The sequence below is a fragment of the Halichoerus grypus genome, chromosome 2 (assembly GCF_964656455.1).
Source record: "Halichoerus grypus chromosome 2, mHalGry1.hap1.1, whole genome shotgun sequence".
NCBI classification, from domain to species: Eukaryota; Metazoa; Chordata; class Mammalia; order Carnivora; family Phocidae; genus Halichoerus; species Halichoerus grypus.
Window position 1 is genome coordinate 117,770,716 of NC_135713.1, and position 142,130 is coordinate 117,912,845.

General features: G+C 46.1%; 4 protein-coding genes and 1 long non-coding RNA gene across 19 annotated transcripts; 2 read left to right on the top strand and 3 right to left on the bottom strand.

Annotated features, from left to right (window-relative positions):
- Window positions 1-17,606: 17,606 nt before the first annotated feature.
- Window positions 17,607-53,866, bottom strand: LOC118550948 (uncharacterized). Of its 4 annotated transcripts, none has more exons than XR_013445822.1 (5): window positions 53,754-53,866; window positions 28,113-28,273; window positions 26,850-26,961; window positions 23,862-24,241; window positions 17,607-19,625 (listed from the first exon to the last, which is right to left on the bottom strand). It is a non-coding gene; the product is annotated as an uncharacterized LOC118550948 (long non-coding RNA). The 4 variants fall into 4 exon arrangements; XR_004924810.2 differs by having other exon boundaries at window positions 26,808-26,961; XR_013445823.1 differs by having other exon boundaries at window positions 17,607-18,918; window positions 26,793-26,961.
- Window positions 47,911-69,812, top strand: GNPDA1 (glucosamine-6-phosphate deaminase 1). 2 transcript variants are annotated; one of them, XM_078067368.1, is made up of 7 exons: window positions 47,911-47,915; window positions 59,621-59,744; window positions 62,684-62,785; window positions 64,219-64,401; window positions 65,433-65,617; window positions 67,301-67,475; window positions 68,376-69,812. In XM_078067368.1, the coding sequence occupies exons 2-7, from the start codon at window positions 59,621-59,623 to the stop codon at window positions 68,474-68,476; spliced, it is 870 nt and encodes a 289-aa protein (XP_077923494.1). In that variant the 5' UTR covers window positions 47,911-47,915; the 3' UTR covers window positions 68,477-69,812. The 2 variants fall into 2 exon arrangements, with proteins under 2 accessions (XP_077923494.1, XP_035972304.1); XM_036116411.2 differs by lacking the exon at window positions 47,911-47,915 and adding an exon at window positions 58,659-58,739 and having other exon boundaries at window positions 59,615-59,744.
- A 9,118-nt stretch (window positions 69,813-78,930) lies between these two features.
- On the bottom strand, window positions 78,931-95,520 carry RNF14 (ring finger protein 14). Of its 8 annotated transcripts, none has more exons than XM_036116404.2 (9): window positions 95,410-95,520; window positions 92,845-93,020; window positions 91,270-91,439; window positions 90,063-90,214; window positions 86,791-87,318; window positions 85,728-85,956; window positions 82,975-83,147; window positions 81,881-82,011; window positions 78,931-80,340 (listed from the first exon to the last, which is right to left on the bottom strand). In XM_036116404.2, exons 3-9 carry the CDS (start codon window positions 91,421-91,423, stop codon window positions 80,283-80,285), a joined length of 1,425 nt encoding a protein of 474 aa, XP_035972297.1. In that variant the 5' UTR covers window positions 91,424-91,439; window positions 92,845-93,020; window positions 95,410-95,520; the 3' UTR covers window positions 78,931-80,282. The 8 variants fall into 8 exon arrangements, with proteins under 8 accessions (XP_035972297.1, XP_035972296.1, XP_035972295.1 ...); XM_036116403.2 differs by having other exon boundaries at window positions 95,344-95,489; XM_036116402.2 differs by lacking the exon at window positions 95,410-95,520 and adding an exon at window positions 95,063-95,337.
- Window positions 95,521-106,880: 11,360 nt separating this feature from the next.
- On the top strand, window positions 106,881-120,824 carry PCDH12 (protocadherin 12). The gene is made up of 4 exons (XM_036116401.2): window positions 106,881-110,064; window positions 113,119-113,216; window positions 115,111-115,262; window positions 119,360-120,824. Exons 1-4 carry the CDS (start codon window positions 107,185-107,187, stop codon window positions 119,827-119,829), a joined length of 3,600 nt encoding a protein of 1,199 aa, XP_035972294.1. The 5' UTR covers window positions 106,881-107,184; the 3' UTR covers window positions 119,830-120,824.
- A 4,965-nt stretch (window positions 120,825-125,789) lies between these two features.
- Window positions 125,790-139,238, bottom strand: DELE1 (DAP3 binding cell death enhancer 1). Of its 4 annotated transcripts, none has more exons than XM_078067370.1 (13): window positions 139,085-139,238; window positions 138,436-138,550; window positions 138,218-138,341; window positions 135,756-135,906; window positions 134,635-134,796; window positions 134,290-134,378; window positions 134,060-134,156; window positions 131,404-131,546; window positions 130,411-130,569; window positions 130,225-130,317; window positions 127,920-128,085; window positions 127,145-127,300; window positions 126,236-126,375 (listed from the first exon to the last, which is right to left on the bottom strand). In XM_078067370.1, exons 1-12 carry the CDS (start codon window positions 139,113-139,115, stop codon window positions 127,146-127,148), a joined length of 1,485 nt encoding a protein of 494 aa, XP_077923496.1. In that variant the 5' UTR covers window positions 139,116-139,238; the 3' UTR covers window positions 126,236-126,375; window position 127,145. The 4 variants fall into 4 exon arrangements, with proteins under 4 accessions (XP_035972293.2, XP_077923496.1, XP_035972292.2 ...); XM_036116399.2 differs by having other exon boundaries at window positions 127,145-127,384; XM_078067371.1 differs by lacking the exon at window positions 139,085-139,238 and adding an exon at window positions 138,913-139,042 and having other exon boundaries at window positions 127,145-127,384.
- Window positions 139,239-142,130: the final 2,892 nt, after the last annotated feature.

Here is a 142,130-nt window from a genome sequence, read left to right on the forward strand (position 1 = left end):
CTTGTTGTTTGGCCCATTACAGAGAAGTTTCCTGAGCCTACATCCTCCAGAATTCCTTAGATCTCAAACAAACCCTAGTTAGGATGGATGATCGTAATAGCATCCTCCTTTTTATGCAGCCCTTTAGTATTTTAACAGCCTCACCTGTAGATATAGACATATTTTTCTGTTTTATATATATTATATATGTATAAAGTAGGCTCCACCCAGCATGGAGCCCAACCGGGGACTTGAACTCACGACCCTGAGATCAACACCAAGCTGAAATCAAGAGTTGGGCTCTTAACCCACTGAGCCACCCAGGAACCCCAACATGAGATTTTTCTTTTTTGGTGGGCGGCAAAGCAAAGTTTATTGAGTGATAGCAAAGTGATAGTACAAAGCTCCGGAAGAGGGAGGGGACCCCAGAGGGTTGCCCCCCACCCCATGGTATTTTTCTGAACCAAAGCTCTCTGAGGAGGTGACATGAATGGCCAAACTCCAAATATTCAGCCGTGCTGAGAGCTTTCCTGATAACGGTAACATGTGCAAAGTCTCTGAGAGGAGTGAGAACTTGCCTTGTGGAAGAACTGAAAGGAGGCAGGCAGAACTGCCACATAAGAGATACAATTACCAATGTTTCCCAGATGAGGAAATTAAGCTTGAAGAGATTAAATATCCTACCCAAGAACACAGAGCTAGTGAGGGGAAAAGCTGGAATGTAAACCCATTAAACCAGCATTGTTAACCATTATCATGCAACTAAATTATAAACTCTGTGAAGATGAAAGTATATATCTCTTAAATATTTTGATATTTCCCATAGCACAGCATAGCCATATAGCAGGCATTTAAGGTCTGCTATTTCCTTCTGTCATACTCAGCCACCTGGAATTGCTTCTACACACATGTCCAACACGGGGAAAAAATGGATCTTTGAAGCTTGTTGCAATTCCCATTTCTTTTTGATTGCCTTTCCAACTTAGTCATCTAAGGTTGGCATTAATATGATTATTGTTTTAGCCTCTGATTTTCAAGTTTAGTTAACTACATATTTTTTGACCATAGCTGTGTTTTGAACCTACCCTGAGGTTTCTACATGTACGAGCCAATTGTAATCAATAAAAATTCTAGATATTTATCTTCCTCACTTTAAGTTCTCCACCAGTTTCCAAACTCCTACATGTCTGTCCCAACATCCAAGCGTTAGCCTCACATATTTACACTTTGGAGAAGTGAACAAATCCATCAAGATGCCAAGCTGAGAGTCTCAAAATGGTACACTCTTTACTCTGTCCCTTAGTTGCTTTTAATCCAGAAAAACCACCTTTATATGTAATAAGGGACAGTGAATCATTCTACACCTAATGTCCTACCTTGTGGTCTTATATAAGGGAAAAAAATGTCTAATTTGAAATGCTTTAAAATCTCACCAATAAAAGTAGAAACCCAGATTTCTTTGCCCAGATTATCTAAATTTACTTGTAAGAAGGAATAAAAAAGATGTCTGCGCTGCAGCATATGGCTATCAACAACTGCCATCTTTACGCACGTCCGCGGCGCCGTGACGTTTGCGGAAAAGATGTTGCTACCCTTCCCGTCTACTTCTTTCCTAAATTACTTTCTCCCCCAATAGCGATACACTCCCTGCATATGAACGTAATATAAATACTGGGCTTTCTCCCTGGAATATTGTCTCTCCAAAGGAAAAAAAAAAAAAAAGTTCATCTGTAGCTTGCAGTCTCCCTTTCCTACTCCTTTTCTGATACCCTGAACCAAAATGTTTTACGTTCACAGCGAAGTCTTGGTCTTTTTTTTTTTCTCTGAATTCCCTCCCCCCGCCCCCCCCCCCCCCCGGCCCAAAGCCTTTAATAAGTAAATGGAGATGATTTGTGTTGATTCAATGGATGGGTAAATTGGGAAGTTGAGAAACTGAGTCACCGCTGTATAAGGTCTCCCGTTGGCAAGCAAACTGTACAGTGAAGGGGAAAACTGAATTTCTGACTCACGGATCCATGCCTGCTGCAAGCCAAGCAGACAGCAAAGATAATCCAAGGCTATAAAAATTGCACTCTTTGGCTTCATCTGGAGATGTTGTCAAAGAGAGTTTCCACAGAGAAAGTTATTAATTTCAGATTGCTGCACTTAGAAACTTATTTCCCCACAGAATAGCAGTAATACTTTCCATGTGCAATAGTTTTTATGTGAATTGCTGACTCTGAATCATCCATCCTGAGAGAGAAGAGAAATATTATGGACAAGTACAAGCATAGCTCACGTCTGTTTCTCTACCCTCCCCCACCCCCCGCCCCATTTAGATAAAAACTCCTCCAGAATAGATGTGGTCTTCTGTCTTTCACATCCACCTGAGGCCTGTCCTAGGCAGCACTGAGCTCAATAAGTAACCAAGAAGGGTTTGTTAAATTTTAAACAAAGCCTCATTGGTCTAATATCTCATTTCAGACCTTGAATGTCTCCAGCTAATCTTTACAGAGCTCCCACTGAACCATGCTTTTCCATTTCCACTTACTTACTCCTTCTTTTAATTCTCATTACATTACTATGAGTTCCATTAAAGGCAAAGGTGATATCTTCATATTACAAATAAAGAAATTATCTACTGATAATTACTACTGTTTGTGGAGCACCTTCTTGATCTTGGACCCTTCCACAGGTCTTCTCCTTAATCCTCATAACAAACCCAGTCTGCAGGTAAAAGAGATTCAGGAGATGTACATCACTTGCTCAGCTAGTGACAGTGGAACCAGGATGCAAATTTAGATCTGTCTGATAACAAAACTTGAGCACTGCTCTGTAGGTAGAGGAGAGTAGAAGACACAGAATCTCATCCTTGGAGTCTCATCCTTGGAGTCTCATCCTTGGAGTCTGCAGTGAGATAGAGAAGATAGTGAACACAGATTCAAGACATTTTTTCAAATATAAAAACTGCAACTTAATTACAGCTGTCTTGGGCTATATTAACTAGAGATGGTGAAGAGAATTATGTGATCATGTGTGATAATCAGGTAAGGATTAAAGAGAAAGGGTTCTGAATGAGAAAAAAGGCTTTGCCATGAATGGGAAGGCACACCCAGTCAGGAGTATGCTTGTAAAAAGCTTAGAACAGGGGGGCAGCAACTTTTATGTAAAGGGATAGACAGTACTGGAAATATATTTTGGACTTTGTGGGCCACAAGTTTTCTGTCACAACTACTCTACTTTGCCACTGTATCATCAACATGGCCATAGACCATATCAAGCAAATTGGATGGCTGTGTTCCAATAGCACTTTATTTATCATCACTGAAATTTGAACTTCTTATTTTCACATGTCATGAAATATTATGCTTCTTCTGATTTTTCTCAACTATGTAAAAGAAGGTAAAAATTATGGTTAACTCTCAGTTCATACAAAAACAGGTAGTGTGTGCGATTTGGCCCCCAGGCAGTAGATGGCCAGCCCCTAGCTTCCTAGCAGGACAAAAAAAAAGTTTATGTGCTAAGAGCTTGAGTAGGAATTTTAAACCACAGAGTAATGCAGAAGGCCTAATGGAGAGGCAAGGGAAAGTGAGAAGAGGATGGGTATTTATAAAAGATCTTAAACTACAAATGGCTTCTGCAAAAATGTAAGCCAGAGGAAAAGTGTTAGTCAGTTAGGGATCCATCATGAGATTCCTGATTCCTTGGCTTATCTTCTTGCCCCTGCAATGCAATTGATTTATTTATTCAACAGATACTAATTGAGCACCAATATGGGCAATTGCTGTGGCTTTCTGCCTAAAACCTGAAACTACAAAAGAATAGTTTCTCGGGTACCTGGGTGGCTCAGTCGTTAAGCGTCTGCCTTCAGCTCAGGTCATGATCCCAGGGTCCTGGGATCGAGCCCCACATCGGGCTCCCTGCTCCGCGGGAGGCCTGCTTCTCCCTCTCGCACTCCCCCTGCTTGTGTTCCCTCTCTCACTGTCTCTCTCTCTGTCAAATAAATAAATAAAATCTTTAAAAAAAAAAAATAGTTTCTCATTTATTCTCCAAAATGAAATTAAGAAATGCTAAGTGTGGGTATTAACATACCATAAGATTTGGCATGTTATGTCTTTATTTTTATTCATTTCCAACTATTTTCTAATTTCACTTGTGATTTCTTAGACCCATTGGTTACTTAGCAGTGTATGGCCTAATTTTGACCTATCTGTGCATTCCCCTAATTTCTTTCTGTCGTTGATTGCTAATTTCATTCCATTGTGATTGGAGAACATACTTTGTATTTTTTTTCTTTTTCTTTTCTTTCTTTTCTTTTTTTTTTTTTTTGGTGGACAGCGAAGCAAGATTTATTGAACAATAGCAGAGTAATCTTATGAAACTCCCGAGGAGGGAAGGGACCACAGGGGGTTGCCCGTACTTTGTATTTTTTCAATCCTTTTAAATTTATAGAGGTTGGCTTTATGCCCTAGCCTATGGTCTACCCTGGAGAATGTTCCATGTTCACCTGAAAAGAATGTCTATTCTGCTATTGTTGGGTGGCATGTTCTCTAGGTGTGTCTATTGGGTCTAGTTGGCTTATAGTCTTCTATTTCCTTGTTGCTCTTCTGGCTAGTTGATCTTCTGGCTAACCATTATTGAAAGTAGATTGTTGAAGTCTCCCACTTATAATTGTAGAATTGTCTATTTCTTCCTTCACTGGTGTCAGTTTTGCTTCATATAGTTTAGTGCTTTATTGTTAGGTACATATACATTTATAGTATTTACTTATTTTATACACTGTCTCGATCCAAAAAGGATTTAAGTGATTGCAGTATAGTAAAGAAATCATAGATTAGAAGTAGATGAGAAAAGAAAAAGCAAAACAAAAATAGCAACATGAAACAGACCTCGCCTTCTTGTTCACCGTTATCTCCATATGAACAGAGCCTGGCATATAATAGGCCCTTGTAGGATTGAAATAGCATCAGGAATGAGTTTCACACAAAAATGAAGTTATACATGTTACAAGCGCACCAAAAAAGTGGAGACCTGACTGGTTATACAACTGATAGGGAACCTGAGCTAAATAAAACAGGGTACCAAGACCGATAGAGAAATTTCTTCCAAGAGTCCTCAGTAACATTTAATTATAAAGATGCTGAACTGACCTGTCTGTCCTAAACAGAATACATGCTTTAAATTTTGGGGAACCCCCCTGCCAGGAGAGATGCTGCAACTTGGTCCTCCATGTATTGACTGCCACATTTGATTGTGTAAATAGTGCATTGACACAGTCCAGGGAGAGCCAGGCCATTACAGTCTATGCAAACGACACCCTCCACCCTGATCTGGGCAATATACAACCTATGCAACCATGAGAGGCATCCCCATAAAATCTTTACATGATCCCACCCCTGACAAATGGCTCACAATATATTTAGGGGTGTTGTGGGTGACAAAGGAATGAGGAATGAAGAACAGCGAAGTGTCCACAAGGAAATCAAGCGTCTGATTCTCATCTTTGGACCCAGCATACCAACCAGTTGCTTTAACTAAGTGTCTTGAACACAAGAACAAGGTGAGTAGGGAAAGTGCCTGGCTCTCCACCCCTCAAGCTGATTCCTAAGACAAGAAAAGGTTTTCTCCCATTTCCCCAGTGGGTAATTTTCTCCCTGTGTTCAGGAAGTATCATAAGAAACAGGATTACACGAGGGAAATACTAAAGCTCAGAGATCTGCACTATCTGCACTGTGTCAGGGGACATACTACTTGTGCTAATTATGACAACAAAGACGAGCCCCCCACAGGGGCCCCCACTGGAAGAAGCTGATGTTGGCTTAAACTCAGCCGCAGCTTGTGGGCACACATGCTGGTTGCTCACAGGTCACCAGGAAACTCTGCCTGGGTGACTCAGAGCAGCCTTTAAGGAAAGGACAAGGGAGACTGTCCAGTTTTAAATAAGATTACATGAAGACCAGGAAATCACACCTTAGTTTTTTTTTTTTTTTTAATTTTTTTAAAAGATTTTATTTATTTATTTGACAGAGAGAGAGAGAGCACAAGCAGGGGGAGAGGCAGAGGGAGAAGCAGGCTCCCTGCTGAGCAGGGAGACCAATGTGGGGCTCGATCCCAGGACCCTGGGATCATGACCTGAGCCGAAGGCAGATGCTTAACGGACTGAGCCACCCAGGCGCCCCCGTACCATAGTTTTAAAGCAGTGTTGAAATCCTGGCCAAATTACTCAGGAGCTCCTCTAACATTATCCCTGTGTGGGGCTCTTCCTCATTCACATCTTCGGTAACTGAAGCCCACAGATGGAGCAAAGACAAGCCCCCTTCTATGCCAAATTCCTCCCCTGGAGTCAGCCATGCAGTGATAGAGTAATGGTACAAGGTGGGTTGGCACCTGGCACGCAGCCTTTCCAGAGCTGATGGTGACAAAACAGATTTCAATTTTAAATAGTAATTGGCCACCGGCTCAGGGGTCGAATGGAAGTTGTGTTCGCTTTTGAAACACCATTCTCTTGCCTTGACTTTCCTTTACCTGTTAGTCACTCTGTAAGCAAACATGGCCGATATACTAGTCTACAGGTCATCCAGAACATTGGCTTAAATTGCCACTGATGTTTCTCACCATAAAAAATTAAAGATGCATTTTTTATTGTTCACTGTCTTAAAAAAGATGCGTCTGATATCACTGTCCCCAAGACCACTACTTTAATTATCACACGTACTGAGCACTTACTTTATGCCAGGAATTGTGCCAAGCAATTTACATTTTTTTATCTTTTCTACTGTTGATAAGAAACACATGAGGTAGGGGTGCCTGGATGGCTCAGTCGTTAAGCGTCTGCCTTCGGCTCAGGTCATGATCTCAGGGTCCTGGGATCGGGCCCCGCATCGGGCTCCCTGCTCCACAGGGAGCCTACTTCTCCCTCTCCCACTCCCCCTGCTTGTGTTCCCTCTCTTACTGTGTCTCTCTCTGTCAAATAAATAAATAAAATCTTTAAAAAAAAAAAAAAGAAAAAGAAACACATGAGGTAGAATCTATTTTATCTCTATCCTCTGGATGAGGGAACAAGTTGCATGAAGATAATTATCTTGCCTTTGTGTGTATGTCATAGAAGACAAGAGCTAAAAGGGCTTTTGAAATCATTTGGTTTGATCCTTCATTTGACAGATGAGGAAACTGAGCTCAGAGGGGTTAGGTCACACGCCCGTGATCACACAGCCAGGAAGTGGCAGAGAGGCTATGGAACATAAGGTTCCTTCCATCCCTGAACCAAACAATCTACCACTTTGGGTTAACACACGTCACCCTGGCCTCCTGTACTGTGAGAGTATGTGGCCCAACCTTTTGTGATTCGAGGATTTGTGCCATCCCCATTGTGCTGTCCTCATGCAACCAAACTATGGTTCAGAAGAAAAGGGAGGGGCGGTATTGTACTCTCTCTGCAACCAACTGATGATGAAGTCAAACTTCATGACTCAGAACAGGCTGAAGCTCTTGGCCCTTCATAACTTTCCCCACAGGAAACACACCAGGTTCTTGGTTACCTTTCGAGTGTTTCATGGGTGGCACAGAACATATCCAAAAATAGGTCTGTCTCCCAGAAGAGACTTGCAGCCTAAAAATGTCACTCCCTCTCCCTTTCTAAACATACATCACTGCCCTGGGGGGCAGCCCTTCCTTCCCAACTTGGCAGCTGCCTAAGGATAAGCTTTCCTCCCACCTGGAGACTAGACTTCCTTCTTGGGGAGGGGAGAGAAATGCCAATTGTCAGTAGGAAAAAAAGACCTTTCATAGGATCTTTGGCAACAATTGTTCTTCTGAGACAGATTGATTTCAAGCAAAAAGTCTAGTCTCTGACCTCTGGAAGACCAACTCAATGGGACAATGCAGGTAAAAGCACTTTGCAAACTGCGAATACCAAGAACTATCATGTGCCTTTGCATGTGTTCCCTGAATCTTCAAAATCCAGGGAGCGGAACGGATGAATTATCTAGCGATACCTCTGGTGACACAGATTTTCCAGCCACAGAGAACCAGGAAGTTTTCCCAGCCAGGGCTCTCTGTGGATAACTCCTTGTGTGCTGACATGAGGTTAGGATGACTGCAAAAGCCGCTCTGAGGCTGAGTTCATGCCAGCTCCAGGAGGGTGCAAGGTTCGTGAATGAGGCAGGAAGAGTTGCAATCAGCCAGCAGAACCGAGGAGACAGGGAGACAGCCTCGTCTGGCTGTGGGAGCATCTCCCAGTTGAGTCTCTGCCATTGTGTTGACCTGGAGCTTGTCTTAAACAAAGGCATGTTTACTAGCTTCTTACCGGGTGCATGTGCTGCTTGAGCTCCGTGGAACATCTTGTCATGTTAGAGGTGTTTGCAGGTCTTTGATTTTATTCATGCAATCACTCATTCAGTAAATGCATATTTAATTCTTACTCCATGGGCAGCTTTCTATTTAAAAAAAAACTCCTCTATTTTCTGCCCACACGTAAAGCCCACGTACAGTGAGTATAGCTTGGAGGTAAATAGGTTTTGTTTAAAGAAGAAAAGTAAAGGAGGACCATTTTCCATTGCATCCCCTCCCTGCCACTCTCCTTGCCCCACACCATAAACTACAGGTCACTTTTGGGATACTTTCTGATCCTGGGAACTATTGTGCTCCTGGAAATCACTCATTTCAGGGCTTTGGGTGCTTGTAATGAGATGCCCAAAGACAGGGGAGATGCATGTGACTCATGTTACCTTTCCCATGTGCAGGACAGAGAGTAATAATCCCCCTGAGGTCAGAAGCAGGTAAGAATTCTAACACAGGGCTCTGAGAAGTCACTGCTGTGTGTCTGGATCTGGCAGGTAAATTATAATCCATCCACCTCCTCTTTCCATCTGTGTATTTTTGACCAAGTTCAAGAGACGTTCAGGAAAGGATAAATGGTCATAGGTGCAGGAGTGGTTGGGAAAGATGCCACAGGGAAAGGCAATTTTAGCTTTATCCTGAAGGATCCATCAAATGTGGGTAGAGTGGGCACATAGGGAAGAGGAGAGAGGAAGAATATTGGCTGTGCTGAAGTTTTGTGCACTTTAAAAAAATGTAGTCAAATCTATGTCTCTCTCTCTCTCTCTTTTTTAATGACTTCTGCCTTTAATTTACGAAGATCCTCCTCATCCCCAAGATCATGAAAACATTTACATATATTTTTTCCTAGTACTTTTCTTTCTTACATGGACATATTTGATCAAGTTCAGTTTATTTTGGGCTAAGGAACATGGTAGGAATCCAGGGTTTTTTGGGGTTTTTTAATGGCTAGCTAGATCTCAGACCATTTGTTGAATAATTATTTAAAAAGTGTCCATCATATACAAAATCTCCTTTTATATATATGAGCTTATTTCTGGAACTCTGATTTTTTTTTCACTCATCTGTTCAAATGTATATTGTGAGTCCTGCTTTTTAGAAAACTTAATTAACAAAATCCTCACATACAAGTTCGATCTAAGGAAATAGAATTCTTCAGGCTGCTGCCCTAACTGTCCTAAAATGACTCAATTTTTCAAAAGCTTAAATATATATATACATTTAAACACACACACATATATACCTTTTTTGAGAGAGAGAGAGAGAGCACGCGCACGTGTACGCACATGTTGGGGGTGCAGAGAGGGAGAGAGAATCTTAAGCAGGTTCCATGCTTAGTGCAGAGCCCAACCAGGGACTCCATCCCACGACCCCAAGATCAGGACCTGAGCTAAACTCAAGAGTTGGGCACTTAACGGACAGACTCACCTAGGCACCCCTATATACCTTTTTTTTTATATATATATAACAGCTTTATTGACATATAACCTTTATTTTATACAATTAATCCATTTAAAATGCACAATTCAGTGGTCTTTCTATTTGCAATGTGCCACAATCAATTTTAGAACATTTTCCTCACCCCAAAAAAGAAACCCTGCATCCATTAGTAGTCATTCCTCATTTCCTCCCAACTGCTGCCCCTGCCAGCCCCCTGGCAACCACTAATCAACTTTCTGTCTCTACAGATTTGCCTAGTTTGGTCATTTCATATAAATAGAATCATACGATGTGGGACTTTTTGTGTTTGGCTTCTTTCACTTAGCAGAATTTTTTCGAAGTTCATCTGTATAACAGCATGTATAGACATACTTCATTTCTTTCTATTGTTGAAGAATCCGTGGTATAGATATACCATATTTTGTGTAACCACTCACCAGTTGAAGGATATTTTGGTCATTTCCACTTTGGGGCTATCACGAATAATGTTGCTGTGAACATTCATGTACAAGTTTTTGTGTGAATTATACACTCCTTTTAAAAGGAAAATTACCTTAAAAAAATAAAATAAAAAGGAGCATTATCTTTTGCAAAAAGTCATATACTTCTTTGCAGGACTAGGCCTGTGAGCCATCTTTTTAGGATGATTAAAAAGTTTATTTCTGGGCACCTGGGTGGCTCAGTCATGAAGCATCTGCCTTCGGCTCAGGTCATGATCCCAGGGTCCTGGGATCGAGCCCTGCATCGGGCTTCCTGCTCAGCAGGAAGCCTGCTTCTCCCTCTCCCACTCCCTCTGCTTGTGTTCCCTCTCTCGCTATGTCTCTCTCTGTCAAATAAATAAATAAAATCTTTAAAAAAAAAAGATCCTATTTATTTATTTTAGAGAAGGGGGAGGGGCAGAGGAAGAGAGAAAATCTGGAGCAGACTCCACGCTGAGCAGGAGCCCGATGCGGGGCTCAATCTCACCACCCTGAGATCATGACCTGAGCTGAAATCAAGAGTCTGTCATTTAACTGGCTGAGCCACCCAGGCGCTCCGAGGTTCAGTTTTTAAACTAGCTTAAACATTTAATAAATTTTCCCTGTTAATCTTGCCATTAGCGGAATTACCACTGACAAGTTTCAGGGAAATAAATCAAAGCAAAACAAACAGACATAGTTTAACAGACCCTACTCCCCAGCTAGACTCTAAGCTCTTGAGAACAAAGACTGCGTCTTTGTTTGTGGTAGGCACACCATAAATATACTGTATTTGTTTATCAAAGGAATGAGGGAAGGTGTGTCCAGAATCAGATTTCTAGCCTTTGCCCCACCCACCTGCTCTCACTCTGGTGTTTATGCTCTCCCCCCTCCCCGCCCGAGATCCGGGCTTCACCCAGTGCTAAGGGACATATCAGGAGTTATCTAAGGCAGGCACAGTTGGCATTTTGAGGAAGGGAGGGGGCCACATCAACTAGAAAACCAAATGGATCCTGTTTGGTCACGTCCTTTATCTGCCAATTTTGAAAGGAGAGAAATTTCTTCATACTTTGGACTTTGTACCAAAAAACAAAAACAAACAGAAAAGAGTTTAAATACTAAATCACGTTGACTCGACCAAATCCCAAAGGTGGCTGTGGAAGGGAAGATACCTTGCGTCTTAAGCCTCACACCCTCCTGACCCCTCGGTCAGGACAAACAGAACAAGCAGACCTTTCAATGCTGCTATTTTCGGCACCAAGTCCAGGTAGTCAATGCTGGTAGCCCACGTGGTGCAAGAAGCACCTTCCCGACCCAGACAGACATGGATTCCGCCAGACACTCGGACGGCAAACTGCAGGGACGTCCAGAAAGCCCCTTTCGGGCAAAGGCCTCTTTGCTCCTCCTTACTTAAACCTTGCCAGACATGCCACACCAGAGGGGACACGTCTTACCTGGAAGTTCCTAGAAAATTCCACGGGGCTTGGAGAAACTCAGGCCCGACCAGAAGCAGTCGTTTGCAGATGTGCCTATGGCTGGCTCCTTGGTGTTACTCGATAATCAGTTCAGATGTCATCTCCCCAGAGGGGACTACCCTGGCCCTTCACAAAGACCTTGAGGCCCTAAAGATGAAGCTGCTATCAGTCTCAGCCCACACGGTGCCCCAGTTCTCTCTCCTTAGCCACAGAAGCTCACTAAGGATGAAGGGGCCATCTGAAAGGGTGGTGGTGGTGGTTCTTTTGATTAGTTGGTTAGTCTTTTGATTTTTTTCCTCTGGTTTTATCTTCTACTCTGATGAAATGATTGTGATTTTCACCCTGTCCCAGAACAAACAGAGCTGTGACTTATGCTTCCCCATGTTGGTTGCTAATTTCATGCACCATCAGGATTTGTGTCCTTTCATGTTTCCATTAAACCTTATTTCCCCCTCTGGGATGCTGGAACATTGTGAGTAGCATATTGTCATGTGCTAGCATGCTGGGGGTTGCAGGGAGGCCAGGACTAACTTGGAGGGAAGTTGTCCCTCGGTGACACCAACCCACATGAAGCTTGCTCTCCAGACTCCCCACCCTCCCTCTGGGACAGCCGTGGCTCAGCAATCACAGCTAAGCCCGGAAACCGCCTCCCGGCTCTTCTCAACAGCACTCCAGGCAGCCATCGCCAATTGAACTTAATTGGCACTATTTGGCAGTCCTGCTTGATTTATTACAATAATTGAAAAAGAAGAAATAAATCTGTCCTCAAACTGGATTCGGTTATACTGTTGCTCAGATCATGTTCCCAGTGTACAGAGGGCTATTTCAGCACCAGAAGTCTATAAGGTGGGAGGACCCCTTGTTCTTTTAAGGAGGAAGGGAATCTCTCTGAAAACATCTTTTAAAAATAAATCTTAACGTTTTTAAAGCATGGAGAAGTATAGAAAAGAAAACATTTAATGGCCCATGCTCTCCCTGCCCAGATCACTCCTGTCAATATTAGATAATAATTTTAACATTAGAATAGTAGTACACGTAGAAAGTTTGAAATTTTAATCATTAAAGTATAAAATAACAAGTGATAACTTCTGTTCCTGCCCTTCTGAATGGTAACAACTACTATTTATTAGTAGTTTTTTATGGGTCCTCCCAGAAGAAGTATATCTATGTATATACACATTCTTTTAAAATTTACCAAAGAAGGGGTCCCTGGGGAGTACAGTCAGTTAAGCGTCCGACTCTTGGTTTTGGCTCAGGTCATGATCTCATGGGTTGTGAGATCAAGCCCCACATGGGGCACCACACTGAGCATGGAGTCTGCTTGAGGCTCTCTCTCTCTCTCCCTCTGCCCCTCCACCCCCCAAATAAATAATCTTTAAAAAACATAAATAAAATAAAACTCACCAAAAAAAAAAAATTTACCAAGAAAAGAGAGTGAGATCATGCTCTACATCATGTTCCACACTTTGCTTTTCTTCTTACTACCAAATAATACATCTTGGAGTTCTTCCCTGATCCACCTCATTCATTTTATCAGCACATGGGTTTTCAACATAGGGAGGTGCCATAATTTATTTAATCAGTACCCTATTAATGGCAAAGCACTTTAAAAAGACTATAAGGGGCCTTGGCAGTTAATATACCATTCACCAGCAAGAGAGTAGAGACCCCTACTTCATTCATTCACTCAAAAGCCTACAGCTCCAAAGATTATTCAGCTTGGTCCACAATATCTGGCAAATAGAACTACAAAGCAAAGCATCAGCAGAGTTGGGGGTGGAAGTGTGGTATAAAAAAAGTCATTTGCAGTGCATCAGAATGAAGATCACTTGTAATGATGTAAACACTGACAGTTCTTGGAGACTCAGTCATGTGATGGGGCCAGGGCTGGGTGACATCGATTCAGCATCGCTTCACACAGACTTCAGATGAACAGCGTCTCAGAAGCCCTACGGCACTAAAAATGCCTTTATTTTATTCAGAATGGGTATAATCTCTAGAGCTGCTGAGTCCACAGAGCCAGCTATGCTTTCCTATCACCAAGGTGCCTTGATAGTAGGACCATCTTTTATTTATGTGTGTGTGTGTGTGTGTGTGTGTGTGTGTGTGTGTGTGTGTGTATGTTTTAATTCTCCAGGGAAAGAGACCTTTGTTTTGTCCAATTCTAATTCTACCAGGGAACTGGGGTGATCATTTCAGGTAAAAATGAAAGTAGCCTCATTTGACCACTTGTTAACTGCGTGTCCTAGGCATGTCACCTAACTATTCTAAGCCTATAAAATGGCACTAAGGATGCCTACCCCACAGGGTTGTTGGAATGATTAGCTGGACAGTATATGTCCACAGGAAACACAGGGCATGCTCCCACTTGTGTATTTAGACACATATCTAATATGTTAATCTGCAAAGAGAGATGCCTGAGAAGATGTTCACCAAAATGATAACGCTGGTTTTCTCCAAGGTGGGATTTCGGGAGGGTTTTTCTTTTTTTCTTTTTAAGATTTTATTTATTTATTGACAGAGAGAGAGAAAGCACAAGTAGGTAGAGCAGCAGGCAGAGGGAGAGGGAGAAGCAGGCTCTCCACTGAGCAGGCAGCTGGACATGGGGCTCGATCCCAGGACCCCGGGATCATGACCTGAGCCGAAGGCAGCTGCTTAACTGACTGAGCCACCCAGGTGCCCTGGAGGTTTTTTCCATACTTGGTTTGTTTATTTGGGGGATTTTTTTTTCTTTTAAAGATTTTATTTATTTATTTGAGAGAGAGAATGAGATAGAGAGAGAGAGAGAGAGCATGAGACGGGGGAGGGTCAGAGGGAGAAGCAGACTCCCTGCCGAGCAGGGAGCCTGATGCGGGACTCGATCCTGGGACTCCAGGATCATGACCTGAGCCGAAGGCAGTCGCTTAACCAACTGAGCCACCCAGGCGCCCCTATTTGGGGGATTTAAAAATTTTTTACAATGATCAGGAAAGACTTTTACAAAAAACATAAAGCCATTTTCAAAGTGAGACAATGTATATAGAGAAGATCACACACAGTAAGTGCTCAATGAGCAGTAAATGTTATTACTGTGAAAACTTATCATGAAAAGATGGGCCTTTTGATCCCAGAAAATCACCATTTAACTATATTTAAACCCACAAAGCCCAATCCTTAAGAATATGGTCTTTGAGGGGCACCTGGGTGGCTCAGTCGTTGGGCATCTGCCTTCAGCTCAGATCATGATCCCAGGGTCCTGGTATCAAGCCCTGTGTTGGGCTCCCTGCTCAGCAGGAGGCCTGCTTCTCCCTCTCCCACTCCCCCTGCTTGTGTTCTTGCTCTCGCTAACTCTCTCTCTGTCAAATAAGTAAATAAAATCTTAAAAAAAAAAAAAGAATATGGTCTTTGAAATCAGATAGTTCTGGGTTTAAATTCCAGTTCTGTATCTTTTTTTCCCTTGTCAATCTTTTTTAGATGCCACATCTTGAGCAAAACACTTTATCATTTATAGTTTTGATTCCTCCATCTGTAAAATGAAATGCTTTTTCCGTCATCCAATCACCCAAATCCTACACAACCTTCAGAGCCTTCAGTGTTTCCGGCTGTCCTGAATGCATGGAATTCCTGGAATACTTGCAGACTTGGTCATTTCTTAGGGTCCTGGATATAATCATGGAATCCTGTCACAGCCAACACAGCTAATTCCCTACACAATATCTATTCTTTCCTCTCTCTTTACCAACAGAATTTAAATTTTATGCAAGACAGCAATGTGCCCAATTAAAAATACTCACCTCCCAGACTTCCTTGCAGTTAGGGGTGGTCATGTGGTCCAGCTTGACCAATGAAATGTAAGCAGTATTCTTATATATTACAAGAGGCTTCCAAGAAAATTGGTGTATCCCTGATCACAAAGGATACATTCAACTTTCATATATTTTTGTCCTTAACTCTTTCCCCTGTTCCTGCCTAAAGAAGACAAGGACACTTAGAGAGTCAGTAGCCATTTTTGCAATTATAAGAACCACCCACCATGAATGACAGAGCAAGAAAGCAGAAGAAGTCAGGTCTTTGATGACTTCACGGAAATGCTATACATATCCTGGGCCACATACCCTAGACTCCCTGTTACATGAGAAAAAGAAATCTTTACCAGGTTAACCCACTGTTGTCTGGATTCTGTTACATGCAGCCAAATGCAATCCCAAGTGAATACACTACTTTATATGGTTGCTGTGAGGATTAAAATAAGATGTTGTTAAGCACTTAGCCTAGTGCCTGGAACATAGGAATAACTTAATGAATTATTTGTTGATGAATTCTAATTTTCTTCCTAGTAAGAGGGAATCAGAAATCGAAAATATAGTCTATGGCACAGACTGTAACAGAGAGTTGGGAACTTTACTTATTCATTCATTTGTAAAGTTCTTAGAATCATGCCCAGCAGACAAGAAGCACTTTATAGGGGCGCCTGGGTGGCTCAGTCGTTAAGCGTCTGCCTTCGGCTCAGGTCATGATCCCGGGGTCCTGGGATCGAGCCCCGCATCGGGCTCCCTGCTCAGCGGGAAGCCTGCTTCTCCCTCTCCCACTCCCTCTGCTTGTGTTCCCTCTCTCGCTGTGTCTCTCTCTGTCAAATAAATAAATAAAATCTTTTTTTTTAAAAGAAGCATTTTATAAATATTTGATAAATAAATAAAATCCTAACAAATGTTTACTGAATGTCCACAATGTGTCAGGCACTGTTCTAGATGCTGGGATTACAGCAGTAAGCAGGACGGTATTCCTGCTCTTAAAGCACTTGCATTTTAGAAAGAACAGGAGGAAATGACAATAAGCAAATAAATGAATACACAAGAAATTTCATGAAAATAAAAGAGGATGATGTGATAGAGACACAGAGTTCCCTGGGTGGGCTATCCAAGGAAAGCATCTTGGAGGAGGTAACACTGAACGTAAGACCTGATCCATAAGGAGGAGCCAACTCCACAAAGGTCTGGGGAAGAACACGGCTGGCAAAGGGAGGATTGTCAAAGGTCCTAAGAAGGTAGGTATGAGTTGTTGTTATGAAGGAATAATGTTCCTGAAATCACCAAAGGGTTAAATTTGCAAGCACAGAGAGGAATGCATACAGAGGGTAAATCTACATTTTATACTGCCTGAGACATATACAGTTTGGGGGGCCCTCTTTAAGGAAAAGAATATTAACGTACATATATAACATGGGGCTTTGGAAGGAAGCTTCGCAAGGGAGGTGAGTGGCTCTAAGGCTTAAGCTTCACGAACTTCAGAGGAAATCTATTTCAGGTTGGACCTGGGGTGAAAGAGAAAAGTAGATTTGACATACAGACTCTTTTGGTAGTCAGAGACCCACCTGAGGTAGAGGGAGTGAAAAAGTTGACATTTATGAGAAGGATCCGGGATATCTCACAGGACCCAGGGATGAGAACCTAGCTGGGCCAAATATACATTGTAACCAGAGTCTCAAACCCAAGCAGGACTCCCCATGTTTTGTCTCTTTCTAAACCTACGCATGTGCTTCATTTTTAACTTTCTCCTTGAAGATCAGCTCCGTGTGCTTTTCTGACACATGGAGCAGGAAACCGTGGCCGCCCATGTGACATGCTGCAGCTCCCAGCACCGGCTCCCAGGCCAGCTTCCCAGGGAAGCAGTCTGACTGACAGACTTGAGTCAGGCATCCATCCTTGAGTCAAAAAACCCCAGCATGATGGCAATGAGGAGACCACTCAACTGTGCGATGGGGACAAAGGCAGTCGCCTGAAAAAGAGGAATCTTTGTGAGCGGGGGGAACAAACCGGAGATGTGTCTGCCTCACCTGTTAGTCTCTGACTAGAGCAGCGCCATCCAACAGAAATATGACGTGATGCACAAATGTGAGCCGCATACGTCATTTACCATTTTCCAGCAGATGCATTACAGGAATACAAAGAAACAGATGAGATTAACTTTAATAATCTATTTTATTGAACTCAACATATCCAAAATATTATTACTTTAACATATGCAATTGACAAATATCTTACATTCTTTTCTACGTATGAAGTCTTTGAAATCCAGCTTTGAAAATCTATATTTACGGCACATCTCAGTGCGGGCCAGCCACATTTCAAGGGCAGCTAGTGGCTGCCATGCTGGACAGGCAGGTTGAGACTTCTTGGCTGAGATCTGGTTGAGGCTGCTACTCATGTACATCCCAGCAGGTCCAAGTCCGTAATGATCAAACAACATTCTCTCGCCTGACGCAGTTGTCATTACTGTGCATCTGCTCTTGGGCTCTGATAAATGTGCAGGATTAATCATCACTGGCTTTCAAAGTGCACATAGCACAAGCACTTTTGCTGCCAAATTGCAATTACAGAGTTCTTTCTTTGATGGATCCAGAGTTTAATGTCTTTGCACTTCCTTTATTCCAGAAATGAAATTAAAGCCTCTCTCTCTCTCTCTCTCTCTCTCACACACACACACACACACAAAAGGCCCACAGAAACCTACAGCTCCATCAGCAAATTGTTCAGCCTTGGTAGGAAGGTCATTAGACTGGTTTTATAGAGAGTCCATAAAGCATCGGGAAAACAGATAAATGTCAAAATCCTGGCTGCTCAGCTGCACTTCAGCTCAGCCTCCCAAAGGTAATAAATGCATCTCTCCAAAGAGTATCTGCTTTCTCTTCAGTTCGCTGCATCCAGGTAAATAAGCAGTACAAGGCGTATTTCTTTTTCATTTTTTTCCCCCAAGTTCTAGCCAACACAGTTGTATACAGGTTAGATCTGCTCCATCTCACTTGGAGAGGCCGGTTTCTATTCTGGTTATTGATTTTTCAGATGACTTGGGTTGAAAAGACAAGATGTGACTGGTTTAGAAGTCTAATTTTTTTGTCTAGAGGCAATTTGTGATGGCTGCCTAGTACATTGATAGCTACTTATACATCGGGCATTTCTTGTGTGCCAGGCAATGTGCTAAGTGCTTACAGACGTTACGTTATTCAATTTTTGTAGCAACACCATAGGTTAGTACTATTATTAACACCCCCATCTTGTAAAGGAGGAAACTGAGGTTTGACAAATGTTAAGTGACTTGCCTTGAAGTCACATGGTTACTAAGCAATAAATCCAAGATTTGAACCCAAGTTGCCTGACACCAAAGCTTTAGCTGCTAAGGTCTGCATATCAGTTTGGGGTAATTTCTGAAATAGAAGGCCATCCAAGTGTCCAGGGACCAGAACTTTCACGTGAAGACTTCTTGGGGCAAGGTGTCTGAGAAGAGAGGATAGTGAAATGAGGGCAAGGGAGCAAGGTGGCAAAAATGGAGCTCCTTTTAAGGGGGAAAAATAAAGACAGATGTGCAAATGCCTAGGGAGGAAGCAGTTGACCAACCCTGACAAAGAAGGGCTGGACTCTCCTCTGCCCCCAGTGTAAACCAGCTCTGACCTTATTCCGCAGCCTTGAACAAGCCACCTGGCTTCCAGTAATGTAAAGATAATGGCTCTGTCAGGCCTCCCTGAGGGCCTATTTGGATTAACTAGCTAATGGTTATAGACTAGTTTGAGTAGGCAAAGGGCCCAATAAAATCTTTACTCAAGCCTTTTTAGCACAGAACTGAGCCCCTGTTGATGATACATGTTAAAGGAAGATCAAGCCCTCTTCAGTTTTATTGCTTTAATTGAGCCATTTGGCAGTACTAGGCCAGTCAAGAAAATAATAGCGTGCCCACATTAATTAGCCAACTTGACTCTGAGAGACAACACCAATAATGTTCTTAGGACCTGAATTTAATGTTGGTAACCTCAAGTGGAGGGCTGGCATTGGATAAATATTTGTTGAATCACTAAGTACACAAATTTGATGTTTACTCAAGCACCTACTATGTGCCAAACAGTGGATTGCAAATATCAGGCTTTAAAAAGCCACCTTTCTTGAGCGCTGTGTATTGTGTAAGACTGATGAATCACAGACCGGTACCCCTGAAACAAATAATACATTATATGTTAATTAAAAAAAAAAAAGTGAGAGCTCATAAAACCAGGAGAACTTAAAAAAAAAAAAAAGCCACCTTTCTGATGACAGTATTTTGCCTGGAGATTGGGAATGTTACCATATCACGCCGAATGTGGATTTCTCCATCAGTGAGTTTCTGCACAATCAGCAGTAAAGCAAATGAAGATAGAACTCTTCATTTGCCAAACACAGGAAAAATAAGAGAATTTTCAGGAGCTATTTTGATAACAACTATAAATTTTTATTTTTATTTTTTTTATTTTTTTTATTTTTTTTTTATTTTTTTTAAATATTTTATTTTATTTATTAGAGAGAGAGAGAGCATGAGAAGGGGGAGGGTCAGAGGGAGAAGCAGACTCCCCGCCGAGCAGGGAGCCCGATGCGGGACTCGATCCCGGGACTCCAGGATCATGACCTGAGCCGAAGGCAGTCGCTTAACCAACTGAGCCACCCAGGCGCCCCCAACTATAAATTTTTAAATATGCAGAATATTTTCATCCTTTAAAGGACCGCATCTACTCAGATTTCCACAAGGCAAGAGTATATAAGTTCCCAGTTAGAGGTGGAAGTCAATCTCAATTACATAACATCCTCCTGTCAGTTCCTACCTGTGTGGAAAAATGTGAAATGTGCACGTTTCCATAGAAATAACCAGGCAATTGTCCAGCTGGTTTCAAAAGTGGCTAAACCCTGTTAATCATTTAATACCTTACCTCATGTGAGATAAACACAAGAGAAGTCACTGCCAGGCTACAGTATTTTCTCAAACCCTAATTTGTTCATTCTTTTATTCATTCTACTAAAATAAATTGAGGGGAGGGCTTACTCTATGCCAGGCATTGTTCCAGCCATGAGTGAAGCAAGCAGCCATGAACAAACCAAGATCACCTATCCTCCTGAACCTACATTTTATTTATTTTTTATTTACTTATTTTTTAAGATTTTGTTTGTTTATTTGTCAGAGAGAGAGAGAGCACAAGATCAGCAGGCAGAGGGAGAAGCAGGCTTCCCACTGAGCAAGGACCCTGACCTGAGCCAAAGGCAGATGCTTAACCAACTGAGCCACCCAGGCGCCCCTAGAATCTACATTTCAGCAACTGCTTTCAGTTCCCCATAGAACTCAAGTATGCTTCCAGTTGTAGTTTAACAAAACGAAATAGCCTTTTGGGCTAGCCCTCAGACTTCCTCATGTCAATTCATTCTTTCAGCAAATACTAACTACTGGGCTACTCTGAAACAATACAAATATCTATCCAGATGGCAGTCATGTTTTCACAGAGCTCACTGTCTAAATGGAAACACAAGGCATTTACAGCAACAGCAACAACAACAACAACAACAACAACAACAACAACAAAAACCCAACACTACAAGGTATTAAATGCCATGAGCAAAGCAAATAGAATGCTGTGAAAATTCAGAGAAGAAAATTCACCTTCAGGGAGAAGGTAACTAGGAGGCATCTGATTTAGGATTTTAAAGGAAGAGGGGGTGGCTCAGTTGGTTAAGCATCTGACTTTTGATTTTGGCTCAGGTCATGATCTCAGGGTTGTGAGATGGAGCCCAGAGTTGGGCTCTGCCCTGGGTGTGGAGCTGGCTTAAGATTCTCTTTTCCTCTGCCCCTCCCCACCTCCCTCTCTAAAAAGAAAGAAAGAAAGAGAGAGAGAGAGAGGGAGGGAGAGAAAGAAAGAAAGAAAGAGAGAGAGAGAGAGAGAGAGAGAAAGAAAAGAAAGAAAGAAAGAAAGAAAGAAAGAAAGAAAGAAAGAAAGAAAGAAAGAAAGAAAGAAAGAAAGAAAAAGAAAAAGAATTTAAAGGATGAGTATGATTTGCACATGTGAAATGAGAGGTAGGTGGGGCACATGAGGATGAAGGGCCCTCTGTAAATGATCAAAAGGAACATCTTAGTTTCTTAAATACATATTGGTAAGACAAATCTCGGAAAGCTGCTATGGATTGAGTGTTTGTGTCTCCCCAGAATTCGTATGTTGAAGCTCTAATCCCCAGTGGTACTGGAGGTGGGGCCTTTGGGAGGTAATTAGGTCGTGAAAGTAGAACCCTAATGATAGGATTCGTGCCTTTACAAGTAGAGTCAAGAGAGACAATCTCTCTCTCTGCCACATGAGGATACAGCAAGAAGGTGTCATCTGTAAACCAGGAAGAGGGCTTGCACCAGAACCCTACCTGCCTGCACCCTGATCCTGGACCTGAAGCTTCCAGAACTCTGAGAAGTAAATGACGGATGCTTAAGCCACCTCGTCTGTGATATCTTGTTATAGCAGCCCGAACTGACTAAGACAAAAGCAAACTTTGTATTCACACTTTTTTTATCTAAATGAAGTTTAGAGCAGCTATTGTCTTCAATTCAACTGGATGCTCAAGGTCAACCTACAATGAAAATTCGAGAGAGTGGAAAATCAGTTTCATCTCACATGCTTATGGATGGAACTGGTAGCTCCAAGTGTTGCGTTGCAAATAATTCTGAGGTTTCATTAAAGTCCAGCAGGAAAGGGCCTGTGATCCATTAGTTATGTCTGCCACAGGCACAGGCTTCATATGTGGTGGGTGATTTATTTGCCATCCCTGGATTAAGGTCAGACATCTGAAGTGCCCAGGGAGGAATGCTGTGTCATTGTGGGTTTTTTGTTTTTAAGATTTTATTTATGGGGCACCTGGGTGGCTCAGTTGGTTAAGCGACGGCGTTGGCTCAGGTCATGATCCCAGAGTCCTGGGATTGAGTCCTGCATCAGGCTCCCTGCTCAGCGGGGAGCCTGCTTCTCCCTCTCCCTCTCCCTCTGCCGCTCCCCCTGCCTATACTCTCCTGCTCTCTCTCTGTCAAATAAATAAATAAAATCTTTTTTAAAAAAGATTTTATTGATTTATTTATTTGAGAGAGTGCCAGTACATGTGGGCATGAGCAGGGGGTGGGGGAGGAGGAGGGGTAGAGCGAAAGGGAAAGGGACTAGCAGACTCCCTACTGAGCCTCAGCTGGAGGAGGGCTCCACTGCGGGCTCCATCCCAGGACTCTGAGATCATGACCTGAACCGAAGTCAGATGCTTAACTAACTGAACCACCCAGGCGCCCCACCATAGTGGTTTTTTTTTTTTTTTTTAATTTTTTTAAAAGATTTTATTTATTTATTTGAGAGAGAGAGAATGAGAGACAGAGAGCACGAGCGGGAAGAGGGTCAGAGAGAGAAGCAGACCCCCCGCTGAGCGGGGAGCCCGATGCGGGACTCGATCCCGGGACTCCAGGATCATGACCTGAGCCGAAGGCAGTCGCTTAACCAACTGAGCCACCCAGGCGCCCTCACCATAGTGGTTTTTAAACTGTTTTAGCAGCAAGACCCCTCATTTGTTCAAATGAAATCTTACTCAAATTCCAACATTTTGAAGAATGGAGCTGTCCTGTCGACCAGGGAAGTGGGATGTCTGGAGTCCCACCCCCCACCCCACCCCCTCCTTACAGTGGCCCCAGGAGCACACCCTGAAAATCATCACTTTATGAGACTGTTGCTTTCCGTGTTGCAAGAAGAACGGCATTTCATAATTTGTTTGGGTCATGTTCAATTCCACAAGAAGGATGATAATCCCTCTTTCCCAGACACAAAGACTGAGGTCCCAAGAAGTTCAGGGATAAGCCTGACAGGCCTGAGAAGGCTGACTACAGAAGGTGGAGGAGGAAGTCAAGCCTAGAAGCCGGCCTCCCCCGCCCCCACCCCGTCCCCCCTGCTTGCGGGGCGGGGTGTCGCAGCCCCCAGCGCTGCCGCTCCAGCGCCCGCAGAGCTTGCCCGGGCCGTTCGCCGGGGACTCCTCCAGAGGAGCGCTGCGTGAGCTCGGGGGCTGCGACCTTCCGCCAGCCCTGTTGTCAGCGCCACATTAGAGGTGCCGGGGAGTCAGGTTTTCCTCCTGGCGCCCCGAGACTTGCAGGAGAGGGGGCAACCTGAGTATGACCCCTCCTCCTCGCTCCTCAGCTCTTTCTGAGGGGGGCCTGTCGTCTCTGCCCGCGCTGAGTGGCCGGGGCCTGAGGTACGGTGGTCACAGGGCGTGTGCACGGAAGGCACCTTACGAAGTCCACGGCGCTTCTGTCACCTCACCGAGCCCACCCACTCCGCTGCTCCGCACCACCACCGCTTGCCGCCTGGCCCGCTGCGGCAGCACCCCCCCACCCCCACTTCTCCTCCCCTGCTCGGCTCCGGCCTCACCTTGCTCCCCTCTACTCTCCACACTGCAGGAAGCCATCTTTGAATAACGCAGATCCGACCTGGTCACTGCTCGGCTGGAAACCCTCCAACGGCTCCCCATTGTCCTTAGCTCCCCATGGAAGGAGCACTTAATGGCGAGGAAGTGTGTGTGGGCGCGTGCGGCCGTGTGCGCGGACACTCTCCCAAAGGAGGGTGGCTTACGACGATCTGTAAACTGGAACAGGACAGTACTATGGGCTCCCCGTGGTACACAGCAAGGTGTATTTACTCAGGTCCTGCCTCATTCCGCAAAGGAGCCGGCGTGGCCGGGTCTATAGGATATGTCTCCTGGGCACGCGGCCGCAGCATGCTTTCCCAGCTGTGTCTTGGAAGCATCAGTCCTGTGGTATGAAGCAACCATAGCGTAAAATAAAAAGAGCGTTTTATTATCCTAAAAACTCTGAAAGGAAACTGAGGCACAGATGCCGGCCGAGGTGCTCTACCACAGCATCAAGACGATTTCTGGATCACTGAAAGGGCGTTCCCAGGTGCATTAGGAGAAACTGAGTCATTACCTAACACAGTAGCCTGTGTGTCAATATTACCCCAGCACTGGCCCCTAGGTCCTAAGTCAAGGGGGCTTCCCCCAATCATGTCCTCACAATTTAGAAAAAAAGGCCCTTTCTGATCGCTTTTCCTTCGTGGTTTAATATACTTCTTTTTATTTTTTTTAATGTATTTTGGGGTACCTGGTTGGCTTAGTTGGTAGAGCATATGACTCTTGATCTCAGAATCATGAGTTCCAGCCCCTCACTGGTGGCAGAGATTACTTTTTTAAAAATTAAAATAAATAAAAAACTTAAAAATATGTCTTTTAAGTAATTATTTTTTTGAGAAAGAAAAACAAAGCCAGAGGCGTCATAATCCCTGATTTTAGTTCTTTATGCATTTATGTATTTATATTTTATTTTAAGATTTTATTTATTTTGAGAGAGAGAGAGAGCTCACAAGTAGGGGGGAGGGGCAGAGAGAGAGGGAGAAGCAGACTCCCCGCTGAGCAGAGAGCCCAACGTGGGACTCCATCCCAGGGTCCTGGGATCATGACCTGAGCTGAAGGCAAATGCTTAACCAGCTGAGCCACCCAGGCGCCCCTCCTTGATTTTAAACTATATTATAAAGCTATAATAATCAAAATAGTATGGTATTGGCATTAAAACAGATATACAGGGAGGAAAAAAAAGGCTTTTAGATTAATCAAACAGAAGAGAGAGCCCAGAAATAAACCCACATGTATATGGTCAATTAATTTACAATAAAAGACCCAAGACATACAAAGGGGAAAAGACAGTCTCTTCAATAAATCCTGTTGGGAAAACTGGACAGCCACATGCAAAAGAATGAAACTGGGCGGCTATCTTACATCATACTCAAAAATTAATTCAAAATGAATTAAAGACTTAAACGTAAGACCTGAAACCATAAAACTCTTACAAGAAAACACAGGCAGTAAGTGCCTTGGCGTCAGTGTTAGTGATGTTTTGGACCTGACACCAAAAGCAAAGTCAACAAAAACAAAAATAAACAAGTGGGACAACATCAAATTGAAAAGCCTCTGTACAGCAAAAAAATCATCAAGAAAATGGAAAGGCAACTCACTGAATGGGAGAAAATATTTGCAAATCATATATCTGATAAAGGATTAATATCCAAAACATATAAAGAATACATGTAACTCAATAGCAAAAAAAAAAAAAAAAATCAGATTAAGAAATGGACAGAGGAAAAAAGAAAAAAGGAAAGAAAGAAATGGGCAGAGGATCTGAATACACATTTTCCAAAGAAGACATACAGATGGCCAACAGGTCCATGAAAACGTGCTCAACATCACTCATCATCAGGGAAACGCAAATCAAAGCCACAGTGGGATATCACCTCATATGTGTTAGAAGGGCTATTATCAAAAAAACAAGAAATAGTGTTGACAAGGATGTGGGGAAAAGGGAACCCTTGTGCACTGTTGGTAGAAATGAAAATGGGTGCAGCCACTAAAGAAAACAGTGTGGGAGTTCCTCAAAAAATTAAAAATAGAACCACCATAGGATCTAGCAATTCCACTTCTGGGTATTTATCAGAAGAAAATGAAAACACTAACTCGTGTCCATTGCAAGTATTATTTGCAATAGCCAAGACACGGAAACAACCCAAGTGTCTATGGATGGATGAGTGGATAGAGAAAAAGAATGCGTTTGTGTGGAATATTATTCAACCATAAGAAAGAACGAAATCTTGCCATTTACAACAACATGAATGGACCTTGAGGGCATTATGCTAAGTGAAATAAGCCAGTCAGAGAAAGACAAATACCATATGCTCTCATTTATAGATGGAATCTAAACAAAACAGAACAACAAAAAAAATAAGTTCACAGATAAAAAAGAATGATCATTGCCAGAGGTGGGGGGTGGGAGGTCAGGCGAAATGGTGAAGGGGGTCAAGAGATACAAACTTTCAGGAAAAAAAAAAAAAAAAGCACTTACTTTAAATTAGGCAACACATAATATTTCAAAGTTCCAAAGGTACAAAAATACCTGTAATTAAGGCTCCTTCCCACCCCTGTCTTTCAGCTACCCTGCTGCCCTCTTGAGAAGCAATCACTAGTTTCTAAAAGTAGTCTATGCATACATAAGCCTGCATATTCACAGTTTTTATTTTCATTCAAATAGTGGAATTAATTCCCAGTGTCCTTTGCCTTGCTTCGCCCCACCCCCACCTTGCTTTTTCAATGAACAATTTATCCTGAGGTCCAGGTTCATTACATGTGACTGTCACGAACCATGGCTGGGCTGTGCCCCTGGGATTCTTCATGGGCCTGAGGGGTTTTGTCCCCGCTGAAACAAAACTGTCTGACTTGGGGCTGGGGAGTTGGGCCCATATTTATTCATATTTACTGACCCTGGAGCTCATCACCTGGGGAAGGGCAGCTGGTGTCCGGGGCCAACTGGGCAGTACCTGTGGTCAGACGATCAGCACCAGCCTTCCTCTGCACATCACTCAGGACCCTTGTTTCTTTTTAGAGCTTTTAAGTCATTTTTAATTGCATAGAAAATACATGAATATATTTCTGCAGAAAAAAAAAAGGTTGACTAAATCAGTTGAAGTTAAAAAATCCCCTTTATTCCCCAAACCCATGCCAGCTCTCTACCCAGAAGTGTCTACCATAGCTTGGGTGTTTTAAGCCTTTTGCTTTGTGGGGAAGATTGTTGTGTTTTCCTACGTGGGATCATATTCTTTGTACTGTACAACTTGCTTGCTCATTTAACATTTTGCTTGGCCCTATTTCCACTTCAGGGTATGGAGTGGGCACTTTGTCCTTTATATCCATCACATTACGATTCTGTTGTATGGATGTACCATAGTTTATGCAAGGATCTTCCTCTTGATGAGCATTTAGGTTGTTCCTAATCTTTCAACATTCAAATAACTGGCTTCTTTTCCCATTCACAGCACATGGCAAGGCAGCTCCCTTCCCAAGATTTCTGTAGATTCCAAAGTTGTTTTCCTGGTCACGTCCTGTCCCTGTCCTGTTCTCAAATCCACTAGGGGCTTCTCTATTCTCACTTCTCTCCCCACGCTCATCATTTCAACTATTCTTTCTATATTCTTCCAAAACCAACGATTTCACTGAGATTGGTGAGTGAAGGAGAGGGGTCACAGCACCCTTCCCTTACCCCCACCCCTAGGTGCCCAGCAAGTCCAGTTGGGGTTCCCTACAAATTCTACCATTCCAGTACTCTGGGCCAGGCCACCATGAGCTCCCCCCCAGGGCACTGCGGCAGTCTCCCAGCTGGCCCCCTGCTTCCACGCCTGCCTTCCCAAAGTCCATCAGCCACCACGCTAGCAGAGGCCTTGGAAAACAAACCAGATCACTTCCCTCTCCTGCTTAAAACCCATCAGTGCTTCCCATTGCCTTCAGAGTGAACCCAGGCTCCATGGCAAAGCCGATAAGACTCTGTCCAATTCCCTGCTGCTGCTTCTCCAGCTGCGTCTTCTGTGGCCTCACAACTCACCCCCCTCCTCCTCTAACCACCACGCCACCCGCCCTGGGCCTCTGCGCTGGCTCTTCCCTGGAACACTCCTCACACCCACAAGGAGAAGGAGAAGTGGCTCCTTCTCAGCTTGCCCACTGCAGGGCAGGAAAGGCCTTCCTGGAGCACCCCACGCTAATCAGCCCACCCCTCCAATTTCTCCGGCTCATACCACCCTGTGTATTACCTTCCAAGTCTCTCTCTGTGTGCATGTGTTTCCTGTCTGTGCCCCACAAAACCGTGAGCTCCACATGGGCAGGCACTTGGTCTCGTTCACTGCTCTGCAGCCGGCGCCTTGCGCAGGAGGCCCACAGTCCCCAGTTGGCTGAACGAATGAACAGACCACATCTACAAAGCAAATGGAGAGGAAACCTCCAGAGGAACGTGTGATTGGAAGACGCACTCTGAGTGAGGGTCCCAAGGGAGCTGTCTCTCCATACAGGAGCCTGGTTCCTCACTGAGACGGGTACAGGCTGGAGCAAGGAGGGAGGCCCCCAGGGCCCCAGGGCTTCCCAGGGCCGCCGGAGATGGGAGAGGGGATGTCTCAGAAATGCCTTGATTGCCACAGCAAAGGGGCAGACCCGCTGCCCTTCTTCCACCCACCAGAGAGCCCACTGAGTTGCCATAGCAACAGAGGACTGCACCAGAGTCCGAAGAGGGATGTCTGCGTCTCCCAGCACTTCTGCGAGGGCGAGGAAAAGGGGAGGCTCGGTGCGGAGCCGTGCCCTTGCTCTGTCTGCCTCTGGCCTGTCCCGGGGCAAGCAAAGCGCCCTCCTTGGCCCCTGCAGCCCCACCTCCCGGGAACATCGGAGGAAGCTCTCCCTTCAGAGTCCTCTCCTCTGTTTTCGCTCTCCCGCTGTGGAAGGAAAGCCTCATCTCTGTATCCTGTCCAGGCCCACAAAATTGGCCAGAAGAACAAAGGAGAAGGATTCTCTGATGGCGCACAGCTCTCAAAACAGTCTGAAGAATGTTTTCTTTTTAAATACAACTTTGTTAGTCCGAACGGTCACCTCCTGGAGGTTCTGAGTCTCTGTTGGCTATCTTCTTGGTCCCCTTAAAGAAGCCAGACCTGGCTTTTAATCCCCAGGAGCTAAGAGCCCTTTGAGGGAGCTGCTGAGAAGCCGTTTGCATCATTTGTCAAAACCACGGCAAGAGTATTTACCACTCTCTGAGTCCGTGGCGCGCATCCCTTGTCTCCACCCTGACGACCACCCTGAAAGTCAGTACAGTCCCTCTGGCCATGTAGGGAACCGGAGGCCTGGTCGTTCCCGGGGCCACACCGCTGCCAGGAGGCCAAGCCGCGCTCTCAGGCCCTGACACGCAAGCCGCTGGCCGCTGCTCTGCCCCGGGAGGCACAGACAGCTCCATGGAGCGGCACATTTTGCTTCCCCAAGGCCAGCCAGCCCCGCGAGTCCTCCCGCGGCCCCCCTTCCCGGCCACCGTGGCCCGCAGTTGCTGGCTCTGGCGCCGCGCCACCTCACCCCCACAGGGGTCTGACAGCAAGTAGCTCAGAGTGGGAACAAAGGCGGCTTTTTTAGCCCCTTCTTTAGAAACCTTGAGTCCTCGCCCGCAGAAGCTGCTCCTCGGATTGGCTGCTACCATGGCAACGGGCTGCTGGTCTCTGTCCAATTATGTCAGGCCAGGACCGCAGCGCCTCCGCGTCCATTTCCGGCCGAGCTCCCAGCCGGCCAGCGCCGCCCTTCTGACCTCCAGGCAATTGCGAATGCCCACGCTTTCTCATTACAGCTGCCTTCCAGTGCCCCGCTCCTGATGAAGCCTTTGTAATCTGCTTCGAACTTCCCCTCCCAGCAGCCCCTCGTCCCACTCGGCTGCTGGCTCTTTCTCTGTGCTTTATGAAGCACCGATTGTGTATCCAGCCTTGCCCCCAGCATACTCGTGCACCCTGATGGGCAGATAACTTGGACACGCACATTTCGGACATCCGGGACTCAGTGTCTGGCACTGAGATCTTTTTGCTGTAATTGTGACCTTGGAGGGGGTCTACGGTGGCCTGATTTTAAGCCTGATTTATTCGTCCAGTGACTCATGAGCACCTACTATGTTCCAGGCACTAGGGACACCACATTAAATAAGCCAGCATGGAACTTTGTTTTCCTAGTGGAGACGGGTGATAAAAGTAAACAGATAAACATGATTTGGGGAGTGGTAAGTGTGGTGAAGATAAAGGAGCTGAGGAGCTCTGATCCTAGGAGGGACATTTTCCTCTGTCTTCATCCAAGTTCCTCCCCTCACTCCACACAGGAGGAAGGGGGGCAGGGAGTGATGCTTTGTGCCCAGTGGGCACTTCTGTATGCAAGTGGCAGAGGCTAAACTTAGGGAAAAGGATCTTCAGGCAGTGACGCCGCTGGGGGTCGAGGCCTGATAGTCGTCTGGACTCCATCGCCATCTCTTCCGTCTCCCCAGCAGTCAGCTCCCCTCCTTCTCCTTCCAGTGGCTTTTCCCACAAGACAGGCAGTGTGGCTGCTGACAGACCCTGTGAGTTTTATTTTTCCGAGCCACAGTCATGGAAGCCAGCCTGATCTCAAGCATTCTCCCATTCTAAGACCATAACTCCAAAGGAAGCCACTTGTTGGCCCAGGTCAAAAGTTCCCAGCTCGACTAACCAGCAAAGGCTGGGATGGGATCAGAGGACTAATAAGGAGGCTCCTGAGTTCCCCGTTAGTTCTTTGTGGTTGGGAAAGGCAGGAAGTTCCAGGCTCCAGACCCCCCTTACAGAGGGAGACCCATCTAAGTGTGTGCCCCTCCACCCCTCACCCTCATCCTGACCCACCTGCACTTCTGCTTTCTTACTTTTATGGTCTCAGTTCTGTTCCTGAGACCTGGCCCTATGCCCCAGTTCAGTCCCAACTCAAGGTCACCCTCTGCTCTGGAGGCTTCTCTGCCCACCTCACCTGTGTCACCCTCATGTGTAGTCCCACCCACCCCATGCATGACTCAAAGTTGTTGGGTACAGCAGGTTTTATGAAGATCTAGGGGGTAACAGATGGGGAACACGGCATAGCTCAGAAGAAGACCATGGTATGTTCCACAAATAGAAACAGTTCTCACTGCCTTCTATCCTTAGTGCTCACTGTAAGGAAATCACATGATTTCCCTCCCTCCTTGACCTTTCTCTTGGAGCTCCCAGCAGGAACCGTGAAATTCCTTGTTACTTTCTAATGCAGAGGTATTCAGCTTTCCACCTCCACTCAAATCAGATTCCTGAGCCTACCCTGGCATATCCTAAAAACACATAAAGGTGCTTTGCTAAATAAAAGAACCTTCATTCTGAGCCTACAGAAGTCAGGAGAAGCTATGGTACTGTATTACTTGCTTAACTTACCCACTATCAAATTCTTAGGGCTCCTATTTCCACCGGCCATAGTGAGGACAGGAGGTGGGGTTAGAGGGGTCCATGCACAGATTCCTCTCTGGCCCCAGGATAAGTGCTGTCCCCCTCGGTGCTGAGATCTTGTAAGTCAGGACAACTTGCACATGGTATATCCCACTACATCTCTTCTGACGTTAGATGGGGTCTCATGCTTGGATCCCTGAGACTTCTTTTGAGGGATAGGCTCCGCAGGTCACATACTAGTCCAACACCCTGAGGGTGACACAGAGGAAGAATGAACGGCTCCCAGACTGTAGAGGTCGGGGATGCCTCAGCAAGGGACACAAGATCTCATTCTGAGAAGAGAAAGGGTAAGGTGGACCCTCTCGGCCACGCCCACTGTCAGTTATATTTTCCAGCTGAGAAAGCTCGAATCTGTGCTTGCATTCCCAGGGCCTGCCCTTTTCACTCTCACTGGGGTGGGGGTCAGCAAATGCTAGAATTCTGACAGAGTTGCCGCCTCTGAATCTCCCTGCTGGATTTGTAAAGACTCAAAGATGACAGTCATCTGGGAAGCCATGCCCTTACACGTTGCCTGATGCCTGAAGCTATTTCAGTGAACAATCAGAGCTCTTTTTCTATGGCCTCTAAAAACCTGTGCACGGGTAAACTGCCCACGTAGGGCACTCACGCAGCATGGCTCTAGCACCTTCTATTAGAGGCCGTTTTCAATGTTCTGGAGGGATGGGAGGCAGAGATGGGGAAAAGAGCTGTCCCTTCTGCTTCTGTCCTCTTCTGCCCCCAAAGATTTCACGTGAGGAGAGTTACAAAGATCCTGGTGTTTGTTCCTTAGAAGTCTGGTTCCTTCTCATTACCTCAGATTTCCTGGAGCCTGGACCTATTAATGCAGTCCTTCTGCCTTTGTGGTCTGATCAAACTGTAGGCTATTTCTGCAAATGTATTTGACTTTGAATCAGGGGCTAGGCTACATGGTCATTGACATCCCTTCCCGTTCTTACAAAAGGGAAGTAATAGGTTAGTGGAATGAGCCCTGGGCCAGGAACCAGGTAAGTTTGGGGATCTGGTCCTAGCTCTGATGAAGTGTGACTTCGTGCAAGTCACTTGCATCCTGGGGCCTTGGGTTTCCATCCATCAAAGATATGGTTCAACAAAGGCAGTTTTCTGAACCCTGGCCTCTCATCTGCACCTCCAAACACCCCTGAGTATCACCTATACTATTATATACTTCACATTTTTCTGAAAATTGAATTACCTTTTTAACTTGGCTTCACAATAAGCAACATATCTATGAAATCACATATTTAATGTGCTAGTTTTATTTTTTCTACAAATACTTATTTTTAATTTTACTCATCTGTATAATCCCTGAAACCATCCTGAGTACCATACACATCTACCACCCTTTGGGAAACACTGAATTAGAGCATCACTTTGGTTCCCAAATGTCCTCACCCCTATTGTGAAATTCTAATAATCCCCCAAAGGAAAAGCAATTTCAGAAAGAAAAAATATATATATCATTCCTGAGCCAAGAACCAGCATGACCCTTGGAACAAAATGGTTGTGTTTTGACAACTTCTTCTTTCCCAACTCTGATTCCAATTTCTTGAGCCTGACCAGCCTACACGGCTCTGCCACGTCTCTTCCCTTGGAGTTGCACATGGTCTACCAAAGACCTCGGTTCCGAAGTGCCCCAGGCCTGCCCCTGTATCAGGTGGGGGAACTGCTGTGGCCCCCTGGAAACAGATTACCCTTCCAAGTGACTGGACGGTTGGCCTTTCATCCTAAGCAAGCAATCCCAAGGTTAGAGCAAGTCTTGTCAGTGGGCAGCCTCCTCTGAGTCCGTTCACCCCCACCGCTTCCTGGAACTATTTGGATGACATAATTCAAGAGACTCATGGGGATCCTTGGCTAGGAACTCTCTTCTCTGGTAAGGTACTGGCAAGCAAGAGAGAGGAGGGTTGGGCTCCTCAGGAGAGAGAGAGAGAATAGATAACGTTTCCCTGGTAAAAGAAGGACACCTGTATAATGAAATAAAAACTGAACAAAACATCAGTCATCAGGGTTGATCCTCCCCTACCTCAGGAATTCCCCAATCTGGGTGATCATCAGCATCACATGAAAGGCTTTTATAAGTAGAATTAAACACATCCCTATGCTATTACTCAGCGATCGCACTCCTTGGTATTTGACCATAATAAATGAAAACACCAGGGGTACCTGGGTGGCTCAGTCAGTTGAGCAGCTGATTCTTGATTTCAGCTCAAGTCATGATCTTGGGGTAGTGGGATAGAGCCCTGCTTCAGACTCCGGACTCAGCAGGGAGTCTGCTGGAGATTCTCTCTCCCTCTGCCCACCCCACCCCCTGCTCGCTCGCTTGCTCTCTCTCTCTCTCACTTTAAAATAAATAAATCTTTTAAAAAATAAATGAAAATATATTTATGGCAGCTTTATTCATAATAGCCAAAAGCCCCATCAGTAGGTAAAGAGAGAAACAAACTGAGGTATAGCCACAGGGTGGAATACTACTCAGCAATAAAAAGTAATGAACTATGGATATGATACATGCAACAACATGGATAAATCCCAAAAACTTTATGAGAAGCAAAAGAAAAAAAGAAACCGGACACATCCATTGATATGACATTCAAGAACAGGAAAGACCCATCTATGGCGATAGAAATCAAAAGAGTGGTGATCTATGCAGGATGGGGATTGATTTAACTTTTTGAGGCCATGGAAATGTTCTGTATGCATACATTTGCCAGAACTTACCCAGTTATACTCTGAAGATCTGTGCGTTTCCCTGTAGGTAAATTTTACCTTAATTTAAAAAAAGAAACCAAGGGGCACCTAGGTGGCTGAGTCGGTTGAGCATCCAACTTTTGGTTTTGGCTCAGGTCATGATCTCAGGGTCGTGAGATCAAGCCCCACATCGGAGTCAATGCTCAGCCCAGAGTGTGCCTGTCCCTCTCCCTCCCCTGCTTGTGCATGCGTGCTCTCTCTCTCTCAAATGGATGAATAAATCTTAAAAAACAAAAACAAAAAACCAAAAATATATATTCTCTGGCCCCGTCCTATTCCTACTAAACCAGAATCTCCAGAGGCAGAATCTGGAAATGTATAGTTTAAAAAACCTTTGCAGGTGATTCCAATACACACTCAGGTGTGGTAATCTTTGGATCCTAAGAAAGCTTTGGCTGATTCCCTATTGTTTACCAGAGGTGGGGAAGTTACAGGACTGCTAGTAGAAAGAAAGACTAAAATAACAGCTACTGCTTACTGAACACTTATTATTATGCTCTCAAATTCTTCCAAGAACTCCACAAAGCGGGTATTATTTTCTCCATCTTACAGATGAAAACAACAACAACAAAAATGAGGGCAGGACACTTGCCTAAATCACACAGCTGGTAAATCGCAAAACTACTTAGCCCAGGTATTCTTTACTACAAATATCTCATTCTTTCCATCGTTCATTCATTCCAATAATCCAAACCAAGTAAATATTGGGTGCCTTCTCGGAGCGAGGCACCCTGTTGGGCGTTACGCCACGCCAACCACCCTGGAAGATAGGAAGGGGGATTGATGGGTGAGCAAGATGGAGTCTGTAACGCAGCATTTACCTTTGCTTTGTAGACTCAGGGAGGAAAGGGATCCCAGGCCTCTTTTAAGTATTCAGGTGGTTTGGGGAAAGGCAGCAGGTTTATGGTTATAGAAGCAGAGCTAAAGGAAGCTTCTCTGCTGCTTACTTTGGGAACTTTCCAGAAGCTAACACCAATAGCAGGTAATGTTAAAAATGGGTTAAGATCATTATGGGATTATGAATAATTCACAGGCACCCCCTGTTACCCATTACATTTTGTTCTACATAATTGCTTCCTGGAAATCTGCTCCCAGGGCAGGGAATTGGGAGTATGCATGAAATTGAATATTTCTGCCTTTGACAAGTAAATTTAAACAAAATTGTGAATTAGTTTCAGTCCCCTGCTGTCTATCCCCTTTGAGTTGATAAGACTGGTCCTTTACCCAATAAAATAACTGTGCAAGCAAAAGGGTGTAGCTCTTTTGAAAGGGAAGCAAGCCCCAGTTCCTATTCATACCAGGGAGTGTTCCAGGGGTTCTAAATATTGTGGAGGATTTGGAGTGGGATGGGGGACTAGAAGAGGGATGTCTGGGGGAGAATCAGAGTCAAACCACAAAATGCGTATCAAACCACGGTACGATATAAAGATGGGAATGACCAGGATAAGAGTAATCCTTCTATAAAAATTGAGATGTAATTCACACATCAAAAATTCATCCTTTTATTTTTTATTTTTATTTTTTTATTAAAGATTTTATTTTTAAGTAATCTTTACACCCAACGGGAGGCTCAAACCTACAACCGCAAGAACAAGAGTCGCATGCTCTACTGACTGAGACAGCCAGGCACCTCAAAAATTCACCTTTTTGGGGGGTTCTTGGGAAAAAATTCACCATTTTAAAGTGTACAAGTCACTTTACCCCAGCCCCGGCAACCATTAATTTGTCTCCATAGATTTGCCTGTTCCGGATATTTCGTATAAATGGAATCATGCAATACGTTGCCTTTTGTGACTGGCTTCTTCCGCTTAGCATATTTTCAAAGTTCCTCCATGTTGTTGCATGCATCAGAACTCCATTCCTTTTTATGGCTGAGTAATATTCCATCATACAGATATATTTTGTTTATCCATTCATCAATTAATGGAAATTGGTTTTGGCTATTATGAATAATCCTACTATGTGCATTCATGTATAGGTTTCTGTGTGAATATCTTTCTAATTCTCTTAGGTATACAACTAGGAGTGGAATTGCTGGGTCATGAGATAACATTTGTTCAGGTTTTTTTTAATTTTTATTTTAATTCCAGTGTAGCTAACATATAGCATTATGTTAGTTTCAGATGTACAGTATAGTAATTCAACACTTTCATTCATCACCTAGTGCTCGTCACAACAAGTGCACTTTTTACACATCACCTATTTCCCCATACTCTGCCCTACCCCCAGCCCGCCCACCTCTCCTCTGGTAACCATCAGTCTGTTCTCAAGAGTCTGTTTTTTGGTTTGTCTCTCTTTTTTTTTTTCCCTTCGCTCATTTGTTTTGCTTCTTAAATTCCACAACATATGTTCAAGGGGTTTTTTTTTTGTTTTTAGAGAGAGAGTGTGCAAGTGGGGGACGGGGGTGGAGGGGCAGAGGGAGAGAGAGAAGCCTAAGCAGACTCCACACCCAGCGCGGAGCCTATCTCGGGGTTCAGTCTCACGACCCTGAGATCATGACCTGAGCCAAAACCAAGAGTCAGATGCTTAATCGATTACACGACCCAGGTGCCCCATATGTTCAATTTTTTGAGGAAGTATCAAGCTGTTTTCCACAGTGGCTGCACCATTTTCCATCCCCCCAGCAGCGTATGAGGATTCCCCCCTTTTCTAGCAATACCTCTTTTCTCTAGCGATACACTTGCTTTATCTTCTTTGTCAAAATGTATCTCTGTTCTACGTAGTAATCACAGCTTATCTGAAAACCTAACCTACATTACTGGTTTCATGTGTCATCCCGCTGGATAACACATTTACAATTTAAGAAGAACTTCCCGGAGATACACAAGTACATTATTCAGGACACTTCTAAATTCAAACTATCTGAAGAAAAGAGAGGATGTATTTACTCACGTAGCTAGGAAGATAGTCAGGTAGCTTACAAACTGTAAGGGGAAGTTACAGGAACCAAGGCTTCAGCTTCAAGGTGAAGTTCTCTCTCTTTCTCTCTCTCCATTCCCCTCTGAATCTCCCTCTTGTTTCTTATTTCTTTGATGTCCTGTTTCCATGACACTCTCTCCACCTCTCACCTCAGTAGCCTCTGCTTGGCCTCCTTCTGCATCCGGTTCTTTCCATGTATAAGAATGACGGCTGCCCGGTGCTCAGACCTACAGCCTCTCAGCTTCACAGCACCACGAATAGTTTAAGACCTAGGGACAGAGACCTTCTCTCCCAGAATCATGTCATGCCATCCTTGTATCAATCACATGTCCAGGAAAATGAAGTCTAAAGTTCTTGGCTCCCCCCGGCTCCCACACCCACGTCCATGGCCAGATCAGAAGATGGGGACCTTGTCAGACTCACCACCTAACCTAACTATCGCCTCCTTAGTCATTTGGCTCTGTTGCAATTCTACTTTTTCCAAATGAGTGGAATGGAATCTTTTTTAGAAAATGGAGGGAAAACTTCAATAATTGAAAGCACTTTCTATTTTACTCTCAATGGGTTCCAAAATCTGTGAAGGACTCTCAAGGGACTTCCAAAATTTCTCAAGTAAAGTCAAACAGCTATCAGAGCCCACATGTGAAAAAGAGAAAATGAGCTGAGTTCTTGGATGTTGGAGCTGGAAGATCCTGTGGGGACCACCCAGTCCCCCGACTCATTTTACACAGGAAGCAACTGAGGCCTAGGGCTGGAGGGGGGCCTGTCTGGTCACAGAGACGAAAAGTAGCAGAGCTGGCCCCAAACTTGGATCTCTAGGCCATGCCTTTTCTTCTTGTCCAGCTTCTTCTTATCTGCACTCAGATTAAAAAAAAAAAAAGGTGGGGGGGGCTCCAGGGGCGCCTGGGTGGCTCAGTCGGTTAAGCATCTGCCTTCGGCTCAGGTCATGATCCCGAGTCCTGGGATTGAGCCCCACATCGGGCTCCCTGCTCAGCCCCACATTGGGCTCCTTGCTCACATGTAATCCTATCAATTAATCATTTTTTTGTGCTGCCTAAGCTTGGATGTCTGCTTTTCCCTCTCCCCCTCCTCCCCCACTCGTGCTCTCTCTCTCTCTCTCTCAAATAAATGAATAAAATCTTAAAAAAAGAAAAAGGGCAGGGCACCTGGGTGGCTCAGATGGTTAAGCGTCTGCCTTCGGCTCAGGTCATGATCTCAGGGTCCTGGGATCGAGTCCCGCATCGGGCTCCCTGCTTCTTGGGAGCCTGCTTCTCCCTCTGCCTCTCTCTCTCTCTCATGAATAAATAAATAAAATCTTTAAAAAAAAAAAAAAAAAGAAAAAGGGCTCCAGATTCATAGTAAGGGCATAAGAAGGAGGTGCTGAACGGAGCCCAGGCTTTCTAGTTCCAATTCACTCTTTGGGCATCACAGGGACCCAATTTATGCTGTGGGAGGATTTCTTGCTGAAATCAGCACTGCTTGGGCCATAATCTAGCTGTGAGTCACAAATTGCACAGGAAGTATCTGAACGAGCTTTCTCTGAGTGAGAGAGGAGAGAACTGAAGGGTGAGGCCCAGAAATAATGGGCAGACATTTTGGGAACTGAAATAAAGAGCCGCAATCAACGGACTCACTGTCCCTGCATCCCGGCCCCGTGGAATGGCCCGTGGAAGTGCAGACACTCGCCTTCTCCCTGCACACTTCCTAGCCACGCACCCAGGAGAAGAGACATACTTCCAGGACACGTTTTAGAGCCTTTTTTTTTTTTTCCCCACATGAATTTGTACAAGCTCTTTCTACTAAGGGTTTAGTTCTTGTCTGCCTTATAACTGGCAAAAATTTCTGTCCAGCTTTCCTTTGTCTTTTGCTTGGTTTTTCTCCTTTGATGTGTTTAATTTTCACATGTGATCCTATCGACTAATCATCTCTTTTGTGTTGCCTAAGCTTGGATGCCATGATTCAATATCTTCCTCTACTTCATTTTTTTAACCAATGAAAGTCATTTCTTATAAATCCATCAACACGTCCCTTAAAAGCTTGAGTTTGCAGTAATTTGAACATGACAGAATTAAGGACTCCCACACCCATCCTACTTCGATTTATCTAAATTTTCTTCCAATACTTTTGCACAATTAAATATTTCAACTATCTGGAATTTATTTTAGTGTAAAATGTGAGGTAGGGATCTAAGTTTCTGTTTTCTTGTTGTGTTTTTTTCCAAATGGTTAATCAGTTCTCATAACAACAGTTATTAACTAATAACTCTCTTCCCCACTCCCAGTAATGTTTTCTAGAGTATAGACTGTGAGGATGTACTGTTGGTTGCTGTTGTTTTAAAATATGTGCATATCCATGACACTGTCCCATTCAAGAGGTGGAATTTAATTCCTCTCCCCTTGAGTGTCAGCTGGACTCAGTAACATAACCAAGTATAATGGTTGGTGTAAGTGCTGGTTTGTGACTCATGAGGCCGGGCCATAAAAGACATGCAGCTTGCTTCTCGCTCTTTCTTGGATTGCCCACTTTAGAGCAGGGCAGCTACCAGCCTCCTTAGCCCCCACATGTGCAACAGAGGAACCTCTGCCCCCCTCAGAGTGCCCCAGGTCCGTCTGGGAGGTGCTGAGAGGAGCCTCACAAGGGCACACAAACCAGCCTCCCTCTGTGGTCACTAGGCAGCTACTTGCCTTTTTTTGCTCTTTGGCACCACTTCCTGACTGTGGCTCCTGAATCCCCTTGGGAAAGCATCACCTCCGCATCAACCATCGTGAGAGGCCCCTGGGCAGAGTGTTTCCTGGGGGTTGGGGATGGAATTGGCTGCTTCTAAGCTACAGCAGATCACCTGGGCCCTTAAGTGGTTCTGTTTTGCCCTGAATCTTGGGGTGTCCATCTTGAATTGCTCTATCAGCTTCTTTCTATAAGCCCCCCTCTCTGTAGAGTGCTCAACAAAGGAGTGGGCAGGGGCACAAGTCCTTCTATCTGCTTCCAGACATTTATTCTCTTTCCCACAGAGAAAACAACCCACTTAAATGGAGGTTAACAGGCAGGCTGTTGGGGATATGGATTATAGTCCTAACAGCAGCCAAGACCTAATGATCTATTATTCCCCAAACCCTTTTTACAGACCTCACCTAAGAGATCCCTCTGGACTGTCTGACTCACCTAGTTAGCACTTTCCCTCTCACAAATACACATTCCCCTTTCTTGGTCCAGATATCTCTTCCTTGGGAAACCCAACAGCTCCCTCTCTGCCCCAGGAACATGATTCATGCCTGAGCTTCTGCATTACTAACTGACCTGGCATTCTTAGGAAACCAGTGCCTCCTGCACTTTAGATCTAGGAAAAGAGCAACTCAGTGTTCTAGAGAAAATTCTCTTGCCCTCTTGCCTTCAAAATGTCATTAACTGAAAAGAGATAGGGTTTTCTTGTCAAGCCTGGGGAGGGAGCTGCTCAGGGAGACAGACTGGCAGCCTTCAAAACATGCATGCCAGCCTTTTTAACAAGCAACTCCATTGTTGGGAAAATTTTAAAGACAAGAAAAAAGATTTAATGCCAAGGACGCTTATTACAACACTGTTTGTAATAGTGAAAAACTGGTAATAGCCTAAATGCTCAAGAGTAAGGGGACTGATCAAATTATGGCACATCCATAAAATGGAACGTCATTTAGCTTTTAAAAGCTATGCTGTAGATCAATGTTCATAGACACGGAAAGATGGAACATGGTAAATTGTTAGAAAAAAATTATTGTAGTATGATGCCATCTTTTTCAGTATATACACTAATAAATGTAGGATGGATATATATCAAAAGTTAACAGTAGGACACCTGGATGGCTCAGTCGGTTAAGCATCTGACTCTTGATTTCAGCTCAGGTCATAGTCCCAGGGTTCTGGGATCGAGTTCCCCATTGGGCTCCCTGCTCAGTGGGGAGTCTGCTTCTCCCTCTGCCCTTCCCTTCTGCTTATTCGCTCTCTGTCTCAAATAAATAAAATCTTAAAAAAAAAAAAGAAAAAAAGGTTAACAGTAGTTGACTTGAGATGATGGGTATTTTTATTGTTTTTATTTTGCCTGTGTATATGTTCTATACATCCTCTAGGTGGGTGTCTTGTCACCTTGTAAAGAGAAGAAAATGTTAAGAATTACTTTTTTTTTTTTTTAAGATTTATTTATTTGACAGAGAGAGACACAGCGAGAGAGGGAACACAAGCAGGGGGAGTGGGAGAGGGAGAAGCAGGCTTCCCGCTGAGCAGGGAGCCCGATGCGGGGCTCATTCCCAGGACCCTAGGATCATGACCTGAGCCGAAGGCAAACGTTTAACGAATGAGCCACCCACGCGCCCCAAGAATTACTTTCAGTGCAAAATCTGACTGCCTCTCTACTAAACTAGGTAAAATCAAAAGGACTGACAATACCAAGTGTCAGTGAAAATGTGGGACAACCAAGACACTCGTCCACAGCTGATGGGGGTGCAAATTCTAACAACCACTTTGGAAAAATGTCATGCGATATTACTAAAGCAAAACATGCATCCACCCCATGACCCAGCTGCTCCTTTCCTGGGTATATACTAATAGAAGTGTGTGTTTATGTACACCAAGTACACACACAAAATCATTATAGCTTAGTAACAATAACTTTATGAACAATAACCCAACCCTGGGAAAACACCAGTGTTCATCAGCATCAGAATGGGTAAAATAAAGTATTGCCTATTCACACCACAGAATACTAGAGAACAATAAAAAATAACAAACCGTTTCAACCTGGTAGAACATGAATGAGTTTCACAGACCTAATGTTGAATGAAAAAGCCTGATACTGAAAAGTACATACTATATTATTCCATTTACATGAAGGCCAAGAACAGGCCAAATGAAGCTATGCTGATAGGGATCAGGATAAGGGTTACCTGTAGGAAAGGTACTGATGGGAAAGGAACATGAGGGAGCCTTCCAGGGTGCTGGGAATGAATGTTCCATACTAGCATTGTCCAAAAAAATGATAATGTAAGCTATTTAATATATGCTAGTAGCCATATTTAAAAAGCTAAAAAGAAACCAGTGAAATTTAACTTTAATTTTATAATAGCCTTAATTTTAATGATATATATATATATTTTTAAAGATTTTATTTATTTATTTGAGAGAGAGAGAATGAGAGAGAGCACATGAGAGGGGGGAGGGTCAGAGGGAGAAGCAGACTCTCCGCCGAGCAGGGAGCCTGATGCGGGGCTCAATCCCAGGACTCCAGGATCATGACCTGAGCCGAAGGCAGTCACTTAACCAACTGAGCCACCCAGGCGCCCTAATGATATATTTTTATTTAACATACAAAATACTGTGATTTGGACATTTACTTACTATTTAAAAATTATCAATGGTATATATTCCTTTTTTTTTTTGCTAAGTTGTTGAGAGTGTATTTTACACTTACAGCACATCTCAATTCCAACTAGCCACCCTTTGTGGTTTTTTTAAATTTTATTAAGTAATCTCTCCACCCAACGTGGGGCTCAAACTACAACCCCCAGATCAAGAGTCGCACGCTCTAGGGCCTAAGCCAGCCTAGGGGCCCCTCAACTAGCCACCCCTCAGTTGCTCAATAACCATCTGTGGCTGGTAACTACCACATCAAACAGCACAGGACTGTACCTCGATTTGAGTGGTAGCTTACTCACAGAAAAATTCATCAAGCTGTACATTTAAGACATAAACATTGTACCTCAATCAAATAAATAAATACATTTTTAAATAAACCTTTCTAAAAAGGCGGTTAAGAGACACATCTAGCAAAGAAAAGCAGCCTCCGGCTGCCTAGCTCAGCTGACCGGCCCTCTCTGGGACTGAGGATACCGCGCAGAGTTCTAAGGGCAACCTGGCAAGTCAAGCTGACTTGCTCGGCCCGGGGTGTGGTGGAGCAAGGTGAAAACTTGCCCTAAGAGAAGGAGTTAGAGAAACTTGGGGAGAATGCCCCAAAGCTGATAGGAGTCTGGAGTGATTCTAATAAACACAGTGCTTTCTAACTGGGTTTGCCACCAGAGGTGAAGAACCCACTGGCCAGAGAGGTTCCCCGTGGCCACAGCTGAGCCTGACAGAATCCACGTCCACAACTTTACTCAGAGCACCGTAACTTAGGCCTGTGCTCCTGAGGTGGAGTATATATACCTGATGATTTCTGTAAATTTTTTTTCACTTGTTATGTATTTATTTAAAATTGTGTGTGCAGGGACATCAGGCTGGCTGAGTCAGTGGAGCGGCGACTCTTGATCTCAGGGTTGTGGGTTCGAGTCATATGTTGGGTGTAGAGATTATTTAACAATAAAAATCTTTTTTAAAAAGTGTGTATAGGGGCACCTGGGTGGCTCTGCCGTTAAGCGTCTGCCTTCGGCTCAGGTCATGATCCCAGGGTCCTGGGATCGAGCCCCACATCGGGCTCCCTGCTCCGCGGGAAGCCTGCTTCTGCCTCTCCCTCCACCTGCTTGTGTTCCCTCTCTCGCTGTGTCTCTCTCTGTCAAATAAATAAATAAAATCTTTAAAAAAAAAAAAGTGTGTATAAGTCCATGTGTGTATATGGAACATAAAATCCATGACTTCACAGATAACAACTGATCAGGATAATGCTAAGGTTTAAACAATGACTGTAAAAAATATCAAGTAAATAATAACACAGACGGCACATGGATAATAGCAACCAAAAAACTAAAGAAGTGGTAATGCAGTCTCTGACTTCTAGAAAACAGTGGTTTCCATACCGTCCTCCCTTCATGAAATGATCCCGGACACCCAAGGTTTTCGGGGTAGGGAAGGCAGGGGTACTTAAGGGACTGGTCCATGTGGGTGATTATCAGGTAGAAAAAAAAGATGAGCAATTTGTTCAGAACGTCTCCAAGAGGCATCAGAAACTGCCTGGTTGGAAGTCAAAAGGTGATTTTCTAGAAAAACCCAGACCTCAGGGAAAACCAACCAGGGCAGGTTTCTCCAGAGGAGCTTATGTTGTAGTCACGATAGAAATTCTTCTTTGCTCTCCCCACCCAGCCAAAGCCCCCCGAGGCGTGCATTTCCCGGGTCAGCAGCTCTCTCCACATGGCACTTCCGGCTTGTGTGGCCCTCAGACAAAACCACTGCTTGCAGGACTGACCAACCGCTGAAGGCCGGACAGAGAGGAAAGTCCGGGGAAGTGCACATCCCTGAATACGGAATTACTGAACAAAGACAAAGAGCAGTACCCTAACTGTGAGCGGTCGTTCTCTTTCTGGAGTATGTTAGTACATCCATGTTGGGAATTTACATGGACACTGGTGTGCAACCATCACCACCATCCATCTCCAAATTCTTCCCATCTTCCCAAACTGAAACTCCATACCCATTAGAGATAAGCCTCCCTTCCCCATTGCCTCCAGCCCTGACAACTACCATCCTACTTTCTGTCTCTGTGAATTTGACTACCCCATGTACCTTACATAAGTGAAATCACACAATATGTATCCTTCCCTTGCTGGCTTATGTCACTTAGCATAATGTCCTCAAGATTCATCCAGGTTGTAGCATGTGCCAGAATTCCCTTCCTTTTAAAGGCTGAATAACATTCCATGGTATGTAGACACCGCAGTGTGTTTATCCATTCACCTGTCAATGGACACCTGGGTAGTTTCTACCTTCTGACCATGGTGACGAATAGTGCTAGGAATATGGGTGTACAAGTATCTCTTTGAGTCCTTGGTTTCAATTCTTTTGGGGATATACCTGGAAGTGGGATTGCTGGTTCATATGGTAATTCCATTTTTAATTCGGAGGGACCGCCACACTGGTTTCCACAGTCGCTGCACCATTTTACATTCCCACGAGCGGAGCACAGGAGTTCCAATTTCTCTACATCTTCACCAACACTTGCTATCCTCTGTTTTTTGGTTTTTGGTTTTTTTTTTTTTTTTGGTAAAACTATCCCAATGGGTGTGAAGCGGTATCTCATTGTGGTTTCAATTTGCATTTCCCTAATGGTCAGTGATGTTGACTTTCTTTTTCATGGGCTTATTGGCCATTTGTGTATCTTCCTTGGAGAAAGGTGTATCCAAATCCTTTGCCCATTTTTCAGTTGGGATTGTTTGTTTTTGTTGTTGTTGTTGTGGAGTTAAAGCAAGGTTTTTTTTTTTAAAGATTTTATTTATTTATTTGACAGAGAGAGACACAGCGAGAGAGGGAACACAAGCAGGGGGAGTGGGAGAGGGAGAAGCAGACTTCCCGCGGAGCAGGGAGCCCGATGCGGGGCTCGATCCCAGGACCCTGGGATCATGACCTGGGCTGAAGGCAGATGCTTAATGACTGAGCCACCCACGTGCCCCTATAGCAAGGTATTTTATATGCATTTATTCCTTTCTTCCCACAATGCTCCTAGCGCCTCCTCTTAAACCCCCAGCCAGGCACAGACTCATGCTCTTGGCATCCCAAAGCAAGCAGACTGATAAATGAAACCTGCAAGGGCAGCTAGAGAAAAGAAATAAACAAAAGCAGAAAGAAGGGAGGGAAGGTCAGCCAAGGGCACAAACAAACAGGCTTCAATTCTCTCAGTCCAGCGGGTACTAAGTTAGGTACAAAATCTCAGTGCCTCAAATCCAAAGGAAAACCGATTCGTGTGAATTTTGTCCTTGAATTGCATAAGGCAAATGGGTCTTTCACATTCTAGGAGCATCCTCTCTGCCTTCCCTGTGATGATAGAGGGGCAGCAAAGACCAAAAGAAGTAAGAAAAAGGGTGAGGGGCCTGGAAGGACGGTAGGTCCTATGCAAACAGCCTCTGGGAGCAGAACTGCGTCTGGCGGAAGAAGCAGGGACAGTGATGGCTCCCCGTTGCGTTCTCCAGAGGTGGACTCTTAGAGCACTAGTGTAATAAGGAAGTGATGTTAAAAAGGCAAGTAAGGCCATGATGAAAAGTTGTGCAGGGAAGACATGTGAGAGCCAAACAGGGGACCCCTGAAAAGATAGCCATCCACAAGGCACTGATGAAACATACTTACTCCTCTGACAGGGACCCCAGCCTTGCCCCAGGCAGTTTCTCCTTGATACTAGAATAAGATTATAGCTGAGGTAGCAAGGTGTTTTATATATACTACATATATATATATAGTAGGAGACATGCTAAATGCAGGTTCATGGGCACCATCTCCAGAGACACGGCCTCAGCGTGCCTGGGGTGGGGCCCTGGACCCTGCACTTTGGCCCAGCTGCCCATGATGACGGCGATGTCAATGGTGGGAGCCATACTCTGAGCCCTTCTGGCTACTCTCAGGTGCAGAGACAACCCTGGGCTTTCCCCAGTCTGTGAGACAGCCATCCTGGTCTCTGCTCCCCCTTTCTCTCCCCAAATCCGGATTCCTGAGATTACAAACAGAAAAATTAGGGGTGATCGCTTATTTACCCCATGACAACAGGACTCTCCCCAACCAAAAGAATTTGCTAAGAAATGTTTTTATTTTCTAGGTGCTTGCCCTTAAGTGTTTGCCACATAAAAGGCGTGAGAGAGAAATTTGGCAGATGGCATTTAGGAGAGAGATGGAGAGCATCTAAGAGTCGTGGCAAATTGATCATCACTGAGCAATGAAGATAAAATGAGAATCATAACCTAAAGTTACAAGTGAGAATAGGATTTACATCCTTGTGAAAAACACATCCACTGTAGGGGCGCCTGGGTGGCTCAGTCAGTTGGGCATCTGCCTTTGGCTCAGGTCATGATCCCAGGGTCCTGGGATCGAGTCCCATGTCAGGCTCCCTGCTCAGTGGGGCATCTGCTTCTCCCTCTCCCTCTGTGATCTCTCTCGCTTTCTCTCTCAAATAAATAATAAAATCTTTTAAAAAAAAAGAACATATCCATTGTAACTATCATAAACACTCATGAGTCTCATGTGCCAGCCCCTATGCTAAGTGCTTTATTCATTAATTTATTAAAAATATTAGGGCATCTGGGTGGCTCATTTGGTTAAGTGTCTGCCTTGGGCTTGGGTCATGATCCCAGGGTCCTGGGATTGAGCCCCACATCAGGCCCCTTCTTCAGTGAGAAGCCTGCTTCTCCCTCTTCCTCTGCCACTTCCCCTGCTTGTGTTCACTCTCTCTCTCTGTCAAATAAATAAAATCTTTTAAAAATATATATACATATTTATATATGAACAAGTACATACATAAATGATTATAAAAATATAAACAGAGGCTGTGTTTCCAAATGGTCGCAGGTCATTCAAGCAACGTAGCCTTGTGGTTTTAGCACATGAACTCTAGAAAGACTTAGGTTCAAGTCTTGGTTCTGTCATTCATCAACTATGTGACCTCAGCAAGAAACATCTCCTGGCCTCAGCTTTCTCATCTGTCAAATAAGGAAGCACGTAGCTCCCAGGGCTGTTCTGCTGATTAAATGAGATGATACATGCAAAACTCTGAGCAAGGTCTCTGGTGTGTAAATAAAGCCACTTGTGAGTGTTTTGAATGGTTGTTGTTACCATTATTGCCGCCTGAGCAGAGTGTGAGTCCTCTAACCTAAAGTAGCATGTGTCCGGCCAGGAGCCACTTCTGCCTTCACACATCCCCAACGAAGATCTAGAGAGATCCAGGGGGTCCTGCTAGGCTGGAGTAGTCACTGAGGGGACACCCAGATCTGGAAGCAACCTGCCTCTAGTCTCCACGCTGGACAACACTCCCTGCACAGACAGCATGTTCTAGAAAGGGCAGAGGACCTTATGAAATGGGTGTGAGGTTAAATAGATGCGGGGCACCTGGGTGGCTCAGTCGGTTAACCGTCTGCCTTCAGCTTGGGTCACACTCCAGGAGTCCTGGGATCGAGTCCAGTATTGGGCTTACTTGGCAGGATCATCACTGCTTCTCCCTCTCCCTCTACCGCTCCCCCTGCTTGTGCTCTCTCTCTCCGAGACAAATAAGTAAACAGAATCTTAAAAAAAAAAAAAAAAGAATTAAATAGAGTAGCAATGTCTGGCACACAGCAAATGTTCAGTCACCATTAAGTATTATTATTATCTATAATTTATAAGATATTTGCTAAGAACATGACCTCAATAATACTTAGCATTAATTGAGCACCTACTCCAAGAGCCAGCTCTTGGGTCTGGATGCCCAATACTTGCACCTTTTCCTGAAAACAGTGTTCCACTTTCTTCTGCAGAAACTTCAGCCCTCCATCCCACGGTCCTGGAGGGGGGGGGCTGCCAATCACGGTCTCAGTGCAGCCTCATTACCCAAAAGCCACCGGGAGCCAGCCTGCACCTGCAGTCTGACGGAATCAGATTTCTCGACCTGACGCAGTGAGATGAGCCTTTCCACAGGACTGCACTCGTTGCTCTTTGGGGACTTGGGATTGAGAAAAGCAGAGTTAACTGGGGATTGAAAGCTGTCGTGACGTGAGGACGGCTGAGCAGTTGGCTGTCCCCTGTAATCGATGAGACTAGCAAAGCAGGCCTTTGCTTTTACCTTTCGTCACAGATCAGAAAGCACTGGTCGCCCAAAGAGAGGTCCTTATGACATCTCACAGCTTCTGCATGACTTGAGGAGAAACAGTGTTTCCTGGTGGCTCCCCCGCTGGCTTTATCTTCCCTGTCCTCCTGGCTTCTTTCTTTTGCACTGCAAGCTGATTTTCCCTGTCAGTCCAGGCCGGGTTTTGCTCTTTCAGCTCCAACAGTGACTTCATACAGAGATGCTTTTCCTCCGGACACTTGAACTGGTATTTGCTAGAAGATTGTCATAATGAGGATTCGAACCCCGGTTGGCCATAACGTGACGAACCCCCCGCAGTGGTGCAAAGCCCACCCTCCAATTACAGGCAGTGACTGCAACAGCACACGGGCCCCGAGCTGGGGCTGGGGGGTCAGGCCCTGGGAGCCGGGCTGGGGGCCCGCAGGTGAGAGACAAGGTCGGAGCAGAGGCAGGGAAGGCAGAGCTACAAGCTGCTGGTGCTGACACACCTGTCTCGAACTGGCAACCCGGAAGACTGTTCATTCTTTCAATTCTGGGAGCTATCCTAATCTTTTTTTCCAGGAATATCTGTTTAACCAAGCCACTCAGTTTCTGATGCTTGCCACCCCAGAACCCTAAATGACATATCTCTGTCTGTAGGCCCTGTGTTTGTTGCTGGGGACAGAGACGAATAGGCTGCAGTCCTACTCCGACGTACTTGTGATTACAGAGAGTGATTATTATAGGGAACAAACTGAGGGTTGTTGGCGGGGAGGTGGGTAGGGGGATGGGGTAACTGGGTGATGGACATTAAGGAGGGCACTTGATGTAATGAGCATTGGCTGTTATATACAAGTGATGAATCACTAAATTCTACCCCTGAAGCTAATAATACACACTATGTTAACTTGAATTTAAATGAAGTCTAAAAAAAGTTGGGGGGGGGAGTGATTATTCTCATGACAAAAAGATTCTTCCTTTTCGGGCTCCTGGCTGGCTCAGTCAGTACGGCATGTGACTCTTGATCTCGGAATTGCAAGTTAAAGCCCCATGTTGGGTGTAGAGATGATTTAAAAATAAAATCTTTTAAAAAAAAAAGATTCTTTCTTTTGCAAAATAATTCACTCCTGGGTCCTCCCCAGTCCCCCCAACCCTCCTTCTGTAAACTCAATGAAGGCTCCCTCTATCCCCATCACCTGGACCACAATAAGCCCTCAGCAGATTCACTGAATGAATGGATGGGCGGATGGATGATGGGATCATCTCGATTTCTACACATAAGGAAGCCACCTCAAAGAGGCTTACAACTAGCCCACACACATGCTATCAACGAGTGGTAGAACAGAGACTCAAAACTACGCCAGCCCGTGTCTTCACTACAACACACTGTGTTTCTCTTGTTCACCCTGGAAAGGAGCTCTCTCCTTTTCTTGGACAGGAGAGAGCCAAGGTACCAAGAGAAGACTCCAATGTCAAAATAGCACGTTCCGGGGGCGCCTGGGTGGCTCAGTCATTAAGCGTCTGCCTTCGGCTCAGGTCATGATCCCAGGGTCCTGGGATCGAGCCCCGCATCAGGCTCCCTGCTCCGCGGAAGCCTGCTTCTCCCTCTCCCACTCCCCCTTGTGTTCCCTCTCTCACTGTGTCTCTATTAAATAAATAAAATCTTTTTTAAAAAAATAGCACGTTCCAATTTGGGGATTCCTCAAAAAGTTAAACATAGAATTACCACATGACCCAGCAATTCTACCCCTGGGTATATCCCGCAAAGAAGTGAAAGCGGGTCTCAAAGTACACGTACACACATGTTCACAGCAGCGCTATTTGTGTAGAAGCCCTCGGACCAGTGCTAAGGGTCGACTTGCTTCCATCTTATGCATTCCTTGCTTGTTAACCTAAGTCCCTTGATGTGCTGCAGCACTCACTTAATTTCCTTGAGATTTGCAGACCACTGGTTTGGAGGAGTGAAGAACCAAACTTTCCCAGAAGATAAGGCCTGACCACATCCAAATACAGCTGCCCCCGATGGCAGCGAATCTGCTCAGGGTCACGTCGACATACGAGTAACCGCCCGGGCACCTGCTTCTCCCGCGTGCAGTCCCCCACCTTTTCCCATGCCTTCCCCTTTCAAACCCTCCAGCTTCCCCTGGACAGGGAAGATGGTCTTAGTGACATTAGTCTACCATCTTCCCAGGTTGCCAGTTTCTGGAATAAAGCCACCTTTCCTTTCCTTCCATCACTTGTCTCTTGATTTGCAAGCAGCGAACAGCCAAACCTGTTTGGAACTGGTTCTCTGTCCTAGAACATTTGCAATAGTCAGAATGTGGACATAGCCCAAACACCCATCAGTGAGTGGACGGATCAACAAAGTGTGGCAGATGGATACAGGGAGTATAATTTAGCCATAAAAAGGAATGGAGTGATGATCCCTGTTACAATGTGGATAAACCCTGAAAACATTATACTAAGTGAAAGAAGCCAGACACAGAAGGTCATATATGATATGATTCAATTTACAAGAAACATCCAGAATAGGTAAATCCATGGAGACAGACACAGATTTGGTGGTTAGAGGGGCTGAGAAGAGGGGAAAATGGAGAGGAACTGCTTAATGGAGAGGGGGCTTCTTTTGGGGGTGATGAAAAGGTGTTGGAACTAAACAGTGGTGATGGCTACACAACACTGTGAGTGTACTAAATGCCACTGAATTGTTCACTTTCCGATGGTTAGTTCTTTGTTATGTGAATTTGCCCCTCAGTTAAAGGAAATCACATTGCTACAGTCATGCTACCACTCAAACACCAAATGTTTCCCATGGCTCTCCCAGCCCCAGGCGCACAGCAGGTGCTCAATGAATGCTTGATGCTTGTATTTTTAAATTTTTTTTTATTTTTAAGACTGATTCATATATTTAGAGAGAAGGCATGAGTGAGGGGGGTGGGGGGGCAGAGGGAGAGAGAATCCTGAAGCAGACTCCCCCGAAAGTACGGAGGCCGACACAGGGCTCGATTCCAGGACCCCAAGATCATGACCTGAGCCGAAACCAGGAGTCGGCCACTTAACTGACTGTACCACCCAGGCGCCCCTGCTTGATGCTTTTAATTGGTTTCTAGGCTGAGCTGGAGAAGCCCTCTTTTGAAGGCAGTATGATAGAATGGCTAAGAGCACCCACAGCTTGAGTTCAAGCCCCAGGCCACTCACTTACATGAACTTGGGTGAAATTCTAAACTTCTGTATACTAGTTTTCTCATCAGTGAAATTGCAATAATTGTGCCTACCTCACAGGGCTGTTCTAAGGACCGACATGCTAATGTATGCAAAGCACCTGTCCGCATACCACAATAAACGCTCAGTAAATATCTCCTGTGATGATGCTGATTATCTGTCACAGTGGGTTCTACTGCTCCCAACCCGTCTATTTTCAAAAGTTCTTATCACGCTCTGTCTCTGTAATACATTCTGGGCTGCAGACATCTGTTTTTGCCAGGAAAAAGCTATTATTCTCAAAGCAGATTGACTCTCCCATGAGAAGCCCTCCAGCTCTGAAATCCCAAGGCCACTCTGGAGGACCCTTCTTGGTTTTCACCTCCATCAGCAACAGAGAGCCCCCAGGAAATGAACTCTACATAAATAATGAGGGTGGTTCCTGTTTCTTTTGGCTGCCTATGCAATTGGGTGTATTTATTGTGAGCTCTGTTTCTTGGTCATATGCTATGTGGGATGACATTGCTCCTCTTCCAGCCCCAGGCTGCTTCCTGTCCTCTGAGATGTGGAAGAGATTTGGGAAACATCCTGCACAGCCGGTCGGACAGCCTCAGAGGTCCATCCTGGTGCAGAAGGGTCACCAGGCTCTGAAAACATCCTGTCCACACCCCCAACATCTCAAACCTGTGCCTCTGGTCCATGCCCAGGTCACACATTTGATTTCTTTTTTAAAGATTTTATTTATTTATTTGAGAGAGAGAGAGACAGAGAGAGCGTGAGCGGGAGAAAGGGGTTGGGCAGAGAGAGAGGGAGAAGCAGACTCCCCACTGAACAGGGAGCCCGATGAGATGTGGGGCTCAATCCCAGGACCCTGGGATCATGACCTGAGCCAAAGGCAGGTGCTTAACCGACTGAGTCACCCAGGCGCCCCAGCACATTTGATTTTTTAAATCATTGTTTTAAAAGTAATTTGAAGTGTTTAGTATAGGTAATGCACTCACAAAGGATAAAGAAATCAAACAGTATCAAAAGGATATGGCATGAAAAGGAAGACTCTTCCTGCTCCTTCCCCTTCAGTTTTGCAGCTTTTCAGGTCTCCTCCCCCAAAGAGATCATCACGACTATTCTTGAATGTCATTCTAGAGATAGTCTATGCATATAGGAACATATATTTATTCTTATCTCCATGGCCCCCATGAATCCTTTAGGGCCAATGATACAATACCTGGAGTTCTGCATCCTGCCTTTTTTTTTTTTTCAAGATTTTATTTCTTTACTTGAGAGAGAGAGAAACAGAGAGACAGAAAGAGAGCCAGCGAGTGTGCAAGCAAGCACAAGCAGGAGGAGAGGGAGAAGCAGACTCCCCGCGGAGCAGGGAGCCCAATGTGGGGCTCCATCCCAGGGCCCCAGGATCATGACCTGAGCCGAAGGCAAACGCTTAACCAACTAAGCCACCCAGGCATCCCTGCATCTTGCTTTTTTTAAACTTAACTATGGGGTAGTCTTCATAGCAGTTCACAGAACTCCTCCTTTTTAACTGCTGCATTGTGTACCATTTTATAGATCTACAAAACTTTATCCAACCAGTTCCCCAATGATGGACACTTAGGTTGTTTCCAATATTTTCCTTTAACAAGCAGGGCTATAATGAATGCCCTTCTAGAAGGAAATGAGAATTAGATTTCCTTCTGTTGGGGATAGGGATTCTTCTTTTCCCTCCACTTTCCCCAGAGTTGCCTGTATATGCAAAACATATCCTGTATTTTGTCCTGAGCTCTCTACCTACTGACAGGATGCCATGAATGTCCTGTACTCAGCTTTTTTTTTTTTAATCAAATTACAAAAAAAAAGCATCAGAGCTATTTTTCCTCCACCGTAATTGGGACTTAAATCAATTAAAGGCCACACTAACTGAAAAGCATATCTCTACAAATAAAGATCTGGACAATCCTGTATGGTCTCCTGCAGGTTTAACTGAGGGAAGTATAAAAGGGAAGACTGCAAAATAAAGGTACTTATTTTCATATTCAGAAAAGGAAAATACTGTTCTTCGGCTAAAGTCCCAAGTCGTGAACAGTGAGCCCCATTAATAAGAGATAACTCACGATTTTTGTTCTGAAAATCAGCCAATCAGCGATGATCTCACCCCGGTAACCAAGCTTCTGAAAGTCAGCAAGTCAAGAACAGCCCCCAGCCTCTGAAAGCCAGCCAATCAGCGACAGCCCCTGCGAGACAACAGCCAATCAGCAAGTCCCTCACTCCGGAGCCCAAGCTTGAAAGTCAGCGAGTCAAAAGCAGCCTTGCTCTAGTGCTGAGAGTCCCGAACGTTCCTGCGCACTTTCTCCTGTGAAAGCCCGCTAGCCGCTTGCACCGTGCTTCCCCACGCCTTAACGAAAACCAGCTCTGGCTGATTAAGACTTAAAAGCACACGTCTCACTTTCAGGCAAACATGAAGCTCATCTTTTTTTGCATCAGACATCAAGTTCAATTTAATGTTAGTTTGCAAATTTGCAGCCCTTTGAACATTTGGACCCCTGTTGATGGTTAGTTGTGAGGTCAGACTTGTGAATGCAGGTGCACTGTTGCAGCTGTGAGATCTTCAAATTCAATCTCTTTGACTCTCGCTGTACTTTCTATTATCTGTTCTTTGGCCAAGAACAGAATAAGTTGAATGTGACCACTGCAGAAATTATGTTAAAATGTAAATGGAACACAGACTGTAACTTAAGAGAATTTTATAAGCAAATTCTGCAAAACAAGGTACTATTAAGGAGAGCCAAATCACCAGGGAAATATAATGAAATAAATAGGTATGTAATTTAGATACTTATAATTTATTTCAGATAAACAACAAATCTGTTTTTAGAATAAGTATGTCTTGGGTGGCTCTATGGGTTAAGCGTCCAACTCTTGATTTTGGTTCAGGTCATGATCTCTGGGGTCATGAAACCCAGCCTCCCCCCCAACCAGGAGTCAGGCTCCTCGCTCAGCAGGGAGTCTGCTTAGGATTTTCTGTCTCCCTCTGCTCCTCCCCCCACCCCCCCACTCTCTCTCTCAAATAAATAAGTCTTTAAAAAGAAGAAGAAGAAAAGAAGTGGGTTTTATGCAATTTTTTATCTCAAAGTATATACGTGGAGGCAATTAGGAATAATTCAAATTTAACTGGGTGTTCTGGGTTCTTATTTTTTTACCTTGGTGAACACCTCAGCCCCAGCCTCTGTGCCTCCATGATCACCCCTGCCTATAATGCCATCCTCCTCTTCTTCAACGACCAAATCCTAATTCTCTTTCGAGACCCATCTCAAAACAATTCCTTAGCGATGGCTAACTCTGTGCCAGGCATTATTCTAAGTGCCCTACATCTATTAAATCATGTATTCCTCCCTGAGGTAATCATTCTTCATTATAATAGTAAATACTATAAGGAAGATATTTTTCCTATTTTATGGATGAAGCAATTAGGGCACAGAGGAATTAAGTGACTTACCAGAAGTTACTCAATCAGGAAGTAGCAGAGCTGGGATTCAAATCCAGACAGTGTAGCTCTGGAGTCCATTCCATGATAGGGTACCCACGTCTGTCCAATATGCTTGCCCTTGGAACCCAGCCACCATGTTGTGAGGAAGCCCAGGCCACAAGGAGAAGCCCTTAGGCAAGTGTTCCAGCCAACAGTCAGCATCAACCACCAGACGTGTGAGTAAACGAGCCTCATGATCCCAGCTCCAGCCTTCTCACATTTAAGGCTCCATTCATCATCCCCACTGTACCCTGTCTGAATATCTAGCATATAGAAATCATGAGAGATCATAAAAAATAAATGTTTTTAAAGGATTTTTAAATTTTTTTTTTAAGATTTTATTTATTTGAGAGAGAGAGAGAGAGATTGAGAGAACAAGTGGGAGGAGGGGCAGAGGGAGAAGCAGACTCCCTGAGGAGCAGGACTCAATCCCAGGACCCTGGGATCATGACCTGAGCCGAAGGCAGACGCTTAACCAACTGAGCTACCCAGGTGCCATAAAGGATTTTTTTTTAGAACATTTTTAGGTTCACAGCAAAATTGAGAGGAAGGTACAGAGAAGCCCATATGCCTCCCATGCCCGCAGATGCACAGCCCCCCGCATTATCACCATCTCCCACCAGAGGGGGGCACGTGTGTTATTATAAATATAACAAACACTTGTTATTTGTATGATGAACTTACACTGACACGTCGTAATCAGCCAAAGCCCACCGTTTTCATCAGGGTTCATTCTCGTACATTCCCTGGGTTTAGACACGTGTAGAGCGACACGTATCCACCCTGACAGCATCATACAGAACAGTTTCACTGCCCTAAAAATTCTCTGTGCTCCACTTATTCATCCCTTTCTCCTCCCTAACTGCTGGCAACTACTGATCTTTCTACTGTCTCTCTAGTTTTGCCTTTTCCAGAATGTTATATCGTTGGACTCTTACAGCAGACATAGCCTATTCAGATCAGCTTCTCTCGGTGACACACCCTTGAGTTTCCTTCCATGTCTTTTCATGGCTTCACAGCACATTTCTCTTTGGCTCTTATTGGACTTATTGTTTTTAGCCATTGAGTTTTGGGATCATCTATTATGCAGCAATAGATAACTAAGTATCCTTCCAGAATTTCCTCTAACTAGCCTCAGGGTAAAAAAAAAATTATTTATGTTTTCACTTATTCATTCACACAACTATTGAACTTAATGGGGTATACTTGGCTTCAGACATGGCTAGATCTAAGTGGATCAGATGATGTCATCAGGATTCTGTATCACTTTTCTCTTGGTTCTGCTTTTCTCACTGGCAGCTCTAAACCTTTCTGGATTTTGCAGCTCCCCACAATGTATCTCCCCAAAATACCAACATAAACCCCGAGAAAGACCTGAGTCATCCACCGTAACAATGAGTCACATTTTCAACTTTAGTCACAGAAAACTCTAACAGTGGCTTAACATTTAAACCATAGGATATTTATTATTTACTTAGAAGAAGTCCAGACGCAGGAGTCCCAGCACTGGTCAAATATTAAGGACTTAATGTTCTTTCTATCCTTCACTCTATCCTTATGCTTGTTGCCTCATGGTCATAAAACAGCTTTTCCAGCTCCAGGCATCACATCTGCCATCAAGGCAGGAAGAAAAGGGAAGGAACAGACAGTTTGTTTTGCAAGCATGTCACTTTTCTCAGAAAGCAAGAGTATCTTCCCAGAGCCATCTTTTTACTTCACTGGCCAGAACTAGGTTACCTGGCCACATCCTGGCTGAGAAGCTGGGAGAGTAGCTAACTTTCCAGAGGCTACAGTGGGAAGCAGCAAAGGAGAAGGAAGGCTGTGAGTGGCTGTTGGGTTAGTATCTTCCGTGTCTGCCTAGTCGTGAATCAGTCATGGCCCGGGCCATGGAGCTCTCTAATTGATTAGGCCAGAGGGTAGGACCAGCTTCACAAAACCCACATGAACCCCAGGCCCCAAGCAGGATTTTCTGAGGCTTGGGGCAATGTGTTTACGCAAAGCAAGGGCAACGGAAGAGTACAAAAACATCCACCCACAGGACAGCTATAGAGTGTTCCACTGCAAGGATGAATCCACAACTCTTTGAATTAGCCCATTTTGGTTCTAAAACGAGAATGGAAGGACGGGTATGGGTAAGTTCAAACCCAGACATGCAGTGGGAGGAACATGAGGGGCAGGAGGTTAGGGTAGAGGGCATTGCAGGGTAGAGAGTAGGCTGTAGGGAGGCTGGGAGGACAGGAGGGGTAATCATGGCTGGCCATGAATGCCAGGCTCTGCTACTGTTCCATCCAGTACTCACGATAGATACCTGAGGTCAGGATTACGTATCCCCATCCGGTTCCCATGTTTTAGAAGAGAAAATTCAGACCTGGAGAAGTTGAGTCATTTGCTTGAGTCACTCACTCAAGAACCAGGGATTGACTAAACCAGATCTTCCTGATTTGTCCCCTAGCTCTCTGATTCCAGAGCTGCCAGGCTTAAGAGAGACCTGGAACTGGTTCCCTACAGAAAGCATAATGGGGGCGACAGGCCCAATTAAAGTCACATGAAGTCACTCTTCCTGGAATGATGGGAATGCAGCTGCCGGAGACCAGGCCCCGTTATCTGATGTGTTTGGAGATTGGGGTTGTGAAACATCTACAGTGCTCAAGCTGAGATGAGGTTTCTGACTGCATGGTCTTTCTGTGTGTGTGTGTTTTGTTGTTGTTGTTGTTGTTGCTGTTGTTTTAACAACTAAACCAACACTGAGGCCAAAGAACAAGTCCTTAGAACCGTAGAGGTTATTAGCCCCACAGCCCCATCTCATCAGGGCCTCACCAGCCCAACACCACCTCTATCGAGCTGGGCTGGAGCTGCAGCTGGGCCCCAGGGCAGGGGTGAGCCCAATCATGGCACCTGTGGAATAAGGCCACCTAGCTCCCTGTGGACATCGTGTGTGGTGTGTTCCCATTTCTGTAAAATGTAAAATATATTCAAGGAAAAAGATTTTGGAAATGTAGCCTAAACTCTCAGCAATGTTATCTTGGGGTGGGGAGCTGGGGAGACCAGGGACCTCCCTCTTTCTCTAAATATAGACTGCTGTGAAGATTAAGATTAAAAAAAGAAAGAAAAATCTAATTATATTTAAAGCAAAAAAGTTGTAATATCTACGTAAAAAAAAAATGACACCTAAAAAAGTTAAATGGAAGACAGAGCCAGGCCCAATCCCTGAGGCTCTAAGGAAGCGATTTTGCTCTTCCTCCCCCCTTCCTCCCCCCAGGACTAAAAACCTGGCCCCAGCCTCCCCGCCCCGGGCCTGGGCACTGCATTCCTCGGGGCCACCTGGAGCCCCCAAGTCTCCGGGCCGCACAAAACCGGCCTCCAAGCCTCGCCTCCCACAGCTGCTCCCAGAGCCGAGAGGAGAGGGGGGCTGGCCCCAGGCAGGGCAGAGTCCGCGGGCGGCCAGGGCCCCGCAGTGGGCCCCGCAGAGTCAGCCCCTCCGGCGGAGAGCGGCTCCGCGTGACCCGGGGCCACGTGACCCGCGCGGGGCGGGGCCGCCGGCGCAGTTGCTGCAGGCGCCGCGGGAGGTGTCCGAGTAAGTGGGGAGCGGGGCTGGCGGGGACCCTCCTCGCGGGTGGGCGTGGGCGGGGGTCCAGGCGCTGCCCCAGCCTCGGGTTCCCCAGGAGCCGGGAGCCCAGCGAGCTGCCGGGACGCCCCTTCCCGGTGCAGGGCCGGAGGGGCGATGGGATCGCGATCGGCGTCGGGCAAACACTCCTGTATCCTTCGGCTGGCCGGGACCGCCATCCCCGCCTCCCACCCTGAGTGATCGCAGTGCGGGGCGATTACATTGACCCCTTGTGCTTTGGGGGAAACTGAGGGTCCACAAAGCAAGGCCGACGGGAGCACCCCTCTACAGGGGAACACACGTCTCCAGGCAAACTCCATGGCTCTCACCTGCTATAGTGGCCCATATGATCCCATGACCCCTCTATTGAGGAAGAGGCCGTGGGTACAGACTATCCAGCGCGTGGGGGCAGAGAAGTGGGGAAAGGGGGCTGGGTCGAGCTACAAGATAACAGCCAGCATATTGAATAGTGTGTGGTTTACATGCCCTCATTTAATATTCACCATCGTGAAATTTGTCGGGTAGGTCCCCATTTTCACGTAAGAAGAAACAGGCTGGGAGAACTTGAGTCCTTTGACCAAGGTCCTGCGGTTGGTAAATGGAGGAACTGAGAGTAGAACCCCGGTCTGTCTCACAGCAGCGCCTCCTGGTGGGTGGTGGAGGCACTTGGCCCAGCCTATTAATTCCTCTGTGAACCGAAAGTTGGGGTCTTCCTCTTCCTTGCTCGGACACCCTGGGGAGAGGTTGTTGCTGGGTGAGAAGGGCTTCTCCCCTCTCGCCAGCCACCTGCATCCCTTTCTCCCTGTCCCTTACCACTGATTCCTTTTGTCACCTGCCCCCTACAGGACAAGATGAAGCTCATCATCCTGGACCATTATTCTCAGGCCAGCGAGTGGGCAGCCAAGTACATCAGGAATCGCATCATCCAGTTTAACCCGGGGCCAGACAAGTACTTCACCCTGGGACTTCCCACTGGTGCGTTGGGGGATGGAGAGGGTGCCATGGATTGTGGGGGAGTGAGTGAGCATTAGGATTTTTAAGGAGCCAGGTACGTGGGCTCACTGAGCCAGGGGACTTACAAGGAGGGGTCTGGGGTGCTGGTGCTATGAGTGAACAACCCTGCTTCCTGGAAACGCAAAACAGGAGGACCCAGCTGCCATTATGGTTTGGTTTAGGTCCTGCCTGCTCCTGAAGAGTTCTGGAGTAGAAGGGATCTCGGTTAGGCAGGAAGAACTTGATTTTTCAGCTCCATTCTAAGTCAGCCCTGACCACAACAGGCTGTCTCGGAGTCTCAGAGTCCGTAACAGAATTAAGTCCTAATGCCTTCAGGCATACATTTTATGTAATGAATTAACTTCTGTGCATCTCTCGAGTGCTACTAGCTGAGTACCATCCTTGGCAGAATTGATAGTCTACTCAAGACATTTTCTGTAAGGTTTAATTAGACACAGGACCTACTTGAAAAACAGCCTCAGTTTCTTCTAGAAAAATCAGCTTATTGCCTTTATGGGAGGATATCTATTTTGACCCCAGCTCCTCAAGGCATATGGTCCTGATTCTTTCTCTCCGAGTTTGGGTGGATTTGCCCCAGTGTCCCATCCACTAGAGCAGGGGCCTTCAAACTTTTTCTGTAAATGGTCACATAGTTAATATTTTACACTTCCCTGGCCGTAGGGCCTCTGTCGCAACTACTTAACCGTCCATGTAGCTCAAAGTCCGCTGCGGACACACATAAATGAATGCGCCTGGCCGTCTACTGATAGAGCCTGGTGGACGCTCAGGTCTGAACTCGTATAATTCTCGCATGTCACAAAGTCATACTCTTGATATTTATAAACATAAAAAGTGTAAAAACCATTCTTAACTGATGAGCTGTATAAACACAGGCCGCAGGCCAGATTTGGCCTGTGGGCTGAAGTTTGCGGGCCTCTGCACTAGACGTTTGTGGGAGCCTAGCTGCACGTATCTGCAAAACCACCAACATCTCGGGCCCTGGAGGGGCTGCACTAACATCCTGTTTGCTAACCGTGGAGCTTCTCTAGGTCAGAGTTTCTGCTTCTGCTGACATCCCTCCCTGATGCCCCATCACCTGCACGATCAGGTCCCAGCTCCTCAGTGTGGCCTTCAGGGCCCTCCAAGACCTGGCCCCCTCCTGACTGCCATACCTGAACGAGCACAGCGTTTCCATTTGGGTTCCTTGGAACATGCGTTCTGTTAGGTGAAATGCCAGTCGGGGGTTCTGGGTGGAAACCAAAGAAACCAGCTCTGGCTAAGTTACGCAGAAAAGGATTGTATTGGCTAGATAACGGGGAGCTCACAGAATTGAAGGGAAAGCTCGAAGTCTGGAAAGGGGACATGACATGACGAAGCTCAGGGGAAGGCCAGGGAAGCTGTGGGGCTCAGGCACGGCTGAGGCCCTGGCTCAGGGACAGACTGCTGATGGGTCGGGGGGAACTTTGATTCAGCAGGTATTTAGTGAATGCCCACCATATGCCGAGCTCTTCTAGGTGCTGGGGATACGACGACAAACAAAAAAGACATAAACTCCTGCCTCCTGAAGTTTAAATGGTAGTAGGAGAGACAGACAATAAGCAAGTTACTTGACAAAACAGAGTATGTTAGGTGGTGATGAGTGAAGGAGAAAAATGAGACAGGGAAGGGGGGATAGGGAATGTCTAGGCAGGGGAGGGGGCCCGCGGTGTCAGACGGGGTGGCAGGGAAGGTTCCTCTGAGAAGGCGACATCTGAGTAGAGGCCAGAAGAGGTGAGAGTTGTGCAGGTACCTGAAGGAGGAGCAGGTGAGGAGCGGGATGAGTACGGGTGAGGGTGGGAACCCGGGGCCGAGTTACAGGGAGCCTTTGTTAGGACTGGTTATGACTCAGTGAAATAAGAAGGCATTAGTAGGTTGTGAAAAGAGCGATCTGATTTGGGTGGGGCTTTTTTCTTTCCATCCTCTTATTTTAAAAAATTTCAAATATTCACAAAAGCTGAAAGACTAGTACAGTACCATTCTCCTAGGCTCGCCCATTGTTAATATTTGCCGCATTTACCCTTCATCTCTTCTGGCTCGTGTTCTCTGTCTACACACAAACACACACACACTTTTTTTTTTTTTATGAGCCACTTGAAAGTAAGTCCCAAACCTCCTGACGATTGACCTCTATATCTTTTGGCATCTATCTCCTCAGAGTACAGACGTTCTCTTACCTGACTAACTACGATACTGTTATCATACCTATTAAAAAAATCATTCCATAATACCGTCTGTTATGCAGACACTAGTAACATTTTTTTCCTCATTGTCCACATTTACCTTTTATAGTTTTTTCCCCCCAATAATCCAGTATCCAGACTTCACGCATATTTAGTTCTTAAATCTACAGAGGTCCTCCCGCCTTTTTCATGTGCTCTATGACCTTGACTTTTTAATGAGACTCAGTTCGCAGGAGTTTGCTGCTCCTCGGGGAAGTCTTCCTGAGCCCACAGACTTGGGCTGGTCGCAGCTGACATCGCTGCTTCCTGTCCCAGTCCCAGCCAGTGAGCTCGTTCCGAGCGGCTGCGTGTCTGGGCCTCCTTTGTGTCCCCATCATGTGGGGGACATACTAGTTGCTCACCGAACACGTCAGGACGTTAGGTGTGATGTTTACTCGGTTACTGATTCCGGTCGTGCCAGTCAGCGGCGTGCTGACCACTGGGATTCGGCGGCGGACAAGACAGATGCAGCCCTGGCCTCCTGGAGCTCACGCTCTGGTGGGGACGTAGCCTTCGGAAGCACTGACGGGATGGTGGTTAGGACTGGGGCACCGGGGGAGGGCTTCAGATCTGACAGGTTCTCCCTGCTGAGCAGCCCTCATCCCTGGGTGTCCTCAGGAGCTGGGAGCTGAAGGGTGTTCATGGCTGTGGCCTCTCTCACAGGGAGCACCCCAATTGGCTGCTACAAGAAGCTCATTGAGTACTGCAAGAATGGAGACCTGTCCTTCAGATACGTGAAGACCTTCAACATGGATGAGTATGTGGGTGAGTCTGTCTCTTTCCAGGTCTTCCCTGATTCCAGGAGAGTCCTGTTCCTCCCCGTTTAGGCGTAGCCCGGGAGGGGAATAGGGACGTCTCTGGGAACCAGTGAGATTTGGTGATAAAGCTCCATTAGCGAAAGCTTTCTCTCCCAGGCCTTGGTGTACTCAGCTGTAAAACGGTGCTCTGAAAGCTGACCTCAGGTTGTAAGCATTAAGTGATCGAACAGATATGGAAGCCTCTTACACGGAGCAGCCATTTTAAATGTTAGAGTATCTCCTTCTCCTCTGCCTCCTCCCCAACTCCATGCCGTTTCTTTCTGTAACCAGTAATTGCAGATGGGCTCATCCCTCTGTCTATGTCTGGTCTCTCCCTCCAGTGCTCATCCTCCAGCTTGCCTTTCTGCCAGGCACACTGGGAGAGGAGCAGAGACTGGTGTCCCTTCCAGTGCTGAAAAGCTGTACCTTGGTCTTCTGTCACCCCCGCCTACCCCCACCCCCGCCATCATTTTGTAAGGCTACACTTGAAACATTCTTATTTTCAATTGTGGTAAAATAGACCTAAGATTTACCATCCAACCGTTTTTATGTGTAGAGTTTAGCAGCGTTAAGGATATTCACAGTGTTGTGTAACCAATCTCCAGAACTCTTTTCATCTCGCAAAACTGAAACTCTCTACTCATTCAACACCAACTACCCATTGCCCGCTCTCCCAACCCCTAGCAACCATCGTTTTACTGCTTCTGTGAATTTCACTACTCTAGCTACTTCATTTAAGTGGAATCAGAGAGTTGTCTTTCTGTGACTGGCTTATTTCACTCAACAAAATGTCCTCAAGGTTCGTCCATGTTGTGGTATGTGTCAGAATTTCATTCCTTTTTAAGGCTGACATTAAACATTCTTCATGTTTAGTTACACATCCACTTGAAACTTTTTCTTCTTGGCTAAAAATCATTTTGCAGAAGCCCTGAGAGAATTCTCTCCAACCAGCTGGTGTTCAAGCTGGGGTTCAGGCTGGGAGGGGTATAACTGGGGGTGAATGGTGGGGTGGGAGACACGGGCAAGGGGTATGCTTGCTTCCTGCCCCGGATGGGCCAAGCCCTACCCGCGGGTTGTAGGCCTCCTCCAGAAGCCCAGAGTGACCCTGGCCTCCCGCCTACAATTACTCCCTCGTGAAAAGGAGATGAGAATGAGGGGATTTCTCAGGCTCCCGGGGTGCAGTCACTCTGGGCCAGTCCTGCCGTCACAGGTGGTGGTGGTGGGTGGACACGGGGATACCACCCCAGCCAGTCGTGGCTGATCGCAGCCTGGTGCCCAAGGCCCCCTGCTGGGCGTTCCCCTGAAAGTGTCTGTGGAGGTCTGAGGGCATCCTGGCATCCGCCGTGGGAGGAGGGCTCTGGCTCAGCCTGGGCATGACTGAGTGTCGCCATGGTCCCACAGGCCTTCCTCGAGACCACCCGGAGAGTTACCACTCCTTCATGTGGAACAACTTCTTCAAGCACATTGACATCCTCCCAGAAAACACCCACATTCTGGATGGGAATGCGCCTGACCTGCAGGCTGAGTGTGACGCCTTTGAAGCGAAGATCAAAGCCGCAGGGGGGATTGAGCTGTTCGTCGGAGGTGAGCCTGCCACTCTGCGGCACGTGTCCAGGGCAGGCCCAGGGTGCTGAGAACACATGGAGGGGGGACAGGACCCATGCCTGCCTCCCAACAGCTTCCTCACTGCACTGGTAATAGCAGGAACCATTTATTCCCCTGAGGAGGCAGGGAAGACATAGATAGGAGCCCTCACTCCCCGCCTTGGCTGTGCTGCTCAGTGACCGTCTGATCTTGGACATCTCCTCTCTCTGTGCTCCCATGCCTTGTTGGTCAAGTGAGATGTTTGGATTTGGACTCGAAGATTCTGTTCCCTAGTCCTGAGGTTTTATATGGATCAGTCCACGGGACTTACCTAAACAGTTAAAATCAAAGACTCCTATGGTTCGAGAAGATTCTGCACTCAGCCCCTGCACACTGTAGATAGCCATATGAACCCCAGAGAAGTTTTGTGACTTGCCCCAGGTCAGCCAGGGCAGTGGCAAGAAAGCAGGAACCCAGGGTGTCCCCTTCTCAGTTTGTGCTCTGTCCCTACCCTGGGCTGCCCCCTTACGTTTCCATCTTTTGCCATCTCTGGAGCCACCCACGGGAGTGTTAAGCTTTTACTGCTCTAGACTTAACTCTTCTTTACTTCAAGGTAGGAGGAAGAGGCTAAGAGCACTCATGTTCAAAGATTTTATAAACTTTGCAACCCTTGTCCAGTCCCTGTTTTTTTATTTGCTGTGACTATCCCAGCGGCAGGACCCCTGACTACTGGCAGGAGAAGTTACCTTCGATGCTCTAGGGAAGCAGAAGCTAGTTGGAGTACTGCTTACTTAGCTTTCTGAGGGTGGTTGCAAGGTGACCAGGTCGTGTGTGTGCCTCAAACAGAAATGGCTAGGAGGTGGGGAGAGGGGAGGATCTTACACTTAAAGTGCACTTGCCCGGGGTGAATGAGAAAAGAGCTATGATTTCAAGGATTTTACACACCCCAGGTGGGGAAGGATAGGTGTCTGTTCCTGAAATCTTGGATCCCTGGGACTGACAGGGCTGCCCTGGCTGTTTCTCCCGGGCAGGCATCGGCCCTGATGGACACATTGCCTTCAATGAGCCGGGCTCCAGTCTGGTGTCCAGGACCCGTGTGAAGACTCTGGCCATGGACACCATCCTGGCCAACGCTAGGTTCTTCGATGGTGATCTCACCAAGGTGCCCACCATGGCCCTGACGGTGGGTGTGGGCACTCTCATGGATGCTAGAGAGGTAAGGGCACATGGGGTCCCCGGGCCTTCCTTGGGGGGTTGGACTTGTCTTTCTGTCATTAACTACACAGGTACCACCTGACAACACTTACTAAAAATGAAGGCATTATAAATACGGCTAAAATCCCAGCTGATCCTCTCACTGGTCCTCCTTCCTCTTTGGAGGCAGCCACTAGTCTATTCTCAGCGGGACCCTTTCCACACTGGCTACACGGGAGGCTGCAGGCTCCCCGGCCTCTGCTTACGCACCCCTTTGGAGCTTCTCGAGGCAGAGGAGCCCCGCACTACTCATGTCCGAATAGGAATTTGCATTTGCCCAGGTGCTGAGAGGGACTGCTGGTTCCCTGCAGTTGGTGGAGGTCACTGTTTGAAGGGAGCTCCCCCTGCTACCCCAGGATACTTGTGGTTATGGCCTTGTGCTCGGGGACTCGTAAACACGGAGAAGTGTGATTTAAATATAAGTGTCTAAACGCAGTTGAGTGTGTTTTTCCCTAGAAAGTTGGGTATCATTTTAATTTTTTGTGGTTCCAGTTTCTTTACTGTCTTTCATTAGAATTTTAAAAGCATTTTCTCTTCCTTTCAGGGGTATATTCAGTGGGAAGCAGTTACCGACATTGTAGCTTCAAGTTTCTTTGCCCAGATCTGTAAACAAACATCTACATAGTGAAAAAAGCTCCCTATTTCAGGAGAACTTTTGTGAAATGCGTGAGGTCACCACCTTTCTCTTGGGTGACCTTGACTCAGTATCTCTGGGGGTCACCCTGCTGTGTTTGGCCGGACAGCATGGAAGCACTAGGGTGTGAGGGCTCTCCCTGTCATGGGAGGGTATTATAATCTGGGAAAGGACCTGGGTCTGGAAATCAGGAGTTCTGGGGTCCTGAACAGAAAGAGTTGCATTCTCACTATGCCTCTGGTGTCTCATCTTTTAAGAGAGAAACAGTAAATCCTGTTCACAACTCCATGGTACATCGAATTACAGTGAAATCTAGAGAGCAGAGTTCCTTTACAATCACTTTCCAGCATTTATGTTCTTGATATTTTAACTGTTGAGGGAGTCTGTGCCTTTGTTTTGTTTGAACATAAAACATCACCCCAAGTCCTATTAGTCAGTCTAACACTTGGCATTGAGAGTGACCGGATTAAGGGGCAGCCTTTGTGGGATGGAACCTCAGCGGCCACACACACAACCATGACCATCACTTCCATGGCCCCTTGTAAATGGTGCATATTGGAACCCCTCTTCTTCAGACTGCACTTGTGGAAACTCACCCAGCCTAGGACCCCCTGGGACTCTGTCCCAACTGCTGGGATTAGAGGCATGGGCCTTTGTCTGGCGTATGTGTTCGTAGCGGTCATCAAAGGTACCAGGAGGCACCATCACAGGGTGGGCTAGAGCATGGACCCCGGGTCAGAAATGCCCTGGGGCAAGCTCCTGAATCCCCTGGAGCGCATGTCCTCATCCCAGAACATGGGGATGGTGATGGTCCCAGCCTCAGGTTCTCCGGGCAGTAAGGTAGAGAGCAGGGAGCAGGGAGCACGGTGTGCTGCAGGCCTTCAACTTCACATGGTCTACTGAAGACAACAGTGCTTGCAGCCAGTGGGGGTGACTGGACCGGAACTCAGGTTTCTGGACTCCGGGTTCCACTGCTCATTCTCCATCACAGGCTTGTTTTCTGATCCCCAGGTGATGATCCTCATCACAGGTGCGCACAAGGCATTTGCTCTGTACAAGGCCATTGAGGAGGGAGTGAGCCACATGTGGACCGTATCCGCCTTCCAGCAGCATCCCCGCACAGTATTTGTGTGCGACGAGGACGCCACCCTGGAGCTGAAAGTGAAAACCGTCAAGTATTTCAAAGGTGAGGGGAGGGGGCGGGGAGTTTGGGGTATGCCGGGTGTGAGGAGCGGTTCTCGTGTTCTGGCTCTGGCCATTTTCATAGACAACTCTGATGTTAATAAAAACCAAACCTTACGGTCCCAGAACACACAGTCATTGCTCTTCCACCCATGACTGCAAGGGTCTATTTCTGGAGGCCTGTTTGTTCTACGGAGGCAAGAAGACAATGAAATGAAAAACAGTCTGAGGGCTATGTGGTGATCTCTTGGCAGGGCTATTGAAGCTCAGGGTTGTTGTTTTTTTTTATCTTTCCAGGACTCATCCAGGCCTTCCCCTCTAGGTAGGGCACTGAACTCTCATGAGGATCTTTTTCTCTTCTGCTTTAAGGACACACTGTGGGGCACCTGGGTGGCTTGGGCAGTTAGGTGTCTGCCTTCAGCTCAGGTCATGATCCCAGAGTCCTGGGATCGAGCCCCGCATCGGGCTCCCTGCTCAGCGGGAAGCCTGCCTCTCCCTCTGACGCTCCTTCCCCCTGCTTGTGCTCTCTCTGGCTCTCTCTGTGTCCAATAAAATCTTATAAATAAATAAATAAGGACATGCTGCTTTGGGCAAACTTAGGGGAAAACCCTCATTTACTAAGCAGGCAAATTAGGAATTTATTCTTTGGTGAAAAGATTAACCTTTCAATAGCCAACACCTCTAAAGAGTGAATTTACAAAAGGGCCGTGGATTCTAGCATTCATTGGGAATAATAAATTCTTTTCCTACTCTTAGTATTTTGGTCATTTGGAGCCACAGAGAAAAGATGATGATTGATTTTCAGTACTAGGACAAAATTTGAGAGCTCCTGGATGTTATTGTTCATAATCGTGGAACTCTGCGTCTACTTGCATTAACTACCTTTGTTTTTAATTTTTCCCAGGTTTAATGCTTGTTCATAACAAGTTGGTGGACCCCTTGTACAGCATCAAAGAGAAAGAAACAGAGAAAAACCAGTCTTCTGAGAAGCCGTACGGTGATTAGCCTGTGCTCATCCTAGCATCGAGTACCTCTTTAGGACAGGCAGAGCAATTCTGGAAATTGCCTTTATGAGGACAGAATTGTATTTCTTTAATCCAGAATGGTTACTCCAGATAAATGGGTATACTTATTGTTCTTGGCTATGCAGCATGGAGCCTAGTCATGAGAGTTTAGCTACAGGGAGAAGGACTTGTTCTGTAACTACTTTAATCAGAAAAAAAGTCTCTGAAAAATGTACTCCATAATTTTGATGTCTGCCCTACACAGCTTAGGGTTTTTTAGCTTTTGTTCTGCCTCTGGCACTGTTCTCATGTATAACACACTCCCGTCAGGAATTTCTATCATTACATACACTGATTCTCAACTGGGGGTAGTGGGGGCCTCTGTATATTGGCCCAAACCTCTTTGAAAGCCCCTCTTGAGTAGGCCTGCCTCTCATTTGGGAATCACTGTTCCAGATTAAGGAACAAACTCTTAACCTTCTGTTCAGTTATAAGTGCCATGGAAAGAAAATGATTCCTTACTTTCTTTCCCTAGTTGTTGTTTTTTCTGCTCTCACAGTTGGCCTTTCCATGAACTCGGAGGACTCCTTGGGGGAGGAGGATCTGGATGGCTAGGGCTAAAGAGAAGGCTTTTGCTGATAAACTCAGAGTCTCAAGGGGCCTAACCACATCAAACTCCCCTCCCTCCGGGATCCTCTGGCACCTGGAAGAAGGCGGAAACCCTCTTCCCACCAGAGCCCCATGTTTTTGTTCCAAGGTCTCACTGGGGCGACAGATCCTGCCACAATGTCAGTGTGTTCAGCTAAGGAGATGGAGGCCAAGGCAACAGCTCAGTCGGGCCTAAGTTCAGTCACAACACGAGTGACATGTTCTCCTTCCCTGAGTGCGCCAAGACAATATACCAAATGCTTCTAAAGTTGCCTAATAATAGCCTTTCCCCACTTAAAATACCCTGCCCTTCCAACCCGCTCAGGTTCCTGTGGCGCGCTCTGCCATCCCCAGAACGTCAGGAAATACAACCCTTTTGCCCCTTTGTCTTTCCCCCTTATTCACAAAGTGAGTTTACTGCTCTGCCTTTGACTCTTAAGCCTTCGCGCAGTGGATGCTGCCCTCGCCTCCCTATTGCTGTTGCCTGTTTGAAGCTGCTGCTCCCTCCCTTTCTGGGAAAGATCCTTCAGAGACTGGCTCACGCCTCTCTTCAACTGCTGTGTCTGGTACCAGTGTTTGGTCTTGAGCTTTTCTACGTGATTGTGCTGTCGTTCTGTCTTAGGCTAACGGATCAGCGGACTTGTTTACAATGTGATATTTTCTATTAAATCCAATATTTTCAAATAAAATATGTCTTTGTGGACTTGCGCCCCCAGAGGTCAGAGGGTGGTCTGGGTTGATTTTACATATTTGGGGAAGAGCTGGTGAGCAACGCTTCACACTCACTCCTCACAACGGCTCTAAAGGACGGCACAATCGTGGCAACTGTTGACCTCTTCAGTCATCAGAGGGAAAAGAAAATAGTTCGTAAAAATGAAGCACCTGTGGAAAATGGTGGCAATGAGCAGATGAGCAATAAATTGTGATGTTCCGGCTGTACCTGGGATCCAAACAAGGATATGGCTTCTACAAAGAATAAGGAGACTTGTGAGCAGGAGGGATATAAAAACTGCAGGGTATGGAAAATAGGTTTAGGTGGGTTTTTTGTTAGAAAAGTAAATATAATGGAACATCTTGGGTCAATATAACCAATTGAGATACAAGTAGAAGTTGGCAGAAGGGTTTAATTTTTTATCAGTTGTATTAAGATATAATTTATGTGCCCATAAAAGTCACTTATTTTAAATATAAACTCAGTGATTTTTATTTAGTCTGTGGAGCTGTGCAATTTCCTACCACATCCATTTCTGTCCTCCCAAGAGCTCCCTATTCCTACCCCAGCCCAGGTGACCACAGATCTGCTTTGTCTCTACAATTTACCTTTTCTGGATATTTCGTATCAGTGGAATCCTACGGCATGGCATCTTGCGGGTTTGGCTTCTTTCACGGAGCATGTTTTTGATGCATAATGTTAATCCATTTAACACGTATCAGTAGTCCCTTTTTATTGCTAAACAGTATTCTGTGGTACGGATATACCACATTTTGTTTATCTGGTAAAGAAGGGATTACATTTTAAGTAGGTATGTTCTAGAAAAAAATTATATTAGAATGAAATGAAAAAGAATTTAGTCAGGATGGCTACTCTGGAGATGCCTGTGCGAACTCAGGACCTTCAAAAAGCTTTCTTTCCCAGGCCTTTGTTTCCCTGGTGGCCCAACAGCAGTGTCATCCTGCCATAACCGGTTCTAATGCCTATCAAGTGGGATGCACACTCCTGCGCCAGACTGGGCCTCTGGTTCGACTCAGGGCTCTGTGGAAAAGGGCTAATTATATTTTGGGGCGGGGATCACAGCGGGCCTGGAATACCCTGTTGCCAAAAAACAAGGGTGCTTTAAAAGAGGCTTGGGGCAGGGGTGCCTGGGGGGGGGCTCAGTCGTTAAGCGTCTGCCTTCGGCTCAGGTCATGATCCCAGGGTCCTGGGGTCGAGCCCCACATCGGGCTCCCTGCTCCTCAGGAGGCCTGCTTCTCCCTCTCCCACTCCCCCTGCTTGTGTTCCCTCTCTCGCTGTGTCTTTCTGTCAAATAAATAAAATCTTAAAAAAAAAAAAGGCTTGAGGCCATTTGAGAGCACAAAGCAGCCAGTTTAATGGGGCTCCCACTGGCCAGGCTGCGACAACGTGATCAGTAAGGAAATATTAAATACAGCTAAGTGGAACAAGTTGAATCTGTAAAACCCCAAATCTGCTACTCAAAGAGGAAAAAGGTATTATTAAGTATAAATGGTATTCTATTTCAGCAAGAGAGGAGTGGATGTGTTTTAACGTTTTATTGCATTTCGTAAAAAGCGGCCGCATGTCGACATAAATGGGTGTCACCTCTTCTACTTAATCTGCTTAGAAAGTAGAGATGGATACAAAGGCCTGGCCCACTATTTCCCCCACATATATCAAAGGCTTACTCCCTTCCTTCCTTTCGGTCTCTGCTTCAATGTCATTTATCAGAGATCTTCCCTGACCCTTCAATATCAAGTAGCAATGCAGAGTCCCTACCCCCTCATCCTGCTCTTTTACTACCTGATGTGTATTTTGTTCCCCACAAAATGTAAGCGTCATGAAGGCGGACTTTATTTTTTATTTTTATTATTTATTTTTTATTTTTTTAATATTTTTATTTATTTATTTGACAGAGAGACCACAAGAGAGGAACACAAGCAGGGGGAGTGAGAGGGAGAAGCAGGCTTCCTGCTGAGCAGGGAGCCCGACATGGGGCTCAATCCCAGGACCCTGGGATCATGACCTGAGCCGAAGGCAGACGCTTAACGACTGAGCCACCCAGGCACCCCAAGGCGGACTTTAAATACTGCGCTATCCCATCCCTCTCGGTGCCTTGAGATCTAGAAGGCACCTGTTAAATTTGTTCAACTATATGCCTGATAGCCGCCCCCCCCAAGAGTAATGACCATACACAATAACCAGGGGAAATAATAGCATATTATATGATAACAGAGTAGCCACTTGGCCTACTAAGGAGATCTAACCATGCAATTTTGATGCCTCATTCCTGGGAACCCCAATCCTCACTGTGATGAGATGCTAGTGAAGCAGGGATACGTTTCCAACAAATTATATTGTGACAAAATATTGAGTCATGTAATAATGATAAATAGAACATAGTAATTTGGGCTTTAAGGGAGGTCTTAACACCAGCTGGCAACCACCTTATATTCCTCCAGTTTGTTCAGGCTCTTCTAAGACTAATTCATAAGGCCTCAAGCCTCCACCCGCTTTTCCCCCAGCTTGTCTCTCAGCTATGACCTTGAAAATGGAAGCGATCAGGAAAGAACTTCCACAAGCTTCACCATCGCACACACACCCACCTGCCAGCCCTCCTCTCATACTTTGCTCCTTGTCCAGTCCCTCCACTTGTGGGCTAGATCCCACCTCCTCTTGCATCCTTGAGGGCATTGTTCCAGCAAGACCCCGCCCGCCGGCAGCATCAAAATGTCCTGCTTTCCTGGATCACTCCTATCAGCATACAAAACAAGCCTTAAAAACAAAACTTTTTTTTTTTTTGAAGAGAGAGAGAGAGCATGCGTGAGCCTGCGGGGTGGGGGCAGAGAGGGAGAGAACCTTAAGCAGGCTCCACACCCAGCACAGAGCCCAACACGACTCGATCTCATGATCCTGAGATCATGACCTGAGCTTAAATCGAGTCGGATGCTTAACAGACAGAGCCACCCAGGCGCCCCTAAAAACAAAACTCTACCCCGTTTGCCCCCTCCTATAATAGCCTCATTCTCTGATCCCCTTTATTGCAAAGCCTCTGGAGTTACCTCTACTGGGGCCCTCCTCTCTCTGCCCCCCCTTTCTGGTATTCCCATATGTTATACCTTTGTAACTGTCTCACGGTTCTTGGATATTCCATATGTTTTAAAAAACATTATTCCTTTTTTCTCTTCAAATTTCAGTTTGGAACATTTTTCTTGACATATCTTCAAGCTGAGTCCTTCCTTAGGTGTTTTGAGACTACTGATGAGCCCCTCAAAGGTATTTGATTCTCTTGGTTTTGTTTTTAGCATTTCTTTTTGATTCTTAGGGTTTCCATCTTTTATATATATTACCCATCTGTTCTTATACATTGTCCACTTTTTCCATCAGAGACCTCAGCATACTAATCATTGTTACTTTAAATTCCTAGTCTGATAACTCTAAAATCTCTGCCATATCTGAGTCTGGTTCTGATGCTTGCTTTATCAGACTTTTTTTTTTTTTGCTTAGCATCCTTGTATACTTTTTATTGGAGGCTGGACATGATATATACTGGGTAACAGGAACTGAGGTCAATGGGCCTTGAGTGTGAGGTTTTATGTTTACACGACTAGCAGCTAGGCTGTGTTCAATCTACTGTCAGAAGTTCTGATTTCCTTCGGTGTCCTTGTTTTTGTCTTCCCTTTCTGTGTTTGGGTTTCCCTAGAAACTCCTTCTTGAAATAGAGTGTGTGTCTTGTAGCCTTCTCAAAAGCTATAATCCACTGTTGTAATACTGGAGCCCTACTGATGGTATGGTACTAGGGAGAATTATTCTGTATCTTAGGATTAAATCTGTTTTGTCTTTTTTAGTGAGATGGAGTCCCTGGGCCAAAACCTTCAGAAATGTCTTAGCCTTTTTTTTCTTATGTGAGACAGGAAGGCTAGATAGAGGGGGCTTAAGCCATCTAGCTGCTCTTCTCCAAGGTCAGGGAAGACTCGGGCAAAGCAGTTTTCCCTGAGCACGGCCTTCTGCCATGGAAACAGAAAGTCGGGGTGTATTTTGAAATGGCTACTTTCCCCCTCCACCTTGCAGGAGGGGATTTTTCTGCCATCTTCACATTGAGAACCTAAGGAAACTTCTGGAGGTAAAACCCACCACAGTGTGGGGTCCCCTTAGGGTAACTCCCAGGAGTTTTAAACTCTCAAGCGAGTCCACATTCAGTCCCCAGTAATTTGCTTCAATCCTGATAACTGGCTCCAGCAGCTTCTCCTTTCAGTGAAGTGATCTGTATTTTCTTTTTTCTTTAGTTTTTGTGGTGGTTTCCCTGTGATCTCCATTCTTTGATGGATCAAAGAAAAGTTGATTTTCAGTTTGCTTAGCACTTTTTCTTATTGTGAGGATACCCCATTCTTTCCCAAACACACTCCAGATTTTCACCTCCCTTGTCACTTTGACACTTGTCAAAGTCACCAACGGCCACACCGATCACTAAGTCAATGCACAGAGCTCCTGTTACTTGACCTATTTGCACGGACAGCTGACCACTCCTTCCTTCACACTTGACACGACTTCCAGGACATCACACTCAGATTTTCTTACCTTACTGGCCGCTCGCTGTCTCCTCTGTTGGGTCCTTCACATCACCCTGAACTCGTGGCATCTGGGGGGGCTCCAAGACTCAGTCTTTGGACCTCTTCTTCCCATACAACTCACTCTCTTGGTAATTTCATCCAGTCTCATGGCTTCACATACCATCTGTTACACTGACTCCCCTATTTCCATCTTCAGGCCGAGACTCCCTTCAGTTCCAGACTACAATACCCAACTGCCTACTCAACATCTCTCTCCATTAAGATCCTTGCCAGGCAGCTCAAACTCATCTATCCACAAATAAATTCCTAATCTTCACCAGCAAATCTCTGCCACCTGTAGCTTTTCCCATCTCAACTGCAGAGACAAAAAGAGCCAGAAATCAACTCTGATGCCTCACTTTCTCGTATTATACATGCAATCTATCGGTGAATCCTTGAAGTTTTACCTTCAAGTTAAGTCCAGAATCTGACCACTTACCAGGATTCCACGTGCCGGCACAGTGCTCCAAGCCACCTGCACCTATCAGCTGAGTTACTGCAGTAGTTTTCTAACTGGTCTGTTTCTACCCTTGCTCACACTCCTAAAACCTAAGACCCTATCACACGTATGGCTCAAAGCCCTCGAAAGGCTCCCATCTCAGATTAGAAGCCCAAGTTCAAGTAGTCTGCCTCCACCATCTCACCTCTCGCTATTCTCTCCTATCCCACCTCTTACTACTCTCTTCCTGAGTCCACTTCAGCTCTTACTGGCCGCCATGCTATGCCCGGAGTCCTCCAACATGCTCTCACTCCAAGGGCCCTTCCCCTTGCTGCTCTCTCTATCCAGACTCTCTTCTCCCAGGTGCCCACATGGTACTGCCAAGCCTTTGTCCAAGTGCTGTCTTGATGAAATCTTCTACACTCTTGAAAATTCCACCATCACTCTGCCTCACCTAACTCCTATTGCCTCTCCCAACTTCTCTCCATAGCACTTTACTTGTGATAATCCATATCATTTCCTTAGTGTCTCTCTCCTTCCATCAGAATTTAAGTTGCATAAGGGGAGAGGTTTATGTTTGTTTTATTCACTGCTACATTCTCAGCACCTAGAAAAACAGTAAGGCCCATCATGAGGTGTGCAATAAATATTTGTTAAGTGAATGAATACTAGGAAACACAACAGGCTGCAAGAAATGGAATGGGAATGAGAGTAAGACACACAATCATCTTTTAAATTCCTACGCAGTGACATTGCATTAATATTAGTTTAGTGTGTTTGTTGATTCAATGAAGGGGGGAAAAAAGAGCCAAGCAAAGAAAAGAAGTAACTGTGCTGACTTTGTATTTACAACTTTGGCATCAGAATCTCACTACGTTTTCAATGTGCCCTGTCCTCTCCAAAGCGCCCTCTGGCTCAGAAAAGTATGCGAATCCTTGGAGTGGTAAACCTTTAGCCGACCTGAGTATTTACCCGAAGGCTAGGTTGTGAATGCTCCAAGTTGATAATTATCACTAACAGTGGTGAGAACATCCTCAAAGCCAGCTCTCTGACCACAAAGCCTCAGCCTGGTTTGCCAGCAAATGTTTTTATTGAGCCAAAGTTCAGGGAGCAGACCATTTGGCTATTCTTACCAGTGTCAGAGGGTACCACATCCGTGATACTTAGGGGCGTCAGACAGAACTTAATTTGTTTCCTTCAGTGGATGGAGACAAGAGCTACTAACAGGACTGACACTTTCTATGTAACAACTGAATGCCAACTACGGTTCAAGTATAGTTTTAAGTGGCCTTACATTTTTGGTTAATACTGCTGTTCCTGCCTTGCTGGTATCACTAGATGCCATTCCAGTTACAAGGGTGTATAGCAGATGATAATGGAACACGAGGAGGAAAATTAAAATCCCCAAAATAAACCTGTTTCTGTAACAAAATACTACTGTCTTATTTACTGCATTTTTATAACATGAGAATGGCTGCCACCTGCAGGTCATGCTTATGACAAAGTTAATACTCGATGGGATCTCCAAAATTTCCTTCCAAATTGTTGGTGAATGAATGGTGTTATGATTATCCCGTCTAATTAACTCTACTTTTTTTCTTAACCTAAACAAATAAATAAAAATTAAGTATATTAAGGGATTTCTAATGTAAACTAGAACCTTCTACTACTAAAAAATGACCTTGCTGGGGTGCCTTGTTGGCTCAATTGGAAGAGCGAGTGGCTCTTGATCTTGGGGTCACGAGTTTGAGCCCCACGTTGGGTGCAGAGATTACTTAAATAAACTAAAAAAAAAAAAAAAAATGATCTTGCTGAGATTGCTCTATGTCTAGCAAAGGGGCCGCCAAGTGTTTTCTTCATTATCCATCTCCTCTCCTCTCAATAGCAAGAGATGTGTCCACTTGATGCTCACTCACTGGATCCGTATTTAGCTGAGATTGCAAGCTTATCCTCTCACACCAGGGCAGAGACCTGTGGGTCCAGATGATCCACAAGTCTAACCAACTTATCCAGTTTCGGGGCGCCTGGCTGGCTCAGTCAGTAAAGCCTGCCACTCTTGACCTCAGGGTTGGGAGTTTGAGCCCCACGCTGGGTGCAGACATTACTTAAAAATACAATCTTTTAAAAAACAACAACAACAAACTTATCCAGTTTGATGATTTCCTCATGAAGCTGAGTAGGAAAATGACCATAACTGGTACATGGACTAAAACTCCATACAAAGCCAGTGAAGTGTCCTAAGAAATAACGGATTTAAAGCCACAAAGAGACATTAAAAAAAAAAAAAAATTCAATGATTTGCTGAGCCTGCTAGGATTAGGTCATCAGTCTCCAAGAAAAGGTTTTCAGGTCCTGACCAATCCAGGTACATCAAAATCCAGTGGATGTTTAAGTCATACTAACAACAAAAGTGGATGGCACAACGGTGCCAGCCAAGAGGAGCCGAAGAAACAAGATGACTAAAGGTAGTATGTGGTATTCTGGATGGAACCCGGGAACAGCTCAAGGTCAACGGGAGAACACTAAGGAAATCTGAATCAAGTACGGACTTTTGTTACTAATAATGTTCATTATTGTGACAAATGTACTGTGCTAAGATGCCAGTAACAGAATGGAAACATGGAACATATGGGAACGCTGTACTACCTCTGCAATTTTTCTGTAAATCTGAAACTTCTAAAAATGTTTACTTAAAAAAATGAATGGGACAAGATGCAATTCAAATGACAAAAGCGGGCCCTTAAGTCAGTTCAGTCACAAGCTTAAAAAGTCAAAAACTTCCATTTTGACTTTAAAAGTTATTTAGTAGCTTTATTTTCATCTGTATGTTCTAGACTCAAAACTTTTATTTAAATCAAGAGACGCAGCCTCTTCAAACTATAATTTTGAGCACGATGAACTGGCAGTCTGTACAGGGACGCCTGGCTCTCTCACTCTCACCAAAAGGACACATGAGGTTCATGTCAATGTAGGACAAATCTTGGCCCACTTGTTAAAAAATAAAATAAAATAAAGGCCTTCATGAAATTAAGCTAAGTATAAAACTCTTTATTCTGGGGCGCCTGGCTGGCTCAGTCGTTAAGCGTCTGCCTTCGGCTCAGGTCATGGTCCCAGGGTCCTGGGATCAAGCCCCACATCGGGCTCCCTGCTCAGCGGGAAGCCTGCTTCTCCCTCTGCCACTCCCCCTGCTTGTGTTCCCTCTCTCTCTGTCAAATAAATAAATAAAATCTTTAAAAAACAAAAAAACCCTTTGTTCTATCACATAGTTTCTTGATATGCCAACCTTCCACAAACTCAGGTATTTCATAGGGCATTCAGGGGGTTATCCCAAGTTTTCATTTTACTCAGAGACAAAAATACTCTACCCAAAATTACACCATCTTAAAATTACCTCATAACTCATGCCTCAAAATTAAGACTTTACAAGCCCTATTGTCTTTGTTAAAATTGCAGGGTGAAGATTTTGTACCTAAGGAAAAAAGGATGAAACGTTCAAATGAACAAACAAGTCTGAGACTAACCACTTGCTGTGTTTTTTAAAATCATAAAGAAAGAGAAACCTCCCATTTCTTTCACAAAACTTCATGATGAAGCTTTCTTTCCTACTTCCACTATATCATCAACATAATGTGCAAAAGCCTAAAATAAAATAACCTCTATCAAATAACAACTAGTCCATGAACGGAGGAGCTTCTGAATGGCTACTACTAAAAAAATCTCCACGGAATTCCTATTCAATCACGGAGCCACTCTTCTTAGGTGTATACTGTATAATTATTTTAATTTCCATTTCTTATATTCAACTTATTCTTTAACTTTAGTTCTTCTATAAAATGTGCAAAATGAAAGCTCATGAACCATATGGTTCAAACAAAATATGGGCACTAAAACCTAAGTTCAGTCACGAGTCTGGATAAGAAAGGAGGTGCTATTCTATGACTTCTTTCTGCTCACTTTAAGAATATGTGTTACACGCCATACAGTTTTTTAAAATGTGATCAGTTGCCTTGGAGACAGATAGCAGGAACTCTGCTCTGATTATAAGATAATTTTTAAATTACTTTTATTTTAAGATTAAGCAGCCTCATTGACAATCCAGAAACAGTCTTCGCTGACTCTGGATATACACACACACATAAAATGGTTAAAAGTGATTCCCCAATTTTCAATGACAATTTGGGAAAAAAGAACATGTTCACAGCTGAAGCTGTATCCCTCTGTCTTCTTTTTCAAACAATCTTATTTTGCTACCAAGCCATTCACCAAACCATAAGGAAAGACAATTTTTCAAAAAGCCATCAAAACCCAGAAACAGGGATCTAGGAATTAAAATTATCCCCCCAAACAGTGCTGTTACAAAAAAGGGTAGGAAGCCAAATTTCCGTAGCTCATTAGAGAAGACCTTTAAAAAGAATCCAGAAAATGAGGACTGGAACTACTGGAGTTCAAAATGGAGGTAATTCAAGAAAGTACAGCTTGTTCAGCTTGGGAATATACTTGGCTTTTTCTTACTCCAGCAGAAATAAAAATATGAGCTGCTGGAGTTAATATTAAAATTGTCCTTACAGATGGAAGGTGGGGTAAGAGTGAAGGGAGAGAAGGTAGAACAAAAGGTAGCAAAGACAAGTCATTTTGGATCTAGGCTCTACGGCCCAGAAGAGCTGAATGGGACTGACATTCTTCTGGGCCAGTATCATTAAATTCTAGACTTGGCTCAAAACCAGTGGACTGCACACCACTAATAAATACCACGTGACCCACAGTGTTTGTGGCATTAAAAATATTTTTTAAATTATCTATAAATTTCTATTCTGAAAAGCAGTAGATCAAAATGACACTGGGCCATCCAATCAGTTACAGAGTAAAGGGCTTCCTCCAAAGAAAACTAACTTGGCAGAAACGTAGGTTCAAAGGAATGTAACATGGAGTTAATGAGATCAGGCTCTCAGTACAATTTTAATAAGGCTTCTTTCTACCCAGCCCAGTTATAAGGAGTAGTACTGAGGGGACTCCCACACAATGCCTTAGAGGGATGCTTTCAGATAAAAAGGACTGTAATTTTAATGCTTTACTCCTCTCCTCACCTAAAGCTTGGGGAAGAAAATAAATATTTACTTTTTAACTATTCAGAGCTTCGGGCACACTGTAGTATTTAATATTCTCTAGTTTTCATTTTCTGAACCTTTGGCTTATAATGTTCTCTATGTTACACTGAAAAACATAAGAATGTGCCTTAATCAGTAGTACCACACGAAAATATAAACCTCGTTCTTCCACATCTTCTACAAAGGCAGAGTGAATTAACAGTACCCTAAATATCCTGCAAAGTTACTTTGTGTACTCGACAAAAGATTAGGGCAAACCATTCCACTTCCTTATCTTGAGTAGGAGGAGTTAACTAGTCTTCAATCTCATCTTCCCAAATATCTCCATTAACATCCACAGCATGGAACAACCTGGAAGCATAAAATAAGGTACATTTGTAGACACTTGGGAAAAACTTAGTATCATCTCTTTCCTTCTCTCAAAATTACTTTCTGTACTCTTCTGAAGATACCTTTGTGTATCTTTTCCTTTCCTTTAATCACTACACTGGGGAGAGCTGAAATCCGGCTCCCTCTGAACAAGCTGTCTTAAAGTTTACAAGAATAGCCCTTTTCAGATCCAGACAACCTCTCTAGGGCCAAGGATTAACAATAATTGGAAGTGGGTTTCAAAAAACTGATACTCAATATACACAGTAAATGGAATTAAGCCAGGATTGGGGAAGTCAGGCAATCTAGAAGGGGAACTCTTCCAAACCACCGTAACTCCATTACATGTGAATCACTCTACTCTCTGCTTCATTGTCCTTGTACTCTCCTCTGGTATAATGTTTTATAGCTGCCAACTTGTTTTCCTTCCCTATGTTACCTAAAATTTATGCAATTTTCAACACTAGATTTACAATGATTCACAGACAGAGCTTGTTTCTTCAACTTCTCTTATAATTTAGTAACACCAATGACTGTAGATACTAGACAGATGCCTCTTCACAAAGGTCATCAACTGATGCTGAAATCAGAGCTGTTGAAAAACAGGATATTCACACTGTGCCAAGAAATCACCCCAGAGATTACTTACTAACAACAAAAAAGAAAACTTACATTTACAGTGGAGCAAACAATAGAACTGAGCGGCATACTAACGTGGGGCAGCCTGACATTATGGACCTAATGGGACACAATATGAAGCACACAAGTATGCTTGTCAAAAATGTTACTCGAAATCTATTCAAACTCAGTCTAGATCTAACTTCCAATTTACAGGAAACAGAGAGGACAGAGAAACTAAAAGACAACAGGGAGAAGCAAAACTCTAGAAAGTAAGATGTTCTCTACAGGACAAGTGGGCTGGGCTCTCTCAAATGTCAACGTTCCCCTCAACACATATGAAAAAAGGTGGGCAAAACTCTTCTATATTAAGAGACTGAAGACAGAACCAAATGAAATGTTCGAACTTGACTATATCCTGGTTTAGTAAAACAGCTTTAAAAGATTTTTTAGGGATAACTGGGAAGTTTGAAAACATGTTTATTAGATGATAGTATGCCATCACTGTTCAATTTAAGTATTGTTGTTATGTAGAAGAATTTTCTTATCTTAGGAGACAATGTGGAAGTATTTAGAGATAAAGCATCCTATCTCCAACTTAGGATCAAGTATTAGAAAACAAATATGACAAAATATTATCACTTGTTCATTTTGGTAGACGGTATCCTAGTAATCATACTCTTTCAACTTTTACCTCTTCTGTATGTTTAAAAATTTTCACTATAAAAAGTAGAGGATAAAAAAGAAAATTTCCAGATAGCATATTTCTCATCATAAACTCACTTTCAAGAAAATATAAAAGACCATATGTGTAAGAAAATATGTAAGAGAATTCTCTAAGCAAAGTGGTCTACAAATGAGTACCAAAAACTGCTGCTGAGACCAGAGGATGGCGTATACATACCGGTTAAAACACGGGGAAGCAGGATCAGTGAAATGTTTATAAGGGTTTGCTCTAGAGAGAGAACCCATGCAAATCCAGCAGAAATATTGCATACAGCCGGTACATGTCATCTTGTTACATCCATCTAATTTCTGGTGGAAAAGAAAGAGAATAATATCAAGGCCATAAAAGCAAAAGAGAAAAGCACATGCCAAAAAGACTGAGTACAACCTTCTCCTCGTCATCTCCTTTTTCCCCATGCAGGGCTGAGACATACAGGTAACACACTGTAACTATGAAATGCTTTCCTCTGTTGCAAGTAAAATACAGCAAATATTTAGCAGGTGTACCCACAACTAGATACTTCCCCAAATCTTTTCTGTTTAACAGTAGACACAAACCAAACATGTACATTATAAACCCAATGTGTAAATTATTATTAAAACGTCTGGATTTAATATGTGTGACTTTAAACTTTTTACACAAATCTAAGTAAACACTTGGTACCAAGTCCTCCACTGTAATATAGGGCTGAAGCGTGTCTGACGTGGTTAAACAGAATGCCAGTTTCCTTAATAGAGTAACTGGGGAATCACCACCAGGTACGGTTCAGATATAATGGATTGGAATAGGAGAACCAAATGCAAAGATAAATTCCAACTTTAAAACATACTACGATTTTATCAAGAAGCAATAGATTTAAATGTCTGTTTTGGCTCAGATTAATAGGAAAATGTCTTCATTTCCTAAATTTATACTTCTTAAGCAGGTGTGTTAAGTTCCAGATAAATAGCTCTAAGAAGTCAGGCTTGATTTTTTTTTTTTTTATCATGTAGATGAGTTAAGAGTTAATTGTAGCTCTACTAGGGCTTTCTCATAACCCATTCAATTTTGTTATGGATAAAATGTGTGAACAATTTTCAATCTATGAAAGCATTTTAAAAAGGTAAGTCTACATACATTTAAGATCAATAACAATATTTACTAGTGAATATGCATTTTACAAGTAAGAAGGTTTAATAAATGTGCTTTCTTAGTCATAAAATTAATAGGCTTCTTAAGGCAATCCTAATAAGCCTGTAAGTCTGTCTGCCAAGTCCGGCCCAAACCTTTACCTCTATGGGAGTCCCACAGCACGGGCAGCTCTTTGAGTTCTTTTCTAGCCATTCCTTACTTTCCATCTCTTCCAGTGCCTTCTGAATCACCCTCTTACCATACCTCTGTTCCAAAAATCTTTTATTGGCCTCATCTGCTTGCAGGTACTCATTTCGTAAGTCCATTAATTTCTCTGGAAAGTGAAATGGAAAATTAACTTTTATACAACTTTGCAAAGCTGACTAAAAACCATTAAAAAATGGTCATAACCTTTGATTATTCAATAATGCTATTACTGGAACTTTAATCATGAGGAAATAATCCAAAGTACAGTTATAAGCATTGAGATGCCTATAACAATGGCAAACAAATTAAATGTCCAAGGGAAGAGCCACATGTGAAAGAGCCATTTAATGACATATTTAGTTATTAAAAACTTATGAGATGGCTACAACTCAATTAAAATACTCATTACAGAATCCAGAAAAAGGCAGATTTAGGTTGTAACTAGGTAAAAATGACACACATACAAATGACAAAGAACGTAAAAGAACGCGCTAGCTAGAGAAGGTGGACTCGAGCAAGGTGTTAGAATAAGAGGTCATCTTTTTTGTTGATTCTGACTTATTAATGTTGGCACATTTGGGCAACTAGTAGCATACAGTTAAAGACTGACTTAGCTAAAAGACACAAAGGTTGAAAGAGACACTGATTTTCCACGAAGTCAGCATCATTCATCATCTGACAGTAACAAGGCCTACCAAGTAAACAAAAGCATCTTTGGCTCAAGAGCAAAGACTGTTCAATTCTGTAGATAAAAAAAAGTCAGTGACTAAAATTTACCACCAACAGGTACTGCAAAAGTTCCTCCTGTCAAACTTTCCCCTGATACTCTTCAACCTCACTGCACTGTTCTATCACTTAACTCAGATGGAACAGGCAGCCATTCACAAGGGCTTTACTTGTAGACAAAGGCTTTTGTTCACATTCTATCACCTTAACTTTTCAACACGATTAACTGAAGACCTCTCTCAATAGTGTTGTAGTTGTTTTATTAGTTTACTCTCCTCGTACTATTTAGACGTCTGACTCCCTTTTTATGCCATGGATCTTTTGGGGAAGATTTCTTTCTCTGTACTGTGCACTCCCATGGCTCCATCACCTCTAATTAGATGGAGCACACATGTATCTTTTTATCCTGTCGTTTTTATCCCTCTAAAAATTCAAAGCATTTTTGTGTTCCCAGATTTCTTAAGGACAGAGATTATTGCTCTAACGTTCTCAAAATAATTGTTAGTAGTTCATATATTTTATATAGTAGTAGCTAGTATGTACAGATATATACAGATACAGATAGATACAGAAAGAGATTCTCAATTTTGCTGAAGGCCCCAAGCTTCTTTGATTTCTTCCACAAAGGCCGTGAAACACCTGAGACATACATACTTCATCCTCTCGATGATAAGGTTACAGAAGTCTAAAGCAATTCTCCATCCCATCTGCCCATACCCACTACAAGACTCAGCTCTAGGCAACTGGAAGAATCAGTCAGGGTTACTCTGTTGGAGGTAGTAACACTCTGCTAATAGGCGCAATTAGTAACTATCGTAATAATGACATTAACAGTTACTATTTTGCATTTTACATAGATTAGCCCGTTGTTCTCAAACTATCCATGGTAAAGAACCAGTTTTTCCCCCACCACTCTGCCAAGGACCAAAACTTTTGCAAAATACAATCAAATGAATTATTAGAAAAATTATAAAAGGACAAGAAACCTAAGCTTAAATTTTTACGAGATCTGACATAAAATTACTCTGTGAAATCGCTGTAACTTTTTAGCCCTGACTCTCCATTTCTTTATCTTGTCACAGACCAGTGATAAGAACAATTCGAGCTCCAAGTAGCACTATGATAGTTTATTTGATCCTTAAAATAACCCTGTGAAATAGCTATTATCATTACCCCTGTTAGTATAAGAAAGACTAAGCTATCAAAGTCCAGTTAAACTGAGGTCAGAGGCCTGATTTCTCAACCCGTTTAGATCAGAATTACAAATAGGTTTCACCTCCTTAGCCGCTTCAATAAATGCTTCTGAAGCACTAAAGGTTGAGGAAGATTCTGAGGCTTTCCTGGACTCAATGATAAAGAACCTGATGGCTGATCAGACATACGTGCCATGGAAACAAGGGTGGCAGCTAAGACGGTCTTGCATCAGCCAACCAGGAGCTGCATTATCCCATGTTCATAGATAGAAACTACTTTGCCATTCCTTCTCTGTCATGTTCCCCTCCCCCCCACCCCCGCCAGCCAACTCCATGGCTTGTTTCCTTAGCTCTTTCAAGTCTTTATTCAAACCACTTTACCACTGAGGTCTTCCCTTTATTTCCCTAAGTAAAATCCCAAGCCACTTCAGAACATTTCATATCCTGTCCCTGATTTCCTTTTTTTTCCTCCATAGCACTTACGACCATCTAATATTCTTATATTGTTTGCCTGTCTCCGCCATTAAAATTTAAGTTCCATGAGGGTATTTGGTCACTACCCTATCTCCAGAGCCTAGGACAGTAACTGAAACAAAAATACCTGTTGAATGAAAAATTCCAAATTGCATGATTTAATTTCTTTAATTTCTTGGGGCGGGGTGTGTGTGTGTGTGTGTGTGTGTGTGTGTGTGTGTGTGTGTGGTGTGTGTGTGTGTGTGTGTGTGTGTGTGTGTGGTGTGTGTGCGTGCACAGGACAGGAGAATTGAGTTCACACAGGGACAACTCACCTGCAGTCACCTTACACGGAGAGACCCCGTGGTAAGTCAATCTGCACAAGGTACAGAAGGCAAAATTGCAACTGGAGCAGATGCCCATGGTGCAGCCGGGCTCCTGCATCACAGGCAACTGGCAGCACGGGCGGGGACAGTACACCACATCCGCCATCAGGTCCAAGGTGGACTGGAGGAGAAGGCGGTCATAACGGGCAAATAACTCTGTTTCCACTAGCTCTTTGACCTGGAGGGAAATAGAAAACACATTAATGTGAGGATTTCCCAACCAGTTCTGATTCTGAGGAGATCCTTAAAATGCTGGTGCCAACTAGATGCACATGAACTAAAACTCTCTCTCTTACTTCAAAATCAAACCAAATGTGGCCAAGTCTATACCTTGACTGAGATGGTGGCTACATGGGTCTACACGTGTGTCAAAGCTAAGCAAACTGTACACTTTAAATGGGTACATTTATGGGTTAATAAAGTTGATTTTAAAAAAAAAAAAGGTCAAACCAAGGATGCTGTCCCTGATTCTGTTCACCATTCCAAGGAATATGTCCTTCGGATCCCAACCTCACACAAAGGCAGGCTAGTGATTCTCCAAGGTTGATGGGATCCCAGCAGATAAAGTAAATCACCAGAACACGTTAGAATTACTTTTCTGACACTCATCCCTGCCAAGAACTGCTCATGCCGAGGCCAGCAGAGGAAGCATTTACATTTGCTTCAACAGTTGAGTAAGACCAAGGCATTCTTTTTTTTACAGATTTTATTTATTTGACAGAGAGAGGGAACACAAGCAGGGGGAGTGGGAGAGGGAGAAGCAGGCTTCCCGTGGAGCAGGGAGCCCAACATGGGGCTCGATCCCAGACCTGAGCCGAAGGCAGACGCTTAACGACTGAGCCACGCGGGCGCCCCTAGACCAAGGCATTCTTGATGGATACATTGAAACTACTTGCGGGCTGGCTCTAAGGCCTCAGCCTGCCCTGAGGAGCCCTATCAAGGAAGTTCCTGAGAAGATGCCTCCTTTGTGAAAGAGAATCAGGAAGCGGCTACCAGCAGAGTGGAGGATTACCTGACCAGGAGTGGCCACCGAAGGGCACTTGGGTTCTGGGCAGTTGAGGCACTGAACTTGGCCATCTCTGATTTGGATTTCAAAGTAGTCCTTCAGACAGGCTTTGCAGTACACATGCCTGCACTCCAAGAAGTACATGCATTCACTACCCAGCTTCTCACAGAAACAGATACTGCACAGGAACAATTTACTGTTAAAGCATTTTATCTGCTGCGCTTGGTCAAAGTCCAAAATTTCCTGGATCAGACTCGACAGCGATTCCACATCCTGTACAGCCCTCTCATCCACAGCCTCCTCTTGAGCCGCAGCCGATCCAGCAGCTCCTCCAAAATCTAGCTCTGTGGTGGGAGAGGCCTGAGCCGTCCTTCTCTGCACCTTTTTCTGAGAACCCATCTTGAGCTCAAACGGAGAGACAATATTCAGGTATGCTAGGGTCTCTTCCTTAAGAAACTGCATCCAAGCAAACAGGACCACACTGCCGCGGTGTTCTTCCCACAGGTTGTCTAAGTGCTTGCAGAGAGCAGAGAGCTAGGAGAGAGCACAGGAGGGTGCTGGTGAGTGTGGAAAGGTGAGGATACTGTCAACGCCTCATTTCTCTTGAAATCTTTTTAACTTCTAAGCTAAGCCCTTACAACTCCTAACGTGATCTTAGTGGAGCACTTCTTACACTATTCAACAACGTGAGTCACAGCAGAACGCACAGTCAGAAGCTAAAAGAAGTAACCTGAAAATGAGAGAAAGAGCAAGACTACAGGTTTACATATGAGCCACTGAAATGGAGGATTTTGTCTGTATTTGTTGTTTTAGTATTGCTACCTATCTCATGCAGGAGAAAAAGATGGACCTCTAAAATGAACTACTTCTATTCCTTTGGAGTCCTACTCCTGTAGGTACCCTGCATAATGGTTAGAAGGAGAGCAGTTTAAAAACATCATCCAAGTATTAATTCTTAACTTTTTCAGTCCCATCAAAAAGTCAACTCATGTGAAAGAATCACTAACAGAATCCAACCTCAGAATCCTCGTTAGTCAGATTCACAAGCTGGTTTTAACTAAGCAATCTGGGCTTACATGAGATCCTGGTTAATGGAGGGAGACAGACTGATATGGAACCTGGACATGCTTATAAGCCCTCAATGTGGTTTCTCACTTCCTAAGCTAAGCAACCAAAGTTTAAACTACTTTGACTTTTCCTCTTTAAAGGTGGTTTGTTCAATTTGAAAGGGAAATATAAGAGGATTTTCCATCAGAAATGTAAAATATTGGTAAGTAGAGCTCAGGAATTATAAGCAGCTTTTCTTTTTAGCTAAACATAAAAAATAAGCCTTCCAGATGCAGACAAATTGTGTAAATTTAAATAACAAGTGAAAAAGGACCACATTTTCTATTCCTTGCTCTACAGAGTGCCATTCACTAAACCCTACATAGGCACAAACATAAACACTTCCTGAACTTAAAACTTATTATGTTAAATACCATGCAAAACGCTTTCTCACATTTACATGAATATGCTTCTAGGATCAATCATACTTCTGAGAAACCTGCTGAAATGTGTAAAATTTATTAAATACTAAATGGGGAGCTCTGAGTGCTATTTGAGCCACCAAGTCCAATGAAGAAGCCGTTCTACTCCATCCTCTTTTCCAGCCACTCTCAAAAGAGGCAGCTGGGGTGCACATAAATGTGAGGTCGGGGGAATTGAAAGAGGAAAAGAATGAGAGAGAGACTGTGTTTGTATATATAGTGGGAGAAGTATAATGGAAAATACTATGAGGCTAACCTCACTTCCCTTCTCTGTACCAACCCCAATCCAGGGAAAGACAGGACTATGTGTCAACTTCTCTATCAACAAGTGAGATTCACAATGTCAAGGAATCAGGGCCCAGCAAACAACAAGAACTGAACCAAGAAGGAATATGAGGCCAATTAAAACGTCAATCATATGCACAAGAATTTATCTGATAGAGGATTCTATTGTAATTTCAGCTGTAACACTTAGAATAATGAACAACTCTCTTCTCCTCACACTCCCAAGACCCAGCAGTATGTAGATGCTGCTTGGCTGGAATCTGAAACTGCAACCACACTCTCAGTGAATCGGTCCTTGTTTTGCGCCTGTGTGTAGGCATGTGCACACATGCACGGATATAAAGTATCAAGAACTCTCTGGAGAAATGAGATTATCAATATCTAAATAATTCAGTCAACTCTCTGTGATCTAAATGTCAAACAGCCTTGATATTATTCTTGGGCAAATAATCCACTGTCTTGCATATATTTCCTCTGGCACAGTTATCAGAATGGTAGGTAATACTCCTTTTTTATTTGACATGTATTATCCTTTTTTAAAATTAAATTTTGTTTTTAAACCATAAGCTCAATTTTACAAAAGGACTCTCATCTGAAAGATTAGACTGGCCAGTGGGGTAGAATGAAAACTCCATGGATCAAAAGGGAAAAACTGACAAGCTGTTCCTTGAGGTCAAGTAACTCTGACAGCTTTTGTCTTAATATACATCAGCTTATCAATCTTCATCATGACTTCTAGAAAAGTAGCTGCTATTGATCCATTATCTATCCCAGAGTACTTTATATTAGCTTCAAGTCATATTTACATCTCAATCAAGAGCCGAGGTTGTTACTAAAAAAGGATATGTAAGCTGGAGGAAATGAAGGCTTCATAATACGAGGTTCATGAGAGAGGAGATGTAGGAATCATACACATTTCTATCTGTGTGCATTTACATCCATGGGAGACCAGTCAACAATTATTTGTTATTAATACACAGATCTCTAAAACTAAAAGCACTTACTATGTTTACTTAGGAACTCTGTTTATTCTAACTACATCAGCTCAATTTTAGCCCTCCTAATTACAGTTAAATCTTTCATTTAAGGAATGGATAAGAAACTAAGAAAAAAAAGTAATACCAACATCTAAGGAAAATGAGGAGGACCTTATCGTCTCTATTACAATGCAGATTAAATAGGAAAATAGCAAGATAGGGAAAAACATATATACTTGCTTAAAAATTATTCCTACTGCAATTCATAGTGATTAGTCATCCTAATCATTGCCATTCCTTTCTAAAACACCCAACATTTTCAATTCATTAACATTAGGATTCATGAAGGCAAGGGGAAAAAAATTACAAAATCAAAGCCATTTGTTCTTCATGCACTGAATTCAAGATCATCAAGGTAGTTTTCAATTAAAGATGATTTTTAAAAGTTTCTAAAAATGGATAAGAGAAATTAAGTTTCGGGTCTAACCTGAGTTGGTGACAGCCATTTGCCACTAAGTGTGAATGAAGGTGGGGAGGAGGATGGATAATCTGGTGGCAGTTCAAAGTTCAGCACAAGTGGAGGCAGAAAGCAAATGGTGTATTCAAAGCCACCGTTCTGGAGACACTCATTTGAATTGCCTGAACCAAAAACAAAGATTAGAAAGAATCAGTTGGTCAGCACTTGAGTGTCCACTACTGTTGAGCGGTGCTCAAGAAAGACTAATGCTTTAGTTGAGGGGATAAAAACCCTCCCCCAAAGCACTTTCTATTTCCTAATTTTCACTTCGTAGCCACCACCTTAAAAAAAAATCTTGTAAGCCCTTGAGAAATCTCCTAAGCACCATGAAATTTCTAATGAAGACACATAACTTATTCTCGTATACGCTTTTCAGTACAATTCCTAACACTAACTAATAGGCAAGTAATACACCAATGTTTGCTTTTTGTTGTTGTTTTAGATGATTACAGACACAACCTAGAGAAAAGGACGTTTATTTCTATTAAAGAGCCATGACCAATTTAGAGCGGCATGTGCCAACTATCCATGAATCATAGCTGGGAGAATCTGTGCCAACACAATGATCTCAGGCTTGAGGGCCAGATACAGCACACAACACTCTCACAATCAAAGTTTCATTTTAAATGATCACACTTACTTTCTTTACTCAATGCCTTTATAGCAGAAACTTTTTGAGAAAGTGTGCACCAAAGTCTTCTGTGAGTTTGTATCAAAAGCAGCAGTTTTGGTTTTTTTCTGAAGCAAAAGGTCACAGAGTAACAGCATATGTCACAGGTTTATGGTAGTTGAAATGATTCTGGAAACCAAATAGTATTAACAACCACCATGGTACTTTAAAACCTTCCAAGCGTTTTCACATACATTATGTCATTTTCTCTTTTATTATCCCTATTTAACAGCCAATGATTCATAGCTGATCAACTGCTAGTTAGACGATTAGAATGCATGAAATATGCAGGATAATATCCCAATTCAGTGGTCAAAAGGCGAATCAAATTGAGAACTACTTACCCGCAGTCCAATTTTCAATTAAAATAGAAACATGCATTCAATCTGTAATACTACCATCTACCACTAATGCCCATAAACACAAGATGGCAAATAATTCAGGGAACACTAAGAAACTGAGAATAACATTTAGAAAAATCTGTTTAAGAGAATCTTATTAACTAACCGCTCACAAATATCTTGAAATTTTGTGGCAAGTCCAAATAGATTCTGGTTTCTCCACCTTGCACAGACTCTGCTTTTCTAAATTCATCTCCATCATAAATACTTGCCAGGGCCAGCAATTCATCCTCCTGAGCTTCTCGATCTTCTGACGACATTTAATTTTCTGAGGAGCTGAAGACAATCATTCAAATTAGTTAAGAATAGAAAAGGCACAGAGTTTGGAAAAGTCTAGTGGCACCAAACAAACAAAAAAAAAAGGTAAAGTTCTTCACAAACAACTGCAAAGAATCAAATTTCTCACTTTTCTGCTAAACTAGAAATGATAAGACATATCTAACATTCCAGTAGTTTTGCAATAGTAACAGCTTTTTCAAAAATGATGGCTGTGGTGCTTCTAATTGCTGACTTCATCAGTTAGGTATCACTGATTTAGGGGAAAAAAAGCACAATTTAAAAAAAATTTTTAAAAAGGACCAATCATTGGGGCACCTGGGTGGCATAGTCGGTTAAGCTTCTGACTCTTGGTTTCGGCTCAGGTAGTGATCCCAGGGTCGGGGGACTGAGCCCTGCATCAGGCTCCAATGTCAGCTTGGAGTCGGCTTGAGTTTCTCCCTCCCTCACCGCCTGCCCCTCCTGCTCAAGCTCTCTCTCTCTCCCTAAAATAACAAATAAATCTTAAAAAAAAAAAAAAAAAAGGACAAATCACAAATTATTTTGACTTGCCCACCAAACCAGCAAAGTGCCTTGCTCACAGAAAGATTAAAGTATATGTGATATACTTCCTAAAAATCAACAAATTTTTTAAATGCACAGAAATCTCTAGGGCAGGTTTTCTCAACCTCAGTACTATTGACACTTTGGAACAAATAATTCTTTGTGGTGGGAGGCTGTCCTGTGCCCTACAGGATGTGTACCAACATCCCTGGCTTCAACCTACCAGATGTCAACAGCATGCCTCCCCCTCAACATAGCCAAATGTGCTCCCCCCAGGGGTGCAGCAGGGGGACCCAGTTGAGAACACCCTGTTCTAGAGAACGCTACAGAGACAGATACTATAGGAGAGGGTTAGATAATTGAGAGGCTAGCAAAGGAACATTAAATTTGTCAGATACAACACTTTGTCAAAACAATTATAAGATTTACCATTATTTTAGGCAAAACTAAGAATGAAAATATGCTGCAATTACAATGTAAAATCGATGCTTTTTAAGCGCATCAACTAAGAGATGCACCACAATTTCAGATAACGTATATGTAGAAAAATATGTAATGAGAATCTACGAAAATTACTTTATTAAGGCAACAACAAATTACCATTCTGTCAATTAAAATACTGGACTATAACTGGATTTGCAAATATGCCCCCTCTCAACTAAAATTTTTTTTTATTTGAAATGTACACAACTGAAAAGTTAGGACACTATAAAAGGTGACACTACAAAATCTGAACAAGTTCATTTAAAATGACCCCGTTTTCAAAACATATTTTTTTGCCAGATGATCTTGATTCTGCTTAAGCGGCATCCCTATCCCAAACAGAACACAGTGACATGTTCCAGTTGAGGTGAGTTAGTACCTGTTAATAACAACCAGAAGAAAAAGATATTAACAATGCGGCCTGTTTTTTAGTTCAGAATTTGGAATTTATGCAAATCCCATTTATCCTCCAGAAGGTGGAGATGAGACTGTTGAAGTTGGATAAAAGGCCAAGATCTGGAACTCATACTAGATATACTATAGAAATCCTGCCATCTGCAGAAAAAAAATACAAAAGATGGTGTTAGGACACTCTCCCAATTTAAATTCTGAATTTCTGTTATTACCACTTAAGTCAAACACATCCTAACACACAGTCAGTGCCAATCTACAGCTGCATATTACTTTCTCTAGGAGAGCCTAACTGAGCAACGTGGTTAAAGGGGTATTTGCAGGTCCCCAGCAATGAGACAAGCCTTATCTGACTGCCTTCAGCCCTGGGAGGAGCCAAGGTGGAATACCAAGGTCATATGTGATGTGAGCACACCAAGTCCCATAACAAACATCTAAACATCTTCTTGGGTTTGTTTTTGTTTTTGTTTCTTCTTTCCTCTTCAGCTTCTTCTCTTTCTTCATTTCCTATCCCCCTCCAGTTTCTCCTCTCACCTACTAATGAATTAATCCTGCTAGGGACACTCAACATTAGGTCAATTTAACCATGACAGCAAGATATTTAAAACAAAACAACAAAAGGGTGCAAATGCATGCACACATACACACTTTTAAGTTCTATTCTGGAAGTTTTAGAGCCAGACTTCTCAACTGGGAGTAAGGGGGAAGGGGAGGGTGGTCTACAGATGGGTTACGGAGAGCCCTAAGAACACTATGAAGTTATATGCAAAAACATTATATGAAACGGTAATTTTTAAACCAGATTCTCAGATGTGTGACTCCCAAATAAGCTAAGAATGAAATTCAGAATCATTTACATTTATTGAGCACCTACTCTATATTGTATTAGGTCCTTTCACATTAACTTATTTAATCTTAAACAATTTTACCAGACTTAGTGCGTGATGATAACGTAATTAAGTTTCTGTTTCTTCCTGTTTGAACAGTTATAAATGGGGTGAAAGATGAATTTATGATTCTGGTTTAGGTTAGTGTTCTCCATCTTGTCTGCACATTAGAATCACCTGGAGAACTGCGTTTTAAACTCTCAATAGCCAGGCCATATTCTAGAGCAATTAAATCAAGCATTAATAGTTATCCAAGCTCTCCAGGTGATTCTTAAGTGCAGCTAGGATTGAGAAGCTCTACTCCAAGCAGTGTTTCCCCTAAACAGCTCCTCATAACCTACCCCACCAGACCCCTGCTTCTAAAGCTGTCACCGGGTCCCAGTCCCTTAATTCACATAGCAGACCCACACTTCATTTTCATTTTATCCACTCAGCCTTCAAGGGCCACGTCCAAAGGCCCCATTCTATGTAGAAATTTTCAATTACATGTCATCCTTAAAAATCCAGCCAATTTTTTTTTACTGTAACTTTCCTATGACATTATCACATCGCACTTTGCATTATAGCAGTTTCTGAACTTGCACCACCAGACTGCATTTGCTCCTTAAGGGCAAGTATCAAATCTTATGCATCTGTGTGTTGTTCTCACCATCTAGCAGTGCCTTGTGTTTGACACTGGGGGGGGGGAAATGGAACTGAATGGGTGTGAGATGCAGTGTGCTGAAACTGGGGACCAGAATCTTAAGGTTCAGTGACTGCTCTGCCACATCCCACCAGAAGCAGGATTCACAGTAACACCAAGAAAAGTAACACTTACTGGGCTCTTAAGCCTGTGTCAGGCATTGTGCTAAGCCCTTTAAATGCATTAACTCCTGTTAGATTCCCACAACTCCATGAAGCAAGTCCTCTTACTGCTTCCATTACACAGATGAGAAAAACGACAGTTTAAGTCCCTTTCGGGCCCAAGGTCACACCGCTAATAGATAACTAAATCTGGGTTCAGACCACTCTGTTTTTTCATCTGTAACCCAGGAACAAGAATACACCCCGGCGCCATCAGATGAGAGATAGACATCAAGTTTAATATTAGCCTTGGCAAACGGGAGACCGCTACACCAGGGAGGGAAGCCCTCCTCCGCCGGCTTTCCCTCCCGCCTGGGAAAATCCTACTCATTCTCCCAGGCCACGCCGTGCAAACTGCAGAGCTGGGGTCAGCCCAGGCTCCGGAATCAGCACGCCGCCATGGGTATCTCCCCCGCTCACCACCAGGCGTGCTGAGTCGTTGTCTGTGCGACTCACCTACAACCAGGAGGCAAGCCCCAGCCTCGCTACCTGCCCCAGCCCTTGGACACAGAGGGCGCTGTACGAACGTGGGAGGTGTGAGCCGGGCCCGGGCGTCCCCAACGAGCAGGGCCTGGACCTTCCCCTTCCTCCTCTGAGCGCCCCAGGTGGGGTGGGATCTCAGCCCGGCCCGGCTGGGGACGCCCCGTCCAGGATTCGGGGGGCTCGGGCCCACTGAGCAGTCTCGGCCCGGCCGCTCTTCTCTGCCTCGCGTGCCCGGAGCGCGGTCCCCACCGTACCTTCCGGCCACCCCGCCGTGCCGGGCCCGAAGGTTCCGCCCTCCGCCCTCGCCCTGGTGCCCTCACCGCCACCGCCGCGCCGGCCTACAGACGCCGGGCTCCAACCTGCGCTCGGCACCGCCTCTTCCGTGTTTGGAGCTGTCAGCTGAGCCGGGCGGATCCGGCTGGGGCGGCCCGGATTGGGGAGGGCTTCGCGCAGCCGCCGTGACCGCCCCGGGCCCTCGGCCGCCCCCTGAAGGCTACAGGCGGCGCTGCCGGCGCGATCACCGTCACCACCCTGCACACCCCGCTCTGGAAATTAAGTTTGCGTCTGGGGAAGTTGATACATACGCAGATTCTGTGCCCGGGGGGCTCCTTTCCGTAGTTCTGGGATGGGCCCGGGAATTAAAATTTTTGCCAATCCCTAGAGGTGAACGGGAGGCAGTGGTCCATCCAAGACAGACACTCCCGTAACAATCCCACACCTGCTCCTCCAGGTAGACTAAGCAAGCCTCCCCCATCCCAGTTTCTTTCTCAGAAATGCTGCCGGTCTTTGTGGTACCTCCTCTATGAAAGCATTTACCCATTGTTCACATTATAACAGTAATAACTACCACGTTTATGGAGCAGTTAGGATGCTTCAAGCACGTTGCTAAGTGCTTTATGTACATTTTCTCTTTATCGTCACCATAACCTTATGATTTTAGATACTATTTGTTATTCCCACTTTATTAATGAGGAAATTGAAACGTAGAGATGTTCAGGAACTTACCAAAGGGTACATGATTATTGAGAGGCTGAGCAGGAATTAAAATTACATGCCCCCTACCTCACATCATATGCATAAATTAACTCAAAATGGATCAAAGACCTAAATGTAAGAGCTAAAACTGTAAAACTCTTAGAAGAAAATGTGGGAGTAAATCTTCATGAATTTGGATTAGGCAACAGTTTCTTAGATATAACCAAAAGCACAAGCAAAAGAAAAAAATAGATAAATTGGACTCAACACAATTCAAAACGTTTGTGCTTCAAATACACTATCAAGAAAGTGAAAAGACAACCTACAGAATAGGAGTACTTGCAAATCATTTATCTAATATTCAGGATATATAAAGAACTCCTGTAACTCAACAATAAAAAAGACCAAAAAAAAAAAAAACAACAATTTTAAATATTTTTAAGTTTTAGCCATGGTGTAGCATGGGCAAAGGATCTGAATAGACATTTCTCCAAAGAAGATATACAAATGGTCCAGAAGCACGTGAAAAGATGCTCAACATCATTAGTCATCAGGGAAATGCAGATCAAAACCACAAGGAGAAACCACAAAGGACAGATAATAACAAGTATTGGTGAGACTGGGGGAAATTGGAACCCTCATACACTTCTGGGAATGTAAAATGGTGTAGCTGCTCTGGAACACAGTTTGACAGTTCCTCAAAAAGTTAAACATAGAGTTACAGTAAGACCCAGGAATTCTACTCCTAGGTGTATACCCAAGAGAGTTGAAAACGTATGTTCACACAAAAACTTGTATACAACTACACAACTACATTTGTACATTTGTAGTATACATAAATATTCACTACAGCGGCAGTATTCACAATAGCCAAAATGTAGAAGCAACCCAAATGTCCATCATTGGATAAACGGATAAACAAAATGTGGTACATCCATACAATGAAATATTATTCTGCCATGAAAAAGGAATGAAGTACTGATAAATGCTACAGCATGGATGAACCTTACAAACATTATGCTAAGTGAAAGAAGTCAGACACAAAAAGCCACATATTGTATAATTCCAGTTATATGAAATGTCCAGAACAGGCAAACCCATAGGGACAGAAAGCAGATTTGTGGTCACTGGGGGCTGAGGCAGGAGTGCATGGGAAGTGACTGCTGATGGATATGGGGTGACTTTTGGGGGATGAAAATCCTGTGGAATTAGATAGTGGTGAAGGTTGCACAATTCTGCAACTATACTAAAAACCACTGGGCTGTACACTTTTCAAGGGTGAATTTTATGATATGCTAATTATATCTCAATAAGAAAATTTTAGGTAGTCAGCACTTAAGTGGGATGCTGAAATGTTGGTTCTGGTTCCTGGAAACTGTCAAACTAATGTGCCCCTAATGATCTAATAAGCTCCTGTGTCCTCTTTATCATATACTTCTCCCCCAAGAAAAGCAACTTGCAGAGGTAGGCCTCTAATCCAAGCCTACAGGATTCTAAAGGTCTTTACCACCACTGCCTTCCGGGCAGGATTGGCTTCATGGTCAGCCACCTGTGTAGTCCCACAGGGCCCTGTTCTCAGGAAGGCCTCAGGTTTAGAAGGGCCCTGCTCTTGGTCTAATGCTCTCCTATGGCCATCTTGAAATTCTTAATCTTCCAACAGGAAGTTCTCCATTTTCATTTTGCACTGGGCTCCACAAATTATGTAGCTGGTCCTGCACCCGGGAGAGAAGAAAAACCAAGTGGGTAAATCAGGGCATTGAAGGGGCTTACCTGACTGCCACAGAGGGAAAACTATTGAGATGCAAATAATCACTCCTAATTTTCCATACTGTCACAGGCCATACCCAAACCAGAAACATACTCCTTAAAGACGCAAAGATGGAAGAATTCTGAAGCCATTCACTCATATCATTATTCATGTTAGGCAAAGGAAGTAAAACCAAGAGCAAAATGTATGGCAACCCTACCTCTGAGTGTTCACAGGTGAGACCATGTATCCTGCCAGTGACCTCCCAGATGCAAAAAGTGAGGGAGCCTAAGAACCAGCTCGGGAAATTCTCACAAATCGGAGCAGGAGGTGAATTATGACATCATGTCATGACCTCATGTCAGAGGTCACAGGATGGAGGGAATAGAAGAGAGAATTTCAAAGCAGTGTTAATAATTTGGACTAAATACTTAGAGTCCAGTTTTGAGGTCAGGAATGGATAAAGAGGGTTTTCTAATAAATTTTAGTTTTAGACTCCATAAAAATAAGAGCCTTTTGTGTCTTCAGTTTTATGTGCCCGTAGAGTTTTTTAAATTGAGCTTTCTCCATGTGCCTGGCCCTGCACTGTGCTAAGCACTTAATATGCATTATCTCATTTATTTATTTGTTTTAAGGGTTTTTTTTTAAGATTTATTTCTTTATTTGAGAGAGAGAGAGGGAGCCTCTGAGTGGGGGGAGGGGCAGAGGGAGAGAATCTTCAAGCAGACTCCCCACTGAGAGCAGAGCCCGACATGGGGCTCGATCTCACAACCCATGAGATCATGACCTGAGCTGAAACCAAGAGTTGGACGCTCAAATGACCGAGCCACACAGGTCTCCATGCATTATCTCATTTAAATGCCCAGGACCTCATAACTGAGGCAATTTTGTCTCCCCATTTTACAGATGAGGAAACTGGGGCACTAAGGAGTGAGGTGATTTGACTGATGTCATACAGTGGTGACATACAGGATTAGGACCAGCTCCTCATTAGTTTGACACTCTCCCATAGACTCTAAGAGAATTGGGTTTGTTGTAGCAGAAAGACAGAGAGAACAAAATAGTTCTTGCCTTAAGAATTAAAGGGAAGGGGCGCCTGGGTGGCTTAGTTGTTAAGTGTCTGCCTTTGGCTCAGGTCATGATCCCAGGGTCCTGGGATCGAGTCCCACATTGGGCTCCCTGATCAGCGGGGAGCCTGCTTCTCCCTCTCCCACTCCCCCTGTTTGTGTTCCTGCTCTTGCTGTCTCTCTCTCTGTATCAAATAAATAAACAAGATCTTTAAAAAAAAAAAGAAAGAAAAAGAATTAAAGGGATGGGGCACCTGGGTGGTTCAGTCAGTTAAGCATCTGCCTTCGGCTCAGGTCATGATTCCGGAGTCCCAGGATCAAGCCCTGTGTCGGGCTCCCTGGGGCGAGGAGTTTGCTTCTCCCTCTCCCTCTGCTCCTCCCCTAACTCATGCTCTCTCTCTCTCTCTCTCACACTCTCTCTCTCAAATTAAAAAAGAAAAAAAAAAGAAAGGGGAAAACCTTAAGGAAGTTAGGATTAGATTTTATGACATAAGGATAGGTGAGAATGAGAATACAGAGGGAAAGAAAGACATCCCCATCACCTGTCCCCAAGCACAGTAGATGATGGAGGCTCACGCTAGAACAGGATGGAATGTGTGACCTAGAACAGAGGTCAGGACTCATGCATGGCTGGACCACTGAGTAGAGAAGCAGGAGTGAGTCCGAATATGCTGGTGAGTGGAGGGACCAGCAGGCTTTTATCAGTGCCTGTACTTGTCATCCATCACCGGGGCATGCAATGGTTGTTCCAGAGACTTTGCTGAGCTCATCCCACCTGCCCGGTGTTAACAGTCTCCTTTTCAGTGGCTACCATTCCTAAACAGCCCTGAAACTAGCCTTGACAACAGATGGGTACCAGTGTGGAAGGAAAAGCCCTGCCCTAACTCTGGGATAGGTCTGGACAGTGGTGAGCCCCACTCTAAGACAGGAGTATCACTGGATTCCCACTACCATCTTGTCATGTGTGTTCACTCCCCACGTAGATCTTAAAAGGTTTCTAATCATCACATGGGAATCGGAAAAATTGGTTTTTCTTTCCAATGGGGGCTTCAGGGTCAAAAACAAATGAGGAGCTACTACCCTAAAAGCACAATTATAAATAACTAAACCTTAAAGGGCTACCCACATGCCAGGCCTTGCTCTAAATGCTGTGTATTGACTACACTAAACCTTACAGAACCTGAAAACAAATTACCATCATCACTCTCATTCCTATTTTAAAACTAAGGAAACTGATAACAGAGAAGTGAAGTGACTTTTCAGTGTCACACAAATGCTTTGGACCCAGGCAACTGCAGCCCTGAGCCCACATCCTTAAGCCCAATGCTCTGCTTAGATCAAGTTAACACTTTGCTTAAGGAAAATAGTTAATTGGGTGTGTAAGGAGAAATTGATCACCTGTGTGACCAGCCTCCCTGGTCAGGGCGGTTCAAACAATACCTCCGGTCATCCCAGGGTTATATAAAAACAGACTCCTAAAGAGGCTTGAGGTGGCTGACAGCATAAAATGTTTTCTGTGCTTCTGATGCAAGGTAAAATTTGATTTACAATAATAGGCACAGAATGATCATGTTTATACTTGCAACCTGGCATTTTATTATTATTCCCCTGAATAACAGTGAAAAGAGTTTTGTAACCCCAAGGTAACATGGCTCTGTAAGAAGGAAAGAGGGGTGAGATTTAGCAGCGGCTGCCATCATAAATCAGTGTGTGGCTATTTCTCTCAGAGCTCCAGGCTCAACTCCTGGCTGTCATAAACTTATAAAGGGAAGCCCCATGAGAATTTATGTAACGACGGGAAGACTCATTTTCCTTCCTGCAAAAACCTTTCTGAAGCAAGGCAAGAATTAGGCTGATTAGATTCTATGTGAAGAAAGAAAACCAAACCAATGGTTTAGAGGAAAGGAAAATGTGGGTCAACTTCAGCTACTTCCCTTGCCAAAAAAATTGACCTTGTAAATAGAGAAGAACATGCTAAATTCCACCAGATAAATGAGTGACTGGATGACCAAATAAGTTAATGAATGAGTGTGATCCAGGCTTCCCCAAGGGTGGTTCTGTCAGTGTGAGAACAGTTTGATCCTGGAGTCACCCAGAAATGCTGAATACATAACAAGGCCAATCAACACAGTCAGCTTCTGAATATTCATGCACAGATGATGCTCCCAGTCAATATGTTTGATTTTTGTGTTCACTGATAGATTTTCAAATTCACTGTGTAAATCAAAATTCTAAAGAAGAAGGAAAAGGAGGAGGAGGAAGAGGGGGAGAAGGAGAAGGAAGAGGAGGAGGAAAGGGAAAGAAGGAGGAAGAGGGAGAGGAGGAAAGAAAACAGAAAAACAGAAGAGAAACTCTTGTTGAGAGTATATATTACTTCTGAGTAGGATTGCCCGATAAAAATACACTAAAAAAAATTGTCATTGTTTACCTAAATTCAAATTTAACTGGCACCTGTATTTTTATTTGCTAAATCTGACACCCAACTTCTGGTCTAATAACCCTATGTAGAAGAGAAGGTTGAGGACAGTATCTGGGGACATGCCCATCCTTAGGAGTCAGAAGGAAGGAAAACCAAAGGAAGAGTCTGCAGAAATATGGGGGGGGAGAACCAGCTATGCACAGAGCTTCTGCTGAGCAGTGACACAGGCATGAGAGAGAGGTGGCGACCAGGAGGATGCTCAGTAAGAAAAGCCAGATGGCTGTAGAGTTTTGGCCCTTACAAAGTTGCTAGCAGTTCTAAGAAGTTCTAAATCAGTGGTTCTCAATGAGATTGGGGTGGAGATGGGGCACATGTCAGAGTGTCTTGTATATCAGAATTAAAATCTATATGCTGGAAGTGGCCCACTTTCCCTCCGAGGTTGGGGAGAGAGACAAGACATATGGGTAACACTTATCAACTCAGAATTTATGTGGTCCAGTTATGGTTACTAAAGCACAAAATAAATTCTGAGTCTCTTCTTGCATTTTTCTTGGAAATCATGAAGGAGATGCATGGTTCGCAATGATTCATTGGCAAGTCCTCATGTTCACGCTACTTCCTTCATAGCCCCCCACCTTGTTCTCTTGTGAACCCCCTCCATGATCTCCTCAGCCTTCATCAATGCCCCTCTCCTACTTTCCTTTTATTGTGTAGATCAATTAAGCCTCTCTTTCCAGAAAAAACTTCCAATTGACTTCCCCAACTCTGTTCCAAATGAAAGGGGAAGCCTTTTCAAAGGGAGGGTCCGGGGAATGGAGCTGGCAGTTTCAAAATTCTCTTAGGCAGGGTGGGAGAGGGAAAAGTATGAATTTTCTCACCCTGTCCCTGGTATTCGGATAAGTGATTCTGATATCTGGCCCCTTTTGAGAGCTACCACTCTTAAGCAAGACAACCAAGACGCAAAGCCTTTTCATTTCTTGAAAGGTTCTATTTTTTGGCCGATTTCCACCTACAAAGTACATTTTTCTTTTTGCACTGGGCCCAGAAAGAGGTGTTATTGTGTGGGAGTGGACAACTGTCATCTGTCCCAACAAAGACCACAGAGTGCCACATCAGGAGCAGGTGACCCATCTACCTGAGTCTCCCAGTCAAGATTCCTGGCCAGGGGCGCCTGGGTGGCTCAGTTGGTTAAGCGACTGCCTTCGGCGCAGGTCATGATCCTGGAGTCCCGGGATCGAGTCCCGCATCGGGCTCCCTGCTCTGCAGGGAGTCTGCTTCTCCCTCTGACCCTCCCCCCTCTCATGTGCTCTCTCTCTCATTCTCTCTCTCTCAAATAAATAAATAAAATCTTTAAAAAAAAAAAAAAAAAGATTCCTGGCCAGACTGGCTCCAATTTCAACAAGGTCTTGCTAAAAGAAAGAGGCTGACCTTGGGTGGTCCTGTCACCCCTCCCAACAGGAATGATCCCGAAGAAGATGAAGCTTCTGAGCTTCACCAAGCAGCCTTAGCGAGGGTGACTGTGGCAGCTGCTGGGCAGATTCCCAAGGAGCCCGGAGGGTGGGCAGCCAGCTGAGCAGCATGTTCATAGTGTGGGGCATGATCCTAGCCTTCATCCAGCGGACCTGAGAGTCCCCCAGGGGTCAGAGTCCCACCTTGCTGGTGTGACCCCTCAAGGATCCTCAGGACACCAGGCATTTTGAAAAAATCCTGACCTGACCCTACCCCTCCCACTTCATCCCCCAACACTTCCGCATAGCCAAAGGCCCAAGCGTGAATGACCTCAAGGTTGGTGGTGAGCCAGACTTCCAAACACCAGCCCAGATCCTGCCCTCTTTAAAAAAATATTTCAGACTTGAGGGAGGCATCCTTAGCTTTTTCAAACCTATTTCAGAGTACCTGTACAACTTCAAATCTATTTTCAAAACTCAGAGGGACGAAGGCTCTCCAGACAAACTTCAGCGAAAGTTCCATTCATCCCTCGACATGTGGCTGACCCCTGCAGCTAGAAAGGAGGAGAGAAAGTTACTAAGTGGGGACCTCATTCCCAGAGATTATCGCCTAAAAAATCTGGTACCTTGTTTGCTGGCTTTGGATTCTGTCCCCAGTGTGAATAAAACAAACAAACCACAACCATAAAAACCGTCTGTGAAATCTAAATTCAAAAACTTTCCTGTGGGGCGCCTGGGTGGCTCAGTCAGTTAAGCGACTGTCTTCAGCTCAGGTCATGATCCCTGGGATGGAGCCATGTATCAGGTTCCACGCTCAGCGGGGAGTCTGCTTCTCCCTCTCCCTCTGCCCCTCCTCATCACTCGTGCGCGCGCGCGTTTCTTGTGACCTGGGAGTCCATTTTTTGCATCCATGGTATAATTAAGGCAACGCATACACACAGAGCATAAATAGAACAATGTCCTTTCAAGAATATAAACGTTAACACTGGTAAAATCGTGAATTCCATAATTCCTTCAGTGGGCAGTAGGTCACATTAGGTTTCTCATGATAAGTGATTGTCATCCTGTGTAAGCTCCTTCCACTGTGTTCTATGCAGCACAGGTCTAGAGCTGTGGATGTGTGTGAGCTCCAGGTACCCACCTCTCTGCTTCTGTGCCTTTTTTCTCTGCCTTTGGCCACCAGATGGCATTCTGGAAACATTCTCAGCACCAGAATTTTCTGCACCAAACTCCCCTGCATTACTCCCAACTGCCCTCCCCCTCTCCTTCCTCTGTTTTCTTCTAATCCATTTTCCAGAGTGCAGCCCAAGGGGCTTTCTGGAGGTCCAATCTGCGTGATCTTGGGCAAGTTAGCTAACCCTCTGTGCTCAGCTTCTTTATCCTGATGGCCCAGGTATGAGGGTGGCACAGGAGGATGTAGGTAAAGCACTCAGGACAAGCCTGCCATATAGCTACTGTCCTCATCTTCCTTCTCAGGGCCATTCGAAAGCTCCCCCATGGCCTTCAGGACAAGGTCCGAATCCTTAGCATGGAACTCCAGGCCCTCCAAGGGTCTGGCAGCCCCTTTTGACATCCCCGGCCCTCCTTCTTCCTCCCCACTCTCCACACAGACCCTCTTGAGATACTGTTAAGGAACCAGCTCACTCACCTCTGGCCTTTGTCCACTCTGCTCCCTCTGCTTGTTTTGCTTCTCCCTTGCTCACCCACCTTCCTCTGGCTAACTCCTCCCTGTCTTCAGGATTTGGCCCAGTGCCCTCCATGAGGAGCCTCCCCTGACCACCAGGCCCAAACACAGAGCCACTGGGCCCCCTTCTTTCCTTTTCCCCGCCCTCTCCTTAGACTGCAAGCCACTTGTGTGGGTCACTTTGTCTTGCTAGCTGCGCTGCACATGATAGGACAAGTGACAGCCAGAGAGTGAGGTTGCCATGCAGGCTGTCACCCAAGGGCGGTAAGCACAGGGCACATCTCTGAGCAGCAGGCCCCCGGGGCCTGTGCTGGCTCCCCTTGAAGCACAGGCAGCATCTGGCCCCAGCCTGGGCTGAGGAAGCCCTAGAAAATGAGCTTTCTTGGCCACAGAGGCAGAGAAAAGAGTGAAGGGACAGGGAGCGCCTGGGTGGCTCAGTGGGTTAAGTGTCTGCCTTCGGCTCAGGTCATGACCCCGGGTTCCTGGGATTGAGCCTCACTACTTGCTCAGCGGGGGGTCTCCTTCTCCCTCTCCCTCTGCCTGCCATTTCCCCTGCCTGTGTTTTCTCTCTCTCTGTCAAATAAATAAATAAAATTAAAAAAAAAAAAAAAACAGTGAAGGGACAAATGCAAGGTCATTACCATTTGCATTGGAGGCATAAAACCTGGAAAATAATACAAGCTACAGTAACATGGAATGGGTGCTTTCTCTGTACCAGGCCCTGTGCTGGGGCCCTTATAGGTAGCATCTCACTGAATTCTTACCACAATCTCATGAGGTGGGGCACAGCCACACTCTATAGAGAAGGAAACCGACGCCCAGAGAGGTTAAGTGACTTGTGCAAGGTCTCCAAGCTTGTGGGTGTTCTCTCTCTAGGGCCACGCTATAGGAGATGGCCCCATGGATTCAGGCCCTTACTGTGGTTCAACAAGTGACAAGGACAGGAAACCTCCAGAGTGGAACATGGAGTGAAGGACAGGGCGCGGGAAAGAAAAGATGGGGGGCAGGGATGGGCACAGACAGCTCTAAGGCCAGGGAGCTCCCTCTGCTGCCCCTGTCCTAATGGCCAGAGGCCAACAGGCCCTGATGGGGGTCCCCTGTGTCCCAATGGGCACCTCCAGCCTCAAGGACTCAGTTGCAAACACCCACCTAAAGGAAGCTGGCCTTAAATTCCCATCACTTCCAGTGTTTTACAAACCTCTAGACTCAGCCCGAGGCAGGGTCTAAGACCAGGAGGGTGCTGGGTGCAGCAAGTGAGGAGGGAAATGAGAAGCCACAAGCCCCCTCAAATGCCACCCAGGTGATCCTGGGCCTCACCTCTGTGAGGAGGTGAATGGGGGGGGCACACCTGAAAACATCCACCTCCCTAGGAGTGTTGGGGGTGGGGAGGGAGTACTGTTCATGGGACTCAGTCATAAACAGCAGTGGGGAGAGAAGAATCGGGGGAAGGGAAGGATAAGGCGAGAAAAGCGTGGGAGAGGGACAAGTATAAAAACCTTGGAGGCAGGGAGCCGGAGGCCGGGGATTCCCCCAGATAGGGACTCAGGCTGGACCAGATGCAGAGAACAATGGGCCTCCAGGCTGGCGAGCAGGAAGGGAAGGGGGAGGGAAGGTACATGGTCAGGTCGGAGAGATCCCCAGGCTTCAGGAGCCCAGGCCACGGGCACCCTCATGGGTCCATGTGGGCAGGGACTGCCCCGGGGCCAGTGCAAGAGCCAGAGCTACAAGGTGAGACCAGCTATTCTGTTCTCAACACCCACCGCTCACAAAACATCATTGCCTGTGCCTCTGAGCCAGGACCCAGCCCCTCATACATCATTTCATTTGTCCTCACAATTTCCTGCTGTTCGGGCTACTATTCTTATTCCCATCCACACTCTAACGACGGAGTGGTGGAAGCCCAGAGAGGGTAAGTGACTTGTCCCACATGACCCAGCTGGTAAATTGCAGAGTCAGGATTTGAACCCAGGCAGTTTGGCCCCTGTGGCCGCTCTCTTAATCACAGCTGCTTCCCGAGGACAAAAGTGGGTGATCAGGGCAGAGTCAGGACTTCGAGGTAGATGAGTGTGGGAAAAGACCGGAATGGGAGAGGAATAATGAGGATATGAGGGAAACAAAGAGAGCAGCGGAAAGGAGAGACACAGGGAGCATGACAAGCCCAGGAGGGGTCTCGGGGGGGCAGGCAGGGGCTCAGGCTCTCTGCCCACTTGCCTACACAGTGGCTCCCTTTCCCTCAGGGGCCGCCTTGCGTGGATAGCACCTCCCCGTCGGCCTGTCCCTGGAGCCCTGGCCCATCCTCCTCCGCTGCGGGCCCCTCGGGCTTTACGGGAAGCCCTCTTTCTCTAATTGGCATTGAAACTTACAGCCCTCCCTTTTCCTGTAGGTGGGGTTTCCATAGGAAAAAGCTGCTTCTCCATTTCCCCAGCCCAGCAACTGTTTGGAAGTCCGATCCCCACATCCTGCTTTTACTGGGTCAAGTCCCTCTTGGACCGGCTCTTGTCCATCATTTACTGAAGGGGAACCACGGGTGCCCACTTCATCAGTGCTTGGACCTCTGAGATCTCTTCAGATGAAGATGGCCTTGCCTGGGAATCCTGCTACTTCCATCACCATCTAATTATGGGACGAGGCTGTGACAGCTGGTCTGGGGGCAGGAGAACGGGGCTAATCAAGCCCCTCGGGAAACACTGGAGGACTTGCCTAGCCTTTGAAGAACTGTAGTGGTTTCTGAGTCTAGCCCATTCTGGCGGTAAGCATGATGCGACTTCTGCCACTTCTGCTGGGGCTTTTGGGGTCAGGTGGCTACTTGTTCCTTCCAGGGCATGGTCAGGAAGTGGCCACTCTCACTGTGAAATACCAAGTGGCAGAAGAGGTGCCGTCCGGCACAGTGATAGGGAAGCTGTCCCGGGAACTGGGCTGGGAGGAGAGGCGCGGGCAGACGAAGGCGGCCTTCCAGGTCCTGCAGCTGTCTCAGGCACTCCCCATCCAGGTGGATCCTGAGGATGGCCTGCTTAGCACAGGGAGGCGGCTGGACCGAGAGCAGCTTTGCCGGCAACAGGATCCCTGCCTGGTTTCCTTTGACGTGCTTGCCACGGGGGACTTGGCTCTAATCCATGTGGAGATCCAGGTGCTGGACATCAATGACCATGAGCCACAGTTCCCCAAAGGTGAGCAGGGGCTGGAAATCTCTGAGAGTGCCTCTCTGCGCACCCGGATCCCCCTGGACAGAGCCCTGGACCCAGACACGGGCCCCAACACCCTGCACTCGTACACGCTGTCTCCCAGCGAGCACTTCGCCCTGGATGTCATCGTGGGGCCCGATGAGACCAAACATGCAGAACTTGTGGTGGTGAAGGAGCTAGACAGGGAAATCCACTCATTTTTTGATCTGGTGCTAACTGCCTATGACAGTGGGAAACCCCCCAAGTCGGGCACCAGCTTGGTCAAGGTCAATGTCCTGGACTCCAATGACAATAGCCCTGTGTTTGCTGAGAGCTCCCTGGCACTAGAAATCCAAGAAGATGCTGCCCCTGGTACTCTCCTCATAAACTTGACTGCCACGGACCCTGACCAAGGTCCCAATGGGGAGGTGGAATTCTTCCTCAGTAAGCATGTGTCTCCAGAGGTTCTGGACACATTCAGTATCAATGCGAAGACGGGCCAGGTGATTTTGCGTCAACCCCTAGACTACGAAAAGAATCCTGCCTATGAGGTGGACGTCCAGGCAAGGGACCTAGGTCCCAATCCCATTCCAGCCCACTGCAAAGTACTCATCAAGGTTCTGGACGTCAATGACAATGCCCCAAGCATCCACATCACATGGGCCTCCCAGCCATCACTGGTGTCAGAAGCTCTTCCAAAGGACAGTTTCATTGCTCTCGTCATGGCAGATGACTTGGACTCAGGAAACAACGGTCTGGTCCACTGCTGGCTGAGCCAAGAACTGGGCCACTTCAGGCTGAAAAGGACCAACGGCAATACATACATGCTGCTAACCAACACCACACTGGACAGAGAACAGTGGCCCAAATATACCCTCACTCTGCTGGCTCAAGACCAAGGACTCCAGCCATTATCGGCCAAGAAACAGCTCAGCATTCAGATCAGTGATGCCAACGACAACGCACCTGTGTTTGAGAGGAGCAGGTATGAGGTCTCTACGCGGGAGAACAACCTACCTTCTCTTCACCTCATTACCATCAAGGCTCAGGATGCAGACTTGGGCATAAATGGAAAAATCTCATACCGTATCCAGGACTCCCCAGTTTCTCACTTGGTAGCTATTGACTCAGACACAGGCGATGTCACTGCTCAGAGGTCACTAGACTATGAACAGATGGCCAGTTTTGAGTTCCGCGTGATCGCAGAGGACAAGGGCCAGCCCCAGCTTGCATCCAGCGTCTCTGTGTGGGTCAGCCTCTTGGATGTCAACGATAATGCCCCAGAGGTGATTCATCCTATACTCAGTGATGGAAAAGCCAGCCTCTCAGTGCTCGTAAATGCCTCCACCGGCCACCTTCTGGTACCCATCGAAACTCCTAATGGCTTGGTTCCAGCGGGTGCCGACACACCACCACTGACAACCCACAGTTCCCGGCCATTCCTTTTGGCCACCATTGTAGCAAGAGACGCAGACTCAGGGGCCAATGGAGAGCTCCTCTACAGCATTGGGCGCGGGAATGAAGCCCATCTCTTTGTCCTCAGCCCCCACCTGGGGCAGTTGTTCATCAACATCACCAATGCCAGCAGCCTCATTGGGAGTGAGTGGGAGCTGGAGATAGTGGTAGAAGACCGTGGCAGCCCCTCCTTGCAGACCCAAGCCCTGTTGAGGGTCTTGTTTGTCACCAGTGTGGATCACTTGAGGGACTGGGCCCGGGAGCCTGGGACCCTGAGCACATCGGTGCTGACAGTGATTTGCCTGGTCGTACTGCTGGCCATCTTTGGGTTGATCTTGGCTCTGATCATGTCCATCTGCAGGACAGAGAAGAAGGACAACAGGGCCTACAACTGTCGGGAGGCTGAATCTACCTACCGCCACCAGCCCAAAAGGCCCCAGAAACACATTCAGAAGGCAGATATCCACCTTGTGCCTGTGCTCAGGGGCCAGGTGGAGGAGCCTGGCGAAGTCGGGCAGCCCCCCAAGGAAGCAGGCAAGGAAGGGATGATGGAAGCAGGCTGGGACCCGTGCCTGCAGGCCCCCTTTCACCTCACGCCAACGCTGTATAGAACCCTGCGTAACCAAGGCAACCAGGGAGCACAGGCTGAGAGCCGAGAGGTGCTGCAAGACACTGTCAACCTCCTTTTCAACCATCCCAGGCAGAGGAACGCCTCCCGGGAGAACCTGAACCTTCCTGAGTCCCAGCCTGTGATGGGCCAGCCACGCTCAAGGCCCCCGAAGGTTATGGGCGGCACCACAGGGAGGCTGCCAGGAGACTCGGGCAGCGAGGAGGCCCCACTGAGCCCACCGGCCTCCTCTGCAACCCTGAGGCGGCAGCCGAACCTCAACGGCAAAGTGACCCCTGAGAAAGAGTCAGGTCCCCGTCAGATCCTGCGGAGCCTGGTCCGGCTATCTGTGGCTGCTTTTGCGGAGCGGAACCCTGTCGAGGAGCTCACGATGGACTCTCCTCCTGTTCAGGTAACCGGGTGTGGGCAGCTCTCTCTGTGGTCACCCCTGGACCACCACATCAGACACCCCTATTACCCTTACATTCGTCACATTCATTCCTGAGGCTCTCCAGGGACTTTATGGTACATTGGATGCAGTGAGGGAGGGCACAGTTCTGGGGTTAACGAAATCTAGCTGTGTGATCCTGGGCAACTTACTGTCTCTGAGCCTTCATTTCCCTATAAAACAGAGATGAGGGTAAGAGCATCTGTCTTGCAGAGTTGTCCTGAGGATTTGATCAGTTAATTCCTATAAAGCACATACTCAATGTGCCTGGCACAAGTGAAACCCAGAAAAAGTTTAAGAATACAAGCTTTGGGATAAGCCTGCCTGGGTTCAAATCCTGACCCCACCTCTTCCTAGCTGTGAACCACAGGAATGTTACTCAGCTGCTCTGTTGAAGATATCTATGTTAATAGTACCCATCTCCTAAATTTGCTTGAAGATGAAATGAGTGCACTTAAAGCCTAGAATAATGTCCAGCACACGGTCAGCACTCAGCAAATGGTTACAATGACTTCTGCAAAGCTCTTCATCTCCTCCTGCCCTCTTGTCGTCTGGGCAGCCTTCCTGTGAAGCAGGCCAGCATGGGCAGCATTGCCCCTGCGCTCAGGGGCTGCATTTGACTTGCCTGAGACTAGACTTCGTTGGCTAGGCCTGCAGAATGAGGCAGTGGAAACAGTCTCAGAACTTGGGAGTCTGCTCTCGGTTCAAATTTCAGCATAGCCACTCAGGAGCTGGGCAACCTTGGGCAAGTCTGTCCAACATCAGAGCCTCATTTTCCTCAAATGGCAGTTATGATTCCAAACTTACCCTGTGCTACCTCCCAGGGGTTGAGGATTAAATGGAATAATGAAGGACAAAGTATCTAGTGACCTAGGATTTACTGGACAGAAATGGGAAATCTTTCTCAGGGACGGTACCTGATCTCACACCCATATCTGTTCCTCTGTACTTCAGATAACTTTCCCTGAGCCAGGCTGCCCACTCAAGGCACACGTCTGTTTGGCCAAGCAATCAACTCAGGTTTCCTGTGGCGCAAGGACACAGCTTCCTTCCCCCACATCCTCCCCAGGAAGCCACCTGGAGAGAGCCCCACTGCTCTCTTAGGAGTCTTGCCCTGAGCCCTATGTAGCTCCAGAGGTTGCCCAGAGCCATTTACTCATTCATTCATTCATTCATTCATTCATTCTTCAAATGCTTACTGAGTGAGCTTTTTGAAACAAACACTGTGCTGGTTGTTGGTGAACAGAGACAGCAGAGAGCAGGCACTGGGGGTGAACCCACTGGGGTGATGGAAAGAAGGGTGTCCAGCTGGGATCAATGTGAGGGTAGGAGGCAATCTGCCTAATGCTCATGTCTTTCCAGCAGCACAGTGCCACAGTGAGTCAGATCTGGGTTCAAATTCTAGCCCTGACGCTAACTGATATGTAGCCTCTCTGAGCCTCACATTCCACATCTGCAAAATGGGTATGATGGTATCTTTTCCCTAGGGTTATTATAAGAATTAAATGGGATTATACACCACCCTACAGTTATGAAGTGCTTGTCAAAAGATCTATTAATAAATGAATCATAGGGGCACCTGGCCTGGCTCAGTCAGTGGAGCATGTGACTCTTGATCTCGGGGTCATGGGTTCAAGTCCCACAGTGAGCACAGAGATTACTTTAAAAAAGTTTAAAAAAATAAATAAATGAATTATATATGTTCACGCATTTGATCCTTACAGCTACAACCACATGGGCCTTGATATTATTCCCTTTTTACTGCTGAGGAAACTGAGGCTCAAAATGCTTAAGTAATTTCTCAAGGCCATGCAGATGGAACTGGGGCAGCAGCAGATTTAGGATTTGAATCCGAGTCTGACTGATTCCAGAGTCTGCACTCTAACTCTGAAGCGACCCTGAACAACAACACTATGCTCAGGCTGTGACACTCAGGGAGTGTCCCTGAACTATCAGCTAACGCTTAGAAGAGTGGCAGGTGCCTTAGGAGGGCTTCTGGGCCTGGGTCAGGAGATGTGATCTGCCCTGACGCAGGCAACTGGGCCCCAGCCCTCTTCCAACTGTCCCCTGAGGTTGGCACTAGTAGTTGGAGCTGCCCAGAGAGGCTGAGTGGGAAGTCCTGAGCCTTCTCAGGGAAGACTGGGGGTAGGTCCAGGATTTCTAAGAGTAACAACCCATAATCCTTGCATTCTCTGAGCGTTTTAAATTCTCAAACCACTGGGTGAATTAATCCTGACCACCCTGTGAAGAAGGCCGGATGGGTATTTCCAGCTCCAACTTAGAGACGAGGAAACTGAGGTCTGAGAATGTCTAAAAACCTGCCTGACATTACACAAACTAGAAATGACCTTGAACTAGAACTTAGCCTCCCGAGACTTGGTCTGTTGCCTTCGCCCTCACAAGGCCCTGCAGGGTCTGGCCCTGACATCTCGCCCGACCCTGCCCCATTCTGCAGCCTCTCGGAACCTCCGCCCTCGCCTCCAGACTTTCGGCCTGCCGCGCCTTCTGGTTTCATTCACACCCTTGTTGAATGAATGAAAGAATGGATAAATGAATGATTGGATGATACCATTTTGCTTTCTCCAGAGCAGAGTCTTGCACCTGGCCCCACCAAAATTGGCTGAGTGTTTGAGTACTGCTGAAGGTGGGGAAATAACCCCTTAAGATAATCCTTATCAAAGTAATGATGAATTTATGGTCAGGAAATGCATTTTTCAGCCCCATCCCGCAGACTCCAGCGGGAGCAGGTCACTTGGAATGAGAAGGAAGGGTGGGCGCAGGGGGTCCCCCTGCTCTCCCTCAGACTCCCAGGTCCTGTGGTGACATGGCAAAGCAAGGATCCTGCCTGCACAGGTCCCTGCCTCCGTCACTGTTCACCATCCCCCATCTGATCACACAAACATCTGAAGCTGGAGGAAAGACTATAAAAAGAAAGCGCCGGCATTGAGGGAAACATCCGGCAAGGAAGTGTGCTGGGTCGGAATTGTGTGGAGTCAACAGATTTTTCCTGTCTTGCAGCAAATCTCCCAGCTGCTGTCCTTGCTGCATCAGGGCCAATTCCAGCCCAAACCAAACCACCGGGGAAATAAGTACTTGGCCAAGCCCAGCGGCGGCAGGTAAGCAACACATGGACCACAGGCTTCTCAAGCCCCCCACCGGCTTGCCTTCACCCCTGGAGCCTCTGTGATCTGAGGAAGGGTGAGCACATCCCAGACAGCGTCCCCCTGGGAGAGCAGCGGACAGCATCCATCCCCCCATCCCAGGCAGCGTGGTCCTGGAGCAACTGTATTTATAGTATTTACAGGACCCAGAGTCTCTAAGGAAATGACTTCATCCCTGAGGTTCTATCTGTCCCCTGATTGCAGAGGTGCTAGGCTATGGGCTTTAAGTGTGTAACTTTCAGCTTTCTTTGTCTTGACCCTTAAACAATTATGAAGTTTCCCTGGCTGAGGACATGAGTGTGTAGGTGTGTTCTTTTGGGCAGTCCTAGAATTAAAGAGAGCTCAAGAGGACATCTAATCTAACTCCTTTTTGTTACAGATATAGAAACTGGGGCTTTAAATAGTTTGATACAACCCAGCTATGTTCAATTTGAGCAAGCCAGGTAAATCCTTGGGGCCTCAGTTTTTTACCTGTAAAATAGAGGTCACCATACTTCCTTGCAGCACTGGGGTAAGGATTTAACGATCAAATGTATTTTAAGCTCACAGCCCAGTGACTGGCACGTAGTAGGTGAACAGCTGACGCTAAAAGTCCTTTCCTCCTGAAGTGACTTTGTTCGAGGTCACATGGCCAGTGAGCGGCAAAGCTGGAACCAGCTCGGGGCACCTGACTCCAGGTTCGGTGCTCTTGCCTTGACAACTCATGGCTTCTTTTTTGCAAAGATGGTGGGCGGTAGCGTGGAGTAGCAGTGAGTACACGCACTCCATAGTCACATCAGCCTGGATTTGAGTTTTGGCTTTGACACTTAATCCGTGGGGATAAGGTGCATAATTTTCACAAGCCTTGGTTTTCTTATTTGCAAAATGGGAATGATAACAGGAGAACCCCTCACAGATGTGAAAAGTTTGAGGATAAGGTGCATATAACTTGCAGAGCCTAAGGCCTGACTCGGAGTAACTGCTTAATAAACATTAGTTGTTGTCATCATCACTTGCAAAATTGCCACCTCCCTCCTGAGCACTTCATGGCGGCAGAAATGGTCACAGAAAAAAAGCAGAAAGGACCCCAGACCTTAAAGCCCCTCGGGGAGCCTTCCCACCTGCTGGAATGTGGGGCCAGACCTGCCTCCCCATACTGAGGCAGTCCCAGGAACTGGCCTCCCCCAGGTGGCAGGCAGGGTCTGTGGGAGGGAGAGGCCAGGCTGGAGACAGCAGGAGTCAGGGAGAGTCTGAGTGGCTTTCTGATTCTGGTCTGGGATTTGGCCTCAAATAGGGAGTAGGGAATATTCAGTCACTTTGTCCACAAAGTATTTACGAAGCACCTACTATGTGTCAGGCCCTGTTCTGAGCACTGGCTGACCAGGGAATGAGACAGACAAAAATTTCTGCTCTCACTGGAGCTCATACTCAGATGGCTGGAGGTGGATGGATAGATGGATGGACAGATGACTGCCTTGTCTCAACCAAAGTTACTACACTGCTACTCTGGGCCAGGCAATGAGAAGGAATGGGAGGGACAATGGGGAATAATAATATCAATGCATTCATTGTTTCTTCTTTTGCTGAGTGCTTACAAGGTGCCAGGTACCAGCTTCTTTACATACACTGTCTCATTTTGCCTGCCCCTGGAGGTGGGTGTTATTTATTACCTCCATTTTACAGATGAGGCAACAGATGGAGAGTAGGCAGGAGGCCTGGGACCAAGTAACCCCGGTTGGTCTGACTCTGAAAGCCGGGCTGTGTATCCACCTCCTTAAGTGGATGGATGAATGCTGGCATGAGCAGAAGAATGTTCATGAGCAGGAATGAATGAATCTGTGTGTAACTTCCTCACTCGTGGGCTTTGCAGGAGCGCAATCCCAGACCCAGATGGCCCAGGTGCCAGGGCTGGTGGCCAGGCAGAACCAGACCAGGAGGAAGGGTGCTTGGATCCTGAAGAGGACCTGTCCGTGAAGCAGCTGCTAGAAGAAGAGCTGTCAAGCCTGTTGGACCCACACACAGGTAAAGACTCCTCAGGATGACCCTGAGCCTGCTTCTACCCCCACAGTCCCCCACATGTCCAGACGTCAGCCTTCTCCACGGGAGAACACAGACGTTCTGTTTCTGGGCAGGACTATCAGCAACATTTTACTTTCCCTAACGCTTCAGACAGTCTTCATTTGTTTAAAGACCAGATTCTACTTTGATTATTCATTTTAAAAATCCTAAGAATAGTAAATGAGCTCTTTGTGTGTGCCAGGTACTAGGAAGTGTCTTATACACATTAGCTCAGTTAAGCTTTTAAACAGTCTTTGGAGGTAGATGTTATGAGCTCCAATTTAGAGATAAGCAAACTGAGGCTCAGAGAAGTACCACAGCCTGCCCAGAGTCACTTAGCTCATCAGTGACTGAAGGGGAGCCAACCTGGGCCTGCCTGCCATCAGGAGACCTCCCTTTACTTCCTAAACCACCCATCTGTGTTTCTTTGGTGGGTTTAAATATCCTCCCATCCTGAGAACTGAGTCAATTCTTTAATGTGTTAACATATCTAATCGAAACAAAAATAATATTTTCTAGAGAAATAATTCGTTTTGATAGAAAGTACAAAATCTGGACTTTAATTCAAGAATGTGCTAACTGGGGCACCCGGGTGGCTTAGTCGGTTAAGCATCTGACTTTGGCTCAGGTCATGATCTCAGGATCCTGGGATCAAGCCTCCACCTCCGCCCCTCACCTCTGAATTCAGCGGAGGGTCTGCTTATCCCTCTGCCCTTACCCCTGCTCACGCTCTCTCCGTCTCTCTTTTTCTCTCTCAAATAAATAAAATCTTTTAAAAAAGTAAAATAAAATAAAATAAAATAAAATAATTAAATTAAAAAAATTAAAAAAGAATGTGCTAGCTGGACACTGGTCAGCCTCCTTTAGGTAACACACCATACCTCTGTCCATACCTACACTGTGGTTTTCTCTTTCTGTATAATTATCTTTTTCTCAACTGGACATACCCTATGTGCTCCATCCGGCTGCAAACACACTGAAAGCATGGCAGGGACTTCCTTTTCCTCGGTTAAAAAAACATAGCTAACATTTATTGAGAGCTTTCTATGTGCTAGTCCCTGTTCTATGTTCCACATGAGAAAATCTTACAAGAAGGAATTATTCACTATCCCCATTTCATAAAGGAAAAAACTGAGGGGCAAGGTTGTTTAGTAATTTTCCCAACATTGACAACGTGGCTCTAAATTAAAAGTAAAATTAAATCTAATTAAAATTAAGTAAAATGAAAAATTCAGTTCCTCAGTTATACCAGCCACATTTCAAGCACTCAATAGCCACACATGGTTAGTGGATATTGCCTTGGATAGCACACATAGAGAAAGTTTTACAGGACAGCATTGTCTACACCCTACAACTGTGAGGTCCAATACAGTAGCCACTAGCCACGTATGAAAATAGCTAGTCACAATCAAGATGTGATATATGGCGGCCCCTGCCCAGCTCAGTGGGTAGAGCATGCAACTCCTGATCTCAGGGTCGTGAGTTCAAGCTGCACATTGGGCGTAGAGATTACTTTAAAAAGAAAAAAAAAAATCTAAAAAAAAAAAATCATCCATCTTCAAGCCCCATGTTGGGCATAGAGCTTACTTAATAAAAATAAAAAGCATGAAAAAGTGTAACTTATTATTTTTTAAAAAGATGTGATAAACATATAAAACACACTTCAGATTTTGAAGACTTAAGAATGTCAAATATTTCATTAATTTAAAAAATATTCATGACATGATAAAATGGTATTACGTTTAAAATGTTTTACAAATTGATTTCACCTTTTCTTTTTACTTTTTTAACCTGCCTCCTAGAAAATTTAAAATGACCTCTCTGGCTCACATTATGTCTGAACCGGCCAGCTCTGGGCTGGAACCTGTGTGCTCAGCTGCCACATGGTCCTGCTTTTCCACAGCACAGAGGGCATGGAGGATGCTGGGGGATGATGAGGGCACCAGGGATAGAAAAGCCTGTGCTGCTCACAGGGCAGAGCTGCCAAAGGGCTTTTGGTGAGCTTGCTGACCCCGGCGGTCATGGCTGCATCCATCTGATGCTGTGATGAGGACAACATTTTAATGGTTGCATGAGCTCAGTGACTGCGCACAGCAACCTGACAAGATGAGTACTACTATTTCAACACTTCATGAGACATGAAGGAGGCTCAGAGAGGTTAAGCAATTTTCCCATGGTCACACTGCTCATAAATGGCAAAGGTGGGAAATCAAGTTCAAGCCAGCCCGGCATCCACCTGCCTCTGGGTGGACTCCCCGTCACTTTTCAGCCATTCTCATACACTCTAGCAATTTTCTCATTCCAAGCTTCATAAGCTCTCTGGCCCTCGTACAAAGGCCTGATTCTGTAACCAAAAGAGTTTCAACCTTATTACCCCTGAGTCTCAGGGAACTAAGGTTTACATTTCCCAAATGCCCAGGGTTAATATTTATGTTCACTGAGTCATTCAAGAAATGCTTACTAAATCCCAGGCATGGGCTGGACCAGGTGGGAAGAGGCCTGCCCTGCCTCACAGCCTTCACAGCTCCTCCCTGACAAGGCAAGACAGAGACTCATTTATCAATATAAACAGCCATTAGCTGTATTTTGGAATAACTTTTCCAAATTACAAAAGTAATATCTGGTTAAGGTAGAAAAATGGAGGTAAACGAAAACAGAATAAATCACTTCTGTCCAGGAGTAATTCCAGTTAACATTTTGACATACCTCCTTCTAGTCTTTTATTATATGCACAGATTCTAAAGCAGCTCGCCTTAAGCAAACATTAAACACATGATGAAGTGGATGTTGTACTTTTTTTTTTTTTTTAAGGCACAATTTCTTAACCGTAAGACTTACATTTTCTTTCTTTGTCTTGGCCTCTACCATCCGGCCTAGGGTTAGTTTTTTGAGATAGCATTCTTGTTGAAGAGATAGGAAAAGGAAAAGTGTGGTGGTGGCATTAGGGATCTAGGGGACAGTTTTTCACTGCCCCTGTCCCTTTCCTGGGACAGTGCTTAGCCTGCCTCTAGGCCTGAGTTTCCTGCAGTTTAGAAGCAAAGGTTGAGGAGTTTAGGGCATAGTGGTGGTCCAGACCTTCCCAGGCCTGGGGAATCCGGAGGTCACAGGTGTGCATCCCGAGTGCCCTGGGGGTAATGGGGGGAAGCTACTCAGAGTGGGTAGGAGGGTAGGGGCATATGGGGCTCCGAAGTCATCAGCTATGGGGTCAAATCTGGGTTGGTTGCCTAGTAGACGGGTGATTCAACTTCTTGGAACTTTGTTTCCTCATCCATAAAATGGAATAGGGCTCTTCACGTCAAAGGTTTGTGCGGAGGTTAAATTGCTTGGCGTGGAGGAACTTAATAAATGGTCACTATTACTATGAATACAAACAGATGGCAGCACCAAGCCAGGAACTCCAGCCTGGGCTAAGAAAAGGGATGCCCCCCCCCCCCCCATCCGCAGCTTCTAGTGCCCTGAGGGAGTGAAAATCCTGGCTGCACCGCAGTGGCTGGAAGACACCTAGCCCGAAACACAGCAGGGTCAGGAAATTCTTTAGAAAAGGGCCAATTTCTGGGCGCCTGGGTGGCTCAGTTGGTTAAGCGACTGCCTTCGGCTCAGGTCATGATCCTGGAGTCCCGGGATGGAGTCCCACATCGGGCTCCCTGCTCGGCAGGGGGTCTGCTTCTCCCTCTGCCCTCTTCCCTCTCGTGCCCTCTGTCTCTCATTCTCTCTCTCTCAAATAAATAAATACAATCTTTAAAAAAAAAAAAAAAGAAAAGAAAAGGGCCAATTTCTAATTCCAGGCCTCCTTCCTCCTCCTGCCTCCTCCCCGCTCAGCTCCTCGGGTCCTTCGGTGGGCAGCCTTCCTGCCCAACGAGCTTCCCCGTCAGGGCCTCTTCCTTCCCGCCCCGTCGGGCCTCCCCCGTCTGTGCCCCGCCATTTCCCTTCCCTCCTCGGTCCGGAGCCCTCGCCCACGGCCCCGCCCTCGGCTGCCCGGCCCTGCCCCGCCCCCCGCACCCCGCACCCCCCCGCACCCCCTCCCCCTCCGGCCCTCACCGGCTCCCCTCCTCCCCGTGCAGGCCTGGCCCTGGACCGGCTGAGCGCCCCCGACCCGGCCTGGATGGCGAGGCTCTCTCTGCCCCTCACCACCAACTACCGCGACAACGTGTTCGCCGCAGACGCTCCGGCCGTAGAGGAGCCCAGGACCTTCCAGACGTTCGGCAAGGCGCCCGGGCCTGAGCTGAGCCTGACGGGCACGCGGCTGGCCAGCACGTTCCTCTCGGAGATGAGCTCGCTGTTGGAAATGCTGCTGGAGCAGCGCTCCGGCGTGCCGGTGGAGGCGGCCTCCGAAGTGCTGCGGCGGCTGTCGGTGTGCGGGAGGACCCTCAGTCTGGACCTGGCCACCAGCGGGGCCTCGGGCACGGAAGGACAGGGGGGCCCGGGGGCAGCGAAGGGGGCCGAGGGCAGGACTGGCGGCGGCGGCAGCAGCAGGGGCCTGTGGATCCAGGGACCAGGGGCCCTGGGAGACGTCAGGGAGCCCAGGCCCTGAGGATCCTGGGACATGAGCTGCTTTCTAAAATCTTTGAACTCACGGTCCAGCGGTGGCCCAAGAACTTTAGGGTGACCGATGGTGCCCCGCAGAGGAGGCAGAGGCCCCACGACTAATAGCTGGCTGATCAAAGCAGCCCCTTGTTAGGGGCTGGCTCTGCCTGTGAGTTTTTTGGAGGACGGAGACGTGTGTGGCTGAAATGAGTGTTTGCTGGCAAAACACGTGTAGAGCACAGGGGGTCAGTCTGCCCCGTGGGACAGATGCCAAGGAGTGTCCTAAGCAAGAAAGGATGGCCTCATCGCATACTTGAGGGTGGGGGCTGGATCCTGGGGTGCCAGGCAAAGCTCTCTGACCTACTAATAAAGGAAAAGCACTGGCTCATTCTCCTGTGTGCACCTGTCAAGGTGGGGGAGGGTAGGGGAGGTTAACAGAGTGAGGGTTCCTTGTCACCCATTCCCTGGCAAGAGGGGATGCTGGACCCGGACCTGAGTAGAGCACAGAGGTACACAGTGATTAACATGTGGACTCTTGACCCCACTTCTCTATTGCTACATTATCAAATAATCTGCTTCTCCAACGCAAAATTAGGGCTAAGAAAAGCATGACTATTTATAGAATGTTTATGTGAACCAGGCCCCAGGCTTTACACTAGGATTTAATTTAATTTTCCAACAACCCTAGGAGTGAGGTGTTATCCCCATTTCACAGACAAGGACATGAGGCTTAGAGAAGCAGAGGGTCTTGCCCAAGATCAAGGGTAGAGGCAGAGGGGTCCCTGAGTGGCTCAGCTGGTTAAGCGTCTGACTCTCGATTTTGGCTCAGGTCAAGATCTCGGGGTCATGAGATCAAGCCCAGGTGGGGCCACGCATGCTCAGCAGGGCTTCTGCTTCTTTCCCTCTTCTTTTGTCCCTCCCCCTGCACATGCACGCTCTCTCACTCTCTCTCTCTAAAATAAATAGATAAATCTTGGGGCGCCTGGGTGGCTCAGTCGTTAAGCATCTGCCTTCGGCTCAGGTCGTGATCCCAGGGTCCTGGGATCGAGCCCCGCATTGGGCTCCCTGCTCCGCGGGAAGCCTGCTTCTCCCTCTCCCACTCCCCCTGCTGGTGTTCCCTGTCTCGCCATGTCTCTCTCTGTCAAATAAATAAATAAAATCTTAAAAAATAATAATAATAAAATAAATCTTAAAAAAAAAAAAGAGTAGAGGCAGAGCCAAGATTTGGAACCAGGACTGACCAACACCAAAACCTATGCCCTTGACCTTGACACTAGATTGCCAGCCAAGGAAAGGAAAGGAAAAGGCCCCACAGGTGAGCTTTTCTCAGTAGTGGACTTGTCTGAGTTCCCCTCATGAAACACTGTTGGAAAGAACATTTCTAAAGCTGCTCAGGCCTGCACAGCTCTGCATTTCCAAGCACAAAACAAGAGGGACTGGGATCTGATCTGACGCAGGCCTGGGCCTCTGCAGGCTCCTGTCCTTTCCCAGCGATTAGCCCTTCAGGTACAGAAGTCATGTTTGCAGACCCAGCGTTCATGGGTAAATCTTCCTCTGTCGCAGCAGGTTTGGGCCTGTGAATTCAGGCCCTAGAGGACAGTGTATGAACTGGGTCTATGAAATCAATACTGACAACAGCAAAACTTCCAGGGCAGGAAGCAGCAAAGAAATAGCCAATATTTTAGCAAGGCTCAGCCTTATAATTTTCCTGGAAATTTCCAAGCAGTCATTCAGCCAGCCATTCAGCTTCTCAGTAGCATGGGACTCTCCTCGACACTGAAGGCAAAAATTCCTCTCTGTGCTCCTCCTTCCGTCCTCTTTTGGAGGCCAGTATTCATGTTCACTGTCCACAGAAATGGGCCAATCATACTCCTGACCAAGGATAATGAAAGCCATGTAAACTTGGAATCCAATGTGGCACCATTATCCTGTTATTCTATGTTACAGATGACAAAAATAAGGCTCCTGAGAGTTAAGGGCTTAAAGAGCAGAGTCTCTGGGTCTCTGATCACCTCACTTCAGGCCCCAGTGATTTCCTTCCAAGATCTGTGATTTTTACGCTGTTGGGCTCCCCAAGGCAATGAGAGAGGCTGGGGAGACTGAGCAGGCAGGGTCTCCAGCTTGACCAGCCAGGAGACCGACACAAAACAGCACCTGATGTGTACTTACTTGTTGAATGCATGAATGAATGAATAAATGAATAAATCAATACTTCAGAGTTCCCTTTTATCTGTATTGGAGCTCTAGCTAAGACGTCATTATGAAGAAAAAAGTTTCCATTATGTGAAATCAAAGTCTAAAAACCACAGAACTAGAGTAGACAATGTTGACTGCCACCACCCCCTCTTCAATTACGAGTGGATTTTTGATGCAGAGCTGGTGTTGGGAGGGTCGAGAGAAGAAGAGATGGGGGAAGAGGTAACCTAAGAAACCTGGAACCTAATTAATTAATTAATTAAAAAGAAACCTGGAATCATGGCTGTCACCTAGATCATTGGATACCCTGGATCACTGCTTCACTCTGGTTCAGAAGTCCTTAATCTGTAGACCTTGTGATTACTAGGCAAATCCTTGTGTATAGGCATTTTTCTAGGCAGAAGATATGGAGTCCTTATTGGATTCTCCAAGGAACGTGTTGACCTATGAAAGGTTATGCTGCACTGGTCTCAGTCATGGCCTCAACCTCCACAAACACAGGTAATTTTAGTCATAAGGAGCCAGAACATTATATCACCAAGGAAAAGGCAAGACTGAAAAAGCTGCCTTGTGCAAAGCCACATGGTGGGTGTGTGGCAGGGCTAGGATCTGGATCTGGGATTCATATGATTTTTTTTTTTTTAAAGATTGTATTTATTTGAGAGAGAGAAAGAGAGCATGAGCAGAGCAAGCAGGGGCAGAGGGAGAGGGAGAAGCAGACTCCCCCCTGAGCAGGGAGCCCAACTTGGGGCTCCATCCCAGAACCCTGGGATCATGACATGAGCCGAAGGCAGACGCTTAACGACTGAGCTGCCCAGGTGCCCTTAATGTTCTTTTTAATATATCAGCAGTTCCTAACCTGGGGTCCACAGTTGGGCTTCAAGATCCATGAATTAGCTGAATTGTATGCAAAATTGGAGGAAGCACACTTTTCTATGGGAAGAGTCAGTGCTTTCAGCACATTTTCAAAGGGCTCTGTGACCTAAATAAGATGAAGGACCCCTGCGATCCTCTCTGCCGGTCCTCGGTTCTGCCTTGCCCACAGACCCTGGACAACTCACGGGTAGAGCTGTTTCTGTTCTGGGGCAACCGAAGTCCGGTCCGCGTGGGGACGTACGTACTTGAGGTCAATGCCCCCTTCTTGCCTAGGGACACTCAGCCCTTTCCCAGGAACAGGCTGAGAGTGACAGGGGGTATGGTGACAGAACGGAGCGTGCTGAACAGGAGGGTTACAGAAACTTCTTCGCATCAGCCAAGATGTCAAAGCTGAGACTTCGGACATGCTCAGAACAGTGTTCACCAAGATGGGCTCTGTCCCCCGGGAGACTGAGGGGGCAGGCAAGCCAGCCAGCACTCAGTTAAATGTCGTCTTAATTTGGAAAGCGCAGAGGGACATTTTTTATCAATAGTCAGCCGTTCTCCAGCACGAGGAGTGCGGTGCGGTGCTCACTTGGAGCCTGGGGGCAGCTCAGCGATTGATAGGCAGCCTCCTTGTCTGTCACCCAACTTCAGCTTGGCAGCTCACTGACTCTACCTCTCCTCTGGCTGAAACAAGCTTGAGATGGCAACCACTACCCAGGGGACTCTGAAGAGAACCCAATCCCCACAGGAAGACAGGAGAGGGAAGGAGGTGTCTTAGCACAGGCTCAGCCTGGCACGTAGTATGCACCTAGAAAATAGGTCAGCCTTTTCCAGCTCCTACTAAGGATGGAGTACAATGTAATGGGTAAGGGGAGGAAGGAGCCATGATCAGAAACATTCATTCAGCAAACACTTTGTATTTATTGATTACTATGTGTCAGAAGTAGCACTGGAAATAGCAGTAGGGGGTATACAGAATCGTTCATGCAACAAATGTTTAAAGCGCCTACTACGTGCTGGCTAGGCTTGGTGCTGTTGGGTGGAGAGGGGGCAATGCAGCAATGCATAAAACCACTCTTTGAGTAAATATTTACCAAACATTTACTAAGTACCCTGCACTGTATTAGCACTGAAGATAGAATGAATCAAACAGCTTTGTTCTGACTACAGCATCAGGACTCCCTGAAAACAGCATCTCTGGACAAGGAAACTGAGACAGCAGAGAATCACACAAAAGTCTCCTTGCTGAGGGCACTAGGTCCCCAGACTTGGGTCTCCCAGTATTCTAACCCAGGCTGGCCCTCCTGGCAGGGGCCACTTCCCTGCCCTCCCCCTCGTATTTCCTTTCAGGGCATGGACAATGAGTCATTAATAATGGAATTTTTTTTTTAAAGATTTTATTTATTTATTTGACAGAGAGAGACATAGCAAGAGAGGGAACACAAGCAGGGGGAGTGGGAGAGGGAGAAGCAGGCTTCCCGCGGAGCAGGGAGCCTGATGCGGGGCTCGATCCCAGGACCCTGGGATCATGACCCGAGCCGAAGGCAGACGCTTAACGACTGAGCCACCCAGGCGCCCCTTAATAATGGAATTTTAATGGCAAAAGCACAGCAGTGCCTGGGTCTGTGGATGAAGCCCATCCCCTGGGGCCATGTGGAGACCGCAGTGACTGAACAGCCAAGGATTTTTGGTCCCTTGACCACACCTCCCTCACGACTCTTCCATCCTTCCTCTCCACAAGGAGAGCTTGAAAATATCCCCCCTCCACAGCTGACACCCCGAAATTGAATCAGTACTTACCTTGTAATGACTGAGGGGGAGGGAGGGCTGCATCTGGTCTTCAACACAGGACACCCACTGTCCTGGGGCTGTGTGAACTGCCCCTCCTTCCCCCGGAAGGAATCAGGAACCCCAAATGACAACAGGAAGGGAAGAGGCTGAAGAGCTGGGCTCCATAGGAGGGCAGGAAATGACCTTTTACAGACGGTGCCTCGGGAAGGGTGACTGGCGGTCTGCATGGAGCCGGGCGCTGTGCTCAGCTCAGGCTGGGAAACATTGGGTTAACCAAGTTCTTCACTGCAGGACTTCTTGGAACCTTAAAGATGCTGATGTGCATTGTGAATCTATAAAAAAGGGATGTCTGGTACAGCATTTCCCAAACTTATTCGACCACAGAAACCTTTTTTTTTTTTTTTTTTTTGCAGAGAGATTAGTGCACTGTACAACTTAAAAACCTGAGCTTTAACCAATGTGTGTATGGAGCACCCCCCGGCACGGGGCCTTGTGCTAAGTGCTGAGGATACCAGAATACCAAGACAACGAGGTCCCAGATCCCAAGGAGCTATCTGTGGGAGGCCAGCTGCACGAGGGGACCAGCATGGGAGTGGGGGGGCCAAGTGTGTAAGGCAGCCCCGGAAAGGGAACGGAGTCAGGGGGAGGCACTGGAGCTGGAGGAAGCCAGTGGTGAGAGGAAGGTGCTGGAAAAGTATGGTAGGACCCACTAGAGGTCGGGGAGAGAGAGAGAGGTAGGGAGCAGAGAGGGAAACATGGACAACCCTCTCCCGCCCAATTCCTCCCACCTTTCAACTAGCGGAGCTGGGTAGTCTTTCCCATTTGAGCAGTTATTAGAGGGTTTGGTCCTCAGTCCTTCCCCACCCCCACCCCCACCGCATCTATGCTATTGAACTTGGGCTAACATCCAGAAGCCAGGGAACAGCTATGCACAAATTCAGTAATTGGAGTCATTAGCGTTGACTCAGAAATCATTTTTCCTAAGTCTCTCTCTTGGAGAAGCTTTTAAGACCCTTCAAATTGGTTAATGGAGAGTTTAGAAATGAGGTTGGAGCCTCAGCTTTCAGCTCCCCCTGCCCAACCCCCAGCTCTCCCCAACATACTCAAGGGCAAGAGTGATGAGATAATCCAATATCTATTTTATTAAACTCTCATCCATTTCTGGCATACCCTTCACAAACAAGGATCTTGAAATCTACCCTTCCCTGCTGCAAGTCTCCAGGTGCTCAGTCTCCACTTCCTCCCTCACACTGGCTGGATGACAAGAACACTTTCGCGTGAAGCTACAGTGTGAACTGGCGCAAAGGAGCCCCAGGCCAGGAGTCAGGGGGCCTGGGTCTTCTCCTGGCCTGCTGACTCATAAAGCCGGTAACCACGGGCACCACTCCGCCTCCTTGGGCTTCAGTGGGGACCAAGGTCCTTTCTGCAGCAAAATGGCACACACGGGCTGGGCAGGGTAGAAGGCAGACACCAATGGCTTTGGTTTACCACTGAGAAAACAATGTAGCGGGTCAGGTCACTGCTTCAAGCTGACATGGCCAGCACCTGGGTCTTCACACACTTTCTTCTTCTTTACTGTGCTGGGGCAGGTGCTTCAGGTTCTTTGGGAAGTTGAGTAGATAACTGGCCTCTGCCCTGGGACTCAAGTTGCGGTAGCTCTCTGAGAACCCACAGGCTTCCTTCTTTAGGGCTGAAGTGAGGTGGTCTGAAAAAGTCAAGCAGATACGGCAGGCATGTAGGCAAGAAACTCGTTCCTTCCAAATCAAAGGTGAAATGGGAGATGATCATGAATCCGTAGGAGATGACCAAAAGTGAATGTTGGGTCTCATCTTGAGAACGGCCTGATTCCGTGTTCTCTGAGTGTTAGCCATTCATGCAACCACCCTCATGGTTTTTGCCACCTCTCTGGACCTGTGCTCCTCTTTATCCAATTTCACAATGTTTTTCTTTAAATGGATTATTTATAGTATCTGTGAAACCACGATGTGCTAGTCACATTTTTACATTATATATTAAATATCCAACTACTAAGATGGAAAATATTGAGTACCTAAAATCCTCTTGTGAACCACCAGAGACACATATATCAGATGCTGGCAAAAACTGATGTAGTCTGAGCCTGAGGAAACTGAGGCATGGGAGGAAATAGGTAAGGGGTTTACTCAAGGTCATAAGCTAAGATGAGGACCAGGGTCTCTGGACCCTTCAGGAGAGTTTTTCACAGGTCACTGAATGAATCCCTTTTGTGCACAGAACCAGAAATCACTGTGAATGTTTCCACTTCTCATCTGGGAGGCTACCAACTGGGGGAAAGGTCAAAGTCATTTATGAGCCATGCACTTGAAATTGCTTGAGAACCTCAGCTCCCACTGGCATGACCACCTTGGAAAGGGACACTGACACCTGTTTTTGTTACCATCCAACTTCTCCGCCCAACACCAGTGAGAGGCACCAGTGACTAGGTCTTATCTTACCTTAGCCAAAACCCAGTCTGACGAGACTCCTTTCCAAGGGGTAGTTGTGCGGGGGGAGAGCCCTGCTGGGGGTTCCCGGGCTGGCTCTGAGATGCCCACTTCTATAGAGGAGGCCAAGGTTCCCTGTGCTCGAGGCGTGTGGGAGGTGGGAGGCTCCTGCCAGCAAAGTGTTGAGGCTGTGGAGGGAGGGACTGGAGAAGGACTTCAATCCTCTAACTGCCAGGTCGCTGGGGCCCAGGGCTGTGAGGAGAGGTGAGAGCAGCTCTTACTCACCCTGTGGGTTCCTACTTTGGAGCAAGGACTTCTTAAAGGACTTAGTTGCCTCCGGCGTTGTTAACCCAGGCCAGCCCGAGTGACTCATGAGCGAGCAGGACTCTCAGAGCCCTCGAAGGGTAATTCAGGGCAATGAAGCGGTATCTCGGGCTACTGTCTCCCCTGACAAATCATCAGAGCAGCTACCGCTTCTCCAAGCCCCGCCGTGTGCCGGGTTGTGCTAAGCCCTCTGGAGTCATCTCATTTTATGCTTACAACCCAACGAGTGAGGTACCAGTAGAACCCTCACTTTCAGAAGTGAAGAACCTGAGGCTCAATGACACTGAGCCCAGGGTCAGTGACAGAGCAGGGGTCAAAACTCAGCTGTGTCTGACTCAAGAAGCTGTGCTCTTACCCATCATTGGGGCAGGAAATGGCAAGTGGTCCAGGGGCTACCGCCTCCCCCTTCTCTGTCACAGGGTAATCAGCTCACGGGAGGGAACCTGTCGGCTTCGGTACGCACCTTTCCCTATCGCCTCCACAGAAAAGAGGTTCCGCAACCTCTCCTGGGCAGGTTCATTGCCTAGAGCCGCTGACTGCTGGTAACATCGCACAGCCTCTCCCAGGTTCCTCTGCACACCAAGGCCCTTCTCATAGCAAATTCCCAAGTGGTACCTGCTCTGGGAGTCCTAAAGGGGAAAACGGACAGACACACAGATAGGCACACATGCGGGAGGAAAGAACTGAACCGCGAAGGCAGAAGGAAGGTGGAGGAGTCAGGTACAACAAGCCAGAGGCCCGGAGTTTGCCCGACACGGAGCAGTCGGGGATCCTTCTGCCCAGGGAGATTCGAGCCGTGGCAGCTTCTTTCGCCGAGGCTGGTGCCACAGGCAGGGACAGAAGTGAGGGCCCCAGGCAGCCCAGCCCAACTATGGGGACCCCGGGACTCTGGCTCCTACTTCAGCTGAAAGAGCCAGGAGCAAGAGTGGAGGCTAGGCTTCCCAAAGGCCCTGCATGCCTCTCTGAACCTCTCCCGAGGTTCTGCAAAACATACGTTACAAAGAATGTTCCTCCTTTGAAAGGTTAGAAAGCTCTGGGATCCTGTCTCCTCTGAGAACTACGAGGCAGTAGCAGGTAGGGCTTCCGAGCACTGCCTGGGTTCCAGTCACGGCTCCACCACCTACCGGGGAGGAACCTCAGGCATATTATTCTATGCCTCTGTGCCTCAGTTTCCTCATCTATAAATGGGAAATAATAACAGTACCCACCTTACTGCATTGTTACGAGGATTACATGCGTTAATACGTGGAAAGTGCTTAGATTACTGTTATTATTACTTTTATACCTTTAGTTGCCCACATCATTAATCTCTCCCTCTCTGGTGGAATATTATCATTATATTCAAGCCCCCAACTTTAAAAAACAAAATACTCTGTTGATTCCCAACCACAGTCCCATTTCTCTTCTACCTTCCAGCATTAAATTTCTGGACAGGGTTTCTGTTCCATGCATGCCAAAGTCTATGTAATAAATATGGTGGACTCATGGCCATCGACCAGCTTAGAAACTACCAGACACTCATAAGGCCAAAACACCCACCCTGCCACACTGCTCAGTACAAACCTACAGAGACACAATTCCTCCTGGGGTAGGTGAGTGTGAGCACTGTGCCCAACACCGCGTGACCAAGCAATCCTCTGCGCACTTCTCCTTCCAGCGTGCTGAGTGACTAAAGCAGGCCAAGGGGCCCCCGGGCTTGTCCAGCACATGAAGAACACGAGGAAGGCTCTGGGGATCTAACAAGGCAGGCAGGCATAGGGGCAGTACCGGCTGGTGACACTGGTCCCCTTTTGACAGCAACGACAGATAACAACGAGTAAAATAAAGCATTCTGATGCCCAAGAGTTCGATGAAGCTATCATTGTGTTGGCCCGAAAACACAGACGAGCAGGAGCCCCTACGCAGGGCATTCTAGTCCATGCACACAGCTTGCTTTAATCCAGTACCCCTGGTCCTCCAAGAGGCCACCCCCCAAAAAATCCTGGTCAAGTACACTTGAGGAATACAGCAAACCAGAGATGCCCTTTTGGTGATTCGCACGGAGGGAAAGCGCTGAGATCTCCTGCATTGAAGACACCCAGTTGGCTCCATATTTCCAAACCCCGCGGACCATGTTTTCCCCGGAATTACTGACGAACACCCCCTGGAACTAATACTCGGGAGAACACACTCTGGGTCCAATGGGTTGGCTGGATGCCAATGCCCCCGACATCTGCCGCTCCCCAAACTGCTCTGTGTCTTCTGACTTCCCTGAACTGCACCGCTCACGAGGACGCACCCTCCCTGTGCGCCGCTTACCAAGTGCTCGCACACCTGTTACCTCAGATAGATTGTGATCCTCACAACAACCACCACCCTGCGAAGCAGCAGACAGGCGAGGCAGTCAGTATTATCCCCGTTTTTGAGACGAGGAAAACAGGAAAACAAGAAGCAACCGGCCCAGCAGTGTGCTGGTAAATGTACACCGGCTGGCCAGTGCAAGAAGCCCCGCTTAGTAGCGCTGAGTCATTTCTGTGCGGCCAATCCTCCTCCCACAGCTGATTTTAAGGCAGCAGCACCTCTTGCAGACTGGTGTGAGCCAGCTCCTGAGCACCACTAGACCCGCCCAGGGGTCGCACAGGAAGCCAGTGACGGTTAAGACTTGAAGCTGGCCCAGTGTGTTCCTGTCGACCGTCTCCCGTGCACCCTGGAGCTGGGTACCAGTTCCCAAGTCCCCTCCTTCCTCAGACTCGATCCCCCAACATGCCAGCACGCTGGAGATGGCCTACCCCATTGTTGGCTGCAAGCCAAAAGTATTTCACAGCTCTCTGCTCATCCAAGTGTGGCTCCTTGGTGAAAAGCACCCCAAGGAAAGCTTGAGCCTGTGGTGAGGGAGGAAGGAAAAAGGTTATCTCGGTCACTTCCAGGCCCCACGTGCTCCAAATGCCCAGGAGAGACCCCACCCGGGCACTCACCTCTCTCAAGCCCGAGTCTGCAGCCTGCTTCAGCATGGACACTGCCCTCTGCTGCTTAGGGCCCCCCGCGGAGGCCGGGTCCTGCAGCAGACACCTGGCATAGCGGTACTGAGCCAGGCTGTGGCCCTGGCTGGCAGCCAGCTGGTAGAAAAGGGCTGCCTGGAACAAAGGGAGAGACCCCTAGTCAATGGGCACCCCGGCGAGCCAGCTTTCCCTTCGAGTGAAATTTGTAAAAATTATTTTAATTAAATAGGACATAATCGATACAGATTAGTCAGAAAATACAGATAGGCCAAAACTTCAAAATACAGATAAAGTGAAAACAGAAACATGAAATCCCAAGAAATTCTGCCTCCTAAAGATCATTCTCTGCTCACCTTTTAGTTTACAGCTCTGTAAGTTTCTTCCCACAAACCCATGTATTTAGACATACACGCACATACATTCACACACACAGACGTATATAAATGTATGTGTGTATAACAGGGAGAAAGAAACAGAATGAGAGAGAGAACAACATTTACAATTTTGTAACCTATTTTTTCACTTAACAATACACCAAGAATGTCTTTCCCCGCCAGTAAATATAGATCCGGTGCATCATTTTTAAGACCCACATAGATGTTATTAACCAATTCACTACTGAAGGAACTTCAAATTGCTTCCTTCTTTTTTTTGCCATCATATACAATTCTAAGAAATCCACTCTTGTATATAACATCTCTGTGTACTTATCCTACTTGTTTAGAATGAATTAATCCGTTCATCAAGGTAAGGTTGTAGGTCCCGAGGATACAGCTGCAAAGAAGAAAGACAAGGTCCCTGACTCCTTTTAAATCTAAATTCCTAGAAGTTAGGAGTCTCTTCTTTTTCTCTTGTGGCTGAGAGAGAGAAGCTGTCTCCCCAAGCCCTGTCCACTGCTCATTTCTGGAGGTCAGCTCTGGACAGTGCAGCATGGGGGACAGGCCTAGGGACAGGGAGAAGGTGCAGTACCTTGCCAAGGTCCCTGGGGGTGCCTCTGCCATGCTCATGACACAAGCCCACGTTGTACTGTGCTTTGCTGTAGCCATGGTCTGCTGCTTTCTGGAAGTAAGAAAAGGCTGCTGCGTAGTTCCCATTCCTCATGTTCTCTGTTCCTGTAAGAAAGCACGGGGTGGAAACACAGCTTCCTCTGTGAACGTCCCCATATCCTTGGCCAGATACTCAGAGGCTGCTTCCTTTCTTTTTGGTGCTAGACACTTTGCATGTTTCTATCCTCCAAATGTTTCACTGGTTTGCCAGAGACATCAGTGGGTTCTGTCCTCCTATACAATATCCTCCTCTTGGTGACAGCATCCCGATCTGCCTTTGGGAGCAGCCCCCCCATCCCCCCCTCCCCCGACCCGTGCTATCAATCAATGTGCTGTGCTCTTCCCAACCCATAAGTCCCTCACTCAGGAGTCGGAATCTTAATCTGGGTGAGGCATCAGAGAAAAGAGCTTTTGTAGGATTATCCTGACAGCAGCACTCTGAAGACACTGTCCCTAAGTTACTGCCCCCTGGACGCCAGGAGCTACCCTGATTCCTGTTCTTTCTGCCACGTGGCAAAGTCGATAGATCCCAATGGATTCCTTCTGTGCTTAAGTTAGCCAGAGTGGGTTTAGGCTGCTTGTAACCAACAAAACATAACTAAACAAGCAAGCAAACAAACGAAAAACAGAGACAGGGCTGGGCACAGCCGAGCCCCCATTCAAACCTTTGCTCAAGCTGTCTCTCCTGCCTGGGGTATCTCTCTGCCTCCACCATCAGGCCTTCCCATCCTGTTTCTCTGGAACCTTCAGACCACACTCCGACTTTAACACTGTTTTGGCATTTACTTAATATACAAGCCTTTTTCTATGAACTAAACTGTTTCCAGAGTACAAGCCCTGTCTCCTCAATTAGACTGCAAAATCCTGGAAGCAGAAGCGGAAAAAGAATGTAGAAGAAATAGCTTTGCATAGGGTGAAAGCTCTATACAAATGCAAAATATGATTATGGTTTATGCTCCCTTTGTGTTCTGCCACACTGCTTAGCACTGCTGAATAAATGAATATGTGAATGAAGGAATGGGCAAGAAAATTCTCAGAAGAGACTGCCTGCCCATCAAAATCACAAAAAGCTAATGAGGCAGAAGCCAGGTTCCATTCAGCCTGGAGTGAATTAAAGTCACCTCCCTGCTGCCTGAAAATTTGCTGTCCAGGATTCACAGAGCCCTCTGTCCTTGAGAAGACTCAAGAGGGCGAAGGATTCCACCCTGTGCCTGCCCATTCCCCATACTGGCTCCCTGATCATCTCTCTTCTTTGTCTCTGCCTCTAACCTAAACCAAGCCACCATGAGGCTTTGCTATGCCATCAGTAACAGCTCCAACCCGGTCTCCTGTTTTCTCTGGCATCTCTGCACTCCACGTCTGTCCATACAACAGCCAAAGAAATCTGAAAAGGTAAATCAGATCATGTGATGGCACCTCCTCCTACTCCAGTGTAAAACCCTCCATTGGCTTATCTCACTTCGAAAAGCCACACTCCTCTGTGGCTCAGAAGGCCTTGCCTGATCTGGCCCCTCCCTGCTTTTTCTACTCTCCTGGTGATCTCTAAGTTCCAGCCACACTCACCTTTCTTTTGCTCCTTTAACAAGCAAAACTCAATCCTGCCTCAGGACCTTTGTACTTGCTGTTCCCTCTGTTTGGAAAGCTCTTTCTCTGGATGGAAACAAGACTGGCTTGTTTTTGTCAGGTCTTAGTGCAAAGTTCTTCCCATTGGTGAGGACTTCCCCAAGTCACTGACACATTCCCTTATTTACTTTTCTCTATAACATTTACCACCATTGGAAATTCTCTTGTTTGACAATGTATTGTTTTTCTCTCCCCCCTCACCCCAATTCACATGTCAGCTCCATGAAAGTAAGGACTCTGTCTTATGAATCACTGTATCCCTGAAACCTAAAATAGGGCCTAGCAAAAGGTGAAACTTGTACTAAATGAATCCCTGCTTCTCACGCATCTGCCCATTAGCTGAGTCGCCACATTAAAAGGCCTGAAACTTAAGCCAAGTCACCATGGAGAACAGGACAGATGGTGGGGGAGCACCTGGAGTCTCTGGATGTGGGTAAGAAGGTCCTGTTTGTGCACTTGAGGGCCTGCTCCAAACCTAAGGAGCCTGTTCCTGCCTAAATGTGTCAGAAAATGCAAGGTAACCTCCAAGATTTCTCTTCTCCTTCTTACACAGTAACAGAATTTTCAGGTAAGCACGCGGTCATTCAGCTAAAGACTACATTTCCCGGGCCCCTCTGCAAGTAGGTGTGGCCACAAGCCTACATTCTGGTCAATGATTTGTACAACTTGTAGGTTGGAAAGGAGTGATGCTTTAGCTTTCCCACCTTTCCCTTTCCTGAAAAAAGCCAGAATAGCCAAACTGGACCTTGAGATGGAAGCCAGTTCTAAGAATGGCAGAATCATGAGGATGGGTCCCTGACACCACTGGGCCACCATGCCAGATTTGGTCTACCTACCCGGGCGAAAATAAACTCTTCTCTTGTTTAAATTGCTCCCTACCCTAACTCGGTTTGACCAACCCCATACCCTTGCCATTTTCCCATCCGCCTGCCTTGACGCAAGGTCCACCCAGTTACCCAGGAAGTTGAAAGCAATGGAAACGGTGAGCTGGAAGAGCTGCTGAATGGAAGTCACGGCCTCCTCGAGGGAAAGCGTTTTTGATTTATCTTGTTCCTGAGGAAGAAATATAAAGACTCATCATGGGACAGTTCTTCGGAACTGCCACCTGCCCAGGGGATAGTTCATTGGAACTGCCACCTGCCCAGGGGAATGTTATGAGGATCCAGAGGCCAAATCTGAACAATACCTGCTTTTCTCCAGCGGGCTGAGGCTGGGCTGGCTTTGCCCTGGATTGGAAGCTACCACTGGTGGGCAGGAAGCCCAGATCACTGGGATCTACAAGGAAAATGGGTGACACCCAGTTAGGGCAAAGGAGAAAGTGTGGTTTCTCCTTTTCTCCCACTGTCCCAGTCTCCCCAGCCCCTCCAGCCAGCGCCACTACCAGGAAACAGAATCATTCTGAAGTGCCCCAGAAAGCAGGGGACCGACAGGAACGACAATTCCCTTATCGGGCATATGCAGCAACGAATGTCCATCTGCCCAATTCCCCACCCCCTCTACCTTTGGCTGATTCTAGGAGGTGGAAACATACCTTCCTCAGACGGACCCTGAAGACCGGATGCCCTCAAAGAGCTGTGTGAAGAGAGATTCTTGGGCTGAGTGGAGGCTTCTTTCTGGCCCAGCCCAGGTTCCCTGGGACCAGTATGCCTGGGAGCTGGGCCATCAGGGCTGGGGAGGATGTGTCTCCGAAGTGCTGGAAAGACCCAGTAAGAGCAGTCACATCAGAAGGGGATCAGCTCGGTTTGCTTGGGCTTGACTGAGGGTCCCCTGAGGTTTGGGGGAAGAATGTGGGATCCCTTCTGACACCTCCTTCACACACCTCAACCTCCCTCCTCCATTTCCTTTGCTGGCTTCCATCTGAGGGGTCCAGAGGGGCCCCCATTTATGCCGATCTCCTGCCCTGGGTATAAATCATTCCTCTGCCTGAATTCTCCCAGTAGCAGGGAGATATCTACCTTATTCACTGTTGTAGCCCCAGCACCTAGCACTTTGTTTGATAATAATATTGATCACGATTATAATTATAAGAAGAAGAACTTAAACTAATACTTTCTGGGTACTTACTATGTGCCAGGCACTATTCTAACTCTTTGACGTGTATTAACTCATTTACTCCTCCCAAGACACCTATGAGGTAGGTTTTATTATTACCCCATTTTATAGACGACAAAACTGAGGCACAGGGAAGTTAAAAGTGACTTGTTCAGGGACACAAGACCAGTATGCGACAGCTCTGGGGCTTGAACCCTGACACTAACTCCAGGGTCTTAACCACTAGGCTGTACTGCCGGGTACCATGGTACATGACAGCTATCCAGTGAAGATGCACTTATTCATGAATGACTAACCAGAGAATGATCCAACTGGCTGAGAGGTAAGCAGGAAGCCACACCCAGGATCTAAAGTAGCCTGTGGGGCTCCCTGTGGGGTTCCCTCCACGGAAGGTGAGGGGAGGACATGGGAGGACACTGAAGGGCAGGTGTGGCCCACACCCTGAGTGGACAGAACTTCCTCACATTCCCCTTCCTCTGACTTCAGATAGGAAAGGCAAGGAGCTGCTGATGGTTCTTTTCCTGAGGTGTGTCCAGAGATGCTTCCTGGCCCAAAGAAACTCCCAGCCTAGCCCTCCTGTCCCTGGGACTGAGAACTCACAGGACTGTTGCGGATGCCACAAGGGAGATGAGAGGAAACGATCCAGGGGACAGCGCCAAGAGCAGTGGCCCGCTTGCCGAGGTCCTGCTGGCAGGGACGACTGGAAATGGACCTGCCTTGCCAGCTGCACGGCCAACACGGCCAGAGTGCCCTGGGAAAGATAGCACAGCAGGGACCCCGCTTTGCACCAGTCACCTCCTCCAGTCTCCCCCTTCAGCTCAGACATCACTGCCTCGAGAGGCCTTTCCTGACTCCTGGCTATGGCCAACTAATCCTCTCCCAGGGAAGGGGTCTCTGGGTGGCTCAGTCGTTAAGCATCTGCCTTCGGCTCAGGTCATGATCCCAGGTCCTGGGATCGAGCCCCGCATCGGGCTCCCTGCTCCGCGGGAAGCCTGCTTCTCCCTCTCCCACTCCCCCTGCTTGTGTTCCTGCTCTCGCTGTGTCTCTCTCTGTCAAATACATAAATAAAATCTTGAAAAAAAAAATCCTCTCCCAGTGCCCAAATGTCCCTGTAGAGCCCTGGTCACAGTGGTACTTAAATAATCACCTCGACAATTACTGAGCTAAGCTCTGTGTCTCCAGTTAGTCTTAAGCGCCATGAGGGCAGGAATTGTGTGTGTTTTGCTCACCACTGTATCCCTGGAGCCTAGGAGAGTACTAAGATATAGCACGAATAAATACATGCATGTATTTATTAAATGCATAATAAGTTAATGAATAAGTAAAGTCTAAGCAGGCAAAAAGATAATGTGGTAAGCTGGGGCTTGGCCACAGGTGCAGTGACAGGTGAGAGTTCCCCATCAGGTTCACTGTCCTTCTCTGGCCTGGGGCACCAAGTGTTCCCTTCCCTCTGCCCAAGCCACCCCGCCAGCGACACATTCACAGGTACAGGCTCGCTGAAGGTGTCCCGGTGTCTCTTCCCCAACAGGTCTGTGGAAGACCTAAGCTAGCTCCTAGCCCAGTGACTGCTTGGTTTTCCCTGTCCCTTCCTGTGCACACCCAAATACTTATTTATGACAACAGGCATTGGGTACACTGGCCGAGACAAGTTACAGTCTCTGTCCTCATGGAGTTTACACTTGCACTGAGGGAGAAAGACAGATTTCGAGTACACAGAGAAATAAACACAATAACCACAAGTTATGCTAAATGCCAAAAAAGAAACAAATCAGGAGTTTTCACAGAGCATAGAGGGAGGTCTGAGAAAACAGGGCATCAAGGAAAGCCTCTCCAGAGGGCTGATGTGTGAACTGAGACCAGAAGGAAGAGAAGGTGCCAGCATGTAATAACAGAGACATGTATCCATGGCAGTGGGGACAGCTTGTACTCAGGCCCTTTCACATGGTCAACAGTGACAGAGCTGAGGGACAGCATCAGGACCCCTGGAATCCAGGCCCAGTTTCTAGAAGGACTCACTGTGGAATTGCTCTAGGACTCAGATATTTGACAAATTGGGAAAATGCTCTAATCTCCAGGGTATGCTATGCCCCTAGTCCACAGCTCCACAGAGAGAAGTGGCCCTGCCACGGACACATTCTAGGCTCCATTCTGCTGATGGCACCAATTTACAATGAGACAACTGATGCTCAGGGAAGTCAAGTTACTTGTCCAAAGTATACAGCATGAAAGTGATAGGGATGAAATGTGACAGAAACGAGAGTGATGTGTGCAGAACCTGGATGACAAAGATTCTGCCTTGTTGGACCTCGTGTTCGCTGCTGAGCACCTGACTTTATAAGTCAGAGTCAACAAATACTTTTTGAGCAACTATCATGTACCAGGATCTGCACTAGGTTTTCCCTGTCCCTTCCTGTGCACACTCAAATACTTCTCTGTTACAACAGGCGCTGGGTACACTGGCAAAGACAAGTTACAGTCTCTCTCCCCATGGAGTTTACATCTTCACTGAGGGAGAAAAACAAAATTTGAGTACACAGAGAAATAAACAATAAGCTGTAGAGCATGGTGGCTAAGAGCATGAGCTCCAGAATAAATATGGTTTCTCTACTTCATAGCTGTATGACCTTAAGCATGTTACCTAAAGTTTCAGAGCCTGAGTTCCCTTATCTATAAAATGGAGATTATATTTCCCTTGCAAGATTTTTGTAAGGATTAAAGACGATAATGCATATATAATATTTACATTAATACATAAAATGTCAGCTATTTAGTATTATTCATTGTAAGCTTCACCAAGGCAAGAATCACATCTACCTTGTTCTCTACTGTGTCACTAGTCCCTAACAGAGAATGTGTTAAACAAATGTTTACTGAATAAAAGGAGGAAGAGGGCGGGGGAAGGAGAGCAGCAATATCTCACCAAACAGGATCCAATGCCATGGGTTACTCAAATTTGAAGTGTGGGAACAATGATGCCCTCGCTCTTGTTTCTAGGCTATATTTCCGTGCAGGATCATTCTCATCCACACAGAAGGGCAGGGACAGGACTGGGGAAGCCTTACCCATGATATGGCATCCCAAAAGGTGTTTGGGGAAACACGGGTAGACATCCACTGGAAGGCATCCTTCCATCCATGAGACCTTGGGCCCCTGTTTGTGCCTGGGCCTGGGCCATGGGGGCCCGACCTAGATGAGGCAAGAAAGGCTATCAAGTTCTATCCCAAGTGGGAGGAGAAGGAGGCCAGAGGAAGAGATGGGTGACAGAATGGAAGTATCTCACCTGTCAAAGCTGGGGACAGGGACCAGCAGGTTGGAGGAGGCAGCCTGCAGCCCATCTGGGTTGGGGGACTTGGGGGTCACCCCCCGGAGGCCAGGTCCCAGCAGACGGGGAAGAGCTGTGTAGAACAACAAAGATCAGTCACCTCGACATAAACAGAACTGAGGCAGTGGCGGCCCCACCGATCTTCCCTCCGCTGCTTGACAAAGCCCCACTCCAGGCACGTGACTCCGAAGTCCTCCCGGGGCTGACAATCACTGTTATAATAAAATTACCGGACATTCACACACAAACTCGCTCAATGTTTGAAGCGCCCCTCTCTAAATCCCGCCTCTTTTCATTGGCTCCGCCTACTCCACCGGCCCCTACTCATCTTTCCCAGACTCCGAGCCCTGGCTATTTGACTCCTCCCCTTCCAATAGCCCCACCCATCTCCGTGGCTCTACGCTCCACCCTCTTCCCCATGAGCCCCACCCACACCTCGAATTCCCGCGGCCCCTGACAGGAGGCTGTAGCCACGGCTATTTAGACTCCGCCTTCCCTCAACTTTAGCCCCGCCCGCTGAAGCTTCGGCTCCGTCCCCTTGGCCCGTCCTCTTCCTTCAGTTCGAGGTCCCAGGTGCCTTACGACCTGCGGCTCCAACGCCCCTTACCCCGGCCCAGGAGTCCCGGGAGGCGCCACATGTCGTCGCCAACAGCATACAGAACTCGCAGTCCCAACACAGAGGGCCGACCGCTGTGGCGCCCTCCGAATGGCCGAGTCCTGAGGAAGCGCTCAGTCAGCCAATTAGAAAGGGGCGCAGCCGGAAGGCCGGGGCTACGCGAAAGGAAGTGGGGGTGTAGGCGTCTTTGGGGCTGGCGAGGAGGTGAACTGCGGCAAGGGCACGGATATGGCCCCGACCTCCCCCTGGAAGAGGTGTCGCTAGCTGCCCGCCCGACAGTGCGGAGAGCGCGCAGCGGCGGGGGGTCGCAGGTGGCCGAGCTGAGTCGCGTCCGCAACGGGACTGCGGAGAGGCGGGCCTGGGGGCCTCGCTAGCGCGGGACGGCTTTGCAGACACAGTGGAGAAGCGAAAGGGGAACCCTGTTTCCCAGCCCCGCCACTGGACGAGTAACCAGGGCCGGTGGCTGGAGGAGAGGAGCGCTAGGGTCCGACGAGAGAAGCCCGTAGTCCGAGCTTTCCCGTCCGAGGCCCGCGACTAGGAGATGCGGGCCCGGACCGACGGGGTCGGCGATGAAAAAAGGCAGCGCTCTGATTCCGGGGTTCCAGCTCTGGCTCAGCTTTGTGTCACCGAGTAGCCTCCGCACGACCCCTTCCCGTGTCTGGGCCTCAGCCTCCTCAGTGATAGGGTCTGATGGAGTGATCTCGACCAGTCCTTGCTGGCTCGACAGCAACTACCTGAGTTGCTTCGAAATACCTAAGAGGAGACTCCCCCCACCCTTTGTTAATCAAAGCCCTCCCCAGACCCACCCAATGTTATCTATGCATTATTTTGTGTGGAAGAGAATGGTTCTGCTTCCACTACACTTGAATCTATAAAATAAAGGAACTCAAATGTAAGATGCTTAGACTTCCACCCTCCTCCTTTCCCCCAGGTACATGACTTTTGGTTGGGGGGAAGTCTACACCTGAGGTAACAGTTCACAGGGATCACCTACTTTTAGACCTTGGCATGATAGGACAGTTGTATTTGTTCAACAATATTTAAGTCATCTGGCAGCCACCATCCTAGAATCTGAGAAGACAGATGAGGAAAGAGTTTTAGACCTTGGCATGATAGGACAGTTGTATTTGTTCAACAATATTTAAGTCATCTGGCAGCTACCATCCTAGAATCTGAGAAGACAGATGAGGAAAGAGTATTTGTGGCCTCCACAAATAAACCGTCCAGTGTTTTAAGAATGGTCTCTGGAGTTCCACAAATGGTTTGAATCATAGCTTTTTTACTTCCTAGCTATGTGTTCTTGGGCAGTTTAATTAAGCACTTTAAGCCTCAGGTTCTTCATCTATAAAATGGTAGAAAAAATACCTCGAATTGCTGAGGATTAAATAGTACATTTAAAATGTTTAGCATAGCCCCTAGCACATAGTAAGAGCCTAATAAATGGAAGTTGATGTTAATTGCAGCGGTGGAGGAGGTGAGTAGGCAAAAATAATAGATATGTTCCAAAAGAAGCATGATGCTGGGTTATGGGATACTGAGGAAGGATACAGAGAACTAGATGCATTCGAGCAGGACCTTTACATATGAGTAAAGAGTTTGCTAGGTGGAGAAGGCAGAAAGCCATTGCAAGCAGAAGAAACAAAAAATAAAGGCCCAGGAGTGCAAGTATTGGGAAACTTCAGAGATATCCTTGTTTTGGGATTTGGGGCAGCCACCTTTCACATTCCTTGTGTTGCTGCCTCAAAATAACCAGCGTGCTGGTTTGGCTCTGTTCTTCCTCCTGGGACTTCTGCACCTTTCTTCCTGTCAGCCTGTCTGCAGTTCTTTTCATGCCCCCAGGCTCGGCCACATCCAGCTCTTCGGTGACGACTCCCCAACTGTTTGAGCCCTCACTGCTCTCCGCTTTTCCCAATTCCTGTAGCACTTAATTTCTTACCACACAATTTAGCAGTAATTATATGTTGCCCTGTTATTTAATTATCTCATTTGTGTAAGTCTACTCTCCCCAGTTCTTTCCCTCAGGGGAGGGATGGCATTTTCCCATTTTGTGTCCACATAGAACTTGACAAAAATTGTCAGACAATGTCTCTTGACTGAACACCTTGTGCTGATGATGATTACAGACAAGAGCACCAGACCCCAATCGGGGATTTATTGATTTGGTTAGGAACATATTCATTCCACATACAAACACTGAGGGCCCTTCATGTTTGAAGCTAGTTGAAAAATTGTGAAGATAAGATGTCTTGTTTCCATGTGTAAAATGACATGACGTCTCTTGTCTCTAGAAATCTAAACACCACTTGTGTGAGGGGTCGATGGCAAGGGCAGCTGGAGTCCTCATTGGCACACCAGATCACCTGTTCAGTGTTGCCCTGAGGAGCACCATCAGAATGACAACTTTGTTCCCTTGCCTTTACCTTTGCTAAAGCCATTGGCCATTCTCCTCTTCAGCTACGAAGGTTGCTCTCTGTTGTTGGCTTTGACTCAATCCTTCTACAGAGATAAGCTGTCTAACTTAACATTAGGAACCTACTGCCCAGGGATGCCTGGGTGGCTCAGTCGGTTAAGTGTCTGCCTTCAACTCAGGTCATGATCCCAAGAGTCCTGGGATCAGCATCGGGCTCCTTGCTCAATGGGGAGCCTGCTTTTCCCTCTGCCTGATGCTCCCCTTGCTTGTGCTCTCTCTCTCTCTCTCTGACAAATAAATAAATAAAATCTTTAAAAAGGAAAAAAAAGGAAGCTACTGCCCAGATATCCAGTTCTTCACCTTTTGTTGATGACACTGTATACTCCTCGCAGTGAGTGTTCTAGACATTTTTTATTGTCTTTGTTTTTGTAGAGACTCTTAATTTACATTAATCAAATATATTAGTGCTTATTCTGTGGAGAATGTCCTGAGTATATTACAATTTTTTAAAAAATGGATGTGTTCAGGGCACCTGGGGGGCTCAGTTGGTTAAGCGTCTGCCTTCTGCTCAGGTCATGATCCCAGGATTTTGGGATCGAGCCCCCCGTCGGGCTCCCTGCTCACTGG

Excerpts from the sequence above, each read along its gene's own strand:
- PCDH12 (XM_036116401.2), top strand. The coding sequence starts at position 107,185 with ATGATGCGACTTCTGCCACTTCTGCTGGGGCTTTTGGGGTCAGGTGGC. Across the intron at positions 110,065-113,118 it reads TGGACTCTCCTCCTGTTCAG|CAAATCTCCCAGCTGCTGTC; the intron begins GTAACCGGGTGT and ends CCTGTCTTGCAG. Across the intron at positions 115,263-119,359 it reads CCTGTTGGACCCACACACAG|GCCTGGCCCTGGACCGGCTG; the intron begins GTAAAGACTCCT and ends CTCCCCGTGCAG.
- DELE1 (XM_036116399.2), bottom strand. The coding sequence starts at position 139,115 with ATGTGGCGCCTCCCGGGACTCCTGGGCCGGG. Across the intron at positions 134,379-134,634 it reads TCAGGGTCCGTCTGAGGAAG|ATCCCAGTGATCTGGGCTTC; the intron begins GTATGTTTCCAC and ends TTTTCCTTGTAG. Across the intron at positions 127,385-127,919 it reads TGTGGAGGCGATAGGGAAAG|CCCTGGGCCCCAGCGACCTG; the intron begins GTGCGTACCGAA and ends CTCTCCTCACAG.
- GNPDA1 (XM_078067368.1), top strand. The coding sequence starts at position 59,621 with ATGAAGCTCATCATCCTGGACCATTATTCTCAGGCCAGCGAGTGGGCA. Across the intron at positions 62,786-64,218 it reads CAACATGGATGAGTATGTGG|GCCTTCCTCGAGACCACCCG; the intron begins GTGAGTCTGTCT and ends ATGGTCCCACAG. Across the intron at positions 64,402-65,432 it reads GATTGAGCTGTTCGTCGGAG|GCATCGGCCCTGATGGACAC; the intron begins GTGAGCCTGCCA and ends TCTCCCGGGCAG.
- RNF14 (XM_036116404.2), bottom strand. The coding sequence starts at position 91,423 with ATGTCGTCAGAAGATCGAGAAGCTCAGGAGGATGAATTGCTGGCCCTG. Across the intron at positions 85,957-86,790 it reads CGGTGGCCACTCCTGGTCAG|GTCAAAGAGCTAGTGGAAAC; the intron begins GTAATCCTCCAC and ends ATTTCCCTCCAG. Across the intron at positions 80,341-81,880 it reads GCTTCCCCGTGTTTTAACCG|GTTGTTCCATGCTGTGGATG; the intron begins GTATGTATACGC and ends TTATGCTTCCAG.